Here is a 121896-nt window from a genome sequence, read left to right as displayed (position 1 = left end):
TCGCCTCTGCCTCCCTGGGAAGCCACTCCTGGGAAGCATGGGCTCTCTTGGCCACTGCAGCTCGCCACTGACCCCCCCAAACCCGCCTCAATCCGCTCAGGACTCTGCGAGGATTAGCCCTGTGCTGCCTGCAAATGGGATTACTGGCATCCAGCTGTCCTGAGTGCCCAGCCTTCCAGCAGCCAGCCTGGTGCAGGGTGCCACAAAAAAAAGCCACACCCAAAATTAAGCAAGTTTGAGCAACCTCAAAATCCCTGCAGCCACCAAAGCTGCCACAGGCACTCACCAGCAGTGCTGTGGGGAAGGCTGTTGTCTCACCCATGTGCAGGTGGGTTCAGGGATGTGCAGAGGAGCAGCACTGGAGCTGCTGAAACCCCGTGGGGTGACACAAGGTGAGGTGCTGAGGGTGCTCCACCCACAGCTCTGCCCCAGTTCCAGAGCAAGGAGAGCAAATCTGTGCCGGGTTGAGCTAAGCCTCTCCTTGCTGAGCCTGCCAATTGCTGCATGATCCGTTTACCTCCAGCCCTGCACGACTTCCAGCCTTTCCCATTGCCCCTAATCTTGGCTGCAGTGACACCCTGGAATCCAGGTACCAGCACAGCTTCTCTGCTCCATGTCCAGCCTGTTTCTGTATGTCCAGAGCTCCCCAGAGCAGCCCTGAGTTAGTTCCTCCTTCCCTGGCTCCATGGGTGTCTCCCTCCTGGTGGGCAACAAGTACCCTTCCTGCCTGGCCCCAGCACCTCTGCAGCAGGCTCCTCTCTTGCTATCACAGGATGAGGGATGCAAAACAAACTCTCAGAAAAGCTTGAACAGTTGTATGTGGGGCTGGGATCCCCAGAACACAGCATGAAGCAGCTTCTGTCCCCTGAACAGCAGCTCCCTTCTGGCAGGAAGAGACTCCTGCCTGCTCCTGCCCTGAAGCTCTCAGGGAGGAGTTTTGGATCATTCCAATTCCAGCAAGGGGCAAAACCACTCAGCATATTCTGCTTGTGTTTGCTTTTGGCCCCTGGGACCTGCTTATACCCTGCATCTTCTGGTTACCAGGAAGATGAACCATCAATTCTACTTCAAAAACATTAAGGGAAAAGAAAGAAAACATGAAAAAAACCCCCGAGCAGAGCCAGACAGAGCACAGACAGATGAGGAGGTAGTGCTTGGCACATGGCCTCTGCTCCAGAAATCTTACACACCCACAGGAAGGTATAAATAACTATAAATTTATTAGTAAAGCAAAACCATTTGACACTCACACAGAAGAGCGGGATGTGTTATTACAATATATATACACACATACATGGAGTATCATCTTAGAAACACATGGAGAGCAGTGTTAAAGGCACTGCAAGCCACACAAACCTCAGCAACCCTGACTGTGACTCCTGACAGCCCTGGGAACTCTACCGGAGTCGTGACCACAGGTTGGGAGGTGCCCAAGAATCTCACTGACCATGAAGTCCCTCAGATCCACGGCTTGGAGGCACTCAGAAACAAGCCCACGGTCCAGCTCCCACCTGTGGTCCTGCTCTCCCCACTGAGCATCCCAGGCACACTGTGAGAGCAGCATCTTCACATCCAGAAAGTGGCAGAGGCAGCTGCCAGGAGATGCTGTGGAGGAAGCTGGGAAGCTGGGGAGAAGCTGGATGCTCATGGGGCCTGGGGGGAGCTGCCAGCCCCAAACCTCACTGGCCTGCCCTTATTGAGTATCAGCATTTCACCTGCATGCACAGGAACCTTCCCACAGGTGAACTCACCACCCAGTGGAGAGAATCAAACTCTTAAGTATAACAAGAGGGTTTTGCCTATTTTTAATGGCCAGGCTTCAGCTGCAGACTGGACTTGATGGTAAATACCCAAGGGAAGTGCAGAAAGGGTTCTCCTCCCTCCTCCCTGCAAGGGCAGGCTTGAGTGCCCAGAGATGGTCCCAAAACTCTGTCAGAGGATGTTTTCCCCTTTGTCCCCCAGTCCAGCATACAGACCCCAAGACCAGAGCGTGCACATCTTCCCACCCAGATTGCAGAGATGGCACTTGCTCACCAGAGAGCTGGCATGTCCACCTGAGCATCCCCATGGTCCCAGGGCTGTCCATTCCACATCTAATTCAGCTCAGCCACCTGCTTGGTGCACACAGCTGCTCCACAGCACTAACTGTGCTGGGAACTAACTATGCTGTCTGAGCCCACCCCAGTGCCATGACCTCTCCCAGGAATGTCTGTCAGTCCTTCACTGACTTAATTCCCAGCCTTGGAGATGGAAATGGCTGCTCCCACCCCAGTCCCCATTTCCTACATCTCTGTTCTGCCTCTTGGTCCTGGCTTGGATCCACTTGTTGGAGCATGAGCAGGATCTGGCTGAGCCAAGCTGCCAGGTCACAGGCACTGCCCATGCCCAGCAAAATGGATGGCCTGCTGTGGGGAAGGACCAGAAGCACCTACTGGATTCCAGCAAGGTTCAGGTCCTAAACACCTGATCTCACTATCAGTGGTTTGATATCACCTGGATCCAGCCTTAGCCTGGGAAAGGAATTTGGGGCTGGAGGGAGCAGGAGGTGGGAACAAAGGAAGAGACTTCACAATCAGTATGGAAGAAGGAATGAAAAACAAACCACTGCTTACAAAAATAGAACTGAACAAAGAGAGAAGAAGTTGAGAATGTCTCTTTAAAGTATAAGCTGTGGAAAGGAAGGGGCTGAGACAGCTAAAGGCATCCTGTAGGTAGGTTCAGGGGAAGTGAAGATCAGTAAAAGCCCAGCTCATGGACTACCTTTTCCTGGACCCAGGCAGCCAGAGGAACAGCAGCCCTAGAGAGCAGGACTTATGTCCTGGACAACACCCACACAACCTTTGCCCAACCTAACCCTCCTCTCCACCTACTCAGCAGCATCCTACGCTGACTGCCTGCCAAGGAGAACCACCCTTCAGGAGGGACCACCCACACAGCATCCTCAGGTGTCTGACAACCAGGTCTGGAGCTGGCTCAAGCACTTGCTATAGGGCTGATGGCACACCAGCTCCAGCACAGCAACTCTTCTAGATGCTGCAGGGCAGTGAGGAATGCAAGAGGCCAAGGAGGGGCAGGAGCTTGAAAGTTGCTTGAAGTAAACACCAGAAGTGAAGTGCAACAGGTATAGAGACATGGTTTACTCCCCAAAGGGCTTTGGCCCCAACTGCTCTTTGGTTTGAAAAGGAAACGCCAGCAGTCAGCAGAGAGCCCTGCAGTGTGATGATGCCCCAGGGACACCAGCTCCCAGGCCAGCCCCTGCCTCCCCACGCAGCACAGCGCTCCTGACACTCCTGTGCCTCCTGCTGCTTCCCCACCTCCCCTCACTGGACAAAACACGACCTAAAGGCACAGCAACAGAGATGGATCTGCTTCCCTACCCCTGCAGGCAACACTGGTGCTTCCAACTAGAAAATGTTCCTACAAAAACATACCCAAAGCTCTCTGTGGCCACTCAGTGCCCATCCTGCACAGGTCCTCCAGCCACAAGCTCCAGCTGCATGTTCTCCATGTGTCTCTGCCCAGAGCACTGCTTGGCTATTGCCACATCCTAGGAAGAGCCATAGCTCCTCACTGGGATATCCAGGGCCTTCCCAGGTGCTCAGCACAAGAGAAACACCCACCAACAGTCCCTACGTCCAGCTGTACCAAGGGGGCAGGATCTGGCAGCTCCATGGCCCCTCACAGTGTGGAGCTGTGTCTGGGGCTCACCACCATCCTCTGCTCCAAGTGCCAGGCAGTCAGCCAGGCAGCTCCCCCAGGCTCCTGGGGAGGGAAGGGAGCAGGGCACAGCCAGCTGATGATTTCTCCAAACTCTCCTCTAGCCAGCAGTGCCTCAGAAACAGCAGAGCCACAAAGCCCATGGAGGCTGACTCTATCTCACATCCTCCTCCTAGCAAAGACGAGCCTCTCTGCAAGCTCTAAGCCCTGGACACCAATCCTGGCTGCCAGGGCTGTGCCCAGGTGCTCAGGGTGAGCACTGAACCCTTGGCAGTTGTGCTGGGCAAGAGCAGAGGAACCATGGCCTAAGGCAGGAACAGAGCAAGGGTTCAGGTGGGTGCCACAGTCCTCATCTGGTCCCACACTCGCAGCCTCCATCACCACCAAGCCCTTCTGTAAAGACAGGATTAGCCTTCCTTTGTTTGGACTCTCTTTTACTCCTACAGTAAAGCATACACTGAACTTACTACATATTAAACAGCAAAAAACAGCTACCTAGAACTGAAGAGCTCTTTAAAAATCCAAGTTACCACATCTCTTTTTTTTTAAAGATCCAGTATGACATCAAGTTAAACTATACAGTATTTTTAATGAATTTTAACAAACTGCTTTAAAAAAAGGTAAAACAAAAAAATAGGAAAAAGAAACACAGATGGAAAACTTGGTAGGAAGTTCTACATCTTTGAGGCAGCACGAAGTAAGATAACCATCATGGGTCCCTCTTCCTTGGGCAGCAGAGAGCACAGTCTGTTTTCATCTCCTTAAAGTTGCACATGAAGAAGACTCAGCCCAGGGTCTACCCTGTCACTGCACTGTCCCAGCCCCTGAAAATGCACCCTGCTCCCCCTCACCGTGCTGGAAATGGAAAACCAAAGCCTTTCTCCACCTTTCAGACAAGTGTCCCCCAGGAGAGATGCAGGCCCAGTCCAACCCTCAGCAAGGTTAATCTGTCTACACTTGCTATGGACAACAGTTCTTAACCTCATCCTAATCACTTGTGCAGCACAAGGGAACTTACTGGCTGCTGTTCACTACAATCTCACAAGAGAAGCAGCCAACACTACAGAAGAGCTGAGGCTGGCAGGGACCTCTGAAGACCATCAGGTCCAACTCCTTGTTTGCACAGGGTCAGCTACAGCAGGTTGTCCAGGATCACATCCAGTCAGGGACCGAGTATCTCCACAGATGGATACTTAACAACTTAATATCTCCAAAGATGGAGAGGGGAAGGCTTGGGGACAACCTAGTAGGCACATCTTCAACCTTCAAGGCATCTAACTGACACATAATGGATCTCTTGGACATGAGAAGCCAGCAAATTCCTGCAGAGGAAAACACCTGAGGCTGCATCAACCTTGCTAGGGGAGATTTATTTTTAAGTGATGTTTACAAGTGTGCAAAACCTGAAAAATACAGACGAGGTAAAGAAAGGGCAAAGGGGTAAAGCAGGACTCCTGCAAGAGGGGAAAAAATAGACTTCTCCGTTACCCACTGCTAACTTTGTCCTCCTCATTGGGCCGAGCCTGCAGTCCAGAAAGGATTCTCCTGGCTCACTCTGGTTCCTCCAGCAAATCAGACACCAAGGCCCTGGCATGTGCTGTGGGTTACTGCTGGCCATGGCAACACCTCTGCAGTTGTAGGTTATTGTAGTGTTCATCTCATCCCTTAGTGTTGGAGCTGTGACAACCCTTTGCCTGACCCTGCTGGAGGTACCACTGTCAGCCCAAGGGGTGCTCAAGGGGCTGGAGGCAAGGCTCAGCAGGAGGGCTAGCAGCTCTTCCCCGTGGGAAGCAGCTCTTGAATGCCAGGCTCTTGGTTGGGAGCAGGGTATGAATGCTGTAAGAATCATGGAACTGTTAGGGTTGGAAGGACCTTTAAAGATCATCTAGTCCAACCCCCCTGCTAAGTTAGGGTCACCTAAAGTAGGTTACACAGAAATATGTCCAGGTGGGTTTTGAATGTCTCCAGAGAGGGAGGATCCATGACTTCTCCCCGGGCAAACTGTCCTAGTGCTCCTGGTAGCAGCACAGTACTTCCTACAGCTCCCTGTGCAGCTGGCAGGGACAGGCGGCAGGCAGGCTCCCTCAGAACCCTTGCAGAGTGTGACAGGCAGCAACTGCAAAAGCAGCAATGCCAAAGTGCTTTCTGGAGCTGTGAAGCCCCATGGCTTTTCCCTTTCAACACTCTAGAAGGAGGGAGAGCAGGGGAGGTTGGAGCAGTCAGTCAACACTAATAATCTGAAATGGTGCCCTCAATTGAGCTTGGACTAAGCTGGGAGACCCCAGCAGCAGAAACTGCTATCTCCATGCCAAGCAGCACACCCTACGAGAAGGGAGGGCTGGCTCTGCCTTGCTCCTAAACCCTCTCCAGAAGGAGAGTCAGTCACCCAACCCTCCCTACCAACCCTGCCAGACAGGGTAGGGGAAAAAGGCTGCAAGCAAAGAGCTGGTGCCTGCAACAGACAGCTGAGCTCCCAGGACTGGAACTGCAGGTACAGCATGAACTACAGTCCAGGGAACACCAGGCATCTACAGGCATAGTTTCCTCTTTCCATCTCCCTCCTTTCTTTTCCACCCTGGTGAGATGTTAACGTTCTGTTGCTACTTCAATACAGGTGGCACATCAACCACTGAGGCCAGAGGAAAGTTTACCTGCCGACAACGTACCCCCCCTTTCCCCCACACTCCCTGGAGGTTGCAACAACCAAAGAGAAGGGAAGGCCGAGGCTCAGGAGTGTCCCATGCAAGCTGACAGCCCCCGTGGGGCGGGAGGCTCACGGCAAGCAGGCAGCCACCTGGTAGGCACCCTCGGCCGTGTGCTGGACGCTGTGCTCCTGCAGCAGCCCCAGGTCCAGGAAGCGCTCCCCGCACCACATGCACTTGTACTGCTGCTCGCGGGCGTGCACGCTGTGGTGCTTGTTGAGGTGCTCGCGCTGCTTGAAGGCCTTCTCGCAGGAGGAGCACTTGTAGGGCTTCTCGCCCGTGTGCACGCGCCGGTGGCGCTGCAGGTCCGAGGCGTACTTGAACCGCTTTTCACAGTCGGGGCACTTGAGGGGCTTCTCGCGGGCCGGGTCGCAGCGGTGCTGCACGAACTCCGAGGAGGAGAAGAAACGTCTCTCGCAGAGCGTGCACTTGAGCGGCTTCTCGGCGCAGTGGGCCAGCTGGTGCTTCTGCAGAGCCGAGGCCCGCTTGTAGGACTTGTTGCACACCGCGCACTTGAATGGCCGCTCCGCGTTCTGCACGCACTTGTGCCGCAGCAGTTCTGAGGACTGGTTGAAGCCTTTCTGGCACACGTTGCACTTGAAGAGGTTCTCTATGCCATGCACGTGCTGGTGGTACACGAGGTGCGAGGGCTGCACGAAGCCCTTCTCGCACAGGTTGCACTTGAAGCGCTCCTCGGCCTTGTGCGTGCGGCGGTGGCGCATGAGCGCGTACTGCTGCTTGAAGCTCATCTGGCACAGGTCGCACTTGAAGGGCCGCTCCTCGCTGTGCGTGCGCTCGTGCTGCCGCAGGTCCGAGGGACGCTTGAAGGCCTTCTGGCACTCCCCGCAGCGGAAGGGCCGCTCCCCGCTGGGCGTGCAGGGGTGCTGCAGCAGCTCCGAGGACTCCTTGAAGTGCAGCTCGCAGACGTTGCACTTGAAGAGGTGCTCCCCCGAGTGCGCGTACATGTGGCGCACCAGGTGGGAGCGGTGCTTGAAGGTCTTCTCGCACACCGTGCACTTGTAGGGCCGCTCCGAGCTGTGCGTCCGTTTGTGGTGCACCAGGTGGGAGGACTGGCTGAAGCTCTTGTCGCACAGCGTGCACTTGTACGGCTTCTCGCCCGTGTGGATGCGCTCGTGCCGGGACAGCTCCGACAGGTGCTTGAAGGTTTTCTGACAGATGGAGCAGCTGTAGGGCTTCTCCGACGGGTCGAGAGGCTGTGAGTGCTCTACCTCGGGAGGCTTGTAGGTCTTCTCACAGATAGAGCACTTCATGGCGTTGCCGTTGTGCACATTGTGGTGCTGCGCCAGCGAGGTCAGCAGGGAGAAGCCCATCTTGCAAACCCCGCACACAAAGGGCTTCTGCTCCACCTGGATGCACTGGTGTTCGAGGAGGTCGGTGGCCTGGTGGAAGATCTTCAGGCACTGGGTACACTGGAAAGAGCGGTCATGGCCTGGCAAGCACTGGTGCTCGTGGGGGTTGGAGAGGTGAGCGAGGTCATGGCCGCACACACCGCATTTGTGGGATGGCTCTCCAGCCTGGATGGGGGCGTGCTGGTGGTGCTGCAGTCCGGGGTCCGGCTGGAGCAGGATGCCGTACACGGCACAGCCCAGGGGGTTGTCAGCAGTGCTGGGAGGGATGGAGTGCTCTGGGAGGGTGGCTGCCCCAGCGTGGTGCTGCTGCGGTGGTGGTGGCTGCTGTGGTTGCTGCTGTTGTTGCTGCCAGCTTTCTGACATGCTTGGGAAAAAAAATGGGATTTTAGCAGTGATAGCTTCAGCTTCCCGATTGAAAGGGTTCAAGTAAAAGCAAAACCAAAAGATTCTGAGATCCTGATTTTCCTGTAACTGATCCCCTGAAGTTGAGACCAGAAAATCCAGCCCACAGCCAGGATCCTAGGAAGAAAGAGGTGAAGAGACTCCAGAGCCTCCTCCTTCAGACCAGCACAAGTTCTTTATGCACTGATTTGGTCTGGCTTTTCCTTCTTTTACACAAAAGAACTGGAGGCAGAGGCAAGTGCCTTGAAGACAAGAGGAGGCCCTTCTTCGTGCTGGCTGTGATGTGCTCACACTTGGGAAGGGTGCAGGAAGCAACCCAGGGAGCAGCTCTCTCTGCAAGAAAGAAGACAGCTCATGTCAGATCTTAGAATAAATGTGGGCAATTCTCTATCAGCTTCCCCCCATGGCTCTCTTTGAAAACTCTCCTGCATCCTTGCAAAGAAACCAGGAAGCCAGTGTGGAACTGGAGCCCCACTTGCTGCTGTGCAAAGGGTCTGGGACAAGCAGTTCTCAGCCTGGAAAGAGCTGGGCTCTGCCTGGACACAGCCAGGCACGTTTGGGTGTTGTGCTCTCACGAGAGGCAGCACAACTGCCCAGGGCCCACTCAGCCTTGAGTGGGTCACTGGATTTCCAGCACTGCTGTAGCACTGTCTGAGAACACTGGTCTCTGCAAAGGCTGTGCACCAAACACTGTGCAATCAAGAAGGTATTGGGTTAGATTTTACAGGTGTCTGTGCAGATCCTAACATGATCCCACTCCAGTTGAAACAGCTCTGTAAAATGCAGCTCCTCCTGTAGCCTGGATATCGAGCCCATTACCCAAGGAATTTCCCCCTCTCTGGGCAGTGCTTGTAGACTGGAAGAGCCAGAGAGCTCAGGACAAGATTTGCTCTCAGTGTTATCCTATCCTCAGACAGAACACAGAACCCTCAGGGACCATTCTGTGAAGATAAAAGAAGAGTTAAAGCAGTGGCTCAGCTGAAGCTCCTACCAAACCATGGAATAAAAGTACACTGAACCAAACAATCCAGACCAGAGCTGCAGCCTAGCCTTGCTACAGAGCATCATTAGGCTTGTGCTCACTGAAAAGTTCCAGTCTTTCTAGAGATGTCCAATAAAACCTGGCACCCGTTTAGAGTAACATCCACCAGTGAGCAGCAGACAGCAGCAGAGTCAACACACCTCAAGAGAGAAGAAGGTGCAAGCCCTGGTAGAAGCAGCCACCAACACTCCTGGGCCTCAAGTTCCCAGCCCCAAAAGAGCATCCCCATTTCTGTGTCAAACCACCTGCCCCCAGGGTAAGGAAATCCCTGGCCTACCACGAGAATATTTTTTATGTCTAAAACTAAGCAAAAAAGAGCACCAGAGAATCCCACTTCCCATCATCCCCACTTCCACTGGCACTCAGTTGAGACTGAGTTGAGCCTCACAGCTCAGGTATTGCTGCACCCACCTCTGACTGTGGGGATACTTCATTATTTTGTGCTCCAGCACAGTTTTGGGCAGTAAAGCCCCCAAAGGCACCATGGCAGCCCTGCCGGCACGCAGGATGCCCTCCTTCTCCTACAGAGCTCACCTTGACCAAAGGAGGGCTCGCAGTAACGGTCCCTGCAGCCGGGCTCGGCGGGACACCGAACTTCAGCCCAGCCCGGGCGCCGCCTTCTCCCGCACACCGTGGCAGGATGAACCCACCGCTGACGCACTCCGGCCTAACGGGGAGGGAAGATCGCGCCCCTCACAGGGAAGAGCGATACCAACCTTGGCTTACCGAGGGCTCAGCGCGGGGACCCGCGTCGGCGCCAGCTCCAGCTCCAGCTCCAGCCTAACTCATCCCTCCGTGGGAGGTGGGAAGCGACAACCATTTAGGGAGCGCGGTCGGGAGCGCAGAGGTACTTTCAAACTGGCTCGGCGGCCTGCTCGGCATGGCCCGTCCCGCTGCCGCCGGGCCCGGGCCGCCTCAGGGCCGCGGGGCGCGGGGCCGGCCGGGGAGCTCGCAGGCCACCAGCAGCCGCCGCCGCCGCAGCCCGCGGCCAGGCCCGGCCCGCCGCTCGCCGCTCCCCATCGGGCGGCCCCGCTGGCAGCGCGGGGACGGCGCCCCGAGGCCTTCGCCGCCGCCGCGCCGGGAGCGCCCGCGGCGGGGTCGGGTGTAGGGGGTCGCTGCCCGCCCGGGGCCGCCCCCGCCCCGGCGAGGCGCACACAAAGGGCGGCGGCGGCGGCCGGGCCGCTCACCTGCGGCGGGAGGAGGCCTCGCCGGCGGCAGGGCCGCGGCCTGCGCGCTGCGCCCGAGCCCCGCGCTGGCGTGGAGGCGGGAGCCGGGAGAGAGGAAGGGAGGGAGGGAAGGGAGCGAGCGGCGGGCGGGCGCGCAGCGGAGGGAGCGGAGCGGGCCGGGCCGGGGCGGCCGCGGCGGCGGCGGAGGAGGCGGGGCGGGCGCGGCGGGTGCTGCCCCCTGCCGGGCCGCGCCGGCAACTGCGCGGCCGCCGCCACCGGGGAGCGCGCTGTCCCGGCGGTACCGCGGCCATGAGCGCCGCGCTGGTGGGGTACAGCAGCTCCGAGGAGGAGCAGGAGCAGCAGGAGGAAGGGGAGAGCCGGAACGGCGGCGCGCAGGGGCCCCCTGAAGCCAGGTCGGTGCGGTGTGCGGTAGGGTGGTGGCGGCAGGAGCGCGCGGGAGGCGGCGGGAACGCGCGGCCTTCCTCCTCCTCCTCGTTCTCACCCCGCTCCGGTCCCGCAGCTCCGGCCGCCCCCGCCTGCCCGCGCCCGCCGGCCTGCCGGGAGACCCGGACCCGGAGGAGACCGTGAGCGATGACAGCTCCCGGCACGGCGGCCGCGTGCGCGGCTTCCCCCACGAGCGGGGCAACTGGGCCACGCACGTCTACCTGCCCTGTAGGTACCGGCACCGGCACCGGGGCGGGTCCGGGGGATGGCGGGACGGAACTCGGCCGCTGCGCCCCAGGGATGCGCGGCCAGCGCTCCTCTGACGGCGCCGCCCCGCAGACACTGCCCAGGAGGAATTCCTGGAGCTGCTGGAGCTGCTGGTGTCCCGCGCCCGCACCTACGTGCCGTCGCTGGCTGCCATGGAGGAGTTCCACCTGAGCCTCTCGCAGTGCGTGGTGCTGCGCTACCACTGGATAGAGCCCTTCGTTCGCTCCCTCAGGGAGCGCCTGGCCGCCTTCCACAGGTGGGTTTGGCGGAGCCCCGGGAGAGCGTTCCTCACACCCCTCCTCTGCCCTCGGGAGCCGAGTTTCACCAGCATCCACGCCCTAAGGTGTCCCTGGCAGCTGGTGCTGGCAGAACATTAAAGCCCTGGGGATTTTTCCTCACTGCCTCAGGATCTGGCACCAGACACTTCAGGTTTGGCTTTCCAGGATCAGGCCAGAGCTGTGCCATTCCCTAAACCATGAATGGTTTTGTTGCTTATATCTGGCTCAGGCACCAGCTGAGCATCAGCTGCTTCAGGGCTTCTGTCACTGTCCAGACTTTGGAGGGCTGGAAACGGGAGGGGAATTAATTATTTAGGGCCCCCAAAGGTTCTGGTTGCACCAGTTTGGTCTGATTGCAGCATACGTTTGCCTATATCTTTCTATGGTTTGCTAACAATCCTTACCCCTTCTCATCTTCTCCTTTTTTTTTTCCCCTGCAGCTGAAATAGGATCTTTCTTATTTCAGGTTCTTCTGTGTGGCTGACCAAGTGAAGGTTTACACCAACCAGAGCAAAACCAGGTGAGTGCACATTGGAGCAGCATGCCTGCCTTAGGAGAAGTCTGAGCAAGGTGCTAGGGGGATGGGAAGTGTCACCCTGCCTGTCCCACGGTTGGGCTGTGTGACAACACAGTATGTGTTCACCTCCAGATCATCTCCAGACATTTCATACCTTTCCCCAGCCATCTGTACAAATTTTTAGCGTTGGCGCTGATTCTCTGCAAGCCTTTGGTCTCATAGCTGGTGTGCACAGCCTGGGGAGAGCAGAGTGGAACCACCTCTTTTGGCAGCAGTGCCAGTCATGAAATTGTAGTGCAGGTCTTCCAAGAGCTGGAGAGAAAGAGCTGAGATGGTGCTAATTCTCCTGGGCGTCAGCTCAGAAGCCTGATTCCAACGGAATGCAATTAAGTTTTTTTGAATGCCAAAGCAAAGGTGATTAAAATTGCGAAAAGTTGCTGAATCTGGCAGGAAAAGCAGCCCAAGATAGTCATGGGTAGAAAAAAGTGGATATGGAACCTGAGTGACACTTGAATCCTCTGCTTCCCTCCTGGAGGGGGAAAAAATGATGACTCTAAATGACTCTAGAAAGTGTCATCCCAACAGTCCTGGAGAAGGTGCTGACCTATTTGTCACATCTCTCCAGCTTGGTACTTCCCATTCCCTACTTCCTCTCACACTGCAAAATCTCTCCAGTAACTTCCACTTTTTTAATGCAGCTCCTGCATGGGTACGGCACTCTGCTGAAATTCCCATCCAGTGCATCCTTTGCCTGGAAAATTCATTTTCATGTCCCAAAAGCTACTGGGTTAATCTAGTAAATCTGCATGGTTTATCATGCACTCCTGCTTCTCCCTGCTACCACATCTTCTGTTTTTCTTCAGAATACAGTCAGCATCCCTGGATGCTTAAACCTGGCATTCCTCAGATTTTCTTGTGTTAGAGAGCAGGGAACTTGCCTAGTAGGAATGCAGGACTAAGTATTCTTATGGCTGTGCCTTCTGCAGCATGAAAGGGTGCTTGCTGTCTCTCCTTGCCTTTCTTTAGGACTTTTATTGGCTTGGAGATCTCTGCTGGGCATTTCCAGCTGCTGGAGCTGGTCTCAGAGGTGGATGGTGTTCTAGAGGAATTTGACCTTCCCACATTCTACAAGGTGAGGTGTTTTCTGGTTACTCCTCTGCCAGTCTGGACATGCTGGCTGGTTCCCTGCAAGATGTTCACTCAAATAAACAGGAGCCAGTTGCAGTGCCTGCCCTGCTGTGCATGGAAGCAGGCTTGTCCTGGGATAGAATGGGCAGTGGGGGAACTGAAGACAATCCTTCTGTCTTTTTCTTGGGCATCAGTCCAGCCTTTTTGCTTAGCACTAGCTTTGGGAACAGATTTGGGATTTTGAAGGGCCTGACCCTAGTTTGTCTGTCTCCAGAGCCAAGCAGGGAGGGTTATTCAGAAATGAACCATGTACCTGCTCTAGGACCAGTTCTGAGAGATTCTCCCACAGCTGCAGAGTTAAGCACAGAGAGGCTGGGAACCAGGCAGACTTGCCCCCTGGTGTCCAAAAGGGCTGGGCTGGGAAGCCCAGCACTCCTCTTGCCTCCAGCACTGTCCATTTCAGCTCTGCAGCTGTTGAGATGGCAGAGGGGACTCCCTGTTTTGAGATCCTCCAGCCTTTGTGATCCCAGCCAGGGCAGCAGCATCATGCCAGATCTCCCACTGTGGCTCTGTGCACGGAGCAAAGCCTCCTTTAGCCTTCGCATTCTTATCCCTGTTTTGTCTCCAGGACCCATCGTTCCACATCAGCTTGGCCTGGTGCGTCGGGGACCTGTCTGGCAGGCTGGAAGGGCAGTGCCTGCGGGAGCTCCAGGTGTGTCCCCACGTGCTGTGGAGAGCAGGGGGAGGGCAGAGCTGGAGTCCAGCCACATCTGTCTGCCGGGGGTGGAGAGTGGGAAATTCTCTTAACTGAGCAGGACAAACTTCACTGGGGGGAGTGCGACTTAAATTATCCTCCTGAGGGAAGTCAGAGGCTTCCAGCTGCAAATGGCTTCATCTGTGACTTGCTTTGGAGAGAGAGCTGCCAGCTCCATCCTCTGGCAGATCCCCCTCCTGGTACTGACTCCTGCCTCTGTTTTCCAGGACATTGTGGATGGATTTGAGGAGTCAGCATTCCTGCTGCGTATCCAATGGGAGCAAATCCGCTGCAAGTCAGGGAACAAGTACTTCTCCTTCCCCCTGAGGTAGGGGCAGATGGGGCTGTGCATCTTAGAGTCTTGAAGAGCCTGATGCTGGACCAAAGACAGTGTCTGGCACAGCTCTGGGTGGTGTGGGCTGTCACGCACCTCCTTGCTCTTCCTGCCTGCTCAGCGTCTCTGCGGTGTTTGTGGCCTCAAGTCGGGCCACTTCCACTTTGAGCTGCTGGCTGAAGAAAAGTATGTTTGTAACAGATTTCATCCTCGCTGCTGGATGTGCTGCTGTCAGCACTGGTGGTTCCAGACATCCCACGGCTGCTAATTTTGCTGATTTTTTTAAAAAAAGAAAAAAAATATATTTTCAAAAGCCATAGATGCCTTATGGGAAGGAGGAAGAAGGTAGCGTGGGAAGCTGCTACTAAAGGGAGAGTGTCTCACGCAGTGGGAAGTAGCACTGCCAGATTGTTGGGAAACTGGGCATGTTTTGAGTAGCAAGAGGCAAGGACATGGAGCTGGATCTCCTTCCCTGAGTATTTTCCTACTGTAAGCCATCTCAGACAAGCTCCTGAGTCATGCTGTGTCCCTCTCACGCTGCTGCTGCCTCTGTAGAGACATTTCAGTGTCTGATCCTTTTGCCAAACAACAAGAGCTTGCTGCCAGGTGTGGGTGAGCCCTGGAGCAGACTGTCAGTGTTTGCCTGAGCTGGGAGGGTGAGTCCCTCCCAGGCCACAGGTGAGTCAAGGGGTGGTGGCTCCTGCCCCAGCTCCACACTTCTTCCCTGTGTGATCAGCACCCCAGGTAGATGATGACCCCGGGGGTCGCAGACTGGACATTGTCCCTTGGGATTAACTCCTTTTTAATCTTTTTGTTACTGTTGGTTGGACAGCTGCAATCACTCAGGTAGTTGGAACAGGATGCTGATGTGATATCCTGAATCTTTTATTCCATGTTTGTCCAGGACTTCTGAGCAGTAAAAATCTCTCTCCTCATGTCATAAAACTGTGTCTGTGGTATATTTCAGCTGTTTTCTTTTAGACACGCACAACTCCTGCAGGCTTCACGTGAGGCCACGTGAAAGTAAGTGCTCCTGTGAGCTCCGTGCTGCCTGTCCTGGCACACAAAGTGGCTTTGTCTGTGGGAGCATCTCCATACAGTTAGGATTTGTGTCCCTGGGAGCATCGCAGCCAGTTGCTGCTGCCAGCAGCCTTTTGAAGTCCTTAACAAAAAATCTATTAAATCTTTAGCCAGTTAGTTTCCTGGTTGGGGATCGGCAAGATAAGTTTCTTTTGGGGGAAAGAAAAACAAACAAAGGTAGAGATATATTTGGCCTCTAGGCACTTCAGTGAAACCGGTTTCTCCCGGGTTAATGCTCAACCGCCGGGCCTGGCACAGCACCCAGTTGTGTAACACCGGGTGTCAGAAACCCCCGGGACAGGGGACGGTGCCTGTGGGGGCAAAGTCGGGGGATGTGGCGGCCGCCGGGGATGGCGGCAGGGCCCGGCGGGGCGGGAACGGCCCGGGGCGGGGGCTCTGCCCGCGGCTCCAGCGCGCACACACGTGCGGGGGCCCGGCCCCGCCTGAGCCTGAGCCCGGCCCCGCCCGAGCCCGCTCCCACCGCCTGAGCCTGAGCCTGAGCCCGGCCCCGCCCGAGCCCGCTCCCACCGCCTCAGCCCGGCCCCGCCTGAGCCCGGCCCCGCCTCGGCCCCTCCTCAGCCCGGCCCCGCCTCAGCCCGGTCCCGCCCCGCCCGCTCCCACCGCTCCCCGCCGCCGCCGCCGCCGCTGCCGCCGCGCCCGCCTTCCGCCAGCGCTCCGGTGCTCCCGGCGGCGGGCAGAGCGCGGCAGTGCAGCCGAGCGGAGCCGGGCCCCGCCGCGCCGCGCCGCGCCGGCCGCCCATGTGCCGCGCGCCGCCGTCCTGACCTCACGCACAAAAGGCGGGCCGGGAAGCGACGGGCCGCGCCTGGCAGCGCCGCCCATGCACCGTGCGCAGCCCCCCGCGGCCGCTCGGCGCCGGGCCATGAGGGCGGCGTAGCTCCGGCTCGGCCCGGCCCGGCCCGGCCCGGCGCGGCCGGGGGCAGCCGCGACCCGGCGGCGGCGCGGAATGGCAGCAGGGGGCGGCGCCCCCTGGCGGGCGGGCGGGCGCCTCCCGCCGCTCGTGGTGCTGCTGGTGCTGCTGGCGGCGGCGGCGGGCGAGGAGATCAACGCCGAGGTGAGCCACGGGCGGCCGGGGCTCGGGCACCGCCGCACCGCACCTGCGGGCCCGCCGCACGCCGGCCGGGGCAGGTGCAGGCGGCGCGGGGAACGGGGGGGATCCGGGTTGCCCCCAGGGGTGGCGTGCAGCGGGTGTGGAGTGTAGGGAGAGAGCGCTTTGTGCCCGGCGGGGGAGGGGGTGAAAGGCTTTTGATAAAGGCTCTGCTCCACCACCCTGCTGGGGGAAGGGAGTGGGGGTAGAAGAAATTAATAGATTAAATGTTTTTAGAAATTAAAATGTTAAGCCGCTTTTGAAAAGTAAAAGTGATAGGAAAAGAATTGGGGTATGAAAAGGATTGGAGAACCTGGAGATGACTTGGGAAAGGAAAAAGACTTGGAAGAGGAATGAGATTTGGAAAAAGAATAAGACTTGGAAGAGGCATAAGACTTGGAAAAAGAATTGGAAGGAATTTAGAAAAAAAAGCTTTAAGGATTAAAAGGAAAACCCCTCTAATTTGGAAAATAAAAGTGAAGAAAAAGAGGAGGGAAAAAAAGTTACAAAAGAGTAATAATAATGATAAAAATAAAATGCAATTAAAGCAGACAAGAGGAGGCGGAGGCTGGGGCAGGAAGGAAGAGCCTGGCGCGCCCCAGCACCCTCCTGCCCCCCGCCCTGGGGCTGCAGCCCTGCAGGACAGAAGCCCCTTTGTGGTGCCGGCCAGGGTGGGGGTCCCAGCCTCACATCCCTCAGCAGCTCCCAGGGGACGCCTCCAGAGGAGGATGGGGACAGGCAGCCTGCAGGCAGCCTGGCTCTCTGCCAGCTGCCTTGTCCCTGGAGTCAGGGCATCTGGCAGCAGCCCCCCGAGATCACAGATCCCCCACCTTTCGGGGCAGGGCAGGGACCCTGTGCCCTGCTGGCACCGCTGGCAGTGAAGGGACACCGAGCTGGGGGACAGTCAGGCAGGGGACAGATCCTTCCCTGCTGGGTGGTGGGGAGCTCCGTGGGGCTGCTTGGTGCCTGATGGCTCTGTGCCTCTCCCGGTGCAGGCATGGCTGCGGCTCTACGGGTACCTGCCGCAGCCCAGCCGCCGCATGTCCACCATGCGCTCGGCTCAGACCTTCTCTGCCGCGCTCGCCGAGATGCAGAAGTTCTACGGCATCACCGTCACTGGCGTCCTGGACGAGGAGACCAAGGCGTGAGTTTCTCCGTTGTCCCCTTGCTCGAGCAGGTGGCAGCTCCACTCTCAGGCTCTGTGGTTTTCTCTGACAGCCTCAGGGCTCTGCCGGCACCTGGGTCCTGTCCCCCTTGGGAGCTGCTTCTGCCCTTTTGGGGGCTGCACCTCTGCAGCCAGGGTATCGTCCCTGCTGTCTGTGGGTGCTGTAACCCCTCAGGGACGTGGGCTGAGCCCTGGCCTGGTGTCCTCCTGGCAGGTGGATGAAACGTCCCCGCTGTGGGGTCCCGGATCAGTTTGGAGCACGGATGAAGTCCAACATGCGTCGGAAGCGGTACGCGCTGACAGGCCGGCGCTGGAGCCAGAGCCACCTCACCTTCAGGTACCCCACACTGCCAGCATGCCCTCCCCATGCCCTCCCCCAGCCCATGGAGAGCCATGGATCCCCTCAGGGAGCGAATGCTGCTCCATTCCCTAATGAATTCTGTATCCCCAGCATCCAAAACTACACGGAGAAGCTGGGTCGGTACCACTCCCACGAGGCTGTCCGACGAGCTTTCCGGGTGTGGGAGCAAGCCACGCCGCTGGTTTTCCGGGAGGTGGCCTACGAGGACATCCGGCAGAAGAGGAAGAAGGAGGCTGACATCATGGTGCTCTTTGCCTCTGGATTCCATGGAGACAGCTCTCCCTTTGATGGCCTTGGGGGATTTTTGGCTCATGCCTATTTTCCCGGTCCTGGCATGGGGGGGGACACGCATTTCGACTTGGATGAGCCTTGGACGCTGGAGAATGCGGATGTGTCTGGTGAGTTGAGGGCCAAGGAGGTGGTAAAGGAGCCTGGTGGCCTTCAGGCTGCAATGGGGTAAGGGGGCAGGGGGCTGTGCTGGTGTGGACAGGAGTGGGAGGGAGAGCAGGTCCACCATGGGTGATGCAGACCGATCCCACTGGAGCACCCCTATTGCAGGGTGCTGGGTCCAGGGGTTCACCTCATGTGTCATGTCCCCCTTTTGCTGATGGTGCTTCTCCATGCAGGGAACAACCTTTTCCTGGTGGCTGTGCACGAGCTGGGGCACTCGCTGGGCTTGGAGCACTCCAGCAACCCCAGCGCTATCATGGCTCCCTTCTACCAGTGGATGGACACGGAGAACTTCCAGCTGCCTGAGGATGACCTCAAGGGCATCCAGCAGCTCTACGGTGAGGAGCTGGTTGGGGGATCATCCCAGAGCTGGGATTCTGGGCATGTGTGTGGGGAAACTGAGGTACAGTTGCTGCTGGTCTGCATCACCACATCCCTTCTCTCACCTGCCCGACACAGGTACCGCAGATGGGCACCCTCAGCCCACCAAGCCTTTGCCCACCGTGACACCCCGGAGACCTGGCAGGCCAGACCAGAGACCCCCTAAACCTCCCCCTCCGGGGAAACCAGAGCGACCACCCAAACCTGGCAGCCCAGACCGACCTGACCAGTATGGCCCTGACATCTGCGATGGGGACTTCGACACGGTGGCAGTGCTGCGTGGGGAGATGTTTGTATTCAAGGTACCTGCCAGGACCCCCTCCTGCCCCTTCTTGGGGATATAGTGGGTCTGTGGTGGGAGGACCCTTAGCAAGGTGATTGTGTTCCTGTGTCCTCCCCATCCTCTGCCAACACCCTGTTTCTTTCCAGGGCCGGTGGTTCTGGAGGGTGCGGCACAACCGGGTGCTGGACAATTACCCCATGCCTATCGGACACTTCTGGCGGGGCCTGCCTGGGGACATCGATGCTGCCTACGAGAGGCATGACGGGAGGTTCGTCTTCTTTAAAGGTGAGCAGGGAAGCTGGATGGGAGGGCTGAGGTGGAAGTGAGACCCCAGTGCCCCCACAGAGCTGCTGAGAGCTTGTTGGCTTCATCCCATCCTGACCCACCTCCAGCCAGAGCTGCTGTGTGATCCCAAGAGTTCGGGGTGGCCACAGGCATCTACCACTATCCCTATCAATTTGTGCCACAGCAGCTGGGCAGGACCTTCTCATCCCCCTTCTCCAACTCTTTCCCCTCTAGGTGACCGGTACTGGCTCTTCCGAGAAGCCAACCTGGAGCCTGGGTACCCACAGCCCCTGGTCACCTATGGGCAGGGCATCCCCTACGACAGCATTGACACGGCCGTCTGGTGGGAGCCCACGGGACACACCTTCTTCTTCCGTGGGGACAGGTGAGTGTCTGTGGGGCTCTCCCTGCTCTGCTGCCTCCTGGCCTGTCGGGGAGAATGTTGAGCAGTGGAGATCCCTGTGCTCCTCACCTGCTCCCCACCTCCCTCCCCAGATACTGGCGCTTTAACGAGGACACACGCTCGGTGGACCCTGGGTACCCAAAGCCCATCTCTGTCTGGGTGGGCATCCCTCCCTCGCCTAAGGGAGCCTTCCTCAGCCCGGATGCCTGTAAGTAGAGGAGAGGGATGGGTGGTGGTGAAGGTGGTGGGGGTCTCAGGGATGAGATATCCCTCTGATAGCCTAGCCACATGGGATGGGCTTGGGAAGAGTGTCTGGGGAGTCATCAGTGAATCCCTTTCTGGAGAGTTTCACCAGTCCTGGAGCAAAGCCTGCTGTCCTGGGCATCTGCAGGGGTGCCCAGGTTCTGCAGTTTCCTGTGGCCACCGACTTACTCCTTGTCTCCATCTTGCCTCCTCCAGCCTCCACCTACTTCTACAGAGGCACAAAGTACTGGAAGTTTGACAATGAGCGTCTCAAGACAGAGCCAGGCTATCCCAAATCCATCCTACGGGACTTCATGGGTTGTCACACGGAGCTGGTCCCAGACCCCAATCCCCGCTGGCCCGATGTTGACCGACCCCCCTTCAACCCTGATGGGGATGGGGAGACTGAAGGTGAGGAGGAGGAAGAGGAAGATGAGGATTACAACGAGGGAGATGGCCAGCCAGGCAGGGACGTGGACGTGGTGGTGCAGATCGATGAGTACACACGCACCATGAGCGTGGTCATGGTGCTGGTGCTGCTGGTGCTGCTGCTCTGCATCCTGGGCCTCATCTACGTCATCGTCCAGATGCAGAGGAAGGGCGCACCCCGAATGCTCTTGTACTGCAAGCGCTCCTTGCAGGAGTGGGTCTGACCCTGGCTCCCTCCCCCAACCGACCCCGCCACCATGGTGCTAAGATGGACCTGACACCCCCTCCCCTTGACCCTCACCACGGCCTTGGCCCCTCTACCCCATTGTTGCTTGATGGCTCCAGCCTCAGAAAAGGGGGGATGCCCAACCCCCCCAGCCCCTCCAGAGCAGCCGGGCTGGGACCGGGGATGGTCATGGGGGGGCTGGAGGGCATCCAGGCCCTGCCTGCTCCCCAGTGCCTGTGCGTCCCCCTAGCCGTGACCCTCAGGCTGCCACCCATCGCGTGCCTGCATCCGCCCTGGGTCCCTGCAGGGTCCCTTCCTCCTGTGTGAGCCCTCTGCAGCTCGGGTGGTGAGTGGGCTGGCGGCTGCTCACAAGTGCTGCAGGCTGGCAGGTCTCAGCCAGGGGCACCTGCAGCTGTGGGGAAGGGAGGGCTGAGCTCGTGGCTGTGTTTCCTGTTGAACCATGGGGATACAGGGATGCAGTGCCTAAAGACAGTGTGAGTCGGGAGATGCCACCTCTGCCACCCTGCTGGGGCTCAGCTCAGTCCGGGCCCTGCTGCTGCCACTGTGGGACGAAGCCCTGGGGCTCATGGCCCAGTGGGCACGGCCGCCTTGTATGTCCATTAAACGGGTCGGGTGTGTGGAAAGCTGTGGTGCCATCGTCCTTCCTGCTGCTGGGGTGCCCTGGGAGGGATTGGACAAATTCTGTGGTAGTGGGGCTTGTCTGGGGGTCACCCTCCCTGCATGGCACCCCCAGGGGATGCAGCAAAGGGCCAGCATGGCCAGTGGTGTCCCTGAAGCAATGCCTGCCCTGGGGCCGCCACCTTAGGGGGGTCAGCTAAAGCAGCCCCCCCACCCCCACCAGTGGACAGAGCGGCCTTTCAGCAGCTCCATGGCAGTGACAAGGGCCTTGCTGGGAACACAGGGTGCCTTGTTCTCCCCCAGCCTTGCTCTTCAGCCCTGGGCAGCCGCCTCCCTTCCCCGTGCAGGGGCCGGCAGCAGCTGCGGGACCCTCCTGGAGCCACTTCACAGGGTGCTGCAGCTCACTGTCCCCACACAGCCCTGTCCAGTTTCCTGGGGGGAAGGGGTGGCCATATCCTGTCTCACCACTGCTGTCTCGGCAGAGGAAGGCAAGAGGAGTCACAACTGCTGCAGAGATCAGGGAAATAATCATGGGAGTGGGAAAGATTAGACTTCAGGGGTAGGAAACTGGCTGTATCTGGGGAAGAATGTTGCTCATGTTGCAAAGCAAACCACAGAGATGGAGGTAGTGGTGTCTCTGCCTCGGCTGGCGATGTGATGATCACAGGGGTGGCAGCCAGAGCCAGGTTTGCTCTGCAGCTGCAGGTGCAGCCTTGGGGTGGGCAGCAGAGGCCTGGCACAGTTGCTGCACTGGTGGGCTGTGCTGGGCAAGGGGTTTGTGTGAACCTGACCCATCCCTGTGGGGATGACCCTGTGTAATTGGGGAGTGTCCCCATGTGGGAATTGACTCCAGTCAGCATCCTTGCTTCCTGCAGCCCACTCTGCAGCAGGACCAGGGCCAGCACTGTACCAGCACCTGTGCCCTGCCTCTTCCCTGGGCACCTGTCTTGCTGTACCCCTGCTCCACTTGCCAGCAGCTCCAGCTGCTTTTTGCCGTCATCCCCTCCCGCCAGCCCTGGTGGGAGGGTTCCCCTACTTCATGGATGAGGATATGAAGCCTTTGTGCTATCCCCATCCTTCCCCCTCCCCAGGGCCCAGAGCTTGCTGGCTCAGTTCCCGACTGCTCCAACCACTTCCCAGCACTGAATTACCCTGAGCTGCCCAGCCACTCGTCAGTTGCTAATTACTGTAAAAGGGAACGACTGATGCTGGCTCTCACCCTGCTTTCCTGGTGCTGGGGGGGAACCCAGTGGCCTGAGTCACCCATCCCCTGCCCCAGCCTCCATCCCTGCCCACACTGGGCGGCGATTTCCAGCCATGAGCCGATTCCCTGGAAAACACGTTTGGCTCAGACTCAGCACATCGCTGCAGCCAAGCGAGAAGTCAAAATCAGGAACAGAAAACCTCTGAGGAATTGGGGGGAGTGGGTGGAAAAAGGTCTTCAAGTGGCTCAGGACTGTTGTACTCCATCAGCAAGGCCTTGCTGGGTCACATTCCTTGGCTTTTAACTTCTTTCAGTTCGGTTTTGACCATTTTGCCCAGATCTGTGCTTGTGTAGGTCTTCCCCAGAGCTGAGGGAGGACCCCCAGCTCTGCTGAGACGGGAGCCCTGCCATGGGGCAGCCCAATACTCCAGCCTATGCTGTACTGGGGTCAGACAGGCACCAGGAGCTGCCAAAAGCCATGAACCTGTCCAAAAGGCGAGGCAGGAGGAAAGCATGGCTGGGATTCTCTCTCCCCACCCCCGCAGAGACTGCTCCAGAGGCCAGCACAGATGCATTTCCCACGGCAGATGCATTTCCCACACTGGATGCACTTCCTGTGGCAGATGCATTTCCAACAACAGATGTATTTCCCACGGCAGCAGAGTTTCCCTTCTCTCCTGGGGTACAGAGGGCACAACGGGATGCAGGGCCCCAAAGACCCTGGAAAGATGCATGGTTCGCAGGGAAAGCCAGAACTGGACAAGGATGCCCAGGGCCAGCTGCTCATGGTATCCCTTCCATGGTAGGGGAGGGGCCTCCTTGCTGATTCAGGGTGGGACAGGAGCTGAGAACAATTCCCCAGTGGGAATTAGGGATGCTGGGAGCAGAGACCCAGGCCACCACACTTAGTGAGCTGGGACACCACTTCCCACCCCCTCCTGCTTTTCCCCGGATGCTGCAGCAGAGCTGGTGCCAGGAGCCCAGGGCCATCTGGAAATGCTCATGGACAGCAGTAAGGGACCGGCTGGAGACAAAGCCCAGCATTTCAGTGGCGCTCAATGAGGAGGCTCCTGCACTGCCCTGCACGCCCACAGTGGGGTCAGCTCATCTCTGGCCACCTGTGGGTGTGAGACCCCAGGAGGGGCAGCAGGCACCTGCTGTAAGGGGCAGCAGGTTGGGAGCATGGGGAGTGCGAGTCCAGCTGAGCCTGGCCCTGGCAGGCACTGGACTGCCCCAGCAGGCAGCTCCTGCTTCCCAAAAATAGGTTGGAGAGCTTGACCTGGAAAAGACCTGGGAGCTCAGCGTCCTCCAGGCCCTGCTGTGCTGGGATGTGAGTGGGGGGTGACCAGGGCTGGCAGGGGCTCTCTGCCTGAATGGCCCATCTCAGGAGAATCCTCCTCTGCCTCTGCAAGCCAGGGCACGATCCCAGTTCAGCGCTGAGGAAAGAACCCGGAAAACACAGAGGAAGCTGGGCTCAGTGCAGAGGAAGAACTGGGGCTGGGATACAGCAAGCAGTGACCAGCCAGCTCAAGGTCGGAGGAAACAATGCTGGGGATGGAGGGAAGGGCCATGGGGCCCTGGGAGGGGTTGAACCTGCTGCCTGTGCTCGCTGCAGGCAGGGCAGAGGTGCCAGCACAGCCCCCACGGAGGGTGGGATGCACCCACCAACCACACTGAGTTCGGCATGTGTGCATGTGGCTCCTGCCCCTCTCCTCCCCTCACACCCACCTGGCAGCCCCCAGCCTGCTCCTGGGCATACTGAGACCCCTCATCTCACACAAAGTCATTTCTGGGGCTGCAGGGGCAACACTTGAAGTGACGGTGAAGCAGATGTGCTACAAGTCTGCTTCAGCACAACTTGGCATCCGTCGTCTTCTCACCTTCAGGGGCTCTGAGGCTTTCCCCACTGCATCCCAGGTGAGCTCTCAGGATGCACAACTGCTCCTTTATCCAAATGATTGTGTTTGGGTGGTCCTATTTTGCAGCCTGCCAGGAGAAGCTCTCACTCTTCTCCTGCAGGCACCAGCAGAGCAGGAATATCAGCTCTCTCTGCATGCAAAGTGGCCAAAGTCCCCAGTACCGTCACTTGGTTTTCCTGGGCGGTGGCCAGTGGTAAAACTCAAAATAAATATTTCCCTTGCCTCCAGTACTGCCTGCCCCACATTAGACAACAGCTGCAAAGGATTAACGTCGTCCTGGAGGTGTAATCCCTCTATAAAGATGACAACATTTGGCCCAAGACATCCAGGGAGATGCAGAATGGACAAGAAGCAGTTTGCCCCAGATTTTTTTTTATTCCTGCTTTTCCCCCTGTGATCACAACTCTGTGCTTCTTTATCAGGACCCACCTGATAGGAAGGTGACAAAGTGCAAGGGGACAAACACAGGCAGGGACAGAAGCTTGTACCAGTGTCCTGCCACTCTGCTGGGCTGGACCCTCACATCTGCACCAGCAGCAGAGCAAACGAAGAAAGATTTCCAGGAAAACCCCGTTGCCTGCTTGCCCTGCCAGCAGCTGCCAGCTGCCCAGGCAGAGCCACTGGAGCCTTGGGATGTCCCAGCCTTGGCTTGCACCACAGTGACTGCCAGCTGCTCCAGCCCAAGCCTGCTGCTGCTGGCCCAGCCAGGGTGGGTCCCTTGCTCTGAGAAGCTGCAGCCTGTGCACTCGCCATATTTCAGCACTCAAGATTTCAAAGGGAAGCTTTGCCTTTCATGCAGAAAGCAGCTCTCAGCACTGAGGTCCTAAACAGAGTGTCCAAGTGAAGAACCTTGCCCCAGCCAATGGAAGACAAAGGTGAAAAGCTGGAGTAGAGAAGGAAAACTGATCCTTGGGTGGGCCCTGCTCTGCCCTGGGTTGAAACCAGGGCTCCCCACAAAGATTCTTTTCTCTCTCACTAGACATGAACTTCAGCAAGGACTTAGGGAGGAAGGAAGGAGCAGGCCACCCACAGAAAAGTGAACGAGGAGATAAATTGAAGATCTTTTCTTCACAGCTGCCTGCACAGAACTGGGACTCCAATCTGCCCACCCCTCATACCCAGCTGGGGCTGCCCTGGGAACAGGCAGGCAGTAGCCATCCATGACTCCCATCTCTGCCCCCACCTCTTTCCTACATTCCTCCACTCTTTCCATGTAAGAGGATGTTGCATGCCAGCCATGTCTAAAGCCATAACCGAAGGAGTAAGAAGCTGAGTGCTCCACCACACCACAGGAGTTCTGCTGCAGACAGGGTGTCTCTGACATTCTGGCCCATCTACCAGCAGCAACCTCTTCTCCCACAAAAGAGCATCCAGCTTCACCCACCTTCAGCGAGATGGTTAAAGTTTTGATGTGAGAGAGGGATTAGAAGTGAAAGATTTTGGAAGAACACTGTGTAAATCACCAAGCATCTGGCCGTAAAGGAAAGAGCCAGTATCCGATGATGCTCCACTTTGTGCAGCAAGTAAACAGGAAGATTCAGTATTTTGTTTTGTATTTAAAAATACACAGAAGGTCCATATGGATGTAAGGGTTTGTGGCTGGGAGTTTATTCCAGCAAATCCGCTGGCACAGCTCCTAGAGGTCCGGCAGGAATTGGCAGCAGGGCCCATCTGATCTCTGCAGAGGCAGCCAGCTCGGGGCCCAGGGGAGCCCAGCCCCTCTTAATGCATTAGGGCCAGTCACTCAGGGTGAGCTCAACTCCTCAAGGACAAGGGGCAACTCCAGCACAGGCCCTAGTAGGGCAGGGAAAGGCAGCAGCAACTCCTGCTGAGTGTTCAGCTGCCAGACTGCCAAAAACACATGGTGTTGAGCAAGGGCTTGCGGGAAAGGATGCACATTTTATCCTGCTGGAGTCCGATGGATCTGCTCAGCAGCTCCCCCAGCTCTGGCAAGCTTTGCCAACATGGAGAAAGCCTCACCATGGACTTCATTAAGGCCAACCTTGGCACACAATCCACTGTGATTCCACTTGACAGATTGAGTCCAGCCAAGCCTTGACATATGTCAATGCAAGATGGATGGTGCTTTCTCATGTGGGCTTCCTTGGCTGGGCTCCTTAGAGCTAACCAAGCTGTTGAGCTGCTAGAAGAATTGCAAAAGTCTTCTCCAGAAAGCCTTCTGTAGGTACAATCCAGTCCCACGTGGCAGCACCTCCAGTTCAAAGCCCAGCAGCTCTAAAGGTGCAGGTGAGGCAGCTCCATTACAGGTGTCCAGTGAGCTTTGCCACAGAGGTGCAGAGAGAGGATGCACAGACGTGCCAAACCTTTAAACCAGGTGGGGTCTCAGTGGTCAGGATTAAACCCAAAATCTATGGCAGATGTCCCCCAGCAGGCTCTCCTCCTCCTAGGAAAGAGCAGCTTCATTCTACAGAGCAGTAAGAGAAGTGAAACCTTCCCCATTCACTGCACAGCCCAGGGAAGAATCAGTCCCAGCCTTTGGTACCTGCCCTCCAGAGTAGATGGGGGGCTTGGCCCTGGGCAGGAAAGGCATCATCTACTCCCAGACTCACCCCATAACTGATGAAGTCTCTGGCCTTCCCTTTGCAAGTCTTTCTACAACAAAGGCAGATTGATTTGAGGCAGGGAAGGGCAGCTCCAGCACAGGAAAAGACTTCCGCTCCTGTTATGCTGCTTTGCTAAACCTCCCCTTTGATCCCTGGGGAAAGGGACAATTTGGCAGCTGGAAGGCTATTGTGTGCCTCATGCTGCTAAAGGCTTGGCTGAGAGCTGGAGTGAGTTGGTAACTACACAGCCAACAAAACTGTGCCCTAACAGGCAGGTAAGTCTAATTTGTCACCGCTGGAGAAAATGCCTTCAAGGAAAAAGGGAATGAAAAACCCATTTTCATTAACAGCATGAGTTTTTGTCATAGTACCACAAACTTCATGGATTAGAGACAGTTTCTGTCTTCTCTATGGAAACCTCGCTAATTTTCCACTAATCAGACTGCTGCTGTTCACGTCTGTGCTATCCCTTAAACAGTGAGAGTGCTGATCAAAGTCAAGTTCAGAGGAAAATTCTAACATCTGGGTTCTCAAATAAATTCCCTGGCACTTTCTGAAGCACTAAAATGTGCAGGTTAAAGATCCATCAAAGGAGGAAGAAGACAGAAGCAGATTTACAGAGCCAAATGTTTAATAACTTTTCAAGAACAAGTATTACATCCATATTTAGAGCATATATAAGAGATGGAAAACAAGGAAATAAAAATAAAATTGCTAACTTCAAGAGGATACACTTAACTCCACAACTCCTGCTGAATCCCTTCTTTGGAGGCACAGTGGCCACTTTGAGCAAGACAAGACTGGGTACCAGGCCACCTGCAGAGTTTAGGCTCAGCACTTCAGGAACAGCCAGGAAAACTCTGACTCTGTACAATTTGCACGCCAACATCTCTTCCCAATGCGGTGTTATTGCTGGAGAGAGCAGGGAGAAGAAAGGAGACACTTACAAGACTTGGCAGCACAGGACAACAGTACTGGGAGGGCTCCAAGCACTCCCCAGACACCTCTGAGGCTGCTACAGCCCAGAGGGCAGTGACAGGTTCCCCAGAGGTGCTGCCTACAGTTAACACTGCCTTCTACCTCCCACTATGATCAGCCCTCAACATCCTCCTTCAGCAGCTTGAACCTTTGCCCAGGAATCTTCTTTGCTAAAAGAAGTGTCTGCACTGGGACATGCTCACCCTAGCAAAGAAGGTGATTCCTCACAAGCCTCAAAATTGTTGCATGTTGCTCAAGATCTCTCAATATGCCAGCATATTCACTCCTCTCCCATCACTGCAGGAGCAGAGCTTGGCAGCTCCTCCTGAGGGGCAGCCATGGTGTCTCCTTCCCCCCTCATGGCACCACTATCTGCACTGGGCAGGGAAAAGATCAGAGGGGACTCATTTTGTGCTAGAGGGACACAAACAGCATCTCTCCTGGAAGACAAATGTGGAGCTGCAGCTGCTCTGAAGAGCAAAATTGCTGAGCTGAGTCATGGATGAAAGCTCTGGAGAGATGCCGAGAGCTGCAACTGCCCAGAGTCCTCCAACACAACCAGGGAGGACATGGGGAGCGGCTGAACAGCTCACACTGCTCCTAGATGGGAATGACAATTTCCATGTTTTGGCAGGAAAGCTATGCAGCAAGGCACCCCAGACAGACTGCTCACCCTGGCAACAGAGGGTGCTCCCTGGCTGGTGGCCAAAGCTGGCAAGAGCTCTCCTGCCAGAAGAAACTCCGGGCAGCAGGAGGATGCAGAGGAATGCTAGTCTGGCTCACTGTTCTCCCACCCTCCTTCCCACATGCAGCTCACCTTGGCCTTGTTCTGGACAGGCAAATACAGCTTGAACTCGGCTGGGAGCTCATCCTCTGAGTACAGCCGGTCAGAGAAATACACCCGGCGGATGCGACAGTTAGCGTGGATCTGAGAGTCAAAACAAAGAGTCAGTCCATTTTCCACATGCCCCTTCCACATCCAGCTTTGGTGTCATGCTGCAACATGGATTCTTTGGCTCAGGAGCTGGAAATGTACCTCACTGTCTTGCTTTTTTGAATCTTACAGGGCATCAGAGAAATGTTGGTCTGTGCCCTCTGCTTTGCATTAGATGCTCTCTCCAGGGATGAACACTTGTTCAAAAGATTTGGCCAAGCTCTGGCATGTCTGCCAGTTGAGATTTGTCTTAGTTGCTACGAGGATTTTCTGCTGTGAGCTGAGCTCTGCTTTGCTGGTATCAATGTTTGCCAGAACACCCACAGTCTCAGCCTGCTGCATTTTTAACACGCCCACTTCAGGGCCTCCCCGAGGTCAGGAATGAGCCTGTCCAGTCTGTGCTGCCTCCACTATCAGCTGGCAGCAAAGGAGTTGGTCTGGTCCCTCTCCTGAGTATGTGAGAAGGTAGAAAACTCTCAGCTGACTGCCTACACCTCAGGGCAGTCCTGCAAGGAACTACAGCACTCCTCTCATACTAAGAAACAGGCACGCTCCACACACAGACATTCCTCAAAATAACACACACCACTGGACACTGTGAACATGACTCCCTAGCACATGGAACAAGTTCCATGCCCTCAGCAGGAACAAATACTGCATCAGCTCTGTTACAAGGGACTCAGTGAAAGCAGTCACTCCACTACCACTAGGAAACAAGCTTGACCAGGGGTATGAATGGTCTGTACACCGTGTGTCTTTCCCATCCAGGCTCCCATTCAGCCAATCACTGTCCAGCCTATCTGGACAGTAAGGCAACACACAGCTAATCCCCAGCAGAGCTCCACCTTCATGGCATGCCACAGGGAACTGCAACTCTCACCCTAACCAACAGCCAGTCAGAGAAACAAGAGGGAAATGGGCCTCCTTCATCCCAGTCTAGTCAAGTAATGTGAGGCCTCAGGCTTTTGCTCCCTTTCCAAAGTGCTCTGCAAAGAGCAGGGCTGGCAAAGGAACCACACAGGGCTAAAGCCAGATTCCCATCCTGCTGTCCCAGGCAGCAGGAACATCAGCAGGCGCTGGTTTCCCAGGGCTGGTCTCACCTGCACTCTTAGGGTCTCGATGTAGTTGGTGCCGTAGGCGCGGCGCGTGAAGTCGGACAGGTTGAACTGGATCTGGTTCCAGCCGTCGTCCAGCCGCATGGGCATGGTGCAGATGAAGGGCTTCACCCGCGTCGTGCTCTGGTAGTTGCTGGCCCGGAAACGCCGACGGACGTTCTTGTCATCCAGCACCTGGCCAGGGAAGGCAGGGGGCTCACCCAGGCACCAGGCCCCGGCTCCCCAGGACAGCGCTACCGGTCTCCAAGAGGGCTCTCTACTCCCACCCCTCCATTCCAGCAGAAGTCATTTTCACACAGGAAACAGACCCATTTTCAGGAATAGCAACAATGTGTTTTTGAGCTGACTGATGCCCCCATACCAGAAAACCTGACACACCACATGGCCAAGAAAGCAAAACTGTTTTGGGGATCACTCACTGCCTGGGACAAGTTCCAACACAAGACTGCAGGCTCTCTGGCGCCTTCCTCAGTGGTCCCTGGAGGGGCCTCCCCACTGCACACTCCTCACCTGCACTTCAAAAGTGAAGTATTTTTTCAGGTTCTTGATGATCATCACTAGGAAAGGTAGTTTGATGCCCAGGGTCTTCTTTGGGTCAGCAGGGCACGTGATGTACGTGGTACTGAGAGGTGAGAGAAAAACACTTTAGGATCTCACACAGCACAAAGTGCACAGCCCAAGGTAACCCAAGTCTCTCCCTTGGCCCAATGCAGCCTTGGAGGACAAGCAGAAATGGATTACTGTGATCATAAGATCTCAGCAACAACCAGGGCTTCCTGTAAAAGGAGGAGTTTCAGAAGTAGCTGCAGGCAGAAAAAGATAAAAGACACAAAGAATGCATCTCAAATTACACTTTTCTCACCCAGGGCATGAAACACCTTCCTGGACAGCTTCACCTCCCCACTTTCAAGGCCATGTCAGTGCTGTTTCTTAACAGAACCTCCTCCTACCCAGGTCAGATCATGGCAGAGGCCCTGTGTGCTCTATACGGCTGGGAAAACAGAGGTCATGAGCCTGAGAAGTACACGTCACGCCTGGCAAGTTCTGTATCAACACTTCTTGGAGGAAGAGAAGCATTGGCTCAGTCTGTCTGCAGGAGAGGAGTCTCCACTGCCCTTATAAGGAGTGCCCTGCTCTGAATCACTCCTGGAGAAGCCTTGGAGACTCTGAGCCCGCTCATGGAGCTGGCGTCTGTCTCCCGGGGCGATGGAGACGAGGTTGCTAAGAGAAGCTCCATAAGCAAATCCTCTCATAAATCTCCCTTTGATCTTCCTTGTGTAGGGAGAGCAGCTGTCATGTGAGGAGAACAGGCCCAAGACAATAGAAGAGACAGCAGACAGCGCTGCTTTTCCAGTAAATGGTGGTTCTGACTGAGGCTGGGTATTAAATACCACTTTTTCTCCTTCACGTAATGGAAAAAATAATGGGATTTTATTTTTTATCCCTTAGCCCCACTGAGGATGAGAGTGAGAGCTCTACAAGCACACCCAGGGAAAGGTACAGCATACTGCCACAGAGGAGTATCAGTGATATGATCCAGATTCTTCAATTTATTGACAAAGAGATTGCCATCACATTGCTGTAGTTTGAAGATGATGTCTGCTGGGCACTGACATCTTTCACTCTGCTTCAGGGCAGAGTGCTGTTCCCCCAGAACAGCAGAATAGGCTTCTCCTACCTGACATTTGTTCCTTCAATCTCCAGCACCAGTGACTGAATGTCATTGTCTGTGATTCGCTTGATGTGGCCATTGCGCACCTGGAACAAAAGTGGGGAGGCAGCACTGCGGTTACTCGAGAGGGAAAAAAGAGGCACATGCAGCTCCTATAAGAGAAGGAATAAGACCCCAGGAGGACCCCTCTGCATTCACTTGGCTCCTCCTCTCCTGGACCTTGCTGTTTCCAAGGCTTTGATCACTGCCCCAGAGTGCCAGCAAGAGTTTATGGCCCAGCATGCTGCATGTCCACCAAGTGCAAGATTTCCATCTATCAAAATACACTGCAGTGAACACAAGGGACTCAAGCCTCACGTTAGAAGCCCAGATAAACAAACATAAAAGAGTATGAGTCAAACTTGAGTGCAATAAGGGGTAAAAACAAGGACAAGCAATACCAGCCAGCCACTGGTCACTAAGGAGACTTGGTCTGTTCTGCTGGGCATGGCTGACTGCCTCTAGAGAAGGGCTGGACACTCACACACTCAGGCACACACTCTCTCCACCAGCACCAGCAGTGCATATCCTACTGAGGCCAAAAAATTAATAGGTTTTCCCCACACCACAAAGCTTGAGATATTCCCTAAGATCTAAAACAAGCAGAAATGACAGCCTGCTGGTTCTTTTTGCAAAGATATGAAAGTCTACATTAGGACAGCTATGAACCCAGTAATCTTGGGTATCCACCTAGGACATGGGAGAATGTGAAATACTGTTTCCAATTCTTACCAAAATGATAGGGGTATTTCATGCACTGCTGGAGAGAGCAGGGCAATCCTCACAAGCACACCCCGGCTGGCCATGCTTCATGCAAGAGAGTCTATTGCAGCTGAAAGGACCACTGCTGACATCCACCCTGCAAGCAGAGCTCCTGCTGACCACTCGTGGGGCACACAATCATAACACTGTCACCCTGCACAGGACAATTGACATGGAAAGGTGCCTCCAGAGGTCTCCAGTCCAACCTCCACCTCCAAGCAGGGTCAGCCCAGCCTGCTTATGGCTTATCCAGTCTGGCAGCACACTACATCCCTTTGTCTAAGAGTCTTTAATGCGCCCCGTCCTTGCACCATCCAATAAGCTGTTGATCCTCTTCTAAAGTCACAAATATTTGTGCAAAACACAGACACACACACGAGCAGTGTGAGGCATCCCAGTTCTTCACAGAGCTACATGGGTGCCCCACTGATGGAAAATAGGATGGGTCTGTGCTTCCTGTCCCCCATCTCACAACTTGTAAATGCTCACACAAGCCCACTCAGGTAAAACAACACAGCTGTCTGAACTGCCTTGAAGGCCTTCTGAAACCAGAAAAAAATTCAGATAAGGCTCAAGCACAAGCAACCAAATACAGGTTGTAGCCTTGGTCCCAGAAGTTCTAACAAGTGTTTTGGAGAATCACTAAACCATGGATGGTTTGTGATGGGGGGAAGCAGCACAGCTCTTAATCTCTAAACATCCTGAGGAGGGCTCCTTGATGCACGACAGCCTGGAGAAGGCACGGGGCCCTGAGCAGAACCACTCTAAAAACTGACAGGAAGGAGAAACAAAGTGATGAGACATTCACAACTTCTCCTACACACTACAAGCTGTCACACAGCCCACTTCTGCATGCCTTTGGCAAGCCTGTTTGAAAGGCGGGTCGTGCACCAGAGCAGACCCCCACCTCAGCCCCCGCAGTGGCCACGGGGCCTTGGGCATCCCGCTGCCCATGGCCAGCGCTGGACACCTCTGCAGCTTTCCCACAGCGCTGCAGCTTCTGCTGCCGGGCGGGCTCCTCTGCCCAGCAAAGGCACAATATACTCATAATAACACATAACTCCCTGAGGGGCCCGGTACATCGACCCCAGGGCATCCAGTATCCAAGAGATGGCGGTATCCCGTTCCCGGGGTGCCGGTACACCAGGGATGGCGGTATCCCGTTCCCGAGGTCCCGGTACACCAGGGATGGCGGTATCCCGTTCTTGGGGTGCCGGTACACCGGGATGGCGGTATCCCGTTCCCGGGATCCCGGTACCCCAGGGACGGCGGTATCCAGTTCCCGGGATCCCGGTACCCCAGGGACGGCGGTATCCAGTTCCCGGGATCCCGGTACCCCAGGGACGGCGGTATCCAGTTCCCGGGATCCCGGTACCCCAGGGACGGCGGTATCCAGTTCCCGGGATCCCGGTACCCCAGGGACGGCGGTATCCAGTTCCCGGGATCCCGGTACCCGGCCGCTGCAGCGGGGCCCAGAGCGGCCCCACAGGTGTCCGGAGCGCTCCGGGCCTGCGCCGGGATCCTGAGCCGGGATCCTAAGCCGAGCGGCCGCGCCGCTTCCCGAGCCCGCCGCCTCACCTTCTTGTCCCAGATCTGGAGCGGTTTGCTGCCGATGCTGTAGAGCACGGAGAGGAAGCCGCTCTGGAAGGTGTTCTTGAACATGCCGGGGCCGGGCGGGCCGCGCCGGGCCGCGGCCGCCGCTCTGCCAGGACACGGCGGATCCCTCCGCGCCGCGCCGCCGCCGTCACCGAGGAACTACTTTGGGCGGCCCCGGATGCACTTCCCGGTGACGGTGTTGGGAGCGCTGCCACGGCAACCGCGCCGGCGCCCTGGCCCCGGCCCCGCCGCCCTGGCCCCGCCGCCCTGGCCCCGGCCCCGGTTCCGCCGCCGCCGCCCCGGCCCGGCCCCGCTGCCCCCCGGCCCCGCCGCCGCCCTGCGGTCGGTATCGCGTTCCGTGAACGCTGTAGGCACGGTCACCTCTAAAACATCTCCCTGTAATCCACGATCCTCAGCCCAAAGCGGACGCCGTGGTTTGCTTTTCCCGAGGATGCTTTTTGCCCGTGCAGTGTTTCTCAGCCTCGTTCCTCCCAGGGGCTCCCTGTGCTGGTTTTACAACACTGCAGCATTTGAATGGTGCTTGCTCCGCTTCATTGCTTCCTTTAGCTGCACTCATTCCTGGGTGCCCCTAGGCCCCAGGCAGGGATAACACAGAACCCTGACAATACTGGGGTTTGAGTATGGCTTTACCGGTGTGACAATGTCTTTGAGTAGAGACAAGGCCTTGGCACAGCTGAAGAGGCTTAACAGGAACAGCTTGGGCTAGAAATGACATTTTTAAACTGACATAAAATTTCCAGATGTAATAACACCTGTTTACATCATCTATTTTCAATGTACAGACACTAAACAGCATAAAAGTTACCATTCTGCACCAGCTTTATGGTTCTCCAGGTTAACTCCAGGCCTCTGTTGCTAAGTAATGCCCCATCCAAATCCTAACACCTGCTAGGTGTGCTTGTCTCTGCTATGGGCTACAAATGCTCCCTCACAGCACCTGGGTTAGCAGCACTTTCCTTCACAATTCCTTCCACAAAAAGCAAGGCATTAGTTAGAAATGATCAGTTATATTTAGTCAGTGGGTTAGAGTATACTTTATATGGCACCATGAAATAACTTGTTCCCTTAATCAGATGGTAGGAGACAACTGGGACAAATATCCAGCTGCCATTCCTGAACAGCCGGCTCATTCACATGCTCTCCACTTACCACTTTAATGTCATGTTTTGCTGCACACAGAAATAGGTTGTGGTTTCAAATTGTCCCTCTTTTTCAATTAATTTTAACAAAATGTGATACTTGTTGCTCCTCTTCCTTCCCTGGGCATGTGTGGGCTAGAGGAGAGGGCAGGGAGCCCTGTAAATCATTAACCCATACTAATGGTCAAGGGTAGTATTTGGGAAGAGGTCTCTGAGAGATGCATTTCAGAGACTCACACCCTGATGTTATCCACCTGGAAGATCAGTAGGAAGATGCTGGCATGTTACCTCAGCCCTGCTTCCAATTCCCAGGGTATACAGGGATTGAATTTGGGGGAGCAGATGGAGGAAAGCCCATCCTAAGAAAATAATCTGGTCCAAGAAGTGAGCAGAGTGTGCCTGCTCCAGAAATAACTGCCCAGTAAAGCATTTCCTTCCCTTCAGAATTCTCAGCAATCCGATGCCTTCAGAGGAATGAGATTTTCAGGAAGCTTCTGAAATGTTGCTCCTCTGAAGTGTCACATTGCTGGGTGCAATTAGGAGACCAAAATGTAGCAGATCTCTCCAGTATCACCAAGTCTGTGCTTGCCTTGGAGCACATGGTCCAGGTTCATGGCCTAGGAAATCCTAACCTAGGCCATTGCCCTTGACTGATGCTGGCGAGCAGATGCCCAGGGCTGGGCCAGCTCCAGGGACAGCACTTGGACCAGTAAAACCAGCACCAGGTTCAGTCAGTTCCTTTGTGAGCCAAAAGCCTTCACTACATGGCAAAACCAAGAACACAGTAATGACTCCTGCAAGGAGTGTGAGGTCCTGGGATTTGTCCACATGACTCCAGCCGACTCTTCCAGCTTGAATTTTCCTACAGAAGCAGCACTGGATGAAGGGCAGCTGTAATGGGAAAACCTTAAAGACAATTGGGCAGAAGATCCACCACATGCAAGGGGAGGCAAAGCCCAAAAGTGGTTTTGGGTGCTGAAGCAACCTGGAGGCTTTGGACCTCAGACTGGCTGAACTCTGAGCAGTGCAAAAGGAGGAAGAGAATGAAGCTGAGCAAGGGATCAGAATAGAACAAGGGTGTAAACACCAGTGAGTGCAGGAGGCAGTGCCAGCCTGTACTGGAGCAAGCTGGCAGAGAAAATCAAGGAAAGAGGACACACTGCCTTGGAGGGACACCTGAGCAATGGATGGATCAAGGGGTCAGAATGAGCAAAACCTTTTTGACTCCAGGTGAACTGGAGGCAAAGAAGGGTAGGCAAAGAAGAGTTTATTTCTGACAAACAGCAGTTAAAAGTGTCACTGAGAGCATTCTCTGGAGACAAGCTGTTGACTTGGCGAGGATATGGGCTGCAACAGGCAGCAGATGGCAATGGGGACCATGATCCAACAGCATCAGGGATGGATAGATCTGAGCAGCAACGGTGCTTGAATGTGCCACTGTGCTGCAGGGACCTCAGCTCAGCATATGCTCACAGTGTTGCCCAGTGTGGGCCTCAGATGGGCTCTGCCCTGGGCTCTTCCCTGCTCTCACTGCTGGCCAGAGCTACACCCACCAAAAATGGTCTTGATGAACGTAGATGCCAGAGATCAGCACAGCCCTGGATACAACAGAGCTGCTATTAACTGTTCCTTGTCAATGGACCTTGCCTTGCCTTACAGCACCAGTAGGTTAAACTTACCTGATGCCCATGTCCACATCTGGGCCCACAGCAAATCTCCATGTGTGACACACCAGGACAGTGTGTTCCCACACCTGTACCCATTACAGGCCTTGTGCAAGGACTCACTCCTGCAATTCCACTTTGGCCAGTGCCCAGGGCTGGGTGAGAGCAGTGCTGAGTGGTTCTGTGCTGGCAGGAGCCCACAGCTGAGCTCCCCTCCCTGGAAACCAGCAACAGGTCTCTCTTTCCCAGGCAAGAGCCTTGTCTCAGAGGTACCCTTTCCCTTAGGCAGCTTATAGGGGAAAACTGTATTGGGAAAATATATGGGCAATGAAGGAATGGGACAACACAAGAGAAATTACCATTTACAATCATACAGAGTCCAGCTGGGGGCTTTTAGACAGAATTTCAAATGGTTCATTAATACCTAAGTCCAGAGCCCAGCTTGACCACCATTATTGCAGCCAGACTCTCCTGAGTACTGCCAGTGAAGGACCACATCTGAGAGGAACTCCTCAATACAGCTGCCCTGGGAGGGCAGGACCTCCCAGCTCATGGCTTTGCTGTCATGGTGCTGGAGAGGAGGAGGAGAGCCGGAGCACAAGAAAGAGGAAGAGATGGAAGCTGTGGTGGTTCAGAGACAGAGCCATGCTCAAGCCCTGCCAAGGCTGGAAAAAGCAGGTACCAGCATTAGCACTCAGGCCACCACCTAGGCAGGCACCTTCAGAAGAGTGTGGGGGCCCCCAAAGGGTGCAAGTGGCTCCTTTGCCTCTGCCCACACTGATTTTGTACAATTTTCTCTAGCTCTCCTCACCCAGCCTGTCCTAGCTGGGCACAGGGAACAGCTAACTCTGCCAGCACTCTGCAGCTCCCTCCCCACTGAATACTCTTCCTTGCATGCTTCTTTTAAAACTTTTATTCAACAATATAGAATTCTTTTAATTGTAGTCTAGAACTGTCCATCACGATACTACATCCCCTGCAACCCCCATGTCCTGGAAGAGACAGGCACGAGCTGGCTAACCATGGTCCATCAGAGGTTGGGGGGGAACAGCTGGAACAGAGGAAGGAACGACTAACCAACAACTGCTTTGCACACCCTTCACATTTCCACGCTTTCTGGGTCAGGAAGAGCTCAACAAGGAAACAGAGGCAGAAGAACCTTTAACACTCGGAGGGAAGGGCTGCGGTCATAGCGAGGCGAGTGCCGTCCAGCCAGGCGTGTGCCCCGCTCTGAGCCCTGCCCGCGCCGCGCAGTCCGCCCGCCGTCGCTCTACCGCCCCGATGGCACGTGGGGTTTGGTTCTCATTCTGCTTATGGAAAATTGGGAGCAACAGCATCGGACCTGAGGAGAGACGGGAGGAGGGAAGTGAGCGTCTGCCAGCTCAACACGGAGCTCCTCCAGCGCCGTGATGAGGCCATGGCTGGGCACGCTGCCCCATGCTGCCACCCCACCCCAGGCCCAGGCACACCCTCATGGCCCTCTGGATGTGGGGACAGCAGGGGAACCTCAGCCTGCTTTGGAAGGGGCGAGAAAGGAAGGCAGGGCTGAGCAAGGCAAGAGACAGATGCGGTCCAGCAAAGCAGAACTGTCACGGACAGCCAGACACAAGTTTGGACATTTTTTCCATGACCTATGGTTTTGAATTTCCCTCCACTGCCACAAGCATCTCCCACAGTTCCACTAAAAGCTCCCATCATGCCCAGCACTCTTGTAACAGACAACCTGGCAAAGCTGCATGTTTCCTACTGCATCCCTCAGTGGCTGCTGGGGCTCAGTTCTGAGCCTTTCCTCTTACAAGGCACTCAGCCAAACCCATGCTCTACCTCTGCTAGAAAGCTGGAGCCAGGCTGAAAGGCCAGGAACATGCACTAGGACTCTCCTAACTTTCTCCAGGAGAAAGCAGATGAAGATGCATGTTACTCATTCCTCTTAACTTCCTAAGGACAAAGCACTCTTCCCCAGCTCCTGGCTGTCCCTATGGCGAGAAGAAGGCTTTGCTAAGGTCCAGAGGAGAGAAGGATTTCCTGCTCTGAGTGCTGGAAGAGCCACTGGCTGCAGAGATGAACTGGCACAAGCTGCAGTGCCCACTGCCCTGGGAACAGGAGACTCCACACCCTCCTTGCTCCCAGACTACTCTTGCTCAGCTGCTGTTTCCCTCCAGGATAAATCTGTCACTGCTCATCCAACCCTAGAGCTGGGGTAGGGATGTGGGGAGATAAGGGGCAAGTTGTTCCAGCCTCTCTGCTTACTGCAACCAGGGAAAGCCATTTCAGTCTCTGGAAGAGCAACTCTTCCTCTGCTTGAGGGTACCAGGAAAGAATTCCTGACTCAGGTTTACAAAATAGATACTTCCCCAAGCACCACCTTGAAATTTCACCATCAGATTCAGACACTGTCAAACATTTATATGCAGCACACTCATACACAGTGGTCAACAGTGTTCACCTATCAAAGTTCCCCCACTCAACCCATTTTTCTTCTCTCCACTTCTTCTGCCTGGCCCCTCCAGATGCTGGGAATGTCAACACACAAGAGCTGGAAAACAGACAAGCTTCTCCCATAGCAACTTGAACAGGCAATGACAGACATCCACTTCTCAATGGAGCAGTTCAATAGATATTTAAAATCACTTCAAAACACGGTATTAAAACCCCAAACCAACCCTGCTGGTATTGGCACAGAATAAGAGCACAAAAGACTCCCCTGTCCCTCAGGCTAGGCAGCCAGGAGGGTGGGCAGAGGCAAGGAGAGGGCTGGAACACTCACCAATGCCTTCAGCAGCCTCTGCAGGAGCAAAGATTAGCGAGGCCCTGTGGGATGGCAGCAACCACAGGCTGCTCCTCAGCCCAGACACCCAGGACAGTCCCCATGTTCCCAGGTGAAGGAAACAGCTACTCCCTACTCAGCACATCTTTAGACAAAGCCATGCACCCAGGCTGAAAGCAGACGAGCATGGGGTGCACAGGTGGAGAACCCCAATTTCCAGCTGTGCACTGGGGACCTGGCCTGAGCCACCAGGTAACAGCAGAGTCAGGTCTGTCCCTCAGGCAGTGCCTGTTTGAGGCCAGTGGAGCACCAGAGCTGAGCCCCACGCTGTGCCCAAACCCTTGCACCTCCCCTGCGGCCCCTGGGCAGCGGAGACAATCTGCCACAGAGAAACTCGCAGGGCTGACAGCAGGAAGAACTGCAACCAAAGACTGAGTGAGAAATCCCAAAAAAACACAGACAAGAGGGGCTGGAAGAGCTGACCTGCCCTTCTGGAGGAGACAAGGCCTCCAGCTCTCAGGCCTTCTGGCTATCCCATAGATTTGAGACGGCAGACGTTCAGACGTATAGATATTTATTGGTTTCAGTGAATTATACAAATGGATTGACCTGCTGTCGATGCCAATAGAACTTTATTGGAATATGGAATGTAAACAGATGTTTCAAATAGAAACATTGCAACCTTATAAAAAATTAACTATTTCAACAATGCCGCAGAAGGAAATTCTGTGTTTAGGTGCTGGTGGGAAAACACTATCTCCAGCGTCTAGGTTTGAGTGTCACCAGAACCACTTGATGAAGTTACACACAGAACAAGTAGAGGAGGCAACTGTGAATTGTGGGGCTATAAAGCCATCGAGGGATCTGATGAAAGAACCCATAAGACGAACCCCCCACCCCCCAACAGGATCGGCACCCCAGAATTCAACAAACGGCTGACTTTGTTAAAACCCTGCGTGGATCCCAAGGCCTGGATCAGTAGCTGCACAGCCCCCGCCCTGACGCCGCTGTTTGTTGATCCTCCCCCCTCCCTGTGCTCTCCTCCCCGGCCTCCTCTCCACTCCTCCATCCTGCGGTGCTGGATTGAACCGCTCCAGAGCTGTGCTCTGGCACAAGTCTGCGTCTGGCACGAATTCTCATGGGAGCCACGTCATGAGGTACGTGGTTGCACACCTATCACAAGAAATCTTGCAACACTGACTTTCCTGAGCTCGGTGGGAAAGTCTGGATAGTCCCTCCCCTCTCCTGCCACAAGAGCAGCCCTCACATTCACAAGTTTCCAAAGCAGGTCTATTGAGTTTCTTCTCAGAGCGAGCCTTTGTCAAACACACTGGAGGGGGGGGATCTCCTCTCCCCAGCAACTCGGATCAGTGCCTTCGTTTTAATGCTCCAAACCAATTCCGAGATGCTGCTGGGTTTGTGGGTTGTTTTTTGTCCAACTCCCCCTCCCTCCCCCCCAACCACCCCGGCATTCACAATTGAAACTGGAATTCAAGGGCCAAATTCAAGCCCAGAGTGAGCAGTAAAGACTTGGACCTCAAACAGAGTTGCACCTGCTGACCCCCAGCCTGAATTTGGTTCATTCAGAGTCTACAAGTCAGAAAGGCAAGTTCAGAAAGAGGCATGCTAAGGGCTGATGGTGGAACGACCAATTTGTCCCCACCAGCGTGGTGGGGAAGGCTGGACTGAGAAGGAAGAGAAGGATCCATAGACATGTGAACCAGAATCAGTTGTGTGGAGCCCTGGGGATATCACTACATATTTAGCTCTTGCAAGACCATTTGCCCAGGGCTTTGGTACCACAGGGTTAGAGTTACATTAACCACAACCACCAGAGAGGAACTGAGGTTTAAGACCCCCCCCCAAGGTTAGATTTCTGCCGAGTATAAAGGGGAGGGGAAGAAGGGGGGGGTCCTTGGTTCTTTTCCCTTCACTGTGTGACCGAAGGTTTTGCTTTTATTTGTAAACATCTTGAATTACCCGTCGTTTTCCAGTCCTCATCGTGCTGTTGTCATGCCACTGGAGAGCACAGCATTTTCTGAGCTGGGCTGGGACTGCTCCTTCACCACTGGATCTGCAGGAGACAGACCAGGCAGGAAAAGGAAACAGTATTTAATAAAGCGGAAGCTCCACCCAGGCAAATCCTTTCAGAGAAACTGCCCTCAAAATCCATTTAGCTGCTAAGGCTTTTGCAGAGTGGGGAGGCAAAATTTACCCCCACAACTCCATCTCTGCTGGCCCCAGCTACTCCACAGACTCACAGAAATAGGGGTGATCCATTGCCTCCTTGGCAGTCAGCCTCTGTTGATGGTCATATCGCAGCAGCTTGTCCAGGAGGTCAAGGACTTCAGGACTGACCAGGTGTCTGTTCTCACTGTGGATGAAGTTCTCCCAGCGCTTCCGGGAATGCCTGCAAACGGACCAGCTGTCACTGCACAGCACTACCCCGATGGCCCATGGCAATCACCTGCCACCAGCCACTCCTGAGTATAGCTGGCTGTGATCAACAGCCCTCAGCTCTTCCTTGCACAAGCTACTGCCCAGCAAATACCTGCCAAAGGTGGAAAATCCTCCTCCTTATGTGCACAATCGTATGGATCTCCTGTGCCAGCAAAGGCACAACATTGCACATTCCTTTCTGTCTACAGGGACTAGACAACATGACAGCATGTGGCAGCAGTGTGACACCCTTGAGACCAGAACTGCTCTGGCTTGCCAGCCAGCCTCACAGAAGCTGTCCTCACCATTCCATCCATTCCACTTGTCCTTTACAGAAATCTCAACTGGAAGACTCTGAGCCACTCAGCCCACACTTAACTGCAATGTCTACATCTCCACTTTAAGGACGTGAAGAAGCAGGAGAGAGAACTAGGGGATGGCTCATGAATCATGGGAGAGACAAAAGGGAAGAGCCTGCATTTCAGTGACTTCCTGAGAAGACATGAGCAGCTAGATGTGAAGCCTGCAAGCAGCACTGTTATCCAGAATACAGAGCAGACCTTTGCTGAGAGTGCTTCAAGGGTACAGACATCAATCTGTGCTTACAAGGAAAAACAAAGCAGCACTTCACTTCTCCACTTACTGGCCCAGGATGTCGTTGAAGTGTGGGTCCAGTTCTATGTGGTACTTCTTGAGATACCCATACAGCTCATCTGTGCCCAGGACCTTTGCGATGCGAACCAGCTGGAACAAAAGGCAAGTTCAGAGAGCAGAAGGGCAGCCCACCACTCCTTAGCAGAGGCAGAGCTGCCCAAATCTAAGAGCCCTCCTTCTGGAAACATCCCAGACAGAAAGAGCTTCTCCCTTGAAACTTGCTTTCGCAATACTTGCAGAAAACAAGTTTGCTACATGTGGCTGCAAAATCACAGATGGCTTAATCAAACATGTAGCAGCATCCTCCCAGCCTGGTAGTCCCATCACCAGAGCCTCCCCACTATACACACAGAGATGAACTGGGGACAAACTTTTCACAAAGTAAGCCAGGTAGCAATGTCTTTACTTGGTCATAATTGTCCTGGCCGTGGAAGAAGGGCTCCTTTCGGAAGATCATGCTTGCCAGCATACAGCCTAAACTCCACATGTCTAAGCTGTAGTCATACATCTGAGGGAGAAAAGGAGAAGCTGTCAGAAAAGGCACACTCACCACAGCCTGGTTCCCCACCAGCACAGGCAGCCTCAGCCTTTGCACTTCACAGCCAGCCTCTCTCCAACCCAGGCAATGCTCTGACAGGCAAAACCAGACAACCCAAAGGTGGCTAAAATGCAGCCACAAGTGTTATCACTGGATAGCAAGGAGGAGACAGACTCTTACTTGGTAGTCCACAAGGAGCTCTGGTCCTTTGAAGTACCTAGAGGCCACACGGACGTTGTATTCCTGAGCTGGGTGGTAGAACTCGGCCAGACCCCAGTCTATGAGCCGCAGCTGAACGGGCAATAGAGACACAGAGTCATCAGCCAGGGGTGAAGGCACACCGGCCAAACCTCAATCCCTTGATGCAAGCCTGGAGCCCAGGGTAAAGGGAGGCCCTCTATAGACAGCAGATGCTCTCTGATGTTCTCTGATTGGGTTTTTCCCTTTCCCCTAACATCAGCTGGTGGGGCAAAGCCCAGCTTAGAGAGCTCCACTGCCTTCTGAGTCCAAGCACACTTACTGCTGGGCAGCTGGCTCCTTACCAGCACCACCAGGTCCTTGAGTACTAGGGAACAGGCAAAAGTCTTATCCCACTGTTTAGAAGGGCTGGGCTGAAGGCAGTGTTGATTTTACCCAGGGACTGAGAGCAGAAAATGGGGCAGAGTGGCTCAGCACATCCTGCAAGGCAGACCATCTCCACAGCTGCAGGGATGGACAACCTGCTTACTAGGGAAGGATTCCAGTAAGATATTCCCTTCCTTATATACCTTCCCTTGCCTGTACAGCCACTGCTGATTGACAGAGATGGACCAGCAGCTAGCTCCTTGACACAAACTCCAGCACAAACCCCTGTGCTGCCCATTTCCTGTGGTCTAACCAGTACACCCCAGCAGTGAGGAAGTCATGGACTCCCACTGAGGTGCTGCCCTGTGGGATTTTGACCATCTCCTGGTGCTGGCACAGGTGGAGGGGAGGCAGTAAAGAAAGGTTAGAGGAGTATGTGCAGCTGCCAGGGCTATTGTACAAAGGTAGCAGAGTTTCAAGTTTCCCTGGAAAATGCCTGCTTGTAAGCCCTGGTGTCACAGTACCTTTTTCTGTTGGTGGTCTATCATGACGTTGTGGGGTTTGACATCCCTGTGCATGATTCCCATGCTGTGACAGTAATCCAGGGCCTGGCAGACACACACACACACATTAGACATGGCTGTAACCACAGGAACAGCATTACTAATGTAACAGACAGTTCTCAGCCAGAAGCAAGAGTCCACAAGAAGTGCCATAACCCTGGCACATGAAACAAGCAGTTTCAGGTCTTATGCTGCACATGATAAAGTGACAAGCTGGCAACAAGACTGTATGGACCTTGTGCCTTACTGCAGTCACAGGTGTTCCCTGTGCTCCCTGCACAACTGTTGAACACAATGCAGAGAGGTGTCCCACCTAGTGACAGGCCCAGTGCTCCAACCTGAGTAGCCCTGTGCTTCCTATGTCATGGCTTTCTTCCCTAGAAAGGAAATGATTCCTACATGCATGCAATTTTATGGCCTTCCAGTGAGGCTTTCCACTTGATCACAAAACACATTCAAGCTAGAAAGTCACCTCTGCCCTGCTGATTTAAGCCAAACTGCACTTAAAGGCAAGTGATAGCACATGAGGGAGAGCAAAGCTGCTTCAAGCTTGTAGGCAGGAGCACATATAAGCTCCCCAGCTCCATGACCTTGCTCCACTTGCCCCCCCAGCGCAGCTGTTCCCTTGAGCAAGGGGGTGAGAATGTTGTTTTCCCATCTCCAAGGGGAGGGAGATCCATCCATCAACATCTATCAGATGCTATGGCATCTCCAGCAGCACAGAAAGAGGGTACAGCCTGCAGTCATTCAATATCTAAGACATCAGTGCCAGGGAAGCAACGCTGTCCCTGGGCCTGTGCCACAGTGGGAAGCAAGGAAGGAACAGCTTCCATCACAGCAAGGCCTCAGAACAGCCCTGCAGTGACATGTGGCCTCACAGCCCACAGGACTCACAGCAAACAGTGGTCCTGGATCTCCAGTCTAGGACATGTGTAACAGCTTACACAAACTGCTTCCAGGGATGAAGCTCTTCTAGTGTCTTGTGTTGCCAAGGCTCAAGGAACATCTGAACTTCATCACCCCTCCCATCCTAATCCCAGGCTGCCTCAGGCTCACTCCCAACATCCCAAAGGAAGGTCCTTCCCTTGCAGACAGGTGAGCAAGCATGGGGGTGCAGAGAAGAAAGCCTCCCTTGAGCCCACTGGATCTGTTTCAGGAAGTCTCCTTCAGTCATCATGTCCTGGAGCACAAAGGGCTTTCCTAGCCTGTCCCACTCATTTCCAGAAGCATGGGAGCTGCAAAGTGCCAGCCCAGAAGTGCCAAGGCCCTGGCAGGACCTGACACAGCCAAGCTGCTGCTCCAGCAGGTCAGTACAGAACAGCCCTGGGATCAGTCAAACCTGTCAGCTCTCCCTTGTGCCCTGCTGCCTCCCCTGTCGTGCAGCTGGAGACCCCCAACAGTCAGTGCAGCACAGACCTGCCATGGCTCCTTCAGGGAATTTCCATGGGGAAGTGCAAGCTAGGCTAGAGTTAAGGGGAGGTATTTAGGGCACTCCTCACCTTTCATAAAAGGGTCAAGGAAAGCTTTGGCTGGGAGGTGTCAAAGGGAAATACTGATGTTACATGTAACAGCTGGCATAATTAGTGGGCAGAATTCACCTTCTGGGGCTGCATTTGAATACTGTGGCAGAGGAAAGCCTGGAGCTGCCAATCCCTCTCTTCCACTCTCCCTGGCATCATAATTCCCCAGCCCTGCCTCAAAGGCCTTGTCCTGGCTCTGGCTGGTTTTCTGGGAGTTGATTTTCTTCACAGCAGCCCAATGGTGCAAGAGACACAGGGAGACCAAGCACAGATCTACCTGGTGATACAATCACAAACACTTCAGACCTCAAAGAATCACACTCTTTGGAGGTGACCAAAGGCCCCAGTTTGGCTGCAATACCTCACAGCAACAACCCAAGTAACCTGATCTCTTGCCAAGCCTTCCCAGGTTATGAGACTTGGATTCTGCACTGACACAAGAGAAGTAACCTCTTAGCCACAGTGCTCCATGGGCCCCACTACTGCCACTCTTGTTCCTGGTCTCCCCATCCAGACTGTCATGTGCAATGCCACTCACCTTAAGCAGCTCATACATATAAAACCGAATATCAAAGTCTGTCAGGATCTGGTACAGTTGCTGAAACAGATTTGGGGAGGGAGAAAAAAAAAAGAGAAAAAATAAATACTCTAGATTTGGATTAGTTTCATTTCCTGCACCCCACCTGCCTCCAGTCATTGACCCCATTCCAGATTCCCTAAGAACGCTACCATTCCTGAGGGCTCTCCTGGTCTCAGACCTACCAGGAAATCTAGAAAAAGATGCACGTTCTCCAGTGAAATGCTACAGGCATCATTTAGACTTGTCACAACTTTCCAGCAGGAGATGGGCAGACTGTCTGTCCAAGGGGGACAGAGCAAAAGCTCTGGAGGAGGCACAGACAATTGTGACTTTCTTTCTGTTGTCAAGTCACTGTACTGTCTTTGCATGTCAGTACTGACAGCAGCATTCAGAGCAGGTAGGCTGGGAACACATGGGAAGGTATCCAGGAGTTCAGGGTGTGACAGGAAGAGGGAAACATCAATCTAAAGGAGAGTGGGGTTGGGAAGCACAAAGAGAAGAGCCAGCAGAGGCTCTCCTCCATCCCAGGGTAAAAGCAAATGCAACTGAAGAGCACAGGAATGCTTGTGGGACCCAGGCACAACTCGAGTTGTGGGGAAGTGCTCACTGCCACCACTCTCCTGGGTCCTTCTGTGGCTGCTCATGTGGAAGTGACAGAGCTCCAGGGGGCAATTTAACCTGCCCTGTGCCACCAGCACCACCACAGGAAAACTCATCATCCTGCTGCTCCCATACCAGGTCACAGCTGGCCCCAAATTTGTCTTCTGCTCTGCATCTGTCACAGGCCATGGAGTCAGCCCAACCTTGTTGAGCTGTTCTCTCTCCCAGGGAAAGCAAGGCAAGATGCCAGGGCACAGCAAGGAAGGACACTCAGGGCAGCAGAGGGACCAGACCTCTCTGCCCTTTCTTACAAACAAGGATCATGTCACAGCTCAGACAAATTACCAATTGCATCAGCACTGGAGCCCACTGTCCATCACAGGCACCACTTGGCGGCTTCAGGAAAAATCCCAGAGCAAGGGATTGAAATTCACATTCCAAAAAAGCAGCTCTGACCCTGGATCCCCTCCAGGCCCATGCTGAGATCCTCAGGTTCCTCCCTTACTGAGGGCCATCTCCAAACAGGCCCTGCCCAGCTCCAAAATCAGAAACCATTTGACAACATACAAGTGTCACTTATACACACACAGCTTTAACAGCCTCCAGGACACAATTGCATTGGATTCTCGTGAGCTGGGGTGATCCTAATGCTTTGGAGCAACCCAGTGAAGCAGACAAGTGAGCAGGGAGCAAAAAAGACATAGCCACAAGCTACAGAGCCATAGCAGGGATGGATTTCCTGACTTGTGCACAAATGATGCAGGATGCAAGGCCAGCAGAGGACAACTGAGTCCTTCCAGAAGTCTGTTTAAATGGCTTCCTAGGTTACAAGCATTGTGAGAAATGTGTAAAATGTCCATCTGGCATTCACTGCCACGTTCAACTTCACCTGGCAACATCAATGCACCTGGAGAAGGAGAAGGACAGGATAGGCAGTGGCATTACCAGACTAGACCTCATTTTCCCTATTCCCTGGCTCTCTGCCTCTTGCTGCCTGTAAGTGGGAAGGGGATGGAAGGGAGGTCACCAATGTCTTTCTTCTCAAAGCAGCAATGCTGTTGGTTCTCTGGCTCATGGCCTTCAGTACTGGGCCATGATAAGCCCAAACACTGTTGAACAAACAGCATTCAACAGATTTCCCTAGAAGAGCTGCCTGTGAAACCCAGCCCCTCTGACCTCTGTCAGTGCCAAGGCCAGCAGTGTGGCCAGCAGTGCCCAGCTCTGCTCACCACAGGGAACAGGCCCTGTAGGAGCCTGCTCAGCCCTGCAGGCAGCCAGTGAATGCAGACAGCTTTGAAGGACAGAGCCAAAGTTTCCACTGTAAGTGGCTCCTGCACAGCAGCTGCCACAAGCAGGCTTTGACAATGGGCTCCAAATCCCCTTTGCCCAGCCTAGCAGGGCAGGACAGACACCTGCTTTGCAGACATGCCCCATGCTCTGCTCTTACAGCTGTCTCTGTGGAGTAGGATTATCAGAGACATCACTGCGGGGATCACTCAGACCCAGCTCAAACATCTGCTCAGCACTCAGGATCCCACAAGGCCTTAGAGACCTGGGCTGGTCTCCTTTCTCCATACACAGCACTAGGAAGGGCCAAAGCCACCCAGAGGCAGCCACTGCCCCTCTCCAGCTTTCGGTGATATTTTGGCACACATCACATAACCAATCACAAACGAATCCCATTAGTGCCTGAGGAGGCAGAGACACTTCCCCCACCATGGGGCTGACAGGAGTTAAGTGCTTATTCCTCTCCCTTGAGTGAGCAACACAGCTGGCTACGTGCAGGAAGCAGCATCTGCAGAGCAACAGGGTGGCTGTGAGGAAAGACATTGCTTTGGGGTGCAGGGCAGCAGCAGTGGAGGAAAAAAAAGGAAAGGAAAACAGTTCCCAAAGCATCCAGTCTTGGCAGCCACACAAGGGAGAAATCTTTTATACTTCTACATTGCTTATGCAGGGCAACAACAATTTTTTAAACAAACCCTGGATGTACAAGGATAAAACCCATGCACACATTTCACAGCAACTGGGCCTGAAAAGTCACCTAAAAAAGTACAGGTGAAATGGAAGACTTGACTCAAAAGCCCACTGTGCCCACTGCTCCATGTGGCTGAACATCCTGAAGCAACCTTCCATTGCTCACCTTTCTCACCCATCTCGTCTTCAGCTCCAAACCTGCTAGAGCAAATCTAACCCAGAACTGCTCCTTGAGACCTGTCTCTGTCTCCTTCTTTCCTAAGGGATTTTCCTCTTTGGGGCAATGAAAGCCACAGTACCAGGTAAGGTTCCAAAATACCTGACAGCTGACAGTGGCTGAAGTGCAGGCATCTCATTTCTAATTTGAAACCAATTAGCAAAAGACATTTAATTTCACTGATGGTTCCTCAGTTGCATGTGGCTCTGCAGTGCAGCTTTCATTTAAGGCAAATTACTGTGGGGAGCTTGAATGCTCTCAGATGACAAGTAATGCAGCAGGTCTGAAGAGAAACACTAACCCTGTACATAAGCTGCTGTCCTCACACAGCAGAATACATATCCAGTCTGGCTCCAGCTCATACCCAGCAGGTACAGTGCTGTCACTTCCAGAAGGGACCCAGACAGGTAATTTAAGAAAATGTAATCAGCTCTGGGAAGGTATCAACTAAGTCTCCTGTTTATACCATAATTTAAGAATAGTGAAATAAAAGCTTGTGCTTCTGATCTGGGATCATCCACAGCTTAGATCCCACAGAACTGCAGCTTCTGCCCAGGCACAGAGAGCTGAGGAAACCCAGCAGCCACTGCCATGGGTGCACTGACATGAACAGTGTTCTGCCATTTAAACAGGCAAAGGGGTCAAAGTATTAGCATGAAAGCAAAAAAAAAATAATGCTGGAGGAAAGGAACTTCCAGAAAGGAGACAACTGAGCAGACATCCAAGCTTGTGAGCAACTACTGCCAACAGGACAGAGAAAAATTAAATCCTGTGGAGAGGTCAGCAACCACCTGCTGCCTGCAAAATGTGTCACCAGGAGCTAAGGCCTCCCAGCCTTCACTACAGTAGGAAGGCCAACCAGGACTGCCAACACTGCAGCAGCATTTCCTCTCCAGGGCTGCCAGCAGGGCAGAGCCCTCAGCCACACAAGGTGCCCTGGGAGCCCCTCACACACCCTGAAGGTGATGCTGGTTCTCATCAGTGCTGCTGAATCCAGATGTCAACACAGAGATGGGCACATCAGCAGCAGCCACATCCAAACAAAAAGAAGAGGTCCCTGTCACCTGGATTAGTTCATGTGACACTCAACTCCAGCAGAACTTGGCTGCCCAAGGAGATAAGGACTATGGAGCAGAGGGGACAATAACTGGGTGCTTCATGTGTAGAGGTACAGAGCAGAGTGAGACCTCCAACACAGAGTCTCACGTACTCTGTACTCTCTGCTTGGCATTTCAGAGCAAGGGAAGAGACATCTTGGGAGTTTCTATATAGAAGACACCCACAGGCACCCTCAGTCGAAGCAGCTCTATAATCTGCAATTAGTTGCAGCCCCAAGAACCTACTCAAACAGGCAGACAGCTCATGGGAGTGGAGCATCAAACAACCCACACACCCCATACGCAGCTAGGGAAATTCAGGTTACAAATAAGCTCTGAGCACAAGAAGCCACACTGCATGCCCTGGGGACACACTTGCATTCCCAAGACAAGTTATTCCTGCCTTGTACCAATCAGCATCAAAAGCATCAATACTTTCTGTCTTGGACTTGTACAGCTGTGAATCTGGACTTCCCCAAGGAGCCAGGCTTTCTCCCAGGAGCCTAGAAAAGTCTGCTGCAAGCTCATGGAGTTGTTTCTAATGCAAAAGCAGAGCAGAGCACTGCCACTTGTGGCCAGTCCAATACTCCTTACTGCTGCAGCAGTGCATAGCCTGGCTCTCCATGTGGCCAAAGGACCATGGACTCCAAGGCCAGCATTTTTCAGTTAAGAGTCCCTACTGGCCACCAGCCTCAATGTACTGCTGAATACTTCACTATGTGGACACATTTCAATTTCTGGGAGATATCCTTGAGGATAATTTTTTCCTCTAAGGACACAACAGTGGAGTAATCACACTTTGACTTGGAGACACACAAAACAATCCTCAGCTACATTGCTTGGGCAATGTAGCTTATCTCAAGACAAGTATTAAAAATAAAAATCAATGAAATAATTAAAAGGTCACTAAACAGAAAGTTAAAAACTTCTAGGACCAGCCTCACAAGGAGGCTGTGGGTCACAGGAGAAGCACAGGGGCACATTCCCAACACACAAGGCACTGGCACAGCCCAGCTGATGTCAACAAAGCCCAGGCAAACCAAACCTGCTTTAATTAGCCCTGAAAGGTCACCACAGAGCACTCCTCTCATGGCTGTTTACTAGATGGAGGCAATACTTCTCTCCCCACCCAGAGCTGTGAGGGCAGATGCTGCTGCAAGCTGCTGTTATTGTGGCTCCTGCAATGTATCTCTACATGAGATCAAACAGCACTCAGACCTCCACTGCAGCATGGCTGCAGCTCTGGCTACACACACACATCCCACCCTGCAGCATCCAGCTCAGCAGGCAGGGCTGCAGGAGCTGGTCTGTGAGCCAGCTGTCTCCTTTATAACCAACACCAGCCCAAGATTCTTTTCTGGGCGTTTGGTACATCTGCTTCCTACAAAACCTGTAACTACATAATGATCCAGGACAGAGAGGAAGTAAAAAACACCATCCCATAACATGGAATGAAAGATATCCCTGAATGGTGCAGGAGGGATGACTGCTGGCTTTCTAATGGCAACTGCTCAATTAATTCTCCACCACTGACTTAGTGACTTGGGGTAAAGTCTCACATGGGGGAAGCAAAGATACCATTAAAATAGGTGTGGCTGCTAATTACAGATCCCTTTTGTCTAGAATCATTTTGAAAGCAAAGGCAGCTGTAGCTGCACTCAGAAGGACCCTCATTTTGGGAACAGTAATATCCCTTGGAGCCCCCTGACATCAGAAGAGTCAGGGAATATGCTGTAGCCTCAGACAAGAATAAAAAGCTCTTAAGATGTATTCAGGAATGTTCAATCCCCCACTACCAGTGGCAGTGGGAGATGAACTCTCCAGCCTCTGCCACCCCACAGTCCCCAGGTCTGAAGGATTCCAGAATAAACCAGTGTCACCAGCTCCATCAACTGCACTGCTGTAAACAGAACACTACAGCTGAGGGATTAACTTGGGCTGAATATTTAGCACAGCAGTGATTACTAAATTGAGAGAGGAGTAAGAATATCTAACCTGTTGACCTTACTCCTCAGAGTTGGGACATTCAGTACACAAACTTTTTATGCCTTTTCATCTAGAGCCCATTAACAGGTTTCTGATTTACATGGAGAAAGAAAAGCAAAGCTGACAATTGTGGAAACTCTAAATTCCCCCCACAGCTCCTGAGGATCATCTGTAAATCACAGCACTTTACAAAAATGGGAAGCCTCTCTCCTCCACACTCAGGAAAACTCACCTTAAAATCTGTGTTATTGATGTACTCAAACACCAGAGCAGGGGTCTTTGACTGCAAGAGAGAGAAAGTCATGATTTAAAATACACACTTGACCTTTCTTTGGCTCCAAGAGACCTGAGAAAGCCTTTGCTTCCTGCCCAGCCCTCACTAGGGAGAGCAAGGTGGGAGCAGAACATGGAAAGTGCAGCCCTGCTTATATCCCACACACTGAGCACCAACTTGGCATTTTGGCCAGCACTGCCCCCCTCCTCATGGAACAGAGAGAGCACTGGGCAAGGCAAAATGTGTCACCAGGTGCCAAGGCCTCCCAGCCTTCCTCACAGGAGAAAGGTCAGCCAGGACTGCCAACACTCCAGCAGCATTTCCTCTCCAGGGCTGCCAGCAGGCCAGGGGTCACAGCCCTCAGCCAGCTGCCAGTCAGAGAAGACTCCCCAGGAATGGGGTAATTGTGGCAGTGCAGACTATGACATGACTGCTGGTCACTGGGTAGGACAGCAACCAGGAGGATTAAAGTGATTAGTGTCCCTGGCTGGTACTTAGGTTTCAGATGCCAGATGAGCTAGAAGGCTACAGGCTCTACTTTCTTACAGAAAATTTGTAGGACTTCAAATCTTTCCCCCAACAACTGTGGCACAAGAAGGGGTGTTGAAGAGTCTAGGAACATGGAAAGGAAGAGGAGCCCATCCAAACCAACCAGCCCATGCCTTCAGCTGGGAAGGCAATCCCAGCACACACCCCCAACACAGGCACCTACCACCGGATCCTTGACAGTGTCAATCAGATTAATGATGTTGGTGCCGCCGCGGAGATTCTCCAGAATCTTAACCTCGCGTTTTATCTTCTTTTTCTTCACTGGCTTAAATAGACAAAAGAAATTAGAAGTGAGAGTCCTTTCAGAAATTCACACTGATTTCTGCCACTGATTTTGACTGGAACACATCACCTCCTCTCCTCTCCTCTGCTCCCACCCTCACATGGGAGTGTTTTTAGCACCAAACAGGAAACAGACACCTTGCATGAACTAGGATTTCCCTCTCATCCATGAAACCTTCCCACATATCAGGGGGACAATCAAACCACTGCAGACAAAAAAAACTGTGACTCTAGTGACTGTGGTTAAAAGCACCTTGGACTGCTATGAGGTAACCCCAGCATACTGAGGCATGTTGTGCATTCAGAGCCACAGGACAAGCACGGTGGACCTACCTCTGCTTTTGTTTACCAGCACTAACCGGTCTTTCACTTTTCAGCCTGTTTCCCAACCACTACTTTAATCCCATGAAACGATAACCTGAGTCTCCAACACCAAGATTACTTGTAAGCTCAGACACTGTTGTGCCTCACTTGCAACCACCTCAAATGCACAGAGCCAAGTGCACTGCATGTCACTGCATCTATAAACATGATTACTTTTAAAGCCTAAGGACATTTTAAACAGTTGTGACTCCTCCTCTAATCTGCTCAGTCTCAGGAGCCCTCTTTGCAAAGTAAGCTTTTCTCTGGACATCCCCCTGTGAAGAGTGACAATGAACAGCTGCTCCCAAGGCAGAGGTTCAGAGTTTGAGTTGGCTTTTACACTTTGCTGATCCAGTGGTTCACTTCAATGCAGATGATCGTTTCTGTAACTCATCCACTCCCAGTACAATCCTAGCTCTGTGCCTGCTGGAAAGGAAAGGCAGCTTAGAGCAGATAAGAGGTGAGACTTTTTTAATGAGCCTTGGCTATTGATCAATGCGAGCAGCACCAGCTGCAAGTCACCAAGTCTAGCAGTCCTTCATTCCATAGCTGAAACATCCCCTCCTGCCCCACTAAAAAGAACTGCAGAGACATCTTGCAGGGACTGGTAAAGCCCTTTGCTGGTAAAGCCCATCTCTGAGGCTGCTGATGAAAATAGTCCTCTCTAGACTTTTAGCTTTCTAAAACATTCATCATCTGGCACTGAATCTGGTGTGTGTGGAGGGGTGTGATGAGGTATAGCAAAGGTATCAGGCACCTTCCCAAAGTAACACACATTAGCAGATGTCTGTGTAAAGGACAAGGAACCACAGGAGCTCAACAGTTTGTGCTCACCACCTCACCTCTGCCATCTCCCCACTTCTATGACGGCCACAGAGTGCTGATGGGACAACATCCCCTTACAGCATATCCAAGGCAATCCCTGATTTCAGACCCCTGGCAGAAATGTATGAGCAGACAGGGGAAGGAACAGAAGGTTTTATATAGTGGGAAAATATGGCGTTTATGTAAGTGATAAAATATGCTGTCTTTCCAGGCTCTTCAGGTGGCTGAAACCTTCAGATTCGAATCCTGCTCTTCTCCTTTTGCAAGTTAAAAGGCATGAGCTAGACTTTAAAGCCAAAAGATGAGAATCTCAGCCTGAAGCACAGTGCCAAAAATAACACCAATGCCAGCACAGGGAGCGTCAGCATCTCATAAAGCCACTGTGGAAAATGGCAGCAAGGCCAGGGCAGCTGTCAGAGCTGCAGTGATGTGGGGCAGGGCTTGCTGGGGAGTGGGCCACCAACAGCCCCAGGGCAGCACCCACACAACACTGGAGCTCCTGGGAGCTTGGACAAAAGGGAGAATCAGCCAGAGCAGGGGCAGGTAAACCAACTAGAGTGAGGGCTACATTTTGGAACCTGAGAAGAGGATGCTTCATTAGGAGCTAATTTAATTTATGTCAGCATGGAGATGGACACCGCCCTTGTGTCACCCACATGCACAGATCTTACCAGAAGGCCAAGATGGAATTAGAGGATGTAATTTGGTTACTCTGCTTGTCCAATAAGGCAGATGCACACACAAGCTATTTTCCAAGGAACTTCAAAGAGAAATTGAAGCACTGACATGCTAAAGGTGCTCCCTGAATGGCCTGGCTATGACAGACATGCCTTACAGCCTCTCTGCTGCAACACTTGCACCTGACTGGGAGCTGAAACAGTCCCTGAATACAGCCAAGAGGACCCAAAGCCTGCTTAGAGACAAAACACCTTTTCCTTTGTACTGAAGTTATTTCAGGGGGCTTTTGCATTAGCTAGGTAGGGGAGGCTATCCCTCTATCCCTCCAAGACTTTCTTTTCTCCTTTCATAGCAACCACTGCTCCCACTGGGGCAGAAGTTGTCTTCCAGTCACTTCCACATGTTTCTTTCACCTTTTGCAGGATGGGAAAATGATGATTTATGCTATCTCCATCAGAAATCTATCCTAACCCACCACACCCCAAAACACTAAAGCAGACAAAATCAGTGACTTTTAGAAAAAAGGAGAGGAAAAAGATGGCCTTTTTTTAATGAAATGCCTGCAGATAATCATCACCAGCAGCATCTCTGACATCACCAAGGGAAGACTCTTGGGTGAACACTGTCTCAGCAAGAGGGAGAGTTAAAAGCCACTTGCTGTTTGCATTTTTTCCTGCTAAGCTGCAGGACTGCAGAGCTCTGGCCAGGTTGGTCACACCATCCCCACATCAGCTGTAAGCTGGGATGAGGGCCCCACAAGGCTCCAGGCAGGGCTGGGGAGCTGTGCTCAGAGCAGGGCTGTTACCAGCACATCCTCAGACATTCTCCCTGCAGGCAGCCAGTGGCTCAGAGTGGGGTTTTTCACCACTAGGTAAACAAGGATGAGGCAAAAGAAATGCCACAGGCTGAAGTCATTTTAGAGGAAAAGCTATTGCCTAGGAGTGTCCTCAGAGAGGGCAATGTGGGGGAACAGTTTCCCCATTTCAGTGGTGACTGCTGGCCTACACTCTGTCCTGCACAGCTTTCACCTACCTAGCCTCACACCACCTCCTACCCACACATCCCACACCACTGCTCCAGCCACAGCTGCACACACCGTGTGCTATCCAAGGGCACAGCACTGGGGCTCTGGTTTTGCCCAGTAATTGATTCCAAGCCCAAGCTCTTGCACCTGGCAAGTCAAACCCCTTGGTGCAAACCAACCCAGCAGGTGGCCAGCACTGCCCTGGGGGTAACTGTTCAAACCAGAGAAACTCTGCTGACTTCCCTCATGTCCCAGAGCCCACACATTTCAGCAGTGCTGAAACCACAGGCCAGCAGCAGCATATCAGCCACGCACCAGGATTAAGTCTGGGTTGCTACAACTGTCTCTCAGAGTCACCCGATCTGTCTCTCCAAGGATGTTGACTCCAAACACACATGGATTAAATGTGAACTGAAGCTATTATGGCCTCCAACCATCTGCCTCTCCCAGCAGGGATAGCTTCTAAAACACTAGCCCTTGCAGCCAGAGTATTTTTAACAATACTCATTTAAGGCTATTTTATCAAACCAGGCTATGAACAGCAGCATTTCAGGTTGTGCTTCCTACACAGGCCAGTCCTCCTGCACTGGGAGGGGGATTTCCAGCAGAGGAAGGGAGCAGGCACCTTGACAAAATTAACTGATCCTGAGTTTGATCTGCCTGTGTTTGTAAGGCAATGTTTTACACAGGTACAGCCTCCAACTCCATCTGCTCCCACGCCAGAGGCATTTCAAAGCTTTCCTCCATGCTGGGATTCTCCAGTTACCAGTATGGGTCAAAGCCTTTCCTTCTGAAAGGGGCTCCAACACAGCTCCCCTGCTCTGTGCAAACACCTACTTCCATGAAATCTGTACAAACTTGACAGCTTGGAGACTTCTGTCGCATTTGGTTGAAATTGGCCAACCAGTGCAAAAACTACTGGGGGGAGGAGGGGGAGAAAGGCTGACAGACAGCAGGATTGCATAAGACTCGTTTCCATAGGAAACCAGGCTAAAAGACATGTCTCAGTTTAACCGTGTCTACACGGGGAGGGGTTTAATTACTTCAACTGCATCAGTATCCTTAGAACAACATTAGTGTCTAGCACAAGCCAGTTTTCCAGTTTCCCAGAAAATTGCTTCCTTCCTCAGGCAAACTGGAAGTGAGGTGGCTGCAGATTGTGGAGATAAAACACAGAGCTCATGGCTGTCCACTCTGCTGAGTGCCCAGAGCAGAGGGACAAGATGATCTCCAGCCACATGAGGATGGTCTCTGCTGGACCCAGCAGCTCTCACTTGACTATCCCCAACCACCTATCCTTTAGTGGCTGCAGGTTTCCCACCCTACCAGCCAAATGGATAAGGATACTTCAATCCACTTGAAAGTCAGGCAGAAAAGGCAGTGACAGTGACCAGAGCTATCCCAACTCTCTTTGCCCAAAGACTGGGGAGCATCATGCAAAGTTATCCCTCTGCAGGGGTGAAAAATGTCACACAATAAGCTTTGCAGTCAGGTAGATCCAGAAGAAAACACCTCTTTGTGACCAAGAGAGCAGATCCTGGGTCATTTTCCACAGGATCATGTAAACTTGTAAGCAGGGAAAGAGTCCAGCTGCAGCAAACAGCAGCTGGGAGAATTAACATTGTTTGCTAAAATAAATCTTTAAATAAAGGACTGCAAGCATCACTTCCTGTCTTGAACGAATAAATGGCTGCCTGGCTAAACATTTTTTTTGCTTGGTTTCTAAAGCACTCTTCTGTCAGATGCTCCAGTTCCAGCCTTCCCCCACAACCTGGGGACTCATTGCTTGAATTCATGCAAAGAGAGAAATTAGATTTGTTATCCAAAGTTCTCTACGCATTTTCACACTGTGAAACAAAAGCAGTGACCAGGAAGGCATGTGAAACACGAGTTAAGTCCAAAGCATAAAAATCATTTTTCATTAGCCCAGAGCAGGCAGCCTGGCAGCGCACACACGCTGCCAGCTGAGGAGCACACGTGCTGCTCTGAAGGAATCCCAGAAGGTGCTGGGTTTTGCCCAGCAGGTGCTCTGAAACAAAACTGGGGTCAACACAGCAGGAAGAAAGGTTTAGCAGCCAAAAGATACAAATCCACGAGAAACTCAAGTAATGTATTCCACCACCTCATTAAAAAAAAAATCAATTCTTTGCTCACCAAGCCTGAATAGCCTAGAAATACAACGATGCTTCCAGTGAACAAGCAGGGAGATCTGAATACACAACATCCAGGACCAGTGAAAGGCTCGAGCAGCATCTCTATCACAGGCTTTAAACATTTGAAAGCTGGCACTTGAAGCTCATTTGTCTCTAGCAAGTATTATCGAAAGGATCACAATAATCGGCCTATAAAGCCCAATGCCAATTGCTCAATAGGAAAATTGGCTTCAGAGCAGCTCTGCTTATTTTGCCAGACATCAGCTGGGAAACCAAATAATCGTATTCCAAAGAGCTACAAAATCAAGGAACCCACTTATGCTAACATTCTGTTGGTTGTTTGCATTTTACCACTTCTATTGTGGGAATTCAAACTTTTGCGAGCTGCTCTTGAATTTTAGAGAAGAAGGGGAAAAACATACCTTAAAACTACAAAAGTACTATTGCTTTTTTAGTTAAATAAAATAGTCTTAAGTTCGGTAGAATATCCCAGCATCTGTTCTGAAGGCAGTTTCATTCTTTCCTTCAGAATCCTTTTCATTCCTACATGGCACACCCCAAAACAGCCCTCCTGGGGCTTCAGAACTGCTCATGATACATCAAGAATGCTGCAGTCAACTAAAAGGGAGACACATGAGGACCAAGCCCTGATCACCACCACCACCATTCCACGGGATGGGAATCATTCCCTCAGGCCCCTGTGAACAGACACAATGCTGCTATCTCACCCTTCTCCATGCAGGAGCTGCAGCTTTGCAGCTCACCAGTTCCCCGGTGTTACACCACCACCACCACAAGAGTCACCAGCTGCATCTCCAGGCCTCTGCAAGACACCCAGTACTGTCCCAGTTGGTCTCAGCTCACACAGGCTGGACTCCAGCAGCCAACTCTGTCAAGCTCGTTGTGGGCAACTGGTGTTTGAAAGAGAAGAGCTGTGTACCCATCTCTCTTGCAAAAGGGCTCATTTCAAGACTGCCAGGGGAGGAAGTGGGCCAGGGGTAGCTGATTCAGTGCATGCAAATGCAGGAGGAGCAAGAGACACAGAGAATTACCAGGAGCAGGCATTGAACGGCTTTAGTGGAAGGTCACCAATGCAGTCAAAAGCTCCAGCCTGAGGGACCAACAGCATCCAATCCTATTTCCCTGTGCAATCCCTTCTGCATGAGAGTCATCTCAGCCCCCCTCTAGAACAAGCTGAGGTATGTGGGCTCTCAAGTCTGAGAGACAGAAGGAAACTTACCAAAGCCACCATCACAACTTGGTTCTCTAGTTACTAGAGTGATAATTGGAGTTCAACACCGGCAGGATGTCCCTGGTGCCTGGTAAAAGCAGCAGCTCTGCAGGCTTCATGCAGCCCAAATGGGGGAACAGGGGAAAAACAAAGCCAAACAAACAAGAATGCACTTGTGAAACCGTGTACATGGTTGAAATTTCCAGTGAGTGGACTCAGCACAGAGGGACAAAAGCCACCAAAGGAGAAAAAGGCTATTTCATCACTGCTGCAGGACCTCCATCTCACTGGTCCCTCTCCTTGCATCTGCATTCTTCTCCTGCCTCCACCCATGGTGTGCCTATGCAGACTAACTACACAAGGAGACAAAACAGCCTCTTTTTGATGGGTTTAATGCTTTGCAGGCAAGTAGAGCATATATGGACTCACAGGTGCATCAGGAAAGCAAGACTACTCCTGATTCCTGTAGAGACCTGCCAACATGGATGCTGTAATCTCCATCCCTATGGATGGAGGCAGTACAGGAGACTAGGAGGTGGCACAGCCAACACACCTGCAGCAACTGCAGGTGACTCGGGATAACAGCATCATTCCCACTACAAGGTATCATCAGTAGCAGTTACAAGCAATGTGCAAAGTTAGCCTTTGGCTTTTAGAGTGGCAACTTGCAACACTGTTCACATCCTCCAGGAACACTGTTACCCCAGAACAGAGGATTCACTTTAAAGGCATGCTGGGAGACATTTTGGAGCTGCAATAGCAGAAAAACAAAATGAGAAGTTCATCAAAGAGAGAGCACAGACTGACCTCAGCAGTCCACCAAAAACATCTGTGTGGTAAGATATGGAAGAGCAGAGCTGTGCTTTAGATACCTGCATTGGATGTTGACAGCACACGACTCACTGGCAACAAGGAAGTCTTAAACTTCCTTTGTACATGCTGAGGAATGTCAGGCCTCATCTTGGGAGTCAAACCTTAGCATCAGATTTAAGCAAGACATGAAAGCATGTACAGAACTCTTTGACACACTCCCCCTTCCTGGTGTGGGCTGTCCCAAGGCAGGCAGGAAGCTGAGCCACAGCTGTACCCAGGCCAGCCAGATCAAAAAGCCCACAGGAACCTCCAACACCAGCAAGGGACTGTGGGAGCACAGCTGCTGGCTGGTCAGTACAATGCAGAATCCCCACACTTCAGACCCTTCTCACTTTTTGCTTCCTGAATACATTTAAAAGGGGGGGAGTTGTCCTCTGCCTTGCTGCTCAAGATAAAAGCTTCTGGAAGATGTTGGGTAGGGGGTGTCTGTGATGCAAACCAGGATCCTGCCCCACTACTTTGCATACACCATCATCCTACACAGTGCATCCTGATGTCCTGCTGCAGTGGAGTGAGAAGCAACCTGTTTGCTTCATTTGCCTTCTTAAAAAAGAGCTGCAGAATTTTCCCAGGAAAAGTGACATTAAGAGCATCATATTCATAAGGCACTTGATCGAGGAAATGGTAGTGTCATTTGCATGATCTTAATTCTTTTCCTTTGCTGATATACATTATGACCACAACTAGCAACACCCCTTTTTCCTGCAGGATTATGCCTGGTCCTGCACTTGGGGTAGCAGAACAGAAAGGAAATGCTGGGTAGTGGCCAGGGAAACAGGACACCTTGCTTTATGCAAGCCCAAAAAGCCAAGGGCACTGTGGGACCAACCAGAGCCCTTAGCTCCCTGGCCTTGTCCAAAGCTAAAGTTTTCATGGGCACTTACAAACAAACCAGGCAAGTGGCTGCCCAAACAGGAAGAGCAGTTATCTCTCTCATGCAGCACTAAACCAGGACCTATGCTCTAGTCTCAGCTTTGTTGAGGCTAAGGGACTTGCCCAAAGTCACACAGGAAATCTCTGTAGCTCAGTTCTGCATCAAAGGGTGATAAAATTTTCTGACCACTGTGGAGGATGTTACAAGATGTTCAGGTAGTATAGCACCAAAGCAGGAGAAGTACTTGCTATGTGCTAGCTTGAGTTCAGTAAGGACAAACTGCTTCAAAGAGCAAAGGCTAGGAAGACACACCAGTGACTTCCCATGAATCTGAGATATTAAAACAGTGACTCTTGCTAAAACTCACTTTAACACCTAACATAAATTGTACTCTCAAAAAATGTTAAAGAGAAAGGAGCAACTGTGCTAAACTACTGCATCCATTGCCCAACCATGGTACTTCCCTTTGACCCATCCCTGCATCACACAAAAACCTGAAGACTTTTGGTTGCATTTCTCATCTCACAGAATCCAAATTTTTCCCCAGTTAGGACAAAGAGAGACACCCAGCTCCTTTGCTAAGGCTCCACTGTAGATATATGCAATTACGTTTGCAATTAAGTTTTGAGTCTAGTTACAGGAAACCAGAGGCACTTTCCACAGATCAGAGTGATGTTATTGCCACACTTCACAGGTTTTCATAATGTACACAACGTGGTGCTCTGAAACTCCCTCTTCACTGACCCACTTTCCACTAAGGAGAAAGTTCATCTTTATTTATCTGGACCTTCTGCTTTTCCTTGCTCGCTCACAGGAATGCTGTCTGCATGTTAATGCAAGTGGGGAGAGCCAGGGGAACCAGTGGCAACACCATCCGCTTCAAATCTGGGACAATCCAGTCTCCTGCTTGCAGGGCATTAAGGCAACACATTCAGGCCCCAAGGAGAAGGAGCACCCAGCTGCCCTGACATGACTCTTGCCAGCTGACTCACCGTCCAAGGCTGACAGGCTCCCTAGACGTGACAGAGTTCAGCTGCCACAGGAAGAGCAGCATCGCTCCAGGGGAGGCTCTTTGGGCTGGGAAGAGGCAAAGAGCAGGGTTTCTGATGACTTTCCCTGCAGCCTCCTCTCAGCCTCGTGGTGCCTTTCTATGTGGGACAAGACCTAGGATCTCAATAAACCACAGCAGTCCTAAAGAGGCCATTAAGGGCTTCAGAGCAGCATGCACAAGTGCAGTTTCCCCAGGCCAGCCACAAGGCATCTTGCTGTAAAATCCAGCTCTGCACTTGCCAGTTGTGACTACTATCACACAGCAAAAACTCCTGCTTGCATTTGCTTTAAAAAAGACAAAACCCCAAACCACAAAAAGCATCCAAAGGAGGGGGAGGGACAAACAGCATGCCAGAGGAACCTGGCTTGGCAAGGACAAGTGAACCTCTCCACTCTGCCCTGACGTCAGGCTCAGCCACAGAGGCTCTCCCAAACAGCTCACCTGGCCACCTCCTTGCCCACAGCCAAACCTGGGGTTTGTGTGTGTCCTCCCAGAGGCAGATGGAAGATCATACCTTTCCCAGGAGTACTGGCTGGACAAACCAAGACCAGTTCTTTGGGAAGCTAAGGCAGATCCCAAGGAAGCAGGCACAGTGAGAGAGTGGGAATGTCAGCAGAGACATGCCAGACATGCTATCTGAGTGGATCTAGTGAATGCCTTAAGGCTACAGCCCTGCAGAGATGCATGTCCTGGAAAGCTGCTCTTCTCAGTGGCTACAGGGGCACATTAAACTCAGACCCCTCTGCACACTGTGGATGAATGTGTGCCCAAATTCTTAGGACACCCATGGTCAGACACTGGCTCCCACGTGCTCTTGAGGAACAAGTGACAAGTGTTACTGGTCCAACAAGTGACAGCCACAAGTGTCAGCCAAGCCAGAACCAAACATATTGCAACTCTAACCTTTCATCTCTGTCTTAAGTCCCCTGCCTGCCCCAAGATCACCAATACAGAGTGCTGCTAGGACAGTTAGCAGAGCTCACTGTTGCTTCAGTGTCAAACACAGTGAGACATGCCCTGCAGTGTATAACCTGAGCTCAGCCATCCCAAACTACAATCTCCCAGTGCTGCAGGAAGGTCCCCACGGCCATCACAGCAGCACACAGATCACCAACGCTGCCAGACTCTGGTAGGTCTCCTTGAGCCCCCTCAAGCTTCCATAGTGCTTATAGTCTGACTGTGATTAAGTTCTTTTCCACATCTGATCCTTTAAAGGACTGAATATAAAATATTGGTGCTTTTTTAACCTCCGAGCATCCCACAGCCTGGCTCTGAAAAGGCCACATGCTGGCTGTCTAGAGGTTAACAGAAGGATTCCCCCCTCCAGGCTTCACATTCCAGTTGAAATGGCAGTCTCTGGGCTGTTTTAGACAGGCATTGCCAGATACGATTTGCCAAACACAGGCAGAACACGCAAGGCTGTTCAAATGTCAGGACTCACAGCTCTCCCCCACCAGAGGAACGCTCAGCCCTAAGCTATGCTGGACAAGGAGGGGAGGAGACATCAACACATCACTACTGCACGCAAGACACTAAATCCATTTCCAAACACACCATCCCAATGTCCTAAACGAGAAAACAGGAGTTTTGGGGTGAAGAAAGAGATCCAACAGTTCTTTGGCCCCACCAACCCAGCTACTCTCTCTCTTGCTCCCAGTTGCCACAAGCCTCTACATCATCAACGGGATACTCACCTTGAGGATCTTCACGACGACCCTCTCGTTGTTGGTAATGTTGATGGCCTCAAAGACCTCGCTGTACTTCCCTCGGCCGAGCTTTCGAACCAGCTGGTAGTCGTCCTGATTGCTGCGAGCACCAAGAGGAGAGAGGCGGTGGTGGGTGGGGGAAGAGTGGATAACCAACAGGGCAGCAGGCCGGGGAACGGAGGGTCCCTTCCCAGCCTGTCCCCCTCCGCAGCCCCCCGGGGACACCCGGCACGGGAGCGGGGGATCAGGAAACCCTCCCCACAGCCCGAGGCCCTCCCGCGGGACGGAGGGCGGGTCCCCGCACGGCGCTTTACCCCCAGCTCGGGACGTGCGACTCGTAGTCCCAGTACTCGCGGCTCCTCAGGCTGTTCACCTCCGCGTACACCCGCGCCCGGCTGCCGGCGGCCGGGCCGGGCATGGCGGCGCCGGGCGGCGGCTGCAGCAGGAGGAGGAGGAGGGCGCGGGGCCGGCGCGGGAGGCCGGCGAGGCGGGGCGCGGCGCGGAGGAGGGCGGCGGCGGCGGGCGGCAGGGCCAGGCCGGAGCGGGGCGGGGCCGGCCCGGGGGCGGCGGGCGCGGGGCCCGCGGAGCTGCCGAGGCCCGGGCCCGGTGCCGGCGGCTGCAGGCGGGGCCGCCCCGAGCGCCGCGCAGCCAACCCGGAAACGGCAGCGCCGCCGCCGTGCCCGCCCCGCGCCGCGCAGCGCCCCCCGGCGGCCCGGAGGTCCGGCCCTTCCGCTGCTCCCGCCATCGCGCCCGCCCCTCAGGCGCCGGCTCTCGCCGCGCGAGCCTCCCCGTCTCCTGTCGCCTGTCCCGTGTCACCGCCCCGCCACACCCTGACACCCCTCTGCAGCCGTGTCACCCGCCCGGCCTCCTGCTGCCTGCGCCATCGCAGCCTGTCACACGCCCGCCACACCCTGACACCCTCCCCACCCGTCACGCCGCTGCGGACGCTGTCGCCTCTGCCACCCTCACGATCCCACCTCGGCCTGGTCACACCCCTGTCACCGCATTGCCACCTCCAGTCACACTCCCTCATTGTTCCTGTCACTCCATCACCTCTTGCCAGCTCCGAGGGGGGACGTGGGTGAGCAAAAGGCTCCATGTTCTCTGGAGGAACTCACAGAGCCACGGCTGTCGGAGGTGAGGCACCTCCGGAGGTGACCTGCTCCAAGCACTGGGTCACCCAGGGCCGGCTGTCCAGGATCGTGTCCAGAGAGCTGCTGGACACTGTAAGGATGGAGCCTCCACAACCTCCCTGGTCAGCTGTGCCAGTGCTTGGTCATACAATGAAAAGGTGTTTCCTGAAGTTCAGAGGGACCCTCCTGTGTTGCAGTGTGCGTGCCTGTGGCCTCTGGTGCTGGCACTGGGCACCATTGGGAAGAGCCTGGCTCCCTCCAGTTCCTCATTCACCTTCGTGTCCCTTCACGGGCCTCTCCCCATTATCTCCATGTCACTGAGAAGCCCAGCACTGGACACAAGGCTCTAGGGGTGACCCACCATGGCTGAGCAAAGGGAAGCATCTCCTCTCTCCACCTCCTGGCAATGTTTTGACTAAAGCAACCTAGGACACTATCAGTCTTCTCCGTGGCTTATGTTCAGTGTGGTGCCCACCAAGGCCCCCAGATCTTTTTCAGAAAAGCTACTTCCCAACAGAACTGGATGTGGTTTTGATCCCAGGATACTGTGCTAGTGACTGGCTTCCAGTTAGAGTTTGTGCTGCTTATCACCACATTCTGGGCCAGTTTTCAATCCACCTCACCTCCCTGAATCCCAGGGGAGCTGCCAACCCCAGCTCTTCCTCAAGCCCCTGTGAGCTGGAGGCAGCCAGACCTCAGCACCAGCGAACCTGAGGTGACAGAGCAGAGCTTGGGACATGGGTTGCTTAGTTGTCCTCTGTGGCTGCCCATGGCTGGCCTCAAAATATCAGCTTAGGCTCAGGTGGAAATCAGCCTTGACTCCAAAGTATCCCTGAAAAGATAAGCATGTGGATTCAACCAGACACTGCAAAACTCAGTGAGCTTTCCATGTGCCTGAGACTGAATGATGAAAAAACCCACGAGAAATTTATGACTTCATACTTTGAGTCCTGACTGAATGCAGTCCAGGCAAGACTTTCACAGGATCTTTGGAAAGCAAGGAGGATGTGTTCATGATGCTTGCTCTTGTGGGGCATTCAGCTCTGGAGAGAAAAGGCAGACGTGGCACTCACTCCTGCTAAACCTGTCTTAACAAAACAAGAGGAAGATCAGCTGTCCTTCAGGAAGGCTGTGCCATCCAGAGCCCAGCTTACTGCCCTTTCTACCAGAATTGCAGAGTGAAGATGGAGATCATCTCCTAGGGCCTGGAGGAGATGTAGAAATGCATAAGCAAAGCAGGCAGGCCCTGCATAAACTGGCAGATATGCAAAGGCCAATGCCTGAGTCACCGGTTAAAGCGGCGCCGTGACGCCGGGATGTGCAGGTGGCTGTTTTGCAGAGTGAGGGGGCTGGAACTGCCCTGCTACACAGCTGAGATGTTCATCTCTCACAGCAAATTCTGCATGGGGCCACAGCAAAGTCCTCTCTTAAAAGGGAATTCACCTTCCACAGGGTGCTACTATTTGGGTTCAAGCATAGAGTTGGCAATTTTTTTTTTCTGATGGATCATTTTCCTGGTAGAGTACACTGGGTTGTCAGCAATTTCATCATTGGTGACATCTTCCTTGATGCTTTCCAGTGGGACACAGGCAGGCTATTGAACTGGCTGGCCAGGCTGATTCCTGGCAGGAAAGCTGGCCCGTGTGCTGCCAGCTCCTCCAGCTGGCGCCTGGGCTGCCCAGCTCTGGGCACCACGGCTGCCTCCTGCCTTCTAATGCTGCCTGGCACTGCCCACAGCAAAAAACCTGTTTGCAGGCATGGGAATTTTGCCAAGCTTTACCTACTTTTCACTGAAATGCTAGAGAGCTGTTTTTATCTTTTTTTTTTTTTTTTTTTCAAATCAGGCCGTAAAAGCCCAGCTTTCTTCCAGAGCAAAGACAGAGAAATATTTGTTCAGCCATTAAAACATCACCTTGTTTGAAGATCTCTGGGCAAGGGACAAATCTGGCAGAGATGTGCTGGGTCTCCTGCTGACCTTTAAAAAGTTTTCTGTGGCTGGGCAGAGCTATAGACTTCTTAAAAATCTGCACCCCACATTCCTGCATCTGCAAAACCTCTTGGCTGTCCAAGGATGCCATCCTTGCTCATCATCCCATCATGGCTCTGCTGGGTCACTCAGGTGCCTGCTGAGCTGACAACCTACTGAAACACAGCCTGTCACAGGCTGAAACATCACAGCCATGGGCTGGTGGGGAGACCTGGTGTTAGAGTTACCCTTACAGTCTTATTCAGCCAACATACACAAGCACTGCTTTGAAGACAGCTTTTAATTCATGTCCTCATGTTCAGCTTTTTCATGGGATCCCCATCCCACCTTGCATGCAAAGAGCAACTCCAGGCCATGCCCCATGCATGCTGTTCCCTCCTCTTCATCCCAAAACACTCAATTTCTGGTATTGAGTTCTGTATGTGATGAAGATCCTGCAAAGAAGGATGTTCATCCCTGCACCCAACAAGGCCAGGAAGCAAGGTTCCTCTCATGAACTGGATGTAGTTATGACTCAAGATGCATTTTGAAAATGAGTTTTGACATGTTCTCGCCAGAAATAGGACTGACTTTGCCAGGGCATTGATATTTCTCACATATATATAATTAGAGTGACTTGTATCCCCCATCCCAAAAAAGCTGTGCTGAAGCATCACTGGCCACATCATCAACTTTTGGGGGAAACATTCACATTTAAACAGACCTGCCACCCACTGCCATTGACCCTGAGCATCCAGCACAGAGAACTCAGAACACATTGCTGTGCCATGATCTAGATTCAGCAGCAGGGATACTTACAAATTATTTTCCACACCGTCACAAAGCTCCTAAAACTAGGCATGCCTCTGGGGCAGCTGCCTTCAGGACTGGTGTTACTGTTCCCCTAGTTTTACAGCCAGATTGTGACAAAGCAGAGTCTGTAAAAGGAAGACTGCAGTGTCACAGAGAAACCCCTGTGGTGCAGATGCACCTCAGATGTGAGCAGGGACCAATGTTTGCCTGCACCCCTCTGGAGTCTTTGCCAACTCTTGGACTGAGTCCTGTCTGCACAGCTGGTGAGGAGGAGCCTGGAGGCAGCGCCCAGTCAGGAGTGTTGGGAGCTGGCACAGCAGGAGCAGGAGTGATGTGCACCCCAGGAGGCCTCTGGGAGGGCTGTCCCTTTGCCATCACACCGCTGTTACTGCAGCCAATCCTCCACAGATGCATTTGTACTGCATCTGATCAGTTTCCAGTTCTGCATATGTACCTCTAGTAGAGCAGTTCACCTTGGAGACCAGCTGCTGGTGGAACTGTGACCAGCCCATGTCCTTGACCCAGAGGCCACAGGTTGCCCCAGCTTTGCAGCTCTCTGAGGAGGTCAGCACTGTCAAAGAAGCACCACCCCCATGGCAGCTCTCACAGGCAGCATGGGATTCCTTTCTGAGACCAGCACAAACCTCTTCCTTTGTCCAAAGGCCCAGTTGCCTCCTTGCCAATGCTGCTGGGAGACAGGCACTTCTCACAAGGAGCTGTAGCCTCCCAGCAGCCTGGCCATAACCTCGGAAATAATGAGTTTTCAGCTCTGTGGAGAACCAAGCCAGCCTGACTCTGCATGGAGACAAAGCATGAAGCCTGCTGCCAGTTCTGCCCACAGCGAGATGAACACGGCTCTTCTGTGAGCTTGCACAAAGCCTCTCTTGTGCAGGAAGGGACCCAGCCAAACAAATGATCTCCTTGGCTGCATGTCTCCTGGTGCTCCATCATTTTTACTATTTGCTGGATTGTTCCCACAACCAAGGAAAATTTAACAAGTAAAAGCATCTGATAAAAATCTATCAACCACAGTAAAGCACCAACCCAGTCAAACCAGTCTGTACAGCACAACCCTCACAGCCTTCAGGACACTTCCATTCAATTTACCACCCAGAAAAACAAATGTGTGGTACTTGCAACGTCACCAATGTGAAGTCTTTGGGTACAGATTATGTTACCAAAGTGCAGTGAGGTGTTTGAAGGCTGCTTCCTCCCCCAAGCCTGGTTCCCTGTTGTGCAAAGGTGAGTTCTTATGTCATTTCTTGACATTTTGTATTTCTCCTCTTGTGTTTCTGGACCAGGCTGCTCTCCTTGCTGCTGGCCTTAGCACTGAGGTCCTGACTCCTGGTGGCAGCTCTCCTGGCCAGGTGCCTGACAGGAATGATGAACCTTGTCTTCACTGAGGAACTGAAAGAAAACAGCTTTTGGCCACTGGTGCCTTCAAGTCCCACAGTATTACTCACAGATGGTTCAAATCTTGCCTTGGAGACAAATCTCAAGGCAAGTTTTGACTCCAAGACAAAATTTGAACCACCTGTGAGTAATCCTGGAAAACTTCCAGTGCTGTGATGGATGAGGCTGGTTCTGTGCTGGAGGCAGCAGCTGCTACAGACTCCCATGGCAAAGGCATGCATGGCCTGGAAGGGTCAGGTACCAGCAGAAAGAGGCCACCAGCGTGTTTGTCTTGGTTAAGTTCCTTTCAGCAGATGTGGAGCACACGTGAACAAACCCATCTACCACCCAGAGGTGTTGGAGTTTGCCATCCTCAGCAAAGGTGGCCTGGGACTGTGTGGCCAGCAGGAAATGACTCCAGGCAGGCAGAGCCATTGCACAGGAGACCTGCAGTACAGCTTACTTAGCCAGCTCCTGGAGTACACCTCTGCATGGGAAGCTTGCTTTTTTATCAAAGCACACATGGAGGCTCTTGAGGGTGCTGCCTGCAGCAGCTGTGGCAGGATGCTGTTCCCTGGTGTGACCCACTCTGCTGCAATGCATGGTCCTGTGGCAGCTCAGTGGAGTCATTTGTCTGGAGTTTGTGTGGAGTGTCCTGGTCATGGAGAGGGCACCAAGAGACATTTTGTGAAGTGACTTAATACCTTTTGCAGGACACTGGAATCAGTGGACCATTAAAATTCCTTTTAGTCTAGTCCTACATGAATTTCCTCCTTCCCAATAAGAAGAGGATATCAAATCAAAAGAGAGAATGTATTAAGAAAGCCAAGGCAGAAGAGGAGGTGTCTGAGGAGGCCTTCGTCCACTATCATAACAATGGTACAATGAGCTTATCCAGGACAAACACATCTTCACTATGGACAGACAACAACCTGAAATTCTTCATTTTTCTCTCTGTAGCTAGATGGAAGTTTTACAGCCTCTGTAGATTCTCCATATTAAGAAGAATAGTATTCCAGATCTGGGGTTGTATTGCTAAGTTTTGGGTAGAAAAGAAGGCAGAAAGTAGAGGCAGTTAGGTTCTGGGCAGGACAGTCTCCAAGCCAAGTCTTTCTAGCAGTGGATGATGCATTAGTCCTGGAAGTAGAGCAGCACACTTAGAGGGGAGCCCAGGACCAGGCTGATCCCACACATTACTGTATCAGCCATGAATAAGCCATTTCCATAGGCAGGACAGTAGGATCTGTCAGGAAAAGTAAACAGTGGTTACAAGCAAGTCTGGTCAGTTGGTAAAACCATTCTCTGAGGGATGTGCATGCCCTTAACTGGAGGACAGATCCATACTGAATTAGCTTTTCTATTACAAGGATGATGACTCAATTTATTTCTACAGGGTGCCCTTGCCAAAGGGCTCTGTATCTGTGCAGTTCATAATAAAACAATTAAAAACCCCATTAATGCTAAAATCATACCAGGCTAGCACAGAAGGGGTCTTTCCCTTCCCACAGGGCCAAGAGATGCCAGACTTACAGGTCTCATGGGAATGGAAAGAGTATGGAATTCTTTTTAAAGGCTGGAAGAGGCTAGATGGGAAGGATTACAGGAGGCCACAGGTTTTGCACTCAGAAATCATTGCTGTTTGACAGATTGTTACAGTGAGGGAATCTATGTGATCATGTCTTGTATTGCTCTGTACAATAGCAGTGAGCTGTAGCTGAGGAAGCATGAAGGATCCAATATTAGTGGGAATTCATTGACTTCATTTTGGAGGGAAACTTAAGTTAAAATTGGTCTGAAAAAGGGAAAGAAAGCCTTGAGATTCACAGCTTCTGCCAGGCCACCAGTCTATGGCACTGCTCCCACTAAGTGGAGCAAAACTGAGTTGACCAGCCAGGACACCTGTCCCAAGTAAAAATTTTCCAGCTTTCTCCATCTGTTTTTCTGGTAGAACCATCACTTTAGTGTAAGCAGGAGAATTAGAAGAATACAAAGAGAAGTCTCCTTAACACTCCATTCCTGCCCTGGATTGGGGCACCATTGGCTTCCCCTGGCATCCCTACAGCAATAGCTGGAAGTCACAAAGCAATGTTCTTGTATAAGTATCTTCAGTATAAGATGTGCTACAAATTCTTCTGTCACAGAACCATCAGATGCCATGCAGACCAATGGCTCACCCAGTTTCTGCCCTTATTCCTGCCTCCATCCAGCTATCCCAACACATCCGTGTGAGGATATGAAAGTTCCCTGTACTTTCTTGTGTGAGCTCTCCCTAATCCCCGTGGAACTGGGCTGTTCTAACACCTGTAAAAGCTGTAGGATGCCTGAAGACATGAGTGACTGATGGAGCACTGATTAATGAAATGAAACTCACTGATGAGTGACTGATTAATGAAATGGTTTGCACTGGCAGGACAGGGTCAGACTTAATGTTCTGTGACAGAAAGCTGGTCAGGGCCAAAATGCAGGGTACAGACACTTTGCCTGTTGGTACTGGATCCTTTGCAGTGGGAGGCAGAGCCTGGCACAGCCACACTTGCTAAATTGCTGCAGTGCTGCTTTCCTTCAGGCGTGCTTACCTTTAACTGACTCTTTTTCCCAGCCATTGTGCCCTAGGTCCTGGGAAACTAAAAATTTTCTTCAAAGGGCAGCTAAAGGTCTCACCTTTAACCACTGAAACTTCTAGCTTAATCCGAAGTTTACTCTGAACCTAAATTAGCAGATTATCAGGACAGGTGGAGGATCAGGAACTGCAAACAATCAGTGCTATGGCACTGGGGACCTGGCTACTCAGCAGTGCCACTACAAGCATGCTGGAGTGTAATCCATCAGTCTGTGAAGCTGAAGTGTTATTTTTGCAGTGTGACTCCTCTCACTAGAACTCACATCAGTATTTAAAACCATTTGCTAGCTCGCTTCAAGCCCCAAACCTTATTCCTTTGGTCTAGATATGGCTGCAGCTCAAGGCAAGTTTGGGGTCTGCAGGCAACTAAAGCAAAGCACACAGTCTGAGCTGCTGCACATAAAACTGGGATTTCTGTGTGTGAGGGGCTGTGGCTGTGACCAGGACAGCTGTTCCTGTGACCTGAGGAACACACAGGGAGAAGGAATGAGGCCAGCCAGCCAGCATTTGCCATAACCATAGTGCAGGAAGGGCTTCTAGATGTGTTTGTTTACAGAGCACAGAAAAATGGTAAAAAATTTGAGACACTATTAGTCACTAATATCAGGATTAATCACACACAGCAGGATAATGAGGTTTGTATGAGTCAGCCCCAAATTGCCGAGGAGCTGCTGGAGGAGCTGCTCCAGGTGCACACACACCTGAGTGAGGAGAGCAATAGCTAAGGCTTCTGCTTGAAACATGGTTGATTTCCAAGACCTTGGCATTGAGTGATGGATCTCAGTAGGAGGCTGCCCTGAGCTGCTAAAACGAAATCTAAACCTTTACACACTGCCCAGCCCCGTGAGCTTTGATACAAGATCTGTTTTAACCCCTCCTTGGCATCTTTTACTGTGCACACATCAGAAATCTAGTGACATAGGAGGAGGAGAGCTTAAAAAATTAACTTCTTAAGTTAGGCTCTGTGTCCATGCTAAGTGTTGAGGAATACATCTGGTCCAGGTAGCTCAGCTTCCAAACTGCAGGTTGAGCTCCGGTAGGGACGCGAGACAAGAGGCCGTGAATTGGCACCTTTTGGGATAACAAAGGGCGTGAGGACAGGTGATGCCAGCCAGGCTGAATGGACATGGAGGGACACGTCAGGAGCCGGGAATTGCCAGGCTTTTGGAGATGAAGTGCGAGGTGGATGCGCACAGAGACAGGACTCAAGAGGAAGAGCAAGACTTGCGTGTCGGGAGACTTTGAGGTTATAAAAGCTCAGAAGTTCCCTTGTTGCAGTTCCTCCTTGGAGGAATAAATGGTTTTATGGAACCAGACATACAAGACTGAGGTGGGTTAAACTGGGAAGGAGCCCTGTTCTGGCCGCGTGTGTAGGGAGCCCAGCAGGACAGCCTCCAGCTCACGGATCTGCCTGCTGTGAAGGGGCTTCTGTCCCAGCAGTGCAAGTCTGGAGCTGGCAGCGTGACTTCCAGAGAGTCTCGTGAAGGGCCAGTCTGGGAAGTTTCCTTGACACTGAGGGCACTGAAAACAAGCAGCTTGCGTCTGCTTTTCGTGAGTGTTCAGTACTTATTGGATGCCAGAAACATATCTGAGGACCTTTATTTGTCATCTGATTTACTGGCCTCCGGAGCTTGACTTCATGAACTACTTTTTTAAACTAGGCAAAAGCTCTTATCACCAAGAGATTGACACAAGGGTACTCCATAAAGTGCTTGTGACTTTGTGGGGGCTGAGTCACCGTCACAGAAGCTGCCAGTCCTGACCTCTGCTATTTACACTGCTGCCTTTTCAGCACTCTTCAAGCAGTAAAACGGCGGCAATCCTCATTTGTGAACCCACTCCCTGGCTGGCACTGGGTGGCAGGTGGCCAAGTCTCTCTCCTGGAGGCTTTTGGGCCAAAACACATCACCATTTTTTACTTTTCTGAATCTGCATGTGGAGATGAAGAGACTCCCAGAAGCGCTGATAGAAAGAAACATATTCTGGCTATCTATCAATGTAAAAAAGATCCAGTTTTCAGATGAAGTACAAAGCAGTGGTTTGGATTCTGCTTCCTTCCTAAGCAACTCCTGGAGAAGTTCACAGCCTGGGCTTCTTGGACCTTCCCAAGATTTTGAGGTGAAGGAGCAGAGATGGTGGTGTAAGATGTATTCCCTGATGGGGAATGATAACTCCAGCCCTCATTTTCCTGCAGTTGGACTCCCCTCTTTGATCCCTCCTTAGAGAAGGGCTGGCTTTTATATTACTGGGGCTACAGTGCTATTTCTGAAGAGCTTGTTGCCAGCAGTATGAACCACGTGCTTACAGGAACTTTGACACTTTTAAATTAACATATTTCATTTTTGTCAGCACCCTGCTGTTGCTTTGAGATTATGCTCAAATGTAGACTGCTTCTTAATTACTTCAAATGCCAAGGTTTAATTACAATGCCTCTAAGTCAAATTTCAAGGCAGCCAAACTTTCAGAGCCATGCAGGAGACAGACAGACATACCCATAGCAAGTTCATACTTCAAAAAAGATGAAGATGGTTAATGTTACTGATTTCCTAGCACCAGTATTTCCTCTTTCAAACACAGAACATGTTAATTGGAGCATTCAGTACCTGTCTAACCATCTCTGGGCTGGGGTATTCCATCTGGACCACAGCTGCAAGAGCAAGTCTGCATTCTGTAAGAGGAAGAGTTAAACCAGGCTTCCTTACACAGCTCCAGAGAAAACACACACTCATCCTACTGGATGGGCATCCTTCCCCATAGGCAAGGTAAAGGTGCATTAAGAAACAAATTGCATGTGGGCTGGTTTTTACAGCACAGCTGAAACCTTCTGTGAGCAGCTGGATTCCTGGCCACCCTTGAATCCAGAAATGCAGGCAACACTTGCTGTTTGCTGTGAGCCATGCTATGTTTCTATAGTAGCATCCTATTTTATTTTCCAGATGTAGACTTTAGAACCATGACCTCGAACACACAGCTGCAGAGATGGTGTGGTAATCCAACTAACTTAAGGATGGTAAGTATTTTTTTGGCCCTTGGCAGACAAGGTGTATCAGGCTTAGTTCCAAAAGCATGTCTGAAGTCATGGGCACCAAGAGAAAGCCTCCAAAAACATCAGCTTTAGATTTTGGTAAAATCAGGTGCTGGAAAATATTCTGGAAATGGTCTTCCAGCTGTAGGTATTTTCCAGGAGGAGAAAAGGAAACACCTCTCCACAGCCTCCTCACCTGGCTGATGCACACCTGAGCTGTGACACACATCTAGTGCTGCTGCTGTGGAGCTGAAGGTGTGTGAGCCTCTAATTCAAACAGCTCCAGTGCCAGTTTCCCTTTTAAAGCTGTGGCAGTCAGGCAGAACAGGAATGGTTGGTCAGTCAGAGTGACAAACATCTGCTAGATGAGAGGTACCAGCCCTCGCTGCCTTGTCTCTGATTCTGCCAGAATAATGATGTTTCATCTTCGTTTCAATGCTTTCAGCTGTGAAAGAGGATGAAGCATCCAAAGAAAGCACCTTCTGATTATATTCAGGTGACTGTAATCTTGCAGTTCTCTTAGATGCTGTGTCTGTGTCAGAAACTTACAATTAGAAATTTACTTAGAAATTAACAGTCAGGATTTAAAAGACAGTGTAATGTTTTTATATTGCAGTATTTACTGATTTTCTCAGAGCCCAAGGTCTGAAGCCACATCTCATTGGGGAAAAAATATTAGTACTTTTTTTAAAACTTGAAAATTGTTAAGAATTAGACATCATCATCATCATAATGTTAAAAAATAAATTTCAGACCTGCTGAGAAAACCTTACGACTTCTAAGACATCTTCATGATTTTTAGGGACCATGGCATTATTTTCTAAAATATATTGTTGTCAAATCTGTGATTTAGCTCATAAAATCTTTGTTGCTTCGGGATAATAACACATCCTGGGGTTAATGGATTCTGTAACCTCCTGAGTTTCGTTTATTTCTAAGAAGCAGGCACTGGCAGCTAGCTGGAGAGCACTTTATTAGCCAGCATCCCCGGAGAGCAGACACTAGGACACTTGATATCTTTTTGGCTTAGAGGATATGGCAAGGACACAAAGCTCCTCACAGCACCTTGGAAAATGAGAGAACAGCAATGACACAGCCAAAAACGTGCTGTGCATCCCACTGACCAGAGCTGTCTTGGAGCAGGGATTCTGCCATCCCTGCCTGCCCTGTCCCACTGCCACCACAGCTGGGGAGCAGGGCAGGTCTGACCTGCACCCTGACCTGCTGCAACTGTAAATAATTTTTGGTTTTAATATAAAATAATACTATAATATCTACATGAAGCACTAACAATTTTGAACTCATTTTACACATTTTGAAAAAATCTAATGATGTCTGAAAACAAAGAACTGAGTTCTTGACTAATATGACACTACTTGCAAAGTCATAATCAACTTTTTTAACATCAGATCTTGCATAAATTCTCTCTCTCTCTCTCTATCAGATCAAACCCCATTCCTTTAAGGCATTGAGATCTTGTTTCTCTTCTTGGTCAACATCAGTTTTTGCTGCCTTTGGAAACCCACATTTGAACTTCTGGGCATTCAACATTTCACTTTTTAAGATTTTTTCCAAGAGAATCATTAGTGATAATTGTCATAAATAGTTATCTAATGAAAAAAATGCATGTCTATACATATATAGGTAATTAGTATTAACAGGTATTAAGAGGGTTTTACTGGCTAAAGTGTATAAGTATAATGAATTAATCTACCCCTAAAGAAGATAAAAAGTTTTCATTTGAAAACTAAATATTTCAAAATCAAACAGACAAAATGAATTTCTAAGAAGGTGTCATCTCACTTTAAAATTTTTTTTACCGATCAGAAAGTGTTCTGTCTCAGTAAGAAGTACAGCAGCTTCTGAAAAACTTCAGCTCTAGTCAAGGAATCTGTAGTTGGACATACACATTTTTGTTTAGCTGCTGACTCCTTGTCATCTGTTAGTGATATCCAGATGTCCTCCACAACATCAATGACAATCCTGAATATGAGATACACCAGGGCTTTGATTTATTTTTTTGTGAAAGTCTTATCTTGCTTTCGTCAAACATGCATTATGCACTGAACCTGACTTGTTAAATTCTGTCATGCCAGAGATCTGTCAAATTAGACCTGTGCCACTGTTCTAGTTTGAAAACTGATATACAGTTCTTAACAAACCCAAATCGAGTTGTCTGACAGTCTGTTTTCAAATGAAGCAGCAGCACATTTTTGAAAGAGGTGAAAGACACCTTGCCTGGAAGACATTGGTCTCAGTAAAATTGCCAGTCTCCAAATCACAGTAATTCTGCACTTGAAGCAGGAGGGAAAATGCCAATAAAAAATGAGCTAGATGAAATGATGTGTCATTTACAGGAGAAGCAGGCAATAAAAATCATATTTCCCTCTTGGTTCAATTCCATTCCTTCAGCACTGTTTGGATATAATCTAATATAAATGTACCCTTTCCACAGCAACTGTTCTTATAGAGAGATTTACCTCATCTTGGTTCCAAGTATCCATTTGCAGGTCAAGCACCAAGAAGCTTTAAAATATGACATTAAAAAGACAACAAATAAAAATGTTTCAGATATAAATAAGTTCACAGACCAAATGAGAGCAGCGTACTAAGAGTATATTGCAAAGCTATATGGGTCTATGCTGTGGAATGAGTTAATTTTGGAACAGAGAGCATGAAAAACAGCCCTTAAGGAAACAAAGCTGAGACAGCTTTGGTCTGTGCTCATATTCCTCAGCCTCCTTCTCCAGGCATGGATGAAGGGGATGCCCTGTGGTGATGGCAAAGGTGTGCAATTTGTTATTTTAAGAAGAAAAGCCTTCATTAAAAGACTAGAGTGTCAGCAAACACATCTACTCAGGACTTTTAGTTCACAAATTCTTGTTTATTTAACACAATGTTACCTACCAGGAGTCTTGCTAGCCTGAGCCTTGCCTGCACACAGCAGCTCTAACCTGTTAATTACCATGAACTACACCAATGTTACTCTCCAAGCATGAGGGCTTGTACACAAGACTAAAGATTCTACTTAGAGCTCAGTATTGTGGTAAAAGCAGGGAAATATGAGAATAGTATAAACCCCATTTTAAAAATAGTTCACAGAAACAGAAAATAGAGGAGTTGGTCCCTTAGGCTTTAAACACAGGCTTTCAAGGAATTCACAGTCATTCCCCTGACACACCTCTGAATCAGACAGGAATTGCCTGGGCAGTTTTGGGAATCTTCTTTTGAGAGCCTGCCCATGTCAGAGACCTGAGCTCATACACAGCCCATCTTCTGCCTGGGAGTCATGGAGCCAGGGAAGAGTGGCAATGAACCACAGAATAATTTAGGAGATCACTGGGCTGGGCATCCTACCCAAAGCAGGGCAAACTTTGAAGGCAGCGCCAATCTGAGCCAAGAGGTGACTTTAGCCTGAGCTCAGCTTTGTGTAATGCAGGATTAGCTGGAATTGGTGCATGTCTGGAGGCCTCAGGCATGGCTGGGGCAGGTGTGGCATTGTCTGCACCTCACTGTGTTGATACCCCTGTTATCTCCTATGGGTTCTCACTGAAAGGTTTCACAATTTTCTGCTCTGGGCTAAATAGGGAAAAATCTTGGCTTTGGCACTGAAACAAAAAGCTGAGGAAAAGCAAAGACAATTCTAACACAAGGTGCCTGTTCTAAGGTACAAGAGTCTAATGCCATGAATGCCACGTTAAACTACTAATGTGGAAAATGACTTTAGCAGCCATTGATACTGGAGCAAACAAACAAAGTAAAAGATGCAATTAAAATGTTAAACACCAAAGAACTGCAAGGAAGCAAACAAGGTGAGATACTGAAAACTTGGCATGATTAGAAGAGTGATAAACACCAGCTAGTTTTTCCAGCAGAAACATGGGCATAGGAAAATCTTTCAGACAAGGGAAAAATGACACTGAAATCACACTTTGACACTTGGAAGGGTGTTGCCCTTTGTGGGGCTGGGCAGGGTCCTCTGCTGAACGTCTCTTGCAGAGTAAAGGCAGACACTGAACTACAGCTAAGGAAAAAGTCAGGTGAATTGCAGACAGAAAATATCCACCATACCCTCATTTTAAGGTGATAGTTCAAGAAAGCAACAAATGGAAAAAGCTGCTCCTCACAGCCCTCAGAAAAGAGAGTTTTAGACATTTTTCCTATTACAATTTACTCCAGAGTGTGCTGAGGCTTTGTATTAGGGCAAGGAAAATAACACACCAGGGTGCAAGGCCAAGATGCACTCTGCACTGTTGAAGTAAACATGGGCTCAGGTGGATGCTGTAAGAGAAACACTGATGTCAAACAAGGTCCTTTCATGTCTTGTGTGATACCCTGAGGGACTATGCATCACTGGACGCATCAGCCAGCAGCACCTGGCTCAGCTGTCCTGCATGGAAAGTCTGGAGTTTGTTGGCATTATCATTCCCTGGATGTGCACAGCCTGAAAGGCAGGCAGCAGCAAAGGGACTCAGATGAATCCAAGCTGGGAAAACATGGGTATAATGAGAATCTCAGCTTTGAATCCTGTCTGCAGTTAGTGCACAGAAACACAAATCAATCCTCGTGTCTTAACAGCAGTAGTACAAGGTAGAGGGGAAAAACACACAAGCCACCCTGGCAGCTGCATCCCCAAGATTAACAAGACTTGTTAATTGGAAATCTACAGCTGTCCACAGCAAACTTTCAGTGCTAGTTATTTGTGTCTTCACATCTGGGTGTAAATGTTGTAGAGTCAGGACAAATGTGCAAGGGCTTTATCCAGGTCACCTATAAATTAGTCCTGCCAGTGATTAGTGTTTTGTATTGCAGTGGGGATAGGTGATGGAGGCTTATTCAGGGAAGCTGCCACATTAAAAGTGGACATTCTCTCCCTGGAAGTGTTCAAGGCCAGGTTGAATGGGGTTCTGAGCAACCTGGTCTAGAGGAAGGTGTCCCTGTCCATAGCAGGGCAGTGGAACTAGAACGTCTTTCAAGTCCCTTTTAAAAAACCATTCCAAGATTCTACAATTCTCTGAAGTCAGTGTCTGGCAGCCCCACAGACCATGCAGTCTGAATGCCATCCTAGAAGCTTTCAAAGCTAGTCCCTGGGCAGAATCCTAGCTATTAATACTCTTCCTCAAATATCACAGAATTTAACAACCTGAAGGGTGTGCAAAGAGCCCTGTGCAACAAGCAGAGACAGCAGAGCTGTGCTCAGTCCCTGTGCACTTTAAATAGAATGGAAAAGGTTCAGATATGGAAAAGAGCAATGAATGAATCACAAGACAGAAATCCCACTAAAGTCAACATGAATGTTGCAGCCCATTAATTTCAGCAGGAGGTTCAGGGATTAAATTAGTTGTTGAGTCTGGGCCCAAGTCCACTTAAAATAATACGAATTACTGGGAGGGCAATAACTCGCTCTAAAGGTCAGCAAGGCTCTGAGGTGCAGCAGCAAAAGACCCCCTGCTCCTCCTGAGCAGCAGCTTTGCTCATAAATTCCCATGTAGGAGTTGCAGACCCCTGGAGTGGGTCAGGACCAGTGGATGGGGAACTGGGGAGATGCTTTGCATGGGAATATGACGTGACTGAATTGGGCAGAATGAAACCAGGGGTTAAAAAAACACACATGGTTCCCTCAGATATGTGATGGCTCTTCCTGCACAAGTGTTTGGAAAAGGGACATGGCTCCTAAATAGTGCTGGAATTTTTACTCCAGCTCTATAAAAAAGTCTGTTTCTTATTCTCCCAGGTTCTGTGTGTTCCTCTCTTCCTGGCTGTGTCACCACAAGTCACTGCATGAAGCTGGCTGTGCATGCAGAGCATGTACTCCAGCCAGCACAGGCTGTCATTGCCCAGCTCACACACAGCCATTCACAGCCTCCTTCCTGAGGACCAACGGGATGCATGAAATGCTGCTAAATCAGATACCACACTTCGATCCCCAAACCACCAAAGATTACACTGCCAGGAGACAACAGCCCAAAAATAAGCCAGGAAAGAGCTGGAAATTAAATACTCTCCAGGTAGTGGATTAAGTTCTAGACAGGTTTTAAAAAATACTGCAAAATACCCTTATCCAAAAAAAGCCATTCTAGTGCAAAGTACAGATACTTCTTCAAGCCTCATAAAAACTGATGAAAGAGCCTACATAAAATAATGATTTCCACAAGAGACCCAACAGATACTCCAGAAAATCCATTGGTTTTGATACTGGTATTTTGTGTGTGAAGGTGTTTCAGTTACACCACCATGAAGGGCAATGAATGGAATTTGACAGCATTTAGAAGGGAACAGAATTCACGTGCTTGCATTCCCTGACCTCCTTTGTTCTACAGTGCAAGGTGAACTCTGTAACAAACACATCAGAGCAGCTGTTCAACAAAAACCTTGTAGATTGACCTTAACTGCTAATTTCAGATGTATTCTGTAAGAAACAAACACTCTATTTTCAGGAAAAACAAAAAAACCAGACTTGAACGTCTCCTCTAGCAATGACATGAACTAGAATATGCTTAAAGAAAATAAACTGGCACTATTTGCTTACATCTATTAGCTTTGCTGATTCATGTATATTTGGTAAAATGCACTGAAAGGAAAAATAGAGAGGAATTAAGGTACACACAGTTTTGATTGGAAGGCCCTGCAAACTGACTCATTATTTTGTGTCTGCTCTGGTGAGAAAACACAGCTGCAGCCCCTGGTGCATGTAAATCCATACAGACTGATAAGGTACTGGCACTGGCCAAGAGAGGATGAGGATGACTGTAAAGCCTTCACTACTAAAGCTCTCCTGTGCAGGCAGGACAGGTCAATGACAGCAGGACAAAGTCCTCCAGTCATCTCTATCTGAGACAGAAAGGCACAAAAAAGTTCTGTTGGGATGCCTTAACAGCCAAGAGCATCCACAGCAAATCCCCCAGTGTGAGCAGCTTGCAAGAGAAGCTACTTTAAGTGCTTCAATACAGCAACAACTTTATTACAACTGTATCTTACTTACACTGGTATAAAAAAATATACTTTATGTTCCCCACTAATTTTTGAAAAAATATTCTTTTACTATTTTCAGCTGCCCACGCTGTTGGCAGAAGAAGGGTTTTGGAGAAATTCTGCCAAAGATCCTGCACAAAGCCAGTGACAGCTTCTGGGAGAGTGCCACAGGAAGCATGGAAAAGAATTATTTGTATTAATGCAGCTACAAAGCTTTTTATTTCTGTGAATCTCAAAGTAGCTTAAAAAGTTACAGTCCTTCACAGAGAAGAAAAAACATCCAGAGATCATCTAATAGGCCATAACATGAGACAGGCAGCATCCCTGATGCCACTGTCCTCCCTTTCCTTTCTCTGCCCTGAGTAGGCACCAGAAGCATCATCTGTGGGGCAGCCACCGTGTTTTAGGGAGATGAGGATAGGTACAGTCATGGTAAAGTGGGCAAGTCTTGCAGGATATCTGCATTAAAGTGTTGCAGAGGTCTGGAGAACTCAGCAATGCAGGTCAGCCATAACTTTCCTCTCTCTAATGTCAGAGGCTAAGGACTACATCCAGCAGCTCTTGTTATATGTGACAATGGATCTGTGGGTTTAACATTAAACAAAAACCCAACACCTGTCAAAGAAAAACCAAAAAAACCCTCAGCATAAGATCAAAGAGAAATATCTGCAAAGAAAACAAGACAAGACTTCAAAGCCCTTCATTGATTCTGTCACACTAAAGTCACCATGTCCTGAGGCACTGCTCTGCATCTCCATCTATTTTGTGTTTAGATACCACAACCACCACAGTGTCTTCAAGTGTAATTAACTGACACTGAAATTGCTTATGCTGCTGCCTTCCCATGAAGGTCTCAGAGGCTGGCACACATCCCAGCACATTACTCACTCTAACACAAGATGTCAACATCTCAGAGCAAGGACTCCTCTCTCTGTCAGTGTTTCAGAGCTCTCACCATGCACGTTGCCTGTAATGGACCATGCTCACTCTTGCCTGTGATGAGCTGCTAGACCAGAGGGCTTAATCTGGGCTGGGTCACTGGCAGGAGGTGAAAGCCCCACATGCTTCATATCATGTCTGTGAAATCACTGGACCCTACAAGAGCCCTTTAAAAGGTTAATCCTTGACAAATAGTAACTTTCATTCTAATATCCTAAAAAAAGGGGGAGGGATTAGAAAAGGACGAGTAAAATCACCATGAGTAGCAAAATGCCACTGTGTAATGTCTGAAATTGTCACTATTTCACAGCAAAACTGCATCATTATTGTACACAAGGAGAGGAGTGTCAGACAGCTCTGGTGATGACTGCATTTCTAGCAGTGCATATGCAGCCTGTAGGACATGTGTTTACTCCTTCAGGGCCTAGTAGAGTTAAGAAAATAGCTCTTCAGTCTCAGAAATAGCTCCCCATTTTTTGCCAAGCAGCAGAAGATATATGCCTGTGTGATAGGGCAGTGTTTGACACACAGTTGTAATGTCAGTATCCCAGGGAGCAGTTGTCAACCTTGGTATGAATCTTTTGGCTCAATACAAGAATTGTTAACATTCAAGGAGAGTCTCTGAAGTGTACAGGGATAAGTGCAGTCTCATTTTCTCACTACTTCCAGGAGCTTTTTAATGATATAGCTATGTTTGTGCTGTGAATTTCTTGGAAAATTCAAGTAGTAGTGAAGTGTGGAGTCCAGCAGAAAGTAGTACAAGTCTGGGAAGAAAGAAGGGAAACGCCACATTGTTTTTTTAATGAAAGATCTAGTGTAAAACTGTTCTGCTCTGACATTCAACTTGTTCTGTGGAGCTCTGGGTGCTGTATCAGTGCATGGTACAGCATATCAAACCTGGTCATGGTTTCATTAACTGCAACTGGGAAATAGATGGAACTCACCATGTTGTTGAAACTCATGTAAATACTCAAATCCTAAGCAGAGCCTTGGGCTTTGTGAAGACCATTCCGAGCCCTGAGAATGGGGCATGTACATCCTCTTGTGCCTGCACAGAGCTGTGATCAGCACACCATTGAATCCCTACCATAAACTAACCTCACATAAAAAGAAGAATAGAGACTTTAAACTTTCCTTCAGGACTAATAATGTGAGTAATAATGGCAGTAAACAGAATGGTGCCAAGCTCAGGACTGCAACATTGATGGGATAACACTGAATGACATGGAGAAATTATCTACACTCTAATGGCATGGGGTGATTGCTGGTTAGCTGAGGTCACTAAGAAAATTCTTGATATTAAAGAATAGGGCAGTGAAAGATTTGTTCTCCATTTTTGCATACCCTAAATAACAAAGCACTCATTAGACTTAACAGCCTTGATCTAAGGACAAAGGTGAAAGAGCCTCCTAAGCCCCAGCTGTCCTTCAGGGCAGATAAAATCCACTGCACTCATCCCTTGGACTGAGTGCTGCCCTGCCACGGTCAGCACAGACCCTCCTGCACAGTGCAGGGGCACAGCACCCCAGGGCCTTGTGCTGAAAAGCTGATATGGTGTTTGTTCAGAGAAATGGAGCAGACACAGAGCTCTACTCTCATAAATGAGAGGACCCATCAAAGAGAGCTTCTAAGGTAAATACATCCTCTTAGCAGGGCCTTATCTCTGCCCAGCAGATCAAAGAGCACTCCTGCACTGCTGCACAGCGTGCAGGCACTGTCACCAGTGCTCTGCAGAGAGCCTGCCTGCCTTGATGACTTGCAGGCCTGTGAGACATGCATCACACGTGGAACTCGTGATGATGAGTTTGGGGTTTTCAAAAAACAGATATCTAATGTTAGACTGCCATTTGGGAACCTAAGCTAACACCCTGACCTTCAGAACACAGAAGGCTTCACAGCACCTGAGGAGTCCAAGTGAAGGGACTTTTCACAGATGCAAATTAATTTCATAAGCCACCAAAAAGGGGTCATTCAGAAATGTGTTTGAGAATGTTCTCAGGACCTGCATGTGCCCTGAAATACTCACTAGCCACCAACACTTGTGATTTTCTAAAAATGCTTTCCATTTGGACTTTTTCCTCTGTCTCCATTGGCTGGTGAAAGATACATACACACAAAACAGACCAGGCAGGAGGAGGTGGCAGAACTTCTTATACTCAAAGTGCTGTCAAATATACAACACCAAGCTTGAAGTTTGCAATCTTAGGTCACTTCTAAAATCAGTAATTTCCAACAAAGGTTGGATTTTAAGGAATAATGTTACATATACGAGATTATGAAAGGGAAAGTTATTCCTTTGGTGGAAAAAGAAGCTACCCACCTGCTGGCCTAACTCAGCAACTTGGGATAGGATTTGTTATAAAAATCCTACTCTGCTGACAGAGGGTAACCACTGGAAAAGGATGATTAGTTACCTTTCCCTTTCAGTTTCATTGGGTATGTGATCTGCTCTGACTGCCCTCTTTTATCCTTCCTGGGGCAATGGCTGGAATGTTCTACTGCCAACTAAAATGCATAAAAGGGATCAAATGAATCTGAGGCCACAAATGAGTTACATAACCAGGAATGGCTGATCCTGCACTACTCAGCTTCTCATGATGTCCAGGTGATGGTGTCAGCAGGAATATTCCACCCCTTCTGCTTTTGCTTTCATCCCTGGGCAGTCTCCAGCAAACTGGGTTAGGAATCCCTCTCCTCTTCTGGGATTCATTCTGGGCTCCTCCACAGCCCAGACCCAGAGCACCCCCAGTCTCTAACTGGTGTGCCTGGTTACCCAGCCCTGCTGTCCCAAGGTACAAATGGGGCACCATGAACAGCCAGACCGCTGCAAAAATTATTCACTGTGTCTCTGTTTTGGCACCTATGAGCTCCTCCACAGCATCACTTCCTCTTGTCTCTAAGGTTTCAGCAGTGATTTGGGCCTCTGGCACAAATGACTTCTTCATTGCCACACACAGACAACATGGGAAGCCTGAATCCAACGCTGCCATTCTTGGGTTACTTTAAAAGAAGATCCTGTAATGAAAAATCTCCACTTTGAGGTTTTGTGCCCCACAAAATACTAGTAGTATAAGCAGAAAACATTGTGTACTGCATTAAAATGATTCTTATGTTCTAAGAAGAGGAGAGCAGAGGAGTTAAAAATTAGAATAAAGAAAACTTTGACTAAAAACAAGCATGCAGTATAGTATTCAAAACAAACCCCTCAGCATCAGCATAACACTGCTTTCAAATTTGTCAAATGCAGAGAGGAGCTGAAATAATTTTAGCCATTATTCCCCATACACTCATGGCAAAAAAAGGCATGTTTTACACTGAATTAATTCCAAGATTGAGTCGGGCACATTGTGTACACTCTTTACTTATATGATCCCATGTCTGTCTTCCACAGAAGCTCTGCTTCACTCAGTCTACAAGACAGAGATGCAAAGGAACTTTCTCTGACTCACCAGATCAGATGAACCCCATTAGCTTCAAGTCAAGAGCACAGAATGAATCAAAGTGCCTTTTTCAAGCAGAAGAGCCCTGCTAGAAAGAACAGCAGGAACAAACAAAGCTCATAAGAAAGCTGAACCTGAAGACCGAGTAGGAATATTATTAAGTGAGTAAGAAAAGCCAACAGAGAGGTTTGAGGAAGACAGGGGAAAGAATTTACCAATTAACTTGCCCTTTCACTGTGGGGTTTGCCCAATTGTATGCACTTGGATCCCAGTTCTCCCTTCAAAAACAATGATAAAACCTCCCTCTATGCACTGGTGCAGGGTCTGGCCCTGCATGGAAATTTATGACTTCAAATGTACAGGTCAATTGATCCTTCCAGTCTTGGTGAGGCAAGAGATGGCTCAAAGACAGTCTGAGTGGAAACTGAGAGATCTGACTTTCCCCAAGTCACAAAGTACATCCTTGGCAGAGCAGGGAGGAGTTCAGAAAGCTGTAGGGTGCAGAAACCTCAGTTTTGAGCTCAGCCCATGAATAAACAGCAGTTTTTAATGACTGCTACCAACCATGCTGACAAAGGGTTCTGGAATCAGCTGTGTTTGTGTCTTGGGAGCTCCTCTCACAGGCTCTGTGCACTGATTCACCTGCTAGTGATGGGATACACAAAGAAGGTCAGCTGCTCTCCAACTATGACAAAGGAGAGTAAAACAATTGCAGTGAAGCAAGAGCTCACACATCAAGTGACCACAGCTGCCTGAGTGCAGAGAGTAAAAGAAACTCCCCTAGGCTTGCTAATCTGCAGTCTGCCAGATGCATTCAAAACAAACACCTAAAACCATCCTCTTGTATAAAGATACAGTGGCACTCAGCTGTACAGGTATGATTTTATTTTGGACATATTTGAAGCTAAACTCAGCCCAGCTGCTTGTGAACAGCTCACATGAGCTGCCATGAGGGGCCTCCCAGAACTGAAAGGGTGGGAGTAGCTGGCCTCATCCTGGCTGGAATTTGTTCAGCAGTGAGATACAGGGACCCCAACGAGAAACAAGCTCTGCACTGGGAAGGACAACCAGGACAAGCTGTCAGTGAGGACATCAGAAACACCACTGGAAAGAAATGTTTGGCAACACGTGAGCCCAGGGGTGCCAGAAGAGCTGTCATCTGCCACAGCATTTAGAATAGGAAGTGACTGTGGGAGAGTTGTTTGTATGTTTAATAGCAGCCAGTATAGATGGTTAAAACAAGGGAATACAACAGAAAAACCTGCTACCCTCACTCTAATACCCTTCTCTCTTCCCAGATATCACTGTATCATTAAACCCCTATTTGCACACAGCAACCCTACACAACAGCCCATACAAAAACAGGAGCACTGAGAAAGTGGCTTCACCCACTATCATTTATTGTTCCACTTGACTGAAAATCAGCCACGTGCCTGTCAGACCCATTGCTCCATGGGGACACACGGGCACAGAGGAGCTACAGTATGTTCTGAGTCCTTTCTGAAATAGCCCTCCCCAAACACAGAAACACAGAGGGGATGAGTAGCACAGACCCCAGGAGAAAAAAAAAATCCCATTTGCCGCAACTTTTTGAAGCTCCCAGTGATTTAGTTGTTTCAGCAGATGGAGCCATTGCAGTATTCACCATGGATTGCAAACTAGGCCAGTTCAGCCTGTTCAAAGGGAAAAACCTTCTGCCTGCTCTGAGGACATTTTCAAAATGATCCTTGCCTGCATCCAGGCAAGTGTGTGTCACTTAGGCAACTATACACTCTTTTAACAGATGGGCTGGCTTGCCCTGAAAGGTCCTAGGACTGTTTTTTAGATCTATAGGATCATTAGTAATTATACATCAGTATCACAACTGAAGTTTATGGTTTTAACATGCATTTCAAAGGTGGTAGGTCTCCAAATCAAGCCTGCTCAGTAATTCTGGTATAAAACCTCAGCCTTTGCCATGAGAAGAACCTAGTTCCCCTTACTGGTGCTAAAATTTGTTTTTAAAAGGCCTGATGTCACTAGCATGAAATGGCATCTAGCTGCAATTGCTGAATTGATGTGTTGCAGAATTGCCCTGGCTGATGGAATGGGGCTTTCAGAATATCTGCACATACACATATTGAGAAAAGTAGTAAAAATGAGAACACAACAATTCAAGTTTCCAGAAATACATTCACTTATGAGTATGACTCCTTAAAAGTTATAAGGAGATAACTATGATCATAAACTTGGGCATGAAACAGCAAGCAATTCATGGTACAATTAGAATTTGAGATAAATGGATTAATAATCTCTTGCTCAAGCATCTAATTAAGAATAAGAAGCTGAATTCATCAAAGGCTGCTGTTGACATTATGCATTACTGAAGGAGAATGGGGATTTAATATTCCCTTGGCATGAAAACTCATTATCATGTTCCCTGATGGAGCCTACACATATACAAAGGGCAAGGATTATGACACTTAATACAGAAAGAGAAAATGACAGAATTGACCCCAGCTTTGCATCCTGCATAAGACCTGTTCATAAGTTACACAATAACTTGGTGAGTCTTCCCCACATACTTTTAAATGCTTTGTCATTTTCAGGGTTACAGATAACACAGAAGCTCTTCTGCAGTGACAACCACACCAGGTCTGGGACATGCTGCCATGGTAAAGCAGGGTAACACCTCTAGCCCAAACCAAATCTCTCACCTGGAGCTATTGCTTTCACTCCACAGCAGGGAATGTCTCACTGAAAGCAAGTTCAGAGGCTGCAACACCAAACCTGTGCTGTCAGCACCATGAGCCTAAGAAAGGCATGAATGCTTTGTTGTATCAGCCTGGGACACCTGGGCCTTATGGGTGACCTGCATAAATCAGGGGGAATTTGGTGAAATTGAGAACTCACAGAAGGGTTGGACAGAGAGCAAAGTCAGACATTCAAGAAATTTCTGTCTCAAATTTCCACTGAAGGCTGGAGGTCCAGTTTCCAATCTGCCATTTCTTCCCAGATTCCAAATGAAAGACTTCTCACTGCACTAACTCCTGTGGTAATTTTGGACTGAACAAGCTATTGAAATTGAGGCCACATATCCCTTCTCATTTGGGAATAAATCTAAATTTAGACCCTAGTCTTCAAATGAATGCATGAAGCTGATCCACCTCACTGCATTACTAATGTTCTTTACAAATATGATGTCCTAAAGGCATTTTGTTTCCCTTTGTGTATATGTGGCAAAGAATTGGATTAAAAGGATGGATTCTGCTAGAAATACCCATCATTATACAGGGTAAACACAATTAATAACTAACCAATTCACCCACTTTGAAAAAAAAAATCTTTCTATAAAAACTGCAGGAAGCACAAGCAACAGAAAAACTGAAAAGAGGGAAATAAAAATTATGAAATAACTGTACTCTCCACTGGTGTGAAAACATAGCTGATGTGAGTGCCCAGGAGCTGAGCTGGGCTGGGCTGAACTAGCTGGCAGCAATGGCAAACTGCAACTTCTTTGTGGATCATCCACCAGCTGCTGCAAGTCAGGAGTTTCATTCATGGAGCAGAAGCTTCCGAGCCCATGGGCTCAGCAGAGCTTGTGTAGAATGGACACAGTGAAAAGAGGAGACTCAAAATAAGACAAAGCATATTCCTGGCCAGCTGCTCAGCCATCCTCTGGGGGCTCAGAGCACCCCTGTAAGCAACCTCCTGCGGATGAGGCACCTTGCAATGGCATCAGTGAAAAAGCTGGGCAGAGACTCTGTATGAATCGAGTTTTAAACAGCTCCTTTCAAACCTGTGTAGTCCAGTCTCTTCCAACCTTTTTGTATGAACCTGTTGAATTTGGGAAGGAAATCAGTATCAGTCTCTGGCATCTCAGGAGGTTGGGTTTTCATGAGACATTCTCTCTGAAAACTAAATGCTCATTTAGTTAAATTAAATGTTTTTAAGGGTGCCATTCCCAATCAGCTCTGCAGAAATAGCCAGCTGTTTTGGTGTGGGCAGTCAGAACAAATTGGGATGATGTCATTACATCCACAACTAATTATTTGGAAAGAAATTGAATGTGAGGGAGAATGTAAAAGTAGGTGAAAATGTAAAAGCAGAGGAACATTCTGCAATAACAAGGTAACCTCATGCAGAAAAAAAGATGAGCAATGTTTATTAGGAGCAGGAGCTGAGTGTTGGATTGATCCCAACCAGCATCCAAACACCCATTCACCTTTTGCTCTCTCCATTCTGTGGGGAGAGAGGAAGGTGAAAAGGCTCATGGATCAAGTTCAACAGGGAAAGCAAAAGCAAAAAGAATCAATTCACTCCTTCCCAACAGCAGAGACATGTCCAGTCACTGCCTGGGAAGAAGGGTCTCAGCATGTGCAACCATTGCTTGAGAGCACAAACACCATGACACAAACGTCCCCCTCCTCTGCCTCCTCTCCCTGAGCTTTTATTGCTGAGCCTGTCATAATGAATGGAATATCCCTTTGGTTGGGTCTCTTCCCCATCTCTTGGCTTGTCCCCAGCCCTCTGACTGGAGGGGGGAGCAGAAAGAGCCCTGCAGTGCAAGCACTGCTCAGCAGCAGCCAGATCTCTGGGGCAGCAGCAGCAGCACTGCTTTAGGCACAAATGCAGAGCAGGGCACCTCACAGGTGGCTGGGAAGAAAGTTAACTCCAACTCTGACAGATCCAGTGCATTGCTCTGTCACAAAATTATTCCTGATGCTTAAAGCCAAAGTAGGCTTGAATGCAAAGGATGTTATAAACAACCTGCTGCAATTTTAAGCAATTGCATAAGGACTTTATCTTCAAGGTCTGACTCACACATTTCACTGTCAAAAAGCTGGGACTTGGTTTGTGGAACGAGCTCATTAGGAACCACAAACTCTATCATGTTTCACCTGAAATGAAAAACAGATATCATCCAGTCTGACATCTCTACTAGAATGCCATAGAATTGTGGGCATTTAGAACTGGAGCACAGAAACAACCCTGCCCTGCATACAAGTCTCAGAAGGGACATAAGGGAAAGGCAGAAATGTCTATGACACAACATTTAATGCACTCCCAGGCTCCAGGATGGAGACTATTAAGCAAAAGAGAACAAAAACAAAGCATGTGCATTGATGCACCCATCAAAGAAGGTGTCAATTATAAGGACTGCCAATTGTAATATCGAATTGTTATCAACAGATACATGTTGATACATGCTGATGTTATCAACTAACCAACAAAATCATCCTCAGTGATTTTGATGAAAGCTGCACTTTCTGTAGTGGATTTACATCTATTTATACCGTGGAGATATTTTGCCTGTAATTCTGTGAGGAGATAGATTTTTGAACTCCTTTTTTTGAAAACAAGATCTAAACCCATCAGTCATCTCAATGAGATTATGCTGGGTTTGCCAAACCTTCCCCACTTCATGTATTTTTCTGTTATTTTACTAGCTCTGCTTGTAAATACAGGATTATAAGAAAAATGAGAAAATCAAAAGATACGCAGCTTCTCCTAGAAGAGGTTAAAACCCTGTCAAAAATCCTCATCTGTGTTTATGTGATAAAGGCTGCCACTAAGTACAAGCCACAAAGTCCAGAGAAAATGTGTTTGCTTTTAACACATCTCATGGGGTTTTGTCACTTTTTAATATAACATTCCTGGATATTTAGCTGCTGGCACTTGCACACTGCTGACTTACTGGCAATGAGATATATTGCTGGGCATGTACAGGGGTGTTTCATGAAAACCAAGATAAACTTTACAGGATCACAGAGCAGTCCCTGCCTGGCAGAGCAAAGCTGTCAGATCTGAGGATACACCGAGACAGGATGTTCTCAGAACTACAGAGCCACTCAGCTGTCAGACGATGCAAGCTGCCTGTCTTGTCTCTTCTTAGCATTCCCCCACACTGTGAATTACTGGAATCCTTCCAGATAGGATGCTCAAAACGAACTGCATTTTTCCCTTAATTCCTGGGCTCCAATGGTTAACCTCTCAAACTCTCCCCCCCATGCTTCCCAAGCTCCCACCACCTGGGATTGCCTGACTGGTCTGACAAATTATAGTGGGGAAAGAACCTGCAGGGCCCCACAGGCATGCCTTTGTATCAGGGTGCTGCCTACGTGGGGGTGAACAGCTCTAAACTCACCCCAAGAGCAAAAGTGAGCAGTGCTGGATGGGGAAGGAGGGTCAGCTGCTTATGGTGTTGAAGAATGCTGAGACCAGCCAGACTCATCAGTTCCAAAGTTAAACATCACAGGAGCAAAAGACCTTAGCCCATGATCCTTTCTATGGGTGTGTAACATCAGCCTCTACTCAATAATTATTTTGCTGGCTTGGATATAATTGCTTCAATGATGCTGCAATAAATAGTGCACAGGGAGTTGAACCTACCTATTCTGTGTAGCAAATAATTCTGATTAAGATCTCCTAATCTAATCATCATCAATTCAAATAAATAAATAAGTTATTTTATTTATATAAATATATTTGGTTTACCATCCTTACTCCTGAAGGACAAAGTAGTACAAAGGTTCAGTTACACCTATATAATCCTTTAGGCATAAACCATTGACCAAGTCTGGAGGTAGAGTTGGAACCAGCTGCATCTTGTTCCTTGGAAAGCAAGGGGGTCCTTTCTGCTTCTCGTGACTCAGTGGGAGGATCTCCCTGATAAACACTGTCCAAATCTTCCATTCTGCCTGTGATGCCTTTAGACAGCTCAGAAATTGCTGTTCTCAGCCAGCCTCTAGAAACTGATTCACAGCAGCCTCTTCTCTATGTCCCCATGACACCAGGAATGCCAGCAAGAAACTGGATTTGCTCTGCTCCTCATGGAACTCCTAGCTGATATTATATTAGTAGTCTTTCTCACTGGGACACAGAATTTTTGGTGTGCTCTTTCTGACTGGAATCCCATTATATCAGCCAAATTCTCAGTATTTATTCAGTATAAGCTGACATTTCATTTTATTGAAGGATGAAAAGCTTCCTCACAAATTAAGAACAAGATCCTCTACTTTTTGACACAATGCAATGTGCTCCAGCGAGGTGCTGTTAGATTTCCCTTCCCACGTGTGATCAGAGAAGAAACAATTTGCATCTTTTCCTGTTCCAGTATGCCTCAAAAAACACAGGACAGCCTGACCACATATCCACAGTCCAGAACCGAAAAGCAGCAGCCAAGAGGCAAACAGATTTAATTCAGAGATTCTCCTGGCTGAAGACAGTGAGCCATGGGCCAAAAGGAGCATTTATGCTCTGCAAAAGCCCTGGAATATCAGCATTCTGCTCATCTAGTGCTGACAGATGAAGGGCTGGAGTAAGGCTGAAACCACAAAGAGCACAGGCAGCTGAACACATGAGGTGCAGATGACTGCATCCTCTCCAGCTTGTGATGCTGAAGGAGCCAGATAGAAAAAAACTGAATGAAGGCAATGAAGAAATTGTTGGCATTCATGTTGTTGTGACTGACTGATTACATATATGTGAGTTGGTAGGAGCCTACTGTCCCTGCAATTCAGCATTCAAGCTCTCATTCTGGATCTTGAGAAAAATGTAGGGCTGTTTTTTTCTTTTCCAGTAACTCACTTAATACAACTCTCCATAGTAATATAAATAAGAGGGAGAACCTAGAATGAAGAACAGGAGTATAAGGATATAAAGAGAAAAGCATGAAAAATACCTGTAGCCAGATTTAAAATTGCTTATCTGAGGCTGAAAGACAAAGAATAATATTTTCTTAACAGAAGTAAAAGCTGCATATTTTGGCTTGTTTTTAGTGGAAATGTCCTGGATAGCTCAGGAAAAAAATCCCCCACATCATTTAGAAAGTGAAGTTCATATAGCAACCCACCCCTTTCTCTTTCTTTCAAAGAGGTCATCAGCTTCTAATTTTTATGTAATTTCCTTTAAAAAAAAAGCAAAAGAAAGTGTTTTGTTTTTTTTTCTGTACACAAAGATTGATTCATTAGATGTTTTTTGTCTCTGGGCATTGAACAGCCTTTAGCTGAATAGAGTTGGAGTTCATGCAACTTAATTGGAAGAGCATCATTTCCAACATCTCCCTAGGATATTTACTATGAATGGTGAGACACAAGAAGAAAGAAATTGCTGATGTTTAATGTTTTATGCTGTGGAAAGGATTCATTGTTTTGCTCAGCAGCTTGAGTGCTTTACAAGTAGGAAGGGGTCTCCCTGTCAGGAATGAACACAGTACTTTTCTTTCATCCTCATCATGTGAGAGGATGTGAAAGAAACTAAAATACTGTGAATCTTCTACTCACATCATCACAGTCACCTTGAGACACCAAAAGTTTGAGAAATGTCACTCCTTTAGAATTTGCTGCACAGTCATCAGCAATTCTGCACAGTCATCAGCAATTTCCTTAATTTCTTGGTAAAGGCAGTTATCACAATTACAATCTTCCCACACTTCTAAACAAAAACAATAGCAAATTGTCATCTAGGGAACTCCAAATGGAAGAAGCATCAAAAATTTTGGCCGCATTCCCAACTAAATCATGAAAAGTTTTAGCAACATAGCAGCACTCCTTAAAACAAGAAACTTTCTTCAAATGCCTGCTGCTGATTTAACTGCGACTCTCCACGTACCAGAAAAACTACACAATGGTTGAAAAAGCCTTGAAAAGTGCTGAATCCACTTCTGCATAATAACAGAGTGAATGACAGCTGAGTAAAAATATTGGAATTCTAGAAATGTTTTTGTTCTTTCAGAAATTTTTTGCAGTGCCAGCTATAGCATCTGCTTGATCTTGTGACTTCAATACTCCTTTTTTAGAAGGTGTTTAAAAGATTTTGAAATTCACCCTGTAAGCTGGCCAGACTCCCTGCTGCCTTCTGGCTAAGAGACTCTTACTGGAAGATGGAAGCCAAAAATCCTTCCCGTAGGATGTTTGGTCACTCTAAATCCCGAAATTTCATCTATGGCTGCTCTCCCATCCACGATGTGTTTTGATATGTGAGGACGCAATCATCCACACTTCCTCCACATGGAAAGGAATGGTATTCTGAAATGTAAATATGAAAATGGTGTGTCCTTACTACTCCTGCTGAACATCTCACATTCACAGATAAATTGAACAGGGAAGTGATTATCTCTTCAGTTCAACTACTGATTTGTGCTGCTACCCCTTTTCCTTCAAAAAATGAAGCTGTGCTGGACTGCACAGCCTGTCCTTGGAGAGCAGAGTTTATTCGTATGACGCAGCACCCAACTCCCTCGGGATAATCCTACTGAAGCCAATTGGTTTCCTTGAGTTATCCGCCCGTATTTGCACAACAAAGGGGTAGCAAAGACAAAGGACGACTTATAAATGAGGTCTCCCACTGCCACGGGCAAGTTAACTGATTAGGAAATGCAAATTTGTTGAGTGTAACTTGCAGGAGGAAAAGGAGTAGCTAAGTAGCATTAGCTACTTACTTAGTAAATAATTAGCTGTAGCAAGTCAGACATTCCGCCCGGGGCTGTGGGTGAGGGATGTGTGTTCCAGTGTGTGCTGCCTTCCTCCAGCTCTGCTCTCAGGGGTGTGAACACCACACTCCTCAGCATCCTTCTACTCAGCATCCTTTGGCCAGGGTTAGACAGTAAAACTCTGGCTCCTCAGATGTCTCATCTAGGGATGTTAAGGCAGCAATAAACCCTGCCAGAATTTCTGATTGCTGGATAACACGTGCAAATAAGAAAAGCAAATCATTCTATATTCCTCTCTGCCTCAGAGGGGAAAAAGACTCAAGATTAAACTTAATTTGTGCTGTGGTTTAATCCAATAGGTAGAGACTGATGGTTCCTCTCCCACTTTGACCTTAAAATGTAAGGTGAAGCCACAAGAATAGAGGTACTTCCTTCTCTCATCAGCATCCTGCAGCTCTTTCAGCTGACTTACTTGGCATATTTAATGCTATTTAGATTATCCAGGATGGCTCTATCAGCTGCCTCTGTCATCACCTCCCATGCAGATGCTGACGTGACAGAGCTCAGCAACTCTGAACGCACACAGACATCAGCCTGCTCTGATCAAAGGCCAGGGAAGAAGCAGGTAACAACCGTGCTTCCTCAGATTTATCTGATATTAAATCGGCTGGATTCTGTGGTATTCGAGGTATTAGATGTACCTAGATCAGATGTAACAGGCAGTTCCTCAGTTTCTAAGATTTTACTTTTTCCTGTACTTTGCAATCCTCTAATCCTCTACTGTACCTTCAAGTAATTTGGTTTTCATTCGTCACAGCTCAGCCTTAATTCTGTAACACTTTTCTCTGTCATTACTCAGTTTTTGGCATATATCAGTTATGACACAGGACATTCCTTTTCCTTTGGAAAGGCCTTGAAATCATATTTATGAAAATATAATATGGTTTAGGATGCTCATTGTGCGTATTTTTACACTAAGATTCACACACAAGTGATCGAGAATAAGAACCTGCCTGGTTCCTTTCTCAGGATGAGAAGGCAAATGTAGTACAAAAAGTGGTGACATAATTTTGTCTACCAAACTCATTATTCTTTAAAATTCTCACAAAAGAACCATTCTTCAACTGATTTTACAGTGAGTATAAATATATATCTCTCTGTGTTCTTTCAGCTTTACTCAGTACTTAGGGCTTTCTGCACCTTGGTGCTTATTTTTGTATCACACACTGGAGGCTGAGGCATCTCAGGACACAGGAAAATTGTGCTTTTCTTTCTTCTTTTTCCAGATGTCTTAGCTGTGCAGCGTGGAAAAAGCATATTCCATTTGCATAGTTCTCTCTTCTCACACTTTCATATTAAGCAGAGAGATTTGTTTCCTAAACCTCATTAAGCAGGGAATACTTTTACTAATCCAATTCAGCAAATTATAATTTTATCAGAACTGTCCCTTAGAAAGAGCTTTCAGAAATTGCTCTGCAACTCATCTGGAAAATGTGCACAGATAGGAGGATTTATTTTCCAAACAGAGAGTCTTAATCTCTCATTAAAAACAAAACAAAACAAAACAAAAAACCCACCGAAAAACAACAAAAATCAAACCACAAAAACAATACTTAGTGTTGCTAAAATTAATATAATGACTGTTTTCTATGTTACAGAAAAAAATCCAGCATCTTACAAGAAATGACCTTTACATTAATTCTCTTTGGGGGCATGCATTGCCCTTAGAGCTGCTGCCAGTATTTAATGTACCTGACTAATGGGGAAAGGGGACACTGGAATCAGCAGTGTGCTGACAAACACACATGGGCACATTTCTTCTGCTCACACAGCTCTCAAAATCTCCCTGTTCCTTTGTTGGTTGGATTTTTATAGCACAGACTGCCGGGGTACCCAGGGGATGTGGAAGTGATGGAAGCACATCATCCTGAGGTCTCAGCCCACACTGTCTGTGCTTTATGTTTCTCAGTGTGAAATAAAACAGCACAAGATTTAATAAACTGGCTCAGATTTTATTATTTTGCATGGGTCTGACTTTGATGAAGATGTTAAAGTACCAACTTGCTAATTAATGATGACAAAACAGTAACAAATCAGCCTGAGCAAACAGCAGCAGGAAGAATGCTGAGGTCGCAAGAATTAACAGATGATTAAAGATGCATCGGGCTACGCCTTAGTCATGGACTGAAAATGTCATTAAAAAAATCATCAAACCCTCTATAAATAACTCCATGGTTATTTCTCAGGAAAATTGTCAGGCGTTTCAACACTGCTCAATTTACTTTCCTTCCTCAGTAGAACAAAGACTGAAATATTTACTAGATTATTTAAATGTTATTTTATAGACCACTGTCTATAGAAAAAAATAAAGTTTTCAGCTTATACAGCTCAGGCAATAGCAAGAAAATTTTAATCTGATGAAAAATGAACTACTTTTGAAACAACAAAACAATGAGCAAAAAAAGCCAATTTTTTTGCAGTGAGCACAAGGTCGGGCTCTACCCCAGCTGCTCCAGACCCAGGCATGGGGCATCCACACTGCTCCTGTGGGCAGCCTGTGCCAGGGTCTCAGAGAGGAATTTCCCCGCAAACCCAATCTCAGTGCGAGTCCACCCCTCATGACTCTGCGACTCCTCTATCGCAGCCCGGGCTGCTGCGGGGGCACGGGCGGCACCGCCTGCGAGCCCTGCCGGTGGGGCGGCGCGGTGCCCGTGCCTCAGCCGATCCCGATCGCGATCCCCATCCCGATCGCGATCCCCTCTCCCTATACCAATCCCGATCCCGATCGCGATCCCCATCCCCGATCCCTATCCCCTATCCCCGATCCCCATTCCCATCCCCGATTCCTATCCCAATCCCGATCCCCATCCCCGATTCCTATCCCAATCCCGATCCCCATCCCCGATTCCTATCCCGATCCCGATCCCAGTCCCGCTCCCCATCTCCGATCCAGATTCCTATCCCGATCCCGATTCCTATCCCGATCCCGATTCCTGTCCCAATCCCGATCCCCATCCCCGATCCCTATCCCCTATTCCCTATCCCCGATCCCGATCCCGATCCCCATCCCCGAACCCCACCCCCGATCTCCATCCCCGATCCCTATCCCGATTCCTATCCCGATCCCCATCCCCGATCCCCATCCCCGGTCCCGATCCCGATCCCCATCCCCGATCCCGATCCCGATTCCCATCCCCGATCCCGCTCCCGCTCCCTCAGCGCGGGCCGGGCCCGGCGCATGCGCGGTGCCGCTGGCGGGCGGCGCCTCACGGGCCGGCGGGAGCCGCGGCCGGGCCATGGCCGAGGCGTATTTCCCCGTGGGCCCCGGGCTGGGCGTGGAGGAGAATTTTCTCTCGCTGGACGATATCCTGATGTCGCAGGAGAAGCTGCCGGGGCGCGCCGAGAGCGCGCTGCCGCGCCTGGCCGTGCTGCTGGGGCAGGGCGCGGGCAGCGCCGAGTCCATCCCGGAGGTAACGGGGAGGGGACACGGGACACGGGACTGTCGCTCTGGGGAGGGGACCCAGGACATGGGACACGGGACACGGGACATGGGACACGGGACTGTCGCTCTGGGGAGGGGATGGGGCACGGGGGGCTCTGCCCGGGGCCGCCGCCCCTTCCCCGCCTCCTGTCTCGGCTCCCAGGCCCGGCCGCCCTCTCCTCGTGGTCACTGCAATGATGCTCTCCGGTAACTTCCCTAAAGTTATCTTTGCTTTATTATATACACTTTTCCTGGGTATTCTTCTTCTTTTCGTCTTGTTTTTCTCATGCTGTTGCATCAGCTAACGATTATTAAGCCATAGAGCATCAACAGAAGTCCACTTTCTGAGTCTTGCTGTAATAAGGCCTCTAAAGTGTGTCTAGTTTATGCTACAGTAACGGAGGACTGTTCTGAAAACAAAATTGACTTTTTGTAATGCTGGATCTTCATTAATAAAGTTCATTCTATGTCTTTGGGGCTGCTTCAGGTGTACTTTCATGGCAAGGATAACTTTTGGCTTTCTTGTTCCTCCAGGGGTCAAAGCTGGAAATCCCCCTGTGGCTTGCTAAAGGGCTGCATGACAGCAAAAGGAGAATCATCTCTGTGGAACTGCCAAAGATTTACAGGGAAGCCTGGAGGACAATATTCAGTGCTGATGCCAATGTGGTTGATCTGCATAAAATGGGGCCCTACTACTATGGATTTGGCTCACAGCTTCTGAATTTTGAGAATCCAGAGAATCCTGAGATAGCTCAGACTATTCTGCAGGCAAGTATCTGAATCAGGTCTTGAAATTTAGATCTGCACTTTTCTGTCTTCCTTTTGTTTCCAGCTGCTTAGCAGTCTTCAGGAAAAATATCCTGATTTAATCCACATGACTTCTGGACTGAATATGGATGACCCTCTTGGCAGCTGCACAGGCTGGTGCTGGAAGCCTTCACGGTGCATCCAGGAGTGTAATTTTAGCTTGGTGTTTCCACATTGTAAATATTTTTATTTCATAAAATCCTTTAAAAGAGGACTAGAGGAGATGTAAGATTATTTAACTATGCCTGTCTTTAAATCTCTCTAATGCATAGACCTCACACTGCTCTGGGCAATCTCTTTCAGTGCCTTGCCAGCCTCACCTTAGGAGGTTTGCTTCAATGTCTGAACCAAAGCTCCTTCACAGCAATACAAGCTCTGTTCTGTTTGTCTCATACAAAGTAAATGCTGATTCTCTTCCTTCCTGCAGCAGTCTCAGTTCATTTGATATTTCTTTATGGGTCATGCTTCCTAACCCCTGACTGCCCTCCTTGTGCACTGCTGGTGCCTCTCCAGTGGATCTGCATCCACTGTGCCATGCCCTGAACAGCAGTCTCATGCTCAGGACTTGTGCTGATGAAAACAAAAGGATTACTTTGTGAGTTTTGTGATGCTCTTGGCTCATCTTAGTGCAGCATCTGGTTTGTCACGATGCAGTCACATGGATCTGTGTTTGGTTTGCAGTCCACAGGAGATGGTGCAGGTTGCATCTGCTAACAAATAATTTCCTGACTTTGTACTATTTCTGCCCTAATGTAAAACCTTCTGTTAGTCCTGGGTGAATGACATCCTATTGTTTTCACACCATCTTTCTAGTTAGGATTATTAAGAATTAAGAGTTCTGCTCCCTGACATGCCTGTAGTCGTCCCTTCTCCTTCTCCTTCATGTTGCTTGCTGATTTAATAAGTACAGCTTCTCTTCCTTTAGGAAGCTCATTAATTAACATCTCCAACAGTAGTTTGTCCCAGAGAAACCCCAGTGAAGCTCCAGTCAGTGTTCTTCCCTCCTGACAGGAGCTGTGGATGATGGCTGTCTCTCCTGACCATCTTTGGGTGGTCTGGCTAAGTCTTCCAAGAATGCCCCCTGACAGATACCCCTCTGCTGCTTTTCCTGCCTGTGCAGAGCCTGGCATTCTGCCCTAGCAGGAAACCAGGCTGGGCTCTGGGAGTTTGTTCTTGGCAAGTCCGTGATGGCTGTGATTCTTTTATTGTCTTGCAGAAGTTTCTGTATTCCTTGTTCCAGTATGCTTCCAGGAACTGATGCTGATGGATTTATAATTCCCTGGCTCTTCCTTTCTCCTCTCCCCTTTCTCTTTTAAAAGATAGATGTCATCTTTGTCTGTTTCCGGACTTCAGTCTTCCTGAGCTTTTAAATGTAACCACTAACAGCTCTGAGACCTCTTCAGCCAGGTCTCTAAGTGGGCTGGGATGGTTTTTATTGCATTTTTTTCCTTTCTCTGTGCTTTACATTAAGGCTGATGCAGAGAGGCTTTAAAGTGCTGCTGCTTTCTTGGAGTTTTCCACTGAACACGTGCTTTGTGCATTGAGGAGGTGCCCACACCTTTTCTTGACTTTTATTTTTCTGCTAATGGACATCTGAGGGAAAAAAGCCACAGTAGAACTCATTACTTATTGACAGAAAAATCAAAGCATGCCAGGTTTGATTTCTCTTCTTAAAAGCAAACAAGAGAGGAGTTGTGCTGACTTAAAAACCTCTAAATTTATCCTTATTTAACCTATTACTTTATCCTCTAAGTTCTGATGATTCTGAAATCAGCTTCTGAAATAACAGAGCACAGTTTTCAAAGAGATCTGAATCTTTTTTTTCCAATTCCCAAAAGCATAGGTAGAGAGGAAAACAAAATGCCTTAAATATGTCTTGCTGCTTAGCTTTTCAAAGTGCTGTTTAAAAGTTGTAGGTTGATTTGGTTTTTCACCTTTTTCATGGTTAAGTGTTTTCCTAGCATCCTGAATGCTTTTCAGCAGCAGTTTGGCTTAACTTCCAGGACAGTCACAACTTGCAGCTTGTATGTTTCTGCAGCAGCTGCTGTGGCATGAGGCTCATTCCTCCTTCTCTGAAGCAATGATTGCTTGAGAAGTGAGGCAGAATAGATCATAATTGTGTTGTATCCTGTGGTCTCCTCAAGCCTGTTGTAAGGAAGCAGCCAAAATCCAATTCTGTGTTTGCTTCCCAGCCAGTATCAGGCATTTGCTGTCCCAGCTCAACCATGAAGTGGTTTTATCTTTGTGGCCAACTTAATAGGCGCTGTGCTGGTTGCAGACCCTTGGCTTGTTGTAAGCAGGAGCCTAAACCTTTGGCTTTTCAGTTTTGAAAGCTCAGGCTGAGCTTTGAGCTGGGGGTGGCTCTGTGTTAGCTGTCAGTGACCCTGTTGTTCCCTTCAGACGTTCATCGCCCGTTTCCGCCGCATCATGGACTCCTCGCAGAACGCCTACAACGAGGACACGTCGGCGCTGGTGGCTCGCCTGGATGAGCTGGAACGGGCTCTCTTTCAAGTGGGCCAGAAAGGGCTGAATGACTTCCAGTGCTGGGAAAAGGGACAGGCTTCTCAAATCACAGCTTCCAGTCTGGTGCAGAACTATGGGAAAAGAAAGCTCGCAGAAGTGGATGGTTAAAAACCTGAAGAACGTGAAGTTACAGATTTACAGCCTGTTGTAGAAGAGAAAAATTAATCAGTTTAGGGAATGACAGGCTCCCTGTCCATTAATGGGAATTCTTCTCTGTAACAGCTTTGGATAAGACTAGTGAAAATTTTAAAGGTAGAGGGCAAGGGTATAAAAACTAGATCACACCACTAAACAGCTTTACACCTTACTCATAGCACTCCTGAGGAGTTGCAGCTGAAGTGTTTGCTAGGTGGCTGAAAGGCTGTGGGAGGATTTTCTAAAAGGGTAATAAATACTAATTATTGCTCCAAATTGATATTTACAGTACCAGATCTGGAAAGAAGTGTAATTTATGTTTTTCATCTTGTTCTTCCCATCCCAACCTCCTGGAAACAGTTGTTGATTCTATGAACAGCTGTTTCCAAGTTCCCTGTTCTTTAGAGAGACCCAATGATGTGGAAAAAATATGATACAGCAGTAATTTTTTTTTCATTTCGTATACACTGAGGTGGAACAGGTGCTCTTTGTGAGGCAGGAATGTTTTTCTTTGCTGACTCCTGTACACAGTGCCAGTGCCCTGGAGAGAAATTCCTCCTCAAACCTACACAGCAAGTGGCTGCACAGATCTGGTGCTGCCTTGTCCTCTTCTTTCCTTTTGGCCCTTGTGACCTTGGTGCTCTGCAGTAAAAAGTGTTCTTGTTTGATGCCTGTGGCTTTTGTGCTTGATCTCTGTGATGGGTGTTCTACAGAGGAGGAAACAGAAGGCAGCAAAGAATAAAGTCTGGACCAGATCAAAAGCAGAAACTTTAATGGAAACTACCCCATTATCAGCCTTTGAGATATTTGTTTCACCATGAGAAATTCTTCTGATTTCTAAATTTGGTGAATAGAACGGACAGAACAAATGAACTGAGTTTCCTTCCTTCTGATCCATCCAAATGAATCTAGGAATATGATCCTGGTAAATATCATCCTTACCAGTAGGAATGACAGGATTTGGGATTTGCTGAACAGCACAGTGGTTATCATCCCATATGGATGCCCTTAAACCTAGATCATCTTAAGTCCCATTGGACTGGAGACAGAAGACATGGTTATCTCTGTAGTTCCTGCAGTGATCAGGATGGTTGTCCTTTGGGAGCAATATTACACATCTTACAGGTGCTTCTGAAGGGGGAAACTCAGCAGGGGAGCTGCATCCTGATGCTGCTGAGCACTTCCACTTCTGTGGGAACCCCTGGGTGGTGACAGCAAGATCCAAGTCTCAGAGGAGCTCTTACTGGACTTGCAGATGCACCTGGATATTGTATGCTTCAAACAAGACCTCGAGCACAAAGGGCCATTCTGTGGCCAGGGATGTTCAAGCTCAGCCTGTGGAGGTGCTGAAAGGGGACAGTGTTGTGTCTTGGTGCCTCCCCTTCAGCTGCACAGGGCCAGCTGTCCTGCCACAGGAGATAGTTGGAAGCTTGCCTGACAAAGTATTCTAAGTATGTGCAGGATGGAATGCTGCTGCACTTAATGACTTAATGGCACATAATGGCTTATGCATTTGTCAATTGTCCATTTCTGGATTTTTATCTTGAATAAATGTTCTGTAAGGGAATGCTCATAATGTGAAAAGTCTGTTAATTGTGCTGCAGCAGATAAATCAAATGGGATAGTCCAAGTCTCTACAAAAGTGTGGCCATGATAGATAATCCCTCTGCTCTTACTGATTATGTGGTCAGGAGCTAATTTGTGCAGTTGTGCCTGTGTAGAAATAGTTCCTGTCTGACTTAGCCCAGGTGGGGACTGGCAGCTTGCATAGGTTGTGGCAGAGACCCTGCCAGCCAATCAATAAGCTGTTGCTTTAATTAATTGCATTTTTAGGAACATCAGATGGATTGGGATGATTCCCTGTTAACTCAGCTTTGTTGTAGTGGTGGTGGGAGGTGGGAATTGGCTGTCTGTATCCAGATCCTGCTGCTCCAGGCACTGTGGCAAACACTTCATGTACCGTGGCAGAGCTGTGATCAGTGCTGCAAGGGGAGCAAGTTGAAGTCCATCTGTGACAAGAAGCATCTTTCAATTGGAAATACTATTTTACTGAGATGTTGGCTTTGGGATGTAGCTGGTTTATAACCAAAATCATGAGTTCCATCAATTTCTAGAATGGTTTTGGTGACTATCCAAGCTAATTTTCTTGCATTTCTAAGGACATTTTTCTTCTGTTCTGCTGGATGCAAATTCCAAGCAGAAATTTGCTCACTTGCCAACATTTTGTGCAACAGCCTTCAGAGTAGGGAGAAAAAAAAATCTCTGAAGTAGTCTTCAATGTAACTGGCTTTTTGTAAGAAGGCAATGCCACTTGTAGTAACCTTTTAAGACCCTTAAAAAATCTTATCCTGTAATTTTAAATTACAGTATTGGGTTAGTATTGGTTAGCTTTTCCTCTTCTTTTCTCTTTATTTTTGTGAACACAGCTGTCCTTTCCCATGGCATTGCAGCAAGCTTTAAGTTAGAGGAGTTTGAATTTGTGTGTTTTCAGTATGGTACAATAAATCTTCATTACAGAACTACCCAAGAAAGGTCTGAAAAGGATTCTAAGTTTTATTTCTCCACAGCTTTTAAACTGAAAGGCTGCTGATGTTTATGACAAAGCAGTCCATAGACACATTTTACAGTATTGCAATCAAGGGTAAAAATAGGCAAAATTGAGCAGCAACAAGAAGTGTTCTGGGAACTGACATACGGTAACTCCACGTGTTATTTTTATGAGAGACACAATGGCACTTGCCTGAGTTAGGAGCACAAGCTGTTCTGATGTTCAGCCAGTGATTTTCTACTGATTTTTGGGTAATCAGCTGCAGAAAAGCTTCATTCAAAATTTTGATTGAAATCTGGGTTTGGTAGGTTGTGCTACCTTGTCCTAGATTAGAACATACACGAAGAGTGGATGTCATGGTTGGCAATGAAAATGAAGGATTACTGACTGCTGCAGAAGGAGGGAAGTGGTGAGAAAGCTGTAGAATCCAAAACCCTTCTGCCAGGGAGAAATTTGCCATCTCACGGGTCCTCACCACAGAGGTGAAAAAGAACCCAGAGGGGGCTTGAGACAAGGAATGAAAACAAGGAGGGAGAGGAGACAGTGAGCTTCCACCTCCCCTGGGCACACTGTCTGCCTGGTGGGCTTTGTTCCCCGTGGAAATTGCTCTGGGAGCCTCTTCCCTGAGGGCTGGCCAGGCTGGCTGGGAGCCCCCAGAGCCCACTCCTTGCTCTGCTCTGGGGAGCAGGACAGCACCAAGAGCACTGCCAGAACACTCCTGGGCTGGTGTGGAAAACTACAAGGGGCACAGCCCCAAAAAGCCAAGGCATTTGTTGTGGTTTTCCAAACACTTCATTAATGTCATTGACAATACCAGCAGGTTCCTCAGATTAGCGTGCTTCTATTTTTGAAGAGTTATTCCCCATGGCAGGCTGCCAGGCAGGGCCAGCAACCTCAGTATCCTTTCTAGCTGGGTTGGCAGGACACACTGGTCCATTGCCTTTCCTTAGCCTTTGTGAGAACTTGCAGCACTTTGCAGTGCTGCCCCACACCTTGGGGAAATGCACCTTCTTTGGGATTCCCAGTTAGTCCTGTGCAAGGCAGAAATCTCTGTTGTAGGAGAAAAGCCACTTTTCTGCTGCTGGGTCAAGACAAGGCACAGGCAGCAGCTGGGCTCAGCATGGTTTGGGGGGTGAGGAGCATAGAGGGACAGGGAATAAGGAATCCCAGTTTGCCTGCAGATGAGTTTGAGAAACTGCAGCCCTAAAGACAGTCCCAGATTTAGCCTCCTTGGATTCCTCTGTCTAGAAATGGGCAGTGGTAAGGAGATATCTCCTGAGGGTCTCAATGGTGCTGTTCCATTTCTGTTGTAATGCTGTGATATTAAAAAAAAAAAAAAAAAGGCAGAAATAAAATGGAGGTTGAAAACTGGACTCTGAGCTTGTGTGGCTTGTCTCTAGCTGTCCTGTTGGTCCCTTGAGGGCGCTGGGTTCTCCTCAGGGAAAGCAGAGGAGGAATGTGACAAACCCTCACAAACCCTTGCTGAACGTAAAAGACAATTCTTCCACTACTTCAGACCAAGAAGCTGACAAATGCCAGAAGCTTGTGTGGCTTGTTTTTTCCTCAAGCATTAGAGCAAAAGTGGAGTGAGGAGGTGGCTGTGGGACTTGGCAGCAATGCACATGGGAGGAAACAGTGAAGCAGATGCAAGTACCATCAAAGCAGCCCTCACACGTGCTTATTTCTCTTGCTGTGGGACCATCCTGGGCAGGGTGGGTCTGTCTTTGCAGACAGGCTCCCATCACAGCAAGGATTTAAGATGAGTTTTTTTTCTTCACCTCACAAACACAAGATTTGCAGGATTTTGGCTGTTCAGTTGACATCCTGCAGCCCTTTTCCTAAGTGCTCTTTGTGTCCATGGGTGGCTGAATGGCCATTTCTCTGCTGGGGTTGATGCCTTAAGTTTCAGCTTTCCTGTTTTCCAGATTCTGCACTGCATTAGTCTGTAACTCTGAACTTCATAAAAAGTGTTAGCAAGTTCTCCTCACAGTTCAGTCAGACAAAACAATCCTTTTCCAGCCTGAGAACCAAAGACACCTTCCATCTTCAGGCCCAAAAAAAGTGCAAACAGCAGCAGATTGAGGAGAGCAGTCTGGGAGGATGGGACTACATAACCTGGAGCTGGAATTGGACAATGAACCCCAATATGTAAATGGACCAAAATTTATAAAAGTGTGAAGAGTTGTGACATGCTGTGCATCTTGGGTCCATCTGGGCAGAGCCATGGCTTGGCTCTTGTAGTGCCCAAGGTGTATCCTTTGAAGGCATTTTTAATAAATACCTACTCTATTCCTTTGACAATGTCTAGCCTCTGTTCTAGGTAGCCTCTCTAGGCATCAGGGGTGAGGGAAGAAGCCATGCACAGGCCCTGGGCAGCACTAACACTGCTGTGGGAGTCACTCTTTGCAAAGGCTTCCAGAGAAGTCCTCCCTCTCAGCTGTGCTGGTGGAGACCCAAGGAGTGCTGATGGAGTGGAGCCAAGAGTCCTGGGCAGGGCTGTGCTCTGTTGTACTGCCCCTGTGCATTTGGGGTTACTCTAAGTTTGCACCAAATCAGCAGGGTTTATTGCAGTCATAGTGGATTTACTAGGCTCTGCCTGGAGGCTGAGCTGTTATTTTTCCTTTCAGTTTGGGCTCTCGGGTGCACAAATGCAGCTCTGGCTGCCCCTGAGCCTGCTGATGCAGGCAGATCACGGCCTCCCTGGATGGCCAGGCTCTGTTCACCCGGCACTGCTCTGGATTTACACAGCATTTTCCAAGTGAGCCCCCCGGGGCGTGCAGTGACACTTAACTGAGTGGTCCCACCCTCATCTCGAGCTCTGCTGTGCCCTGGCTGCACCCAGCACCCTGGGGCTTCAGCTGAGTCAACAGGGCAGGAAAAAGGCTCGAGGAAAAGAAAATCACTGCAAATCAAGCTTTGGGAACAGCATCTGCTTTATGGCAGAGACCGATTTAATCTCCTTAGCAATCACCTCAATTGTAGAATCAGCAGGATGCTAATTAATTGAGAGGCCCTCGGTGACAGCCATTGAGATCCCTCCTGGCTTTAAGTGGAAGCCTTTTGGGTTTGGCTTTTGTGCTGGCTGCTCTCCTAGCAAGAGCTTCTGCCTCGGAGCTACAGCCCTGTGTGGGGTGTCTGACAGCAGTCACCCCTCTGCTGGCCTGCCTGGGCTGGGCTGTCCACGCACCCTGAGACCATGGCTGTCAGGGAGCACTGCCCTGGCCTCCCTCTCCTGGCTCTTGGTCAGGGATCCAGCAGAGAGGGGTGGCTGCAATCCATGAAATGCCTCACCCTGCCTCCCTCTGGCCCTTCCAGCCTGGAGCCAGCCCCTTACCTCCACCCTGAAAGCCCACAAGCTGATTAAGCTCAGCATGTTAATTGCCTGTGACAGCTCATTTTGTTATCTTGCGCTTAGTTATTGATGGGGTGCGTGTGACTGGATTTGCAGCCAAGGTCAGTGCCAGGATGGGCCAGAGCCCCTTGTTTGGTGCACCCCAGCCCTGGGATGGGGCTCCAGGAGCCCTGCCAGGATCAGCTGTAAAGCAGCAGCAGTCACACAGCCAGCAGCCATGTCAGGGGGCATTTTACCCCCAGGATGTGCAACACCCTGACTCAGGAGCTCATGGAGACTCCAGGAGAAGTGGGTTTGGGTGGGTATCTGGCACTCACTGGTGCAAACCACTCTTTCCAGGGCTGGGTGATACAAGGGTAGGATTTAAAGCCCCTGAGGTGGGAAGATGCATAGGCAAGGGCAGCACCTTGTATCCAGCTCTCCCCAGACCAGTCTGGGGACTTCATCTTTGTTTTGTCTTAGGCATCTACAAGGGCACAGAGCTTAGAAGGGAAAGAGAGGATGAGTGTGCAGGGAGCTGGAGAGCTGAGGGAGGGAGGTTTGTGGTTGTCCAGTGAGCCAAGAGCTATGGGAGGAAGAGATGAAGACCTGCCTCAGGAAGTGAGAGAGTTGGTGTTTCAGAGTCAATGTGCTGTCCTGGGACAGCAGTGACATGCCTTTTGCCATCCCTCTGCCTCTCTCCCAGCATCTGCCAGGTCCATGGCCCAAAGGCAGCATAACAAGAGAATGCATTAGTGAGAAGTGGGTGAAATCGTTAGGATTGATGGATCAGAGCTAGAGGTATTGATCAGCTGAGGGCCAAGGAGAAGGTCAGGGGCAGAGCTGGTGGGGTGCAAGGCAATGGGAGCTGGGTGTTGGGCTGCTTCTGTGAAGGCTTTCTTGACCATCAAGGAGGAGGGACTGCAGCTGGTGGGGACTGGGGAACTGTGGAAACGCTGAGAACAGAAGTTTAGTGTTCCAAATCCATCACCGCCCCCCTTAAAGCATCACAGCAGCTTGCAGCTAGAGAGGTCAGCCCTTGGAAATGGCATTATTCCATCCTCCAAGGGAAGGTGAGTGGGCAACTTTGCTGTGTTGTGACAGGTGCTGTGCAGTTGAAAATGCTGATTAATGCTGCCTTTGAGAATGTGCCAGTCTCTGGCCTCCGAGGAGAGAGCCCCTGCTGTCTCTGCTCTTGTCTCACGCCTATCAGCCTGCTAAACACACACATGCCGTCACTGAGCACAGGCTGGCTCTGCTGACAGGTATTTATTTAAAGCCTGGCTTGGCTCTGAACAGAGGCCGTGGCAGAACAGCACGGTGGGCAGGGGCAGTGCTGCTGCTGGCTCCTGTGGCTGGGAGGAGGCAGCAAGGGATGGAGGGGCTGGCTCCAGAGACATGGGCAGAGAACTCTCCCTCTGAGGAGGTGTCTCCTGGTGGTGGGTGTCTCTCCAGGCCCACAAAGTGAATGCCTGAATTGAGGTCAGAGTTGAACAGCTACATTGCAAGGAGGAGTTGAAGGCAGCGCACTGCTGCACACGTGCTGCAGGCACAGTGCTCCAGGACTGGTGCCTTCCTCTGGAAATCAGCTTTACTCTGATGTGCTCAGCCAATCCGTGCAGCTGAGGGACCCAGACCTTCAATTCCAGGCAGAGGTGCCTGTGCAGAGGCAGCTTTGGAAATGGCTGAGGGTGAAGTCCCCAGGGCTGCCTTGTTCCTGGCCCCAGTGCAGCTGAGCCATGGGAATTTTTCTTGGCTGGTTGCTGGTCTTTTTTTTTTTCTTTTTTCTGGCTTTTGGACAAAATCATCCTTTTGCCCTGAGGCAGAGGGGCTGTGAGCACTGTGAGGAACAGTGCCCAGAGGAGCAGCTGTCCTGCAGAGCTTGAGCAGCAAAAACTGGGGGACTCAGGGTCTGAATGAACAGAGAAACTTGAATGGGTCCCAGCCCTATTAGAGGGACACAGGAGAACATCTCGTTAGGGCAGAGCTCACAGCCAGGATGGAAAATTACTGGTAGCCCTGTGTTTGGAGGGCAGGAGGCAGCCAGGGGGGACGGGCAGCTTGCCAGCCCCAGCACATGCTTTGTGGGGCACACAGGGCACAGCACAGCTCTGCCCTGTGCCAGGTCACAGAGCCTCTGCTCCCATCCTGGGCTTGTGGGCTGTGTTGCAGGGAGAGGATGCTGAGCTCTCTGCAGGATTTTACCTTCCCAGGCAGCTTCAGTGGAATGTGTGGTGTCAGGATTGGAGCTGCAGGGCTGGCTCCTGCCTATGTCCCTGTCCCTGTCCCTGTCCCCAGCCTGAGCCCTCAGCTCATGCACAGGCAGTGCTGTGGTGCAGCCCTGCATGAAGCCCAGCAGTTCTGGGGGTACCAACCCATCCTGGTACCAATCTGGGACCTCTGGGCAGGGTTTGAGGTGTCTCTTTTGAGGCACCTAAGATCTAATTGCCCTGCTGTCGTTCTGACTGATTATTTTGGAGCCAGCAAGGTGTGGGCTTTTTGCTGCCCTGTGGATGAAAGGCTGTGGCAGATTGTGCCTGCCCTAGGGTGGGATGTCCAGCCAAGGTGGGATGCAGGATGAAGCCCATCACCAACAGCTGGTACTCCAGTGATGCTGCCTCAAGCTCAAGACACCCCTCACTATGGTCAAGGCTCCAGCATGTGATCCCATGCCCATGGAGCAGCTTCACCTGGAAGACACCTCTCTCTCAGCACCAGCACATCTCCACAGCCACCAGTCACACTCTCACTGCTTTGTGCACTGCTGGATTCTGGGAAATGGCTCCTGAGCATTTTTGAAAATAGGTCTTTGGAATATATATCACCAACTTCTTCAATCTCCCTCTTTTGGATAGCTTGACTGAAACAACCCATGCAAGGTCTAAGGCTGAGCAAAGTAGAACCAGCCACCACTGGCTCCAAACAATGTTTTTATTTAAGGGCAAGAATACAAACATCACACTCACGCACAAATGAGGCTAAATTTAGCAGTGACTCCTCTGCACATTGTCACTGGACTGCCTGTGCCTCGGGGGGTACCTGATCCCCATGAAGCTCTTCAATACAGGCACATCGATTGTGCTGGTCCCCTGCACAGCCAGCATGGGCAGCCAGCACATCTGCCCCAGGCTGCTCCTCCTCCTGCCCCCAAGTCAGCCCTGTGTGCAGCACAGGACGCAGCCTGGAGCTGTCAGAGCTGTGTCAAACCCTGCCTGCTCCATCCATCATCAGCTGCCCACCACAGGATGGGTCCTTGTGGCACTGCCAGCACTGGCTGCCACTGTGGGAAGGGTGGCCAAGGGCTGCAGAGCTCCCTGCAGCAGGGTTAGGGGTCCCAGCTCACCTCTGCCAGGTTGAGATGGCACCATCACAACAGGAGCTTTGGGAGGGGGGAACAGGGTAATGCTGGAGCATTTTTGTTGGAGTTTTATGGTCTCTGCATTTTTCATGAAGTCTTTCCAGGTTTCTTCCAGAGATAGGGAAAATGAAAGGTCCCAGGGCCTCGAGTCCTGCCACCTCTCTCTTGGCATCAATGGCACCCATAGGTTCAGCAGTTCTGGCCCCATCTGCCTCTCTGCTTGGAGGTGTGACTGCTGAGGAGGAGGAGAAAAATCCCAAGCATGAAAAATAATTTATTCCTGTAGAAACCCCTGGTAACTGAAGGAGGAGGAGGGGGTTTGAATGTAGGCAATGTCAGGAAGATCAGAACCAACACTATTTCATCCCTGACCAGAGAAAACGCCCTGTCTGCTGGACCCACAGAAGAGGGGGAAAAGCAGTGCTGAAGGCAGGGAAAATCTGATCCCATTGAAATGCTAGGTGAGGAGCTGGCTCCTAGTTGAGGGATTTAAGAGTCCCTGAGCTCCCTGACATCACGGGCTTTTCCTCTCTTTGAGGTGAACAGGCAAATGCAGCCTGGATGCAGAGCTCGTGGTGACTCAGCGGGAGAGGTTGAAATCAGCTGAAATCTGGTTGCCATCCAAAAAGCCTGGGACAAGCTGTTAAAATGGATGTACCAAGGATGAATGTCAGTACAAGCAGACATTTTTCCAGCCCCTCAGCAGCTGTTTGTAGGATGAGCTGCCTGTGGCTGCTCTCAAGGCACCCCATGGCCCAGCAGACAAGAGGAAGGAACTGTGGCAGGATGACCTTGTCCAGCTTGGAGACAAGCAGGATTCAACCTTTGCTCTGGGGCATGCCAGAGCCCTCTGTCCTCAACATCCCAGTTGTCCCAATTCAAGAGAATTCAAGTGATTCAAGTGGTTCACAACCTCCTGCTTTGCCCCAAACAGCTGCCACCCTACACCTCCAGCATCAGTGTGTGTGGGATCATCATGACCCCAGTCACAGCCTCCACTACCGGGTGATTCTTCTTGACTGTCACCATCCTGGCAGCCCCAGACCATTATGGCCCCATTGTGGAGACCCTCATTGCAGAGGTCCTTCTTATCCTGCAACCACCTGGCAACCTTGATCAGGACCATCCTATGCCCAGGGGAACCTGCACTCCCATGGCCCAGAGGACCCTCAGGTCCCTAGTCATTCGTGTTTGTGTTCCTGGGTACTCCCTTTGTCCTTCATGGCCTCACTCTCCAGGACTCCCTACATCCTTTGGCCACCAATGGCTGTGTTCCAGGTTGTGCACAGGTCCCCTCTTGTCCCAAATCCTCCCCAAGAATCTCGATTATCACCTTCCCCTGCTCCCAGGCAGCCCCAGACCTTTGTACATGGTCCATACCTGGGGCTCCCGGGGGTTCCCACTGTCCCCTGCTTTTGGGACTCCCCGACCACAGGGACCTGTTGGACCTATTGGCCATCACGGTCGCACTCTGGGATCTACCTGGTTCCCTACAGGGTGATGTGTGTCCCCGGCAGCCTCCATCCCCCGTGCAGCCCCCGCAGCCCCAGCGCTGCATTGCTCCGTGTGCCCCCCGCAGTCTCCATCTCCCGTTCGCTCCCGCCTCCCCCAGCACCGCCGTTCTCCTGCTGCCCCGGTTTCCCATCCCGGCCCCGTCCCTCCCCTCCGGCCCCGGCGAGGGGAGGAGGATCCGGCCGGCGGGGCCGTGCCCAGCCCAGCCCCTGCGCCGCCCCGCGCACCTCGCACCGGCACCGGCACCGGCACCGGCACCGGCACCGGCTCCGCTCCGGCACCGGCTCCGCTCGGCTCCGCTCCGGCACCGGCTCCGCTCCGGCTCCGCTCGCCCCCCGCCGGGGCCGCCGCCGCCGCTCGCAGCCGGCCCCGCCCGCCGGGACCCGCCGCCCCGGCATGAAGGTGCTCCGGCACAAGATCGAGCTCCTGACAGGTACGGCCGTGCCGGAACGGGGGGCGTGCGACCAGCAGGGGCCGTGGGGTGATGGGGCCGGGGGCGGCGAGAGCCCTCGGCCCCTGCTCGGAGATGGAGCTGCCCTCCGGCCCCTCTCTGCTCAGGTGTGGGCTGCCGGCTCGGCTCCTTCTCGGGGTCCGGGAGGTGATGCTTGCTGCGGCGGGGAAAGCCCGGCCCGGGGGTGCTGGGGGAAGGGGAAAGGAGTCGGCAGCCCCCTGGCAGAGGGTCCGCCCGGCAGACAGGGGGGTGGGGGTGCCCGGGGATTGCCGGAGCATCCCTGCGGTGCCTCCCGCTCCTCAGCCAGCCTCCCCTGGGAGTCTCCCCGCTGCCCCGGCGAGCGCGCTGGGCTGCGAAGGAGGCTGCTCTTAGCAACAGCCGCTGCGAGAAGCCTGAGCCCCAGAGAGCCCCCAGGGAGCCCCAGAGAGCTCCCCGAGAGCCCGCTGCTGCCACCGCCACCCCAGACCCTGCTCAGCCCGTCAGCGGCACCGTGTCCCCGGCCTGGCGACTGTGGCTGCCCGGTCCGGCACCCCTCAGCTGGACCACGCTGTCCGGCGGCTTTGTGGGGGCTGCTGGGGGCAGACCTGTGTCCCTCACGGGTTCAGAGAAAGCTGTGGGTGTTCCTCCTGCACCGGTGGAGCAGGATGTGGCCCAGGCTGTGTCACTCTGTGGTTTTCCTTCACCCCATCGTGCTCCCCCATCGGTTCTGCTCGGGGGGCAATGCTGCGGGCACACGGCCGTGGCTCAGACTGAGCTGCAAGTTCCCTTCCTCCCTCTTCCAGCCTCACTGAAGGCTGCCTTGGCTTCGCTGCCTGGCAGGGGCCAGCCCTCACTTCTCCCGATTTGTCTGCCTCAGTCAGCCCCAGGTATCCGTGCCAACATCCTGTGGGCAGCACCTCCGTGCCAGGGCAGCACACAGTCCTCAGCCTGGGGACTCCTGTGAGACTGAGGCAGCATCTGAGGGATCCCTGCCCTGTGACCAGCTGTGCTGCCAAGTGGGAAATGGAGCTCACAGCCTTGTTGTGATCATGATTAATAATAATAATAATAATAATAATAATAATAATAATAATAATAATAATAATAGTAGTGCTATAAGCTGGTTCTCCTCCAGTTAGCCAGCAGCGGGCTGCAGATCCCCGGGGAAGGTAAGCCAATGTGGCTGTCCCTGTCCCCATCTATATACACAGTGCCAGGGCCCTGGTGGGGCAGAGCACTAGTCCCAGACAGAGCACTTATGTCCTGCTGGGTTTGGAACTGATTGAGAATTTGGGAAGAGACATGTCCTGGCTGTGCCTAGGAAACTGTGGCACCACACTGGGAAGGCAGAGTGGGAGCAGAGATGGGTGTGTTTGGGGTGGTACCCTGGGAAGTGGAGCATTGGGGTGAGCTGCAAGGAAAAGGGCTGGGCACATTACCCTGGCATAAGATGGGAGCCAAGTTGTTTAGGGTAGGACACCTGGAGCTGTGGCTTCCTCACCAGCCCTCCACAGCAAGAGTGGCCCAGTGGGGCAGGGTGAGACTGCCCACAGCCCCACAGCTACGCTGCCAGGAGCAGGGACGAGGGTTCCTGTGGGGTGGCATGGGAAGCAGAGCACCCAGGGAAGGTGCAGCATGGCTGTGACCCTGCTTACTGATCCCTGACTTACTGATCTCTCCTCTGTTCCCACACTCAGCACCACTTTAGGACACTGTCCACCCCGTGCTGGGGAGGATGCTGGTTGGTGCAGGGCTGAGCCAGCTTTCCCCCCACCACACAAACAAGGTCACGGGGCCTTTCCTTATGGCTCAGCCACCCTCCCTCCCATATTAGCTGCAGGCTGTAATTATTAAAGGCATTCACCATACACTGAGTGCTGTTCCCAGCCACCCTGGGGCCGTGGCCACACGGTGGGTTGGTGTGCTCAGCGTGGGACACTCCTGCTCTTTTCCAGACCCAGCTATCGGTGAGGCTCAATTTTCTCCTCTTTTTCTCCCCTGGGGCTGTGGGGCTGCTCAGTTGGTGGCTCTGCAGGCTGTGTTGGCTCGGCTGTGCTGGCAGGCTGTCCCTGTGCACAGAGCCATGTCCCCAGCAGCAGCAGCCCAGCCTGGAGCAGTGTGCCCCTCACTTGTGCCTCTCCATGGGGCTGATGGCACCTCTCAACATCCCCTGGGCAGGGGGTGGCACAGAGACTCCTGGTGCTGGGTGCCCTGGGAATCTCGAGAGGCTTCTCAGTGGTGTTTGTCCCTCCAAGCAGCTCTGGATTATTGGATGGCTCCCAGGGAGCAAGGCAAAGTGCCATGTCTGCAGAAAGCAGGTAGCTGGCACAGCCTGCTTGAGTTTTGAATGGAAAACCCGGTCAGAGGAGCAAAACCCGACTTTGGAGAGGAGTTTATGACCAGCACCTACATTCCTGGTGGCCTTCCAATATTCGTGGCATTTCTTGGCCTTTCCACATCGTCAGCCTGGACTGATCTAGGTTTGGAGGTGGATGAAGTGTGAAGCAGCTCAGCCAGGGCTGTGCAGATGGAGGGGTCTGTGTCTGCTGGGGTGCTCCTACAGCCCAAACCATCCCCATGTCCAGGGAGATTGCACAGGGAGAGACAGCTGAGGGGACGTGGGATCAGTGCTGGCCCATCTGGAGAAGCAACAACTTGTCTGAAGGCTTGGTCTTGTGGAAAGAGTGAAAAGAAAGGCTGCAAAGGCAATGCCAGAGACCTGGATCCTGCTTGTGTGCAGATAATCCCCTGGCACTGGGACTTGCCAGCTACCCATCCCATTTAAACACAGGGAGCCTGGACTGTTCCCTGTGTCCCCATGTCTTTCACCTTCTGTGTGTAGCCAGCTGCTGATCTCCTTGCTCTGTTTTGCTCTCTGGGCTTGTGCCTGGGGTGTTTTTAGAGATGCCAGTGCTGGTTGGGGTCAGCAGCACACAGTCTCACACCACTGCCAAGCAGCAGCTCTATGGAGAAGTGTGTCCCTCCAAGTTGTGGGGCTGAGGTACCGACTGGCCAGTACCTGATCCACAGACAAGGAGAAGACTTTGGGAGCAAAGGCTTCACATTTGGATTTCTTCCATCATTGCTATGCAAACTTCAGGCTGTCTCTCTGTTCTCTTTCTGCTTGGAACATCTCTCTGATTCCCAGCATGGCTGAGAAACATCACCCCTCATTCTGCCTATGCAGGGAGATCTCCCTCTGTCCCGTTCATACCTCTCTACAGCCTAAAACTGGCTGAAAATTTGGATTTTCTGTCTTTGATGCTCAAAGCTGGGGTGGGAATTTGGATGTTCTTGCTCTGGTGCTTACTGAGGTGACCAGCATGGACAGATGAGGCTGGTCCCTCGGTTTGCCCAAGATCATGTCCTGGAGATAGGTTTGTCCTTAACTGGGAGAACTGGACCTGGGTAGGAGCTGGGAGCTCATCTAGGCACTGTCTGCTCTGTGCCTGCTGCCAGCTCCCAGCAGAGGGGCTCACTGCAGCCCCTGGACAAGCTGAAGCACCAAGTCCCCATAGTGGATGGGTGGAGTGAAGCTGATTTGGGTCCCATCCCTATTGGAAGGGAGACCCATGGGGATGTGGAGGGCTGGGACAAAGAGAACTGAGGCAGGAGCTGCCCTGACATCTGCCTTGCCCTGGGCAGGGCTGCTGCTGCAGGAGATGACCATGGCAGGGCTGCACGAGCTGCGCTTCACCGAGGAGAAGCCGCTGCTGCGGGGACAGGACGCTGAGCTGGTGAGTTTGGAGCTGGCTCTGGCTCCTGCATGTGGGGCACCAGGACACAGGGGCTTGGGAGGGGTTGTGTGCTGGCACTGGCATGTGTGTGGTACTCTGTGTGTGTGTGCTGGTTTTGGGGGCACATTTGTGGTCCTCAGTGTGTGCGTGCTGGTGGTGATGAGCGCGCGTGGCTGAGCGCAGGTTCAGGTTTGGTGGGATGATGGGTGTGTGTGCAGAGGTTGTACATCATGCTAACACACACCTGTGTGCAGGTAACACACACACCCGTGTGCAGCTGTTGTGGAGGTGTGTGTGTGTGGGCTCTGTGTCCCCTGCAGCCCCGGGGAGTGGGTGCCTGTGGTGTCAGGGGGCTTTGCAAGCTGGATGGGAGGGTGCTGCAAATCTGAGGGGTGTCCCTGTCCCTAATGGCTCCTTCTCATCCCAGGAGAACTCAGGAGATGTCTTCCTCTCCACTGTGGACACAGACTGGAAGGTAGGACCAGCCGTGGGAGGTGCTGCCCACCCCTGGGTTTCACATGGAACAGCAGCCTGTGCCTGGGGAAGGCTGGTGGTCACTGAGTGGACTCAGAGGTGTTGCTGTCCCTTTTTTGTGGGGATGCAGTGCCTGGTCAGTGACTGCACATCCATCATGGTCCTTGTCAGGAGGGGATGGGGGATGCTGCCTGGCATCTCTGTGCTGGCACTCGGATGTGGCTGGTGGGCACTTGGCCATGGGCTGGGGACAAAACCTTTAAAACAGGCAATTTCTTCTCAGGAAGGCTGAGCTGCTTTTCCAGCCCCTCTACCATTGCCATGGCAATGGTTTCCCAGGCAATGCCAGCTCCCTGCTTACATAAGGATGTTTGAAAGCCTCTTTCTCCTTTGGAGGGCTGGGGCATTGCCCCCTATACCACCCACCACTCCTGGAGAACAGGGTCCCTCTGCTCCCTTGGCTGCCACCTTCCCATCTTGTACCTCCGTTTCTACTCTCCAGAGGAGCCCCAGTTCTGGGATTCATGGGAGCTCAGCTTGTGCCTGGCTCCCACGTTGGTCTGCATCACTCTCTTACTCTGCCCAGGCTCATCCAGCACCAGGCTCCCTCTGTGGGGACCAGGGTGGGGAGGGAGGGTAGTGGGGCTTCCAGCTTACTGCCTTCCCTCTCCCAGAGTGTTCCCCTGCCAGGGGACACCAGTGATTGACTTCAGGTTCTGTGCTGCCACTTTGCCAGCAGTGGGACCATGGGGAGGATGGTCTTGAGTGGTGATGGCTGAGCCCTTGCAGGTACAGCACTGGAACAACAGCACCTGTATGACAAAATAAATGTGGATTTCATTATTCTGGGATAAGGGCAGGGGAGCACCCTGTTTTAGCAGGGCCCAGATTTTGGGGCTGGCTCACTCAGTATCTGCCACCCATGTGGCTGGGAGGGAGCAAGGCCTTTGGCAGGGTGCTGGATGGTGGCTCAAGAGTGATGTGTGGTTCACAGGGTGGGACATATCTGATGGCCCTCTCAAAAGCCACAAAATAATTTAAATGCTGCCCTCCCCAGCAGCTGTAGAGCTGGTGAGGTGTTAGGGCTGGGAGCAGCAGGGTGTGCAGGGCTGGGCTGCTCTTTGCTCTGCTTGCTCAGGGCTTCTGCTGGCCACTGGAGGGGAAACCAAACCTCCTGGTGTCACCAGAGTGAGAGACAGGAGGGAAAGGGAGGCGAGGAGGGGAGGGAGGTGACAGTGCCAGGCTGCCCAGAGCTCTCAGTAGCACCAGAGGCACCAGAATAGCTCTCACTCAGCTGTGCTGGGTCAGGGCTTGGTTGGCACTCAGGGGATATTAAAGAGCAATGACCCTCCCAGGACAATTGTGTATTTCAGGGGCTGGCCCATGGTGACACGAACTGTGCCCCTGGTGGTGCCCAAGTGCAGCAGTTCTGGACTGCAAATGCCACAGGGATGCCACCTCCATGCCCTCAGGACCTAAAAAAGGAACTGGGCAATGATCAAGGCAGCTTTTCCCAAGCCAGCCAGACCCCGTGTCCTCTTGGTTCCCCTCCAAGAGCCTCAGGGTAGGGATGGGCTGAGTTTCCTGGGCTATGCCAGGGCAACTCCCTCCTTTTCTCCACTCTGACATTTGCAAGTTGGTGCAGTCCAAAGTCTGGGGGCTTTGTGCTATTCTTTGGGGAGATCTTACCCAATTTTCTAGGCTCACCTTCTTGGGATAATCCAATCCAGCTCCCAGCTTAACTCTTCACTGTCTATCTGCTTCTCCCTCCAGCCAGTCTTTGATGGGATGCTCATGCCTGGTTGGGACAGTGGGGAGACTGGGGAGTCCCCATTTCTGCCACCAGCCAAAGTAAAGCCCTTGGGACATAAGCCAAGGTGCAGCAGAGCTGGGGGCTGGTGCCCTGGGACCTGGGTGCCCTGGATCCTGCAGGAGGTCTGGGCCACTTGCCAGGCAAATGGGCTAGTAGCCAAGGCAGTGGCAAATCCCATTTGATGCTATTCAAGCAAAGTCAGCCTTGCTCAGCCCTCCCATCTCCCTGAAGCCTTTTTGCATTCACCTTGGCTCTTCCACCCCTTCTGTCTTCTATTAACCACTTTCTGTCTTTTTTTGTCCCTCTTATCTCTTGTGGTTTTTTTTCTGGGGACTGTGGCTGTCATGGTCTTTGGCTCTACAGGCAGCAGGGCTAGGGAAAGCAAAAATAGCAGCTGGAGTGCCAGGAACCATCTGGGAACTGGGCTTCCCCATCACACACGGTCCTTCTCTCACAGAGGTGTCTCTTTCCAGGCCTGGGTCAGAGCTCCCCACAGGACAAAGCAGTGAAGAGTAAAGCCTCTCTGGTGGAGGCAGTGTGAATGTCATCCCTCTGCCTGTCTGTCCTTTCTCCCATACCCTTTTGGCTGTGCAGCCCTGACTTGTTTGTAGGACATGGCTTTCAGTGGGTTTCTGAAAGGCATTGAAGGGACTGTGGGACTCCTTCTCTATCCACGATTGCCCAGCTTTGTGCCAGTCATGCCAAGCTGGGCAGTGCTGCTGGGCTGGGCAGGAGCAGGCAGGGGGAGGGCACCCACAGGTGTGGGGGTGTGTCAGGTGGGGGGTTTGGGGCTGTGGTGGCAAGAGGCCTCGTTGGAATCAGGGAAGAAATCATCTGCCTGCACACATGTGCACATGGGAATACTCACACATGTGTGTATGCACACAGCATGAGTCAGTCCAGGGACACGATCCAACCCCCTGGAGCTGCTGGATTGTCCTTCCTTCTGCTTTATTTGCCTGCCCAGGTCAGGGCTGAACCCTGCACATCCCCTGTGTGCCATCATCCTGCAGCAGCTGGGCTGAGCATGCTGCTGGGTGAGGTGACACAGGTGTCTGGGCAGTGTTTAATGTGCACATGTGTGTGCCCCTCTGTGCACATGTGTACAAGGCTCTGCAGGTGTGCAGCTCGCTGTGCATCCACGAGCATTAGTGATGCTGAGCACAGGGAGGAGGATGCAGCAGGTGTGCTCCTGGTAAGCACATGACCATGACATACATGTACAGGAACATGTGCTGACACACACAGGGCCTGGCCTGGGGGGCATGCCACAAGCATTCTGTGGGATGCATGTGCTTCAGTGTGGGCATGGTATTAATTTTTCCAGTTTTTCCACTGTCAGGCATGGTTTTGCCCAGCCCTGTGTGTGTGTGTTGGTACGTTTTCCTGTGCATGTACACACGTGGCCATGTGCCCTTGGCAGAGCACGCCAGCGTGTCCCTCTGCTGGTTTTTGGGGTGTGCCTGTGTCCATCTGTGGCTGTGTGTGCTGCCCTGTGTGTGTGCTGGGCATGGCTGCAGGGCCTGAAGGGTTTTCTCGGTGTGCTCTCGGTGTGTTCTCTGTGTGTTCCCAGTGTGCTCTCGGTCTGTTGGTGTATTCTTGGTGTGCTCTCTGTGTATTCTTAGTGTGTTCCCGGTGTGTTGTCGGTGTGCTCTCGGTCTGCTCTTGGTGTGTTCTCGGTGTGCTCTCGGTGTGTTGTTGGTGTGTTGTCAGTGTGTTCTCGGTGTGTTGTCAGTGTGTTCTCGGTGTGTTCTCGGTGTGTTCTCAGTGTGTTCTCTGTGTATTCTCGGTGTGTTCTCGGTGTGCTCTTGGTGTGCTCTCCGTGTGTTCTTCGTGTGTTCTTGGTGTGTTCTCGGTGTATTCTCTGTGTGTTCT

The 121896-nt window shown here is 50.9% G+C and overlaps 7 protein-coding genes across 11 annotated transcripts in view; 4 read left to right on the top strand and 3 right to left on the bottom strand.

Annotated features, from left to right (window-relative positions):
* Positions 1-1201: 1201 nt before the first annotated feature.
* ZNF319 (zinc finger protein 319) lies at positions 1202-10161 on the bottom strand. 2 transcript variants are annotated; one of them, XM_056500466.1, is made up of 2 exons: positions 9950-10161; positions 1202-8524 (listed from the first exon to the last, which is right to left on the bottom strand). In XM_056500466.1, the coding sequence occupies exon 2, from the start codon at positions 8150-8152 to the stop codon at positions 6491-6493; it is 1662 nt and encodes a 553-aa protein (XP_056356441.1). In that variant the 5' UTR covers positions 8153-8524; positions 9950-10161; the 3' UTR covers positions 1202-6490. The 2 variants fall into 2 exon arrangements, with proteins under 2 accessions (XP_056356441.1, XP_056356442.1); XM_056500467.1 differs by having other exon boundaries at positions 9960-10161.
* On the top strand, positions 10075-15074 carry USB1 (U6 snRNA biogenesis phosphodiesterase 1). The gene is made up of 7 exons (XM_056500469.1): positions 10075-10812; positions 10920-11071; positions 11183-11366; positions 11855-11908; positions 12932-13037; positions 13662-13745; positions 14015-15074. The coding sequence occupies exons 1-7, from the start codon at positions 10709-10711 to the stop codon at positions 14117-14119; spliced, it is 789 nt and encodes a 262-aa protein (XP_056356444.1). The 5' UTR covers positions 10075-10708; the 3' UTR covers positions 14120-15074.
* A 779-nt stretch (positions 15075-15853) lies between these two features.
* Positions 15854-21176, top strand: MMP15 (matrix metallopeptidase 15). The gene is made up of 10 exons (XM_056500465.1): positions 15854-16273; positions 17302-17450; positions 17686-17808; positions 17923-18230; positions 18459-18620; positions 18742-18965; positions 19093-19231; positions 19466-19616; positions 19727-19842; positions 20094-21176. The coding sequence occupies exons 1-10, from the start codon at positions 16166-16168 to the stop codon at positions 20528-20530; spliced, it is 1917 nt and encodes a 638-aa protein (XP_056356440.1). The 5' UTR covers positions 15854-16165; the 3' UTR covers positions 20531-21176.
* A 6291-nt stretch (positions 21177-27467) lies between these two features.
* Positions 27468-34150, bottom strand: CFAP20 (cilia and flagella associated protein 20). The gene is made up of 6 exons (XM_056500776.1): positions 33937-34150; positions 31564-31643; positions 30396-30507; positions 29871-30059; positions 28654-28764; positions 27468-27770 (listed from the first exon to the last, which is right to left on the bottom strand). Exons 1-6 carry the CDS (start codon positions 34018-34020, stop codon positions 27765-27767), a joined length of 582 nt encoding a protein of 193 aa, XP_056356751.1. The 5' UTR covers positions 34021-34150; the 3' UTR covers positions 27468-27764.
* A 3526-nt stretch (positions 34151-37676) lies between these two features.
* On the bottom strand, positions 37677-64763 carry CSNK2A2 (casein kinase 2 alpha 2). 3 transcript variants are annotated; one of them, XM_056500789.1, is made up of 12 exons: positions 64475-64762; positions 64149-64260; positions 53264-53365; positions 52510-52560; positions 46362-46421; positions 44265-44348; positions 43357-43467; positions 43045-43146; positions 42628-42728; positions 41807-41955; positions 41526-41619; positions 37677-38120 (listed from the first exon to the last, which is right to left on the bottom strand). In XM_056500789.1, exons 1-11 carry the CDS (start codon positions 64576-64578, stop codon positions 41543-41545), a joined length of 1053 nt encoding a protein of 350 aa, XP_056356764.1. In that variant the 5' UTR covers positions 64579-64762; the 3' UTR covers positions 37677-38120; positions 41526-41542. The 3 variants fall into 3 exon arrangements, with proteins under 3 accessions (XP_056356764.1, XP_056356767.1, XP_056356766.1); XM_056500792.1 differs by lacking the exons at positions 64149-64260; positions 64475-64762 and adding an exon at positions 59154-59178 and having other exon boundaries at positions 53264-53361; XM_056500791.1 differs by lacking the exon at positions 37677-38120 and having other exon boundaries at positions 40103-41619; positions 64475-64763.
* Positions 64764-99114: 34351 nt separating this feature from the next.
* On the top strand, positions 99115-106739 carry GINS3 (GINS complex subunit 3). The gene is made up of 3 exons (XM_056500873.1): positions 99115-99342; positions 99888-100121; positions 102561-106739. Exons 1-3 carry the CDS (start codon positions 99169-99171, stop codon positions 102789-102791), a joined length of 639 nt encoding a protein of 212 aa, XP_056356848.1. The 5' UTR covers positions 99115-99168; the 3' UTR covers positions 102792-106739.
* A 7180-nt stretch (positions 106740-113919) lies between these two features.
* Positions 113920-121896, top strand: part of NDRG4 (NDRG family member 4) — an 18920-nt gene continuing 10943 nt past the window's right edge. For both annotated transcript variants that reach the window (XM_056500995.1, XM_056500994.1), the window contains exons 1-3: positions 113920-114000; positions 117643-117734; positions 118162-118209. In XM_056500995.1, the coding sequence (XP_056356970.1) occupies positions 113964-114000; positions 117643-117734; positions 118162-118209 (177 nt within the window). In that variant the 5' untranslated portion in view covers positions 113920-113963. The remainder of the gene's footprint in view (positions 114001-117642; positions 117735-118161; positions 118210-121896) is intronic.

The sequence above is a fragment of the Oenanthe melanoleuca genome, chromosome 11, assembly GCF_029582105.1.
Source record: "Oenanthe melanoleuca isolate GR-GAL-2019-014 chromosome 11, OMel1.0, whole genome shotgun sequence".
Lineage (NCBI taxonomy): Eukaryota > Metazoa > Chordata > Aves > Passeriformes > Muscicapidae > Oenanthe > Oenanthe melanoleuca.
The sequence above is the reverse complement of the archived record's forward strand: the minus strand, read 5'-3'. Positions and strand labels throughout refer to the sequence as shown.

Bases quoted from the DNA above. Each gene is read 5' to 3' on its own strand.
- ZNF319 (XM_056500466.1), bottom strand. From the start codon at position 8,152: ATGTCAGAAAGCTGGCAGCAACAACAGCAGCAACCACAGCAGCCACCA.
- USB1 (XM_056500469.1), top strand. From the start codon at position 10,709: ATGAGCGCCGCGCTGGTGGGGTACAGCAGCTCCGAGGAGGAGCAGGAG. The intron at 13,038-13,661 runs GTGAGGTGTTTT...TTTTGTCTCCAG, and splicing joins ACCTTCCCACATTCTACAAG to GACCCATCGTTCCACATCAG. The intron at 13,746-14,014 runs GTGTGTCCCCAC...TCTGTTTTCCAG, and splicing joins AGTGCCTGCGGGAGCTCCAG to GACATTGTGGATGGATTTGA.
- MMP15 (XM_056500465.1), top strand. From the start codon at position 16,166: ATGGCAGCAGGGGGCGGCGCCCCCTGGCGGGCGGGCGGGCGCCTCCCG. The intron at 16,274-17,301 runs GTGAGCCACGGG...CTCCCGGTGCAG, and splicing joins GCGAGGAGATCAACGCCGAG to GCATGGCTGCGGCTCTACGG. The intron at 19,232-19,465 runs GTGAGCAGGGAA...TTTCCCCTCTAG, and splicing joins GAGGTTCGTCTTCTTTAAAG to GTGACCGGTACTGGCTCTTC.
- CFAP20 (XM_056500776.1), bottom strand. From the start codon at position 34,020: ATGTTCAAGAACACCTTCCAGAGCGGCTTCCTCTCCGTGCTCTACAGC. The intron at 31,644-33,936 runs GTGAGGCGGCGG...CTTTTGTTCCAG, and splicing joins TCCAGATCTGGGACAAGAAG to GTGCGCAATGGCCACATCAA. The intron at 30,060-30,395 runs GTGAGGAGTGTG...TTCCCTGGCCAG, and splicing joins ACTTCACTTTTGAAGTGCAG to GTGCTGGATGACAAGAACGT.
- CSNK2A2 (XM_056500791.1), bottom strand. From the start codon at position 64,578: ATGCCCGGCCCGGCCGCCGGCAGCCGGGCGCGGGTGTACGCGGAGGTG. The intron at 44,349-46,361 runs GTGAGTGGCATT...TGTGTCTGCCAG, and splicing joins ATATGTATGAGCTGCTTAAG to GCCCTGGATTACTGTCACAG. The intron at 43,468-44,264 runs GTACTGTGACAC...TTGCCCGTTCAG, and splicing joins TAGACCACCAACAGAAAAAG to CTGCGGCTCATAGACTGGGG.
- GINS3 (XM_056500873.1), top strand. From the start codon at position 99,169: ATGGCCGAGGCGTATTTCCCCGTGGGCCCCGGGCTGGGCGTGGAGGAG. The intron at 99,343-99,887 runs GTAACGGGGAGG...TTGTTCCTCCAG, and splicing joins GCGCCGAGTCCATCCCGGAG to GGGTCAAAGCTGGAAATCCC. The intron at 100,122-102,560 runs GCAAGTATCTGA...TGTTCCCTTCAG, and splicing joins TAGCTCAGACTATTCTGCAG to ACGTTCATCGCCCGTTTCCG.